At 36.9% G+C, this 144,179-nt stretch overlaps 1 protein-coding gene across 1 annotated transcript; it reads left to right on the top strand.

Moving 5' to 3' along the window:
• The first annotated feature begins 125,264 nt into the window (after positions 1-125,264).
• Positions 125,265-126,357, top strand: LOC132298840 (dirigent protein 23-like). The gene has a single exon (XM_059795179.1). It carries the CDS (start codon positions 125,265-125,267, stop codon positions 125,823-125,825), a length of 561 nt encoding a protein of 186 aa, XP_059651162.1. The 3' UTR covers positions 125,826-126,357.
• The last annotated feature ends 17,822 nt before the right edge of the window (positions 126,358-144,179 follow it).

The raw sequence follows: 144,179 nt of genomic DNA on the forward strand, positions 1-144,179 counted from the left end.
GTGCGTGAATTACACGCGCTAGAATGCCAATTCTGCCATCACCTTTGGCGCGTGTACCTCACGCGCTTGTGAATTGGTTATCTTCTTCAGTGTACCATGGGCGCTGCTCCACTGGATTATTTTCCCTCGTCGCCGGCAACTTTCCTGTCGCCGTAAAATCGCCGAAAAATTTCCAGAAATTAATTAAAAAATTCCAGAAATTAAATTAGGCCTTAAAAAATTCCAGAAAAATTCCGAAAATTTTCTAAAAAAAACCCAGAAAATTCCTGAAGCCACATTTAACCCTCTTGGACCTTCTTGAAGCTTCATAACACCCTTTGATGAATATTACATGGCTTTAAATAAATTTACAATTTGAAATACAATGGGAAAAATTAAATTACATCATTGAAACTTTCAAACAGCTAAATCAAAGCCTTAATTACATTCATCCAAAGATAAAATTACATTCAATTATCCTATAAGCTTCATCCATGGCCCAAACACACATCATCATCCATTCACAATTATACATATATCATTATATATCAATATATATCAATATATTAATTCATACATCAACATACATTAATAAATAAATATATATGCATATCAAAATTGGATCCATGAATGATGAATTTTGACAAAACATGATCTCTAGTAATGAATCAAACCATGCTCTGATACCACTGTTGGGAAACGTGCTAGTTTTAAAAACTTTTTGAGGGATTTTGATTCATAGATCTTGATTCATCACATAGAGACAAGTTTTATGCAAAAATAAAAATATGATGTATCATTCAATTAATGGATTGAATACTTACATTAAAGGTCTGAGTAAACCTTTAAATCTTTCCTCTAAAGTGAATGTTCTCACTTATTGTAGATCCCTTTTGCTAGACACCTTTTCCATGGATCTCCATCTTCTTGGTAATGGTCTTGCCTTTAGGAATCACTCATAAGCCTCCATGAATGACCTTGGAAAACTAGGCTTGTGGGAGCCTCCACTAGATGAGAACACTAACCCTAATTTTCTAGAGAGAGAAAATTTATTCCTTTTTCCTTCTCATAAAGATCACCCCTAAAATATACATAGACCATGTATATTTATAGGCAATATAGAGGTAAAGAAAAGGAAACAACTAATCCTTCTCAATCTCTAATTCACATGTCTCAAATCTAATATGATTCCAATATCAAGTTGGGCTATGAGTGAGAATCCATTGGGCCTATTATTTTATTGGCTAAAATGAATTAATAATTGGCCCGGTCCATGGACCCAATTCAATTAATTCATAAATTAATTTCTACTCCACTAAAAGAAATTAATTGAACTCCAATTAAATAATAAATAACCTCTTAGTCAATATTGCACTTTGACCCCTCTATGCATAATTAGTTATCGGATAAATAAAATCATCAATCCGACTACTTAATTAATATATTTATTTTGGTACCATTGATTATTTCTGGCTCGATCATAATAAAATATTTGTTTGACCAAAATAATAATTTAATAAATAAATATATAATAAATCATTTTGTCTAAAACCACACGAAGACCTTCGAATTTACTTTGTGATCAACCATAATCAATACAAAATAAATATAAGTAGCAATGATGCAAATATTGAAAATATAACCCTCTAACTATTAATCACATAACTACCTAAAGTGTCGGTCTAAAGATCCCAAAGAATCCGCCGAACAAATCAAAGTAATTATTAATTAATAGAAGAGTCTATAATTTTCTCATGCTTAAGAGTCAAATGCCATGACGATGATAGGGAGCAATTGCATATGACGGCTCTCGCAATATATCTCAACCTAACGCAGATCCAGTTCAAGTCTTAATTAATTATAAGTCCATCCATAATTACCGACTATAAACAATTTATAATTACTATTTATATATCATGCATTGATTGCCATCACTTACATATATATATAAATATTTCTTGTAATCATAGGGACACTATCAATTTCATAGTAAATTGAAACATAATACATTGAATTCACCAATTATATAAATCATAAATATTTCAGATATGTCAGGAATATATGTCACTATAATCCAGATAGGAATTTGCTATGCCAGGGCATATAAATCCCAACAAGTTAAACCATCACTACGAGTCAAACAATTTAGTATGATTCGTTTGTTATACTTTACGCTAGGTATAGATTCGTACCATTTTTCAACGCCATGATAATGGTGGTTATTAATATTTTGATATTCGTGAGGTTGTGGCAAAAAAAGACCACTGTAATGCCACGATGGTTTATCGGAGGTGCTGGATTTGCTGAATATCTTCTTGAAAATTCTAGAAGTTATTACCAAGTCGAAAGGAGGATTTAGTACTGTTGAGGGCGAAATTCACGCGGTCCGATATAGCACCGTTTTCCTGCAAAGAAGGGAGTGGAAGATAAATGAATCTTGATGGTACCGGTGTGGTGCCTGCTAAGAGCTCTCCGATGATCAAGTCAGTCACCGAAGGTCTAAAAGAAAGGCAGGAATTTAATAATAGGTTTTTTTTCTGTACTTTTATTGACTGGTAGGATCTCATTCTTATAGCCGTTTTCCCTTAGTTCATTTGCGAGATCAGAGGAGATCCGTTTGTGCAAGATCAAAGGAGATCGTTTGTTGCCAGATTTGTCAGGATATGATTTACTTCTTTGACTTTCTCAAATTTTGCCAAGTTATTCTTACCCTATTGAACCACGTCGTCTTTCATTATTCTGAATAAGAAATGTCATCATTCTTATCCGATGAAAATCTTTATCTTTGATAACGAAATATTATCGTTCGAAAGTCGAAGAGGTCTCCTGGCTGGTCAAAGTAGGTTATGTTTATTTTTCCCTATTAGTTGTCCCCCATTCCCAAGCTTGCTTATCTAGCTTTGGGAATGTAACTTCTTTTTTTTCTTGCCCAGGAAACAGTTCCCGCGGGTACTATTCCCCTGGGTACTGTTCACATGAACAGTAACCTTTTTTTTTTTTTTTTTTTGTACCCTCGGGAACTCTTCCTGCGGGTAATCTTCCCTTGGGTACTATTTTTGGTACCCTTGGGTAATCTTCCCTTGGGGTACTATTTTAGTACCCTTGGGTAATCTTCCCTTGGGGTACTATTTTTGGTACCCTTGGGTAACCTTCCCTTTTGATACTATTTTTGGCACCCTTGGGTAACCTTCCCTTGGGATACTATTTTTTGTACTCTTGGGTACTATTTTTAGTATCCTAAGGTACTCTTCCCTTGGGTACTATTTTTGGTACCCTTGGGTAATCTTCCATTGGGTACTATTTTTGGTACCCTTGGGTAATCTTCCCTTGGGTACTATTTTTGGTACCCTTAGGTAATCTTCCCATGGGGTACTATTTTTAGTATCCTTGGGTACTCTTCCCTTGGGTACTATTTTTGGTACCCATGGGTAATCTTCCCTTGGGGTACTATTTTTAGTACCTTTGGACACTCTTCCCTTAGGTACTATTTTTGGTACCCTTGGGTAATCTTCCCTTGGGTACTATATTTAGTACCCTTGGGTACTCTTCCCTTGGGTACTATTTTTCGTACACTTGGGTAATCTTCCCTTGGGTACTACTTTTGTATCCTTGGGTACTCTTTCCTTGGGTACTATTTTTGGTACCCTTGGGTAATCTTCCCTTGGTAAGGGAATAAATTGTATGAGCTTCACTCTGGTCATCACTCCTTTAATAAGGGAATTAAATTTTACAAGCTTTACTCAGCTCGTCCTTTTAGTAAGGGATTTTTATTTACCATCCCTTATAATAAGGGGATATTGATTACGGGATTCATTCAGCCAAGGTCCTTTTAGTGCAGGACATTTATTTACTATTCCTTATAATACGGGGATATTAATTACAGGATTCATTCAGCCCGAGTCCTTTTAGTACAGGACATTTATTTACTATCCCTTATAATACGGGGATATTAATTACGGGATTCATTTAGCCCGGGTCCTTTTAATACAGGACATTTATTTACTATCCCTTATAATATGGGGATATTGATTATAGTATGGGGATATTGATTACGGGATTCATTCAACCCGCTCATTATAATCCCTTGTAATACGGGAGGTAGTCGCCTCATCTCTCTAGTAAATGAGGGGAGCTTTAATTATCTCACCCTTCTGTGTAAAAGGAGTAGTCGGCTTCTTATCCCTTTAATAAAGGAAGAATGTGCTGTTAACCCTTGGTCCCTCTGAGTCCCTTTAATGAGATAAATAGATTATTATGAACTTAATATTATCACATAGGTAGGTAACTGAAAACATAATATTTTATTGCGTAGAAATTGAGGGTCATCCATCTTATTGGTGATGGTGACTTTACTGGAAAATAAAATAACATGTGAAATGATGAACTAAGATGCCCCCAGTCTTTATTCTGAATGACTTGATAAGACTAATTCCAGCTTTGAGATAATTGTTAATCGGTATACTTATCTGAGTCCTCCTCATGATATGTCCTATTACTTTGGCTAAAGAATGATCTCTTATAGCTGGTATCATTTTCATCGCTGGTGAGAGGGGCTGACCTCTTCTTGTCATCTCCTTCCTTTCCCTTCCATACATTCATGGCGTCTTCAGCATTCATATGTTTATATGATCTGATCAACAAATCAGCTATGTTGGTGGGAGGTTCTTTAGATAAGGCGAACAATCATCTGGAGGTGTGGAGTCCCCCTATGAAAGCGGTCAAAGCCACTTTGTCATCCACCTCTTCTACCTGTAACATCTCTGCATTGAATTAGGTGATGTATTCCCGGATCGACTCTCCCTTCTGTTGTTTCATGATAAGCAAGTAAGTGGTTGGCCTCCTATGCCTCTGACCTGTAATAAAGTGGCTCACAAATTGCTTACTCAGTTATTCGAAGGTGTTGATGGTTCCTGGCTTCAGCTTATTGAACCAAACTCTTGTTGATCCCTTAAGTGTAGTGAGAAAAGCTCGGCACATGATTTCATCTGGCACGGCGTGTAAATGTATAAGAGTTTAAAAAGTCTCCAGGTGATCGAGGGGATCTTTGGTCCCATCAAAGCTTTCGAACGAGGGCATCTTGAACTTGCTAGGCAGGGGGCATTTCATAATAGCAGGGCTGAATGGCAAGTTGGTTCTCTGTACCAGGTTATCTATGGTGGCAGGACCTTTCCCTTTTATAGCCTGCATTACATCTTTCATTTTCACCTTGAGATCCTCGATTTGTGGTTGAAATATGTAACTTTCTCAGTCTTTTCCTTGACACAGAAGGTTATGCCTAGTTGAGACTGGGAATTCTACGGAGGCGGGGAAGGAGGTTCTTTGTGTCGATTTCTGACTTGGCTTTATTCTGCCTAAAACTTATGAGAAGGATTGTTTTCTCAGTCCTCCTCAAGTTGTCCCCCATCATTCAGATTGGGAGGATATAGGTCAAACAATTGTTGTTGTGGTGGTGGTTCCGCTGGGATAAGATGTTGTAAGATCTTTGCATTTTGTTGGATCAACTGGTCTATACCCTGATTCAGAGTTTGGACCTATAGTTTTAACGCTACAAGCCACTCCTAGTCATTCGGGATGTCTGGGTGTTCACCCGACCCTTCTCTTTGACTGGATCTCTGCAACGATGTTTTTATTCTAGTTACCATACCGGTCCGCAAGTGCATATACCTAATCAAGTAATTGATTTAAGGCAATCGTCGTTCCCACAAACGACGACAACTATTTAGGGTGAAATCCATGCGGTCCGAAACAACACCGTTTTCCTGCAAAGAAGAAAGTAAAAGATAAATGAATCTTGACCGCACCGGTATGGTGCCTACCAAGAGCTCTCCGACGATAAAGTCAGTCACTGGAGGTCTAAAAGAAAGGTAGGAATTTAATAATAGTTTTTTTTTCATACCTTTATTGACTGGTAGGATCTCATTCTTATAGCCATTTTCCTTTAGTTCATTTGCGAGATCAGTGGAGATCCGTTTGTGCGAGATCAAAGGAGATCATTTGTTGCCAGATTTGTCAGGATATGATTTACTCCTTTGACTTTCTCAAATTGTGCCAAGTTATTCTTACTCTATTGAACCACGTCGTCTTTCATTATCTTGGATAAGAAATGTCATCATTCTTATCCGATGAAAATCTTTATCTTTGATAATGAAATATTATCGTTCAAAAGTTGAAGAGGTCTGGCGGCTGGTCAAAGTAGGTTATGTTTATTTTTCCCAATCGAGTACTATTTTAAGTACTTATTAGAATGATGCTAAGCGAGGACAGTAGATTGAATAAATCTTCACCAGTTTATTCTTAATCAAGAATTTATTCACGAGGGTGTGTCATTTGGAGGAGTTACCAGTGTTGCACATGGAGGAGGAAACTATGTCATTTTCACTTGCATAAATAATATGGAATTTTTTTTATGTCACAATTTTGCAATAATTAGTAGTTCCTAGGAAATTGATGACCTATTTGAAGGACGAAAATGTTCCATATTCTTTGAAGCGAGACAAAAAGTCAGATTGACACTTACTTATATTAAAGAAGTAGGGTGTGTCAAATACAGGATGGTGAGATCGATCACCTATAATAAAGAAGAGGTGCACGGTGTGTGTGGAAAAGTTATAGCAAGTTAACTTATGATGAATAGAATTTTTGGTTGACTTTCATTATTAGAAAGTTTATCAAAGATCAGTAGTTCATGGATTTAGTTGCAGAGTTAGCATTTGAAGATGCTCCAAATTAAACAATGGGTACAAACAAAAGCTAGCGATACCAGACTAATGGTACTTTCTGTAGACAAATTGGAAGGAAGATGTAAGGACTAAGGTTCACAACTCTTAGTTTTTAATATATCCTAGTGGAAACATAATGTTTCACGGTATGAAGCAAATGTTTGGAGGACAGGTAGGAGGAGGGACATAGTGATTTTGTCTCCCATTCTAATCTTTATTAGATAATCGAGATGGACTATCAGAGATCAATAGATCCTTGCAACCATTTCCTATACTGAAGTGGAAATGATAAAGTATATTTCACAAATTTAGTTAAGGGATTGTTGGATTTACACAAGGGTCAGGATTCTAGTTGGGATATTGGTTGACTAATAAATTAAATCAATTCAATTTTTGTCTATTTTGAATTGGTAGGATATCAATTCATATGAATAGAATGGATCACTAGACAGCTTGGATGGATAGAAGTGGTGATTCGCACTTTGTAGTAAGTTCCATCTGGTGGAAGTAAATATAGAAGTGGATGCTCTTAACAACCGATATGGTAATTAAACCTTCGGGTAGTTGTTGAGAAATCAGTTGAACTTATAGCTTGTATAATAATGACACTTGCTATTACCAAGAAAATTAAGGTAGTCAACTTCAAATATTGGAGCTGACCTTAGTGGAGGTGTTACCTTACTCAGATAGAGATTAAGGTATTTGAGGAGGATTAATAGTTTCTATAAATGATGTCGGAGTGAATGAGATATAAAATTCGTTAATTTTTCTCGATGCACTCAGACGATTATAATGTACATCAAGACATCGAATGTTAGTTCTAGTGAACAGATTTGGGTAGAGATATGTACATAACTGTCTATAAGAGTAACACCAGATAGAAAGGTGGAAAATTGATAATCGGACATCAATGGAGATTTTTGCCACTTCCTATCTTAACTTGGGAGTAGGATTAATTAGGACTGGATGGTTGGTAAGAATTATTGACATTTAAATGGAATTTTGATTCCGTATAGGTTAAAAAATGGTGGATTGAACAGGTTCTCTTATGGACATTGTTCTAGTAGCGTTCACTTTGGAGCTTCATATTAGTTCTACATCGCATTCATAGTAGTATTATAGAGTGTGGATGTCCATTATAATGGATGAAAAGTGATATTTAGAAGGAGCTCTATGAGGATTTTGGAGCAGCAGTTTTGCTTCATATCTCTAAACGGAGGATTTAATCGAGAATGTAATTTTGATCATAGAGGATATGCTTGGGATATATACCCTAGGTTTTCATAGATAATTGGAAGTGTTTACTTCATTTTTCAGATTTTTATTTGTCATATTGTTGGCACAAGGAGGTTAGTGTGACAATGTTTGAGGTTTTGTATATTATATAGTGCAGACCTCTCACCTGTTGGTTTGAAATGAAAGCAAGGGTTATTCAATCTGACCTTAACTTCATTAAAGGATACATCGGAGAGAAATAATCTCCTTTGTAATGCATTGCGTGCTGATGAGTGCTCAAATGTGACACATTTTAGCACCTAAGCTAGGGTATTTTAGTCCATTTATCTATCTTACTTTTATGTCTTAGATACTTATTTGTGTTTTTGTCTATTTCAGGTTAATAAAGTTCAAACAGGCTAACAAGAGCCATTTAGCTCAATTTTGGAGCTAAGGAGCAAAGATGGAAAGAAGCCAAGAAAAATGCACCAGGGGAACTTCAATCGATCGAAGAGGAATCCCGATCGATCGAAGAGGTCTTCAGTCGATCGAAATGAAGCACTGCCAGCTCAGCCAATCAGATAAGGCCAAAGAAGATATTTTCAACCAACGTCAGCTTCGATCGATCGAAGTTAAGTATTTGATCGATTGAACATCTTCGATAGATCAAATTTATAACGGCCCTGGTTTTTAGGCCAGTGCGTTAGTGATGAACCGAAAGGATGATCCGATAACGGATTCGAAATATGAAAAGAAAAACAAAAAACAAGACTCTAAGAAGTTAAAGTGACCTTCCATGAGGTCGTGAACTCAATGAGAACTGATACAGAAGCAAAAGATCAAAAATATGACAAATCAGCCCCAGGGGTAAAAAGGTAATTTTTTAAAACTATGGATTTGGGTACCACCAAGTACACCTCTAGAAAGACAATGAAAAACTAATCAAGATGGACTTAAGAATCGCATGATTCGGAGTCCGGACGAAGGAGAAACGGCATGACGAAGAAAAACGAGCACTTAAGGCAAAAAGGGTAAAATGATAATTATTTAGGAAGTTTTGGGTGCAAATGAGCACACCGTTGGAAAGACAGTGAAAAATTAGTCAAGTTCAAAAAAAATTCACTCAATTTGGAGTTCGGACGAAGGAGAACGAGCAAAAACAAAAGTCAACATTATGACGTCGAGACGAGCACCCCACGAGCACACCGACAAGCACCATGACATGCTAAGAAAGAAAACAATTCAACCAGAACTGAGAGCCGAAACGAGGTCCGAAATGAATTTTTCTAGAAAAACACAAAGAAGAACCCCCCCCCCCTAAAATCGAGTTTCTAGCCGACCATGTGGAAGGAAACGAAAAACACACATTGTGAAATCCCCAAAATGCCCCTAGATCAGAACTGGATAAGAGGGCAAAAAGCTGCTACAGTGACTGTCCACATCTGAGATCAAAAAGGGGTTACCAAACGAATTTTTCTGGAAAAACATGAAGAAGAAACCCCTCCTGAAATCAAATTTTCTACCCGGATGCATGGAAGAAAATGAAAAAAAACTCATTGTAAAATGCCTAAAATGCCCCTCCATGAAATCAGGTCATGAGGGTTAAAAAGCTGCTAAAATGCAAAACAGAAAGCTGAAATTTGCGAGGGATTTCTGGTACCAAGATGACATTTTCTGGAAAAACACAAAGAAGAAACCCCCCCTCCCCCTAAAATCACATTTTCTAAGTGACCATATGAAGACCGGAATTCATTTCTTGAAGGAAAGCCCCAAAATGCCCTAAAATCTTATTATGTAATAAAAATGTAAGATAAGTCCATAGGATGTGCTACAATGGTCCATGGCTTAAAAATACCGCCGATACAAAATCTGACTCCCAATGGCCAAAAAGGCGAAAATAAACTTGAAATGAAAATTTTGAAATCCAAAATTATGAAATGGTTTCAAATTACTGTTTGGCCCTTAGCCACACTTCATACATGATTAATAAGACCCTATGAAAGATTGAAAATGGAATTCCCAAACCCGATGCAACCATGGTAAAGCAATAACTCAACATTTTTTAATATTTTCATAATATTTCATGAAGTCAAAAAATTACATAGGATACAAAATACATGTCGTTGGCCTCCGACCTCATCTCACACAAGTCAAATACATCGTAACAGGTGTACTTATGTACACATTACAAATATGGAATCGAAGATACAAGTTTAAACATATAAGGCTACAAAATGACATTTCATGCTAACATTTACATGAAATGGAAACTTAAAAGCTACAAGTCATCCAAGGAATGATGAGCATCACGAACCAAGCCTTCATACCTGAAACAAATCCCTAGTAACTTCGGGATGAGTAACAGAAAGTTACTCATAGGAAATAAGCATCATCGACCTAGCATCTTACAAAATTATCACCTTAAGGTGAAATAAGTTAAAGGGGCTCATGCCACCAAACGTCTATGTCAAGATGAGACTCGGGGAGCATCCTAAGCTACCTTAGATAATTTCTAGCATAAATTACATCATTCATGCAATTTAAACAACATAGAAGCATGTTATACAAAGCAACAAGATATAGATTCTCAAAGTCCTCAACTTGAAATCTAAAACACGAAAACAACTAAAATGGATCATGCCACCTAACGTCTATGTTCTAAATGAATCTACAGGATCGTTCCTAACCTACATTTGAACATCAAAACGCAAATCACAATATCGATGTAATTTAACTAATATTGGAACTTCCAATACAACGCATAGAGCATGATTTCTCAAAGTTAACATCTTGCAACTCAAAATGGGAAATCAATTAAAGAACAACAACTTACGATACCATCTAGTTATCAGTAATAAACCGAAAGAATGACCCGATAATGAATCTGAAATGCGGAAGCGAAAGAAGTAAAATGGCCACTAAAGATGTACGTCATCCCTAAGGTATAAAAATAACTCCCTATGAAGCCATGGAACTCAATAAGCCAAGCAAATGAAGCAAGAATGCCTAACCCGAAAAGAAACGAACTAAGGGCAAAATGGTCATTTCACACTAAAATGGGTGCCACCGTGCACACCATTGGAAATTCAACGAAAAATAAACAAAGTTAGACTCAAGAATCGCTTGATTTTGAGTCTGAGCAGAAAAGATATGAAATCAAAATAAAGTGGCATTTTCTGTTTAAGAGTTACCACGAACAAATCTCACTAAAACAGGAATAACTCACACTATAGATGGAGTTTTGATGAGTGGTTGATACCATTGGAAAGCTAACTTCAAGCTCTAGAATTTGGACTCAAGAATGACCCAATTTGGATTTAAAATGAATGAGATAAGATCCCATGAAATTGAATCAAGGAAACTGTCCAGGGAAAAAATGAAGAATAGGGTTCCAGGGAGGATCGGTCGACTGAACCCCAATCATTGGTCGGCTGAAACAATGATTTTCCTAATAAGCCTACTAGAATGGACCTTTGAGACTTGTCAGCCCGCTGATGGACCCTCATCAGTCAATCGACACTTCTGCTATAGTAAAAAAAGCTGCTGCAATGGATGAAAAATGTGTTCGGTCCGTCTCTAAGGTTTTACATTCATTCTACATGATCCGAACAAGTTTGAAAACATTCCCTAACCTCCTGTAAGCATCCAAAACATGCTAAAACAAAGAAAAACTTAAAATGATACCCTAATGCATGAATTTTTAAAAAAATTTCATAAAATCGCCCAAAAATAGGTCAAAAGTTGAAACTTAAGAGTTTTGTGAAAAATGGACATGCACGCAAACGTAAAAATACATTTAAGACACGTCCCAATGGCCTGCGGCCTCAAAATAACCCCAATGCATAATATGACCTCTCAACGGCCAAAAATACCATAAAATGCAATAATTGAAACCAAAATGCAGAACCTAGAACAAAATAGTGTTTAGCCCTTGGCCACACCTCGTTCATGATCATAGAGACTCTACGAAAGAGAAAGAATGGAATTCCCACACCCTATGCAAATATGGTGGAGCAAAGACTTAACATTTTCCATTATTTTCATAGTGAACCTTGAAAATGAAAGTGCATAGAATACAAGATACATGTCATTGGCCTTCGACCTCATCTTATACATGTTAAATACATTGAAAAGAGTGTACTTATGTACACTTTATTTATATGGAATCAAAGATACAAGTTTTGATATACAAAGCTATAAATAGGATTTCATGCCAACATTTTCATGAAAATGATACTTCAAGTCTACGAAACTTTCATAGCTTAGTGTGCATCCCAAATCAAGGTCCCTATACCTGAAAAATGTCCCCACTATGTGGATGAGTAACATAAAGCTACTCGTAGGAGATAAGTATGCGTCGACCTAACATTTTACAATTATATCACCTTAAGATGAAACATGTTAAAAAGGCTCATGCCACCTAACGTCTATGTCAAAGTGAGACTCAGGGATCATCCTAAGCTACCTTAGATCATTTCTAGCATAAATCACATCAGTCATGCAATTTAAACAACATAGAAACATGTTATACAAAACAACAAGATATAGGTTCTCAAAAGTATCAACTTGCAACTTAAAATACGAAAACAACTAAAGTGGGTCATACCACCTAGCGTCTATATTTCAATAAGTCTAAGGAATCATCCTAAGCTACCTTAGACTATTTCTGTCATAATCACGTCATTCATGTAACTCAAATAATCATGGAAACATATTATATAAAATATTAAGATATAGATTCTCAAAGTCTTCAACTTGAAATCTAAAACACGAAAACAACTAAAGTGGATCATGCCACCTAACATCTATGTTCTAATGAATTTATAGGATCATTCCTAAGTTACATTTGAACATTAAAACACAAATCATAATATCGATGCAATTTAACCAACACTGGAACTTCCAATACAACGCATAATTCCTCTAAGTTAACATCTTGAAACTCAAACGGGAAATCAATTAAAGAATAACAAGTTACGATATCATCTAGTTATCAACTTGAAACGAAATGCGAAATCAAACAAAGTGGATAGTTGGACATCACGCCGAATCAGACCGACACCATAGTTACTTTAGGATTATTAGCCCATGGGTAACCTCCCTATGTGTGCACTAGACTGTAGAGGGACAATCCCCCGTACTAGAACCATGTCCTAGCCATAGTCAAACAACGACATCCCAAGTTTCCAAAATCAACAAGTTAAGCAACAACATATATATCAACATGCGTATATAAGATAATCAACTATCTACCATGCACAACCGAATTTGGAAACACATACAATACATACTCTAAGTTAACAATTACTAAGGCATGACAAATGTCGAATCTTAAGTGTGTAATTCGTTACATGCTATAACAATATATCTCAACATTGAAATCATAAACTCATGAATCTAATACAAGTCCAAAATCATGATTTAAACATATAACCAATGTCAAATACATGATTAAATCATTGAAGCTATAGAAACAGAAATTAATTAATTAAACTAATTAATTTCTCTAAATTTCAAATCTCAATCAAATGATCCCTAATTAACACATGTTAAACAGTATTGCATGGCCATTACATACATCCAGTCAAAATCTTAATTAAGCCAATAGAACAATAAAGTAGAATTTAATTAAATCATGATAATTAAATCTCTAACTTCTAAAGCAACTTCAAATGATCCCAAATTAATATATGGTAGTAAACAAGTCCTAGCCATTTCAAACATCAAGTTTAAAACTCAATTAAGCCAATGGAACCCTTAAATCGATTTTAATTAATTCATTTAATTAAAATCTCTAGATTTTAATACACATCCAAATGCTCCAAAATTAAAGTATGTTAAAGAGCGTGCCAAGACTTAATTTAATAGCCTATCACAAGTTAATTTCATGCAAGGTACGGCCATGGGAATTAATCTTTCACAAAAGAAAAATATTAAATAAAAGTTACAATTCTTATTCAAATGACCCAATTTTAATATATGTCAACAACCATACCAAGGCCAAATTTACTAGCATGCTATACTTTAATTCTAAGTTATACACATCCTTGAGAATTAAATCCTATACAAGGAAAATAATTAAATTCAATTCTATGATTAATACAAAACATGCATACAAGTGGTATAAGCTTAAAAAATCAACACAACATAAATAAAAGCCTAATACATCTCCTACCTCAATTTGAGATAAAAATCTCAAAAGCCACTAAACTGAAACAGCTCCGAATTTGACAATACTTCGGGGTTTTATCGGGGACAACGTTATGAACATTAAACTCCAAAGAGGACCTACCAAAATCCTAACTTGATCTCAAACCCGAACTCAAAAATTGGCCAAAAATGGGTTCAAATAAGGGGGAAAGATGCGCATTGTCAAGACAAACACAAAACGTAAAGGCACTATGACTTTTTAACAAAAGAAAAGAGGTTTAATTGAGAGAAGAAGGGTGTCAGCCCCCCTTGGGCTGCCATGGGAACTGCTGGTCCTGTGTGAAGATGGGAGAAGATGACATTTTTATTTTATAACCCCCTATTTATAGGAAAACTCTAAAAGTGCCCCGAAAGGAGCCCGCCGGGTCCGGAATAGTGGAATTTAAGCAGACGCGCTCAACCAGCAAAACTCCATGAATGAAAAAGAACCAAAATGAAAAAATATGAACAACAGAAGAAACGACATCAAAAATTGAGTCCCGAGTAGAGAGATATGCCCAAAACAAGTTCAGCGGCAACTAGAGCCAAAAACCTTCAAACTGGAGAAAAACGACCAGAAGGACATTCTAAGAGTACACAACTTGATAAAATGTGAAAATGAATCCCGTACGAATTTTTAGGCTCAAAACGAGGCATTTTTGCAATAACTTTCATTAATTGCACAATGACCCCTCAAAAAAGTGAAAACTGCACTGATAACCCAGAATGAAAATATCTTCCAAAAATATTTTCATAAAAACCCCTAAAATAAAATATCGTCAAAAGATATTTCTGAAAAACACCCCATGAAAATAAAAAAATTCTGAAAAACTATGCATCCATACCCCTATGGACACCGGGAGCAACTAGAGTACTTTACTGTAAAAGTAATGATACGTATTTCGTGGAAACCACTTAGAATGAAGATACGTGAATTTAAAAACAAACTCCAAGCATAGAAAGTGAGGTTGTGCCAAAAAGTGACAAATGGGGAAAAGACAAAATAGGGAAAAGGACGAAAAGTGAATAGTGTCCAAAAAATAAAAATATGGAAATAACCCGATCCTAAAAGGAAGTTGTCAATCCAAGGGAAAGAGTCTTAGAAACCATTTCTGAGCACTTGAGACGACACTAAGTGTCAAGAAACAGAACTCGGAAAAGAAAATTAAAAGAAAAAAATTTATCCTTAAAATTTGAGAAAAAGGAAAGAGAGGAAAATGAAAGGGTCATTACACAAACTGAAAAACTCTATGAACAAAAAATAATAATATAAGAAAAGATGAACAACAGAATAAACGGCGTCGAAAATTGAGTCCCGAACAAAGAGATATGCCCCAAACAAGTTCAACGGCAACCGAGGCCAAAAACCCTGAAACTTGAGAAAAACGACCAAAAGGAAATTCTAAGAGCACACTACTCAACGAAATGTAAAAATGAATCCCGTACGAGAATCCAGGCTCAAAATGGTGCATTTTTGCAATAACTTACATTAATTGCACAATGGCCCCTCCAAAAAGTGAAAACTGCACTAATGACCCAGAATGAAAATATCTTCAAAAAATATTTTCTTAAAAACACCTGAAATAAAATGTCTTCAAAAGATATTTATGAAAAACACCACAAGAAAAGAAAAAGATTCTAAAAAAACTATACATCCATACCCCTATAGACACCGAGAGCAACCAGAGTACTTTACTGCAAAAGTAAAGATGTGTATTTCGTAGATACCACTTAGAATGAAGATACGTAAAGTCAAAAACCAACTCTGAGCATGGAAAATGAGGTTGTGCCAAAAAGTGACAAATGGGGAAAGACAAAATAGGGAAAAGGACGTATAGTGAATAGTGTCCAAAAAGTGAAAATATGGAAATGACTCGGTCCTTAAAGGAAGTTGTCAATCCGAGGGAAAGAGTCTCGAAAACTATTTCTAAGCACTCTAAATGACACTAAGCGGTGAGAAACAAAACTTGCAAAAGAAAATTAAACAAAAAAAATTTATCCGTAAAATTTAAGAAAAAGGAAAGAGAGGAAAATGACCGGGTCATTACAAAAATACCTACTGGCAGTGAGCTATCTAATTCCTGAGATCGCCGATTTCTACCTAACTTATGTAGTTACGAATTTCCTCCAATCAGAGGCTGTAATTCTAACTTGGTCCTTACCCAAAGGAGTACGTAATTAATTTACTGAACAATGATTGTATCATATCAGATAGATAAAGATATTACCAATTATAGAAATTTTCCTCTCTCTAGAACTAGGGTTTTGGAGAAGAAAGCAAGGATAAAGATGATGATGCCAACCTCCAAGCTAGCCCTTGAGGGTTCCATGTCCACTACAATGAGTGGCTAAATCCTTCTCTTGGGGCTAGAGATAGCCCCTAGGCTTGCTTTTCAAACCTAGTTTTTGTGTATTTTTAGGGATTTTAGTGGTAATAGATGTTTTGACTATGACTAAATATAGATCTTGTGATTTCTACTTGATTTGTATGAATTAATGCTTTCAATTGATCATTTGGCTCTAGTCATATGTCTGTGTATGCTAGAATTAATATTCATGTTTTTATCTCTAGATTTGATGAAGTTGATGCATGTCTATGTTTGTTGATGATGTTGATCTAGTGATGGTCAAGGCATGGTGCTTAATGGAACACTTTTGTGATTTATTTGATAGTTCACACTTGTTTCTTGATGGATTGTATCACATCTCTAGTAATTAGTTTAATTTCATGTCTCTAGCCTAGTTGTAGTGTAATTGCTTTAATTTCTTAGGTAGGTGAACAATCCATTCTTGTTTCTTGATGTTCTATACTTGTGAATGCAAAGAGTGCATGTCTTTAGATATTTGTGTATGCATTAATTATGGTTTAATTGAATGGATATTGGTCTCATTTGATAGGTTGTGCTATTCATTAAAATTGGCTAGATAATCTATATTTATTTGTCATCCATACTTAGTTTCAATTGATGTCACACACACACAAGTTACAATTTAAATTTCCCCATTAATGTACAATTGCTAGTATTTGATGAAGTGAAGCTTAGTGGTGACTCTAAGTCCCAAGACCACTCTCCTATATCTTTTCCCTACTTTTGAGATTACTCTTTTTATTTGCATTAATTTTTAATTGCATTGTAATTTAATTAAACAATCACCAAAAATCTTTGATCATTTGACCTACTAATCCAACATTAGTTTCCATCACAAATACACCTCATTTCCCTTAGGACGATCCCTACTCACTCTAGCTATAGTTGAAAGTGGTAGTGGCATTTTCTAAATTTAAACTTGGCCACACTACACACTTTTGCATGCTTTGGTCTTGACACACTCCAAGCGCGATTTGGAAGCGGCAGTAGGATGTTGTAAATAGTGGAACTTGTACACTAGAGTTTTCTATTAGGAAACGGTCGCTTCAGGTTTCTTCCATATAGGAAGCAATATGCGTTTTGGAGGAAGGTCAGTTTTTACGTTTTAAATTGACTTTTCACGGATTGTGTTTATCAATTAAGGCAGTAGCCTATAAATTAGCGTTACCAACTTGCTAGCGCTGGATGCATAGGAATTTTGTGCGTATATCCTATGGAACTTGGAGGAATAGGGATCGTTACCCTTAACTAAATATTGGGAAAGATTGAGTCGTTGTTAGATACAACCTAGAAGTTGTACATTTATTGTATTTCTTAAATATAGGAACCTTGTATATTATTGGATGCATTGGAATTTGGTGAGGCCCATACACAGAGGCGGAGTCCACACGAGAACGGAAATGAATTTTAAAAGAAACTAATTCAGAGTTTCGTGAATTCTGAGGACATAATTCCTTTTGTTAGGGGGGAAGAATGTAATATCCATAGTTTTCAAAAGGATATAAAGGGATTTAATTATTTATTTTGTTGTATTTTATGTTCTTACGTGATTATGTGTTTATGTTGCTACATGATTATATGCTTATTTGTCATAATTGCTTATGTGATTTATTTGATTTAATCGTGTGCTTGTGTGGTGTATTAATTGTGTGTAAATGATGTGTGATTTAATTGTAATTAATTATTAGGATTAAATAATATAATTGCTTTATGTTTAATTTTTTTTTAAATGATGGATTTGGATAGTAGTAATGGACTAACCCAATAGGTCGCATGGACTACTTGGATAGGAAGCTAATGGATACAATTATTTACCCATGAATGGAGGTGCATATATATATGGGTATATATATATATATATAAGGAGATTATAATTATAATAATAATTATTAATAGTTACTAATAATAGTTAGTATAGTCTGTTGATATTTATAGTTATAAGTTAATTATATATTATATTTATATACAGGTATATCACGTGTTATATTTAAGATGTATGTGTATATATTGTATTTTTCCTTTTTTCTTTTTATTTGTTCTTTTTTTTTTTAGCAGACTTAGACTTGGAAAAGGGTTTAATATAAGTCTATATATACATAGTAAGAGTCTGCCAAAGGGTTTAGAAACCATATTCACACCACTTTTTAGAGACAGAGAGTTTGATAGAAAACTAAGAGAAAGCTAGGGTTTTGGCCAAAAATTGAAGGCCGGACCAAGGAGGAAGGAATAGGGTTTGTTCGTGGGTAAAAGTAGGAGCAACAGAGAGGGTTCGATGGCAACCAAGGTCGCCGAAAAACCAAGGAAGAAGAAGAGAAGGTTTCAATTCGAAATCTAGAGGCAAGTTCTTCTTCTATCTCTTTCCCTTTGATTTCGTGTTCTATACGTGCCTAGGTCAATTCCAGGGTTAATCAGAAATTAATGGAACCTGTATATATGCATAAATTAAATTAAAACAGAGTTGATTTGTTTATATTCATAGTTGTTTGATTCTGAAATTTCTTGAATGAAAACTTGTTTTAATTTGTGTTTAAGATGCATATTTGTTGTATAAAATTATCTGGAATGATTTCGGAGATAGTTCAGGCTCTTAGGACCATCAATAATGGAGAATGGAGGAATTTGAACTCGTCAGAGATGAGGAAGATAATGCAAAACAAGGTGAGAGCCAACTCCCAAAAGGGATTTATTTTGACAACTCTCAGAGGGAGAGAGCCGGCTTCATAAAGTTGAAAGCCTGCCCCTTCAAGATAAGAGCTTGCTCTCACAAGGATAGAGTTTGCTCCCACGAGGACAAAGCTTGCTCTCACAAGGACAAAGCTTGCTCACACAAGGATAGAGCTTGCTCCCACGAGGACAGAGCTTGCTCTCACAGGGACAGAGCTTGCTCTCAAGTGGATAGAGCTTGCTCCTTAATTTGGGAGCTTGCTCCATCGCTGATACTTTAATATTTTGGGATTTTTGGCTACTATTTTAAGGTTTTGGATGATCATGGGGGTTTTAAATAATTAAAACAGACTTGTTAAAATCCCTAAAAGCATAACTTATATTCTTATGCTAATATCTTAAACAATATGGAATTTTAATTAAATTAGCATATTGTTAATAGATAATTTATTTTGCTTAATATTACTTTAGCAATGTAAATGGATATTGGATGATCATAAGCTTATATTGGAAGTATAATGTAATCATGTTATTCTTTGATTTTATAATGCTAAAGATTTAATGAGTATGAAATTCTAATTGAATTTACATGCTGATAATGGAGGATTTAATTGCTTAAATTTACCTTAGCTATTAGTATGGATAGTATATGATTCTAATCATGGACTGATAGTATAATATGATCATGTTGTTATCTGATTTTGATTATGCTTGTTTATGGAGTTAATTAATGTGTGATTTTAATTATTTCATCAATTATTGGACTATATGGATGTAATGCACCAGTATGGGACAGTGACATTCTAGGGACGGATTAACGAAAGAAATTAAATCCTACTTATTCTGGTATAAGGGAATGGATTAACTACAATATTAAATCCTATTTATATTCATGTCAGGTCAACGGAACAGTTGGATGACATATCGGATTTTATTTTATATTCTGGATAGGATGGATTTATATATGTATAGATATATGCCATGATATGAGCTTAAGTCTCAGAATTATGGTTAGGGTGCGTATATTGCCTAGGATGGATAACTGGATATAGTAGACATCTGGGTGCCCTGGTAGGTCTAGGTACACATGCCCACTTTATGTGCGATTTGCATGTTGCCTTCTATTCAGGTTGAGACAGACCTATAGTCCAGTGAGCGTCCTATAGTGTGTATTTATATATGTATATAGACTACTAGTTATTGTTGGATTGACTAGGATATATATGTATATCGGAATTCTGCTTGGACTGTAGTAGAGTAGAACTTGTTTGTGACCCACCATTATTTTTCAGGTGTTCGTTAGGACTAGGGATTGTTCATGCTGAGCAGCGATCATCTACTTCATTCTTCTGGGTTATCTACATAGGAGTTTCCTTTATGTTTCAGTGTTTTGATGTAGACAGTTATGACTGTTACTTGTTCAGTTGGGATTTTCTAGGGGTCTACATAGTATGGATTCCCGAGTTGTATTACTATTGGAGGATTGGATGTATAAGAATATTTTATTATTTATGAAAATTTATTTTAAGGATTTTTTTTAATGGAATATCATTTTAGTTTCATTCAACAATTTATCTATTCTTAGTTATCATATTTATATTTTGTGTTCGATTGTTACCTATTTGTTTTGATATCCTTAGATATTCGGGCGTGGGCCTGGCCAACCCGTATCCGGGAATTCGGGGGCATCACACAAGCTTTGTTGAAAATTGATGTGGTTATATCCCAATTGAGCTAGTTGTGCTTTGAAAGCTTTCATTCTTGACCAGAATGACCAAGGTGGATAACAAACCTTTTTCACTAAGTAGCCAGAATTTTATGCATTGAATTTCTCGAGCCGAAAGATGGACGGCCCAAACTTTAGGTTATTAAATAATAATAATAATAAGTGAGGACTTCTTACCAAAGATGAGGAGTAGGAAGTGATTAGATGGAGGTTGTTTTGATTTGTAACCTAGTTCATTTGAGCTTGTAAATTCTTAGGGGTGTCTTTACACCTAATGCCCTAAAACCGTCCGGTTTGGGAGTCATTGACCTAATGCTCGCCTCATGAATCTTCTAGAAACCTTAAGAGATCACTACATTGCACCATGCTTCCATTTTTTATCCCCTTGAAATAATAATAATAATAATAGAGTGAAAAGAATAAGTGCACCTAGTCAAATAAAACTTTAATAAGAGGTTCACTCTTTGTCTTGATGATCGGTACTAGATTTGTGTGCTAGCTTGAGGCCGGTTGTGACCATTTCATTAGTTGGTTAAGATAGCAATATGTTTGATACCAATTCACTTAAAAAGGATTCTAGAGTTGTTTTGATTTGCATGATCATTTTGCTTAATGTGTGGATGACCATATTTGATTGCATGTTGTTGAAATTTTAGAGAATTGCTTATAGATGGTTGAAAAATTGCATACTTGAGTTAGTTTTCTCCCAATACTTGTTTGGAATGTTGGTGCCTCTTTAGTGAGAAAGAACTTAATGTTTGTGGGTATCATTTCTGAAAACCCTCACGAGACTTCACTCGTCCATTAGGGTAACCTATGGGTTTAAAAGGCTTGTTGCATACGCTAAATGTAATCGTGTTCCCTATGAAAGTGGTGTTATCCTTTTATTGCTTTCTAGTTTATAGTTGTAGAGTTGATTATTTCTTTCTTTCTTTGCAGTTCATTGCGAGAGACTAGCAATATCTAAGTTTGAGGGTGTGATAAGTGCTCAAATGTTGCACATTTTAACACCTAAGTTAGGGTATTTTAGTCCATTCATCTATCTTACTTTCCCATTTTAGTTCTAATTTGCGTTTTTGTCTATTTCAGGTTAATAAGGTTCAAACAGGTTAAAAAGAGCCTATTAACTTCTTTTTGGAGTCAAAAAGAAAATTCAAAAAAAGTCAGAAAAACTACACTGGATAGTTTTTGATCGATTGAAGTAGTTCTGATCGATTAACAAGATCTTCAATCGATTGAAATGAAGGCGGTGCCAGCTCAGTAATCTAGATAAGGACAAGAAGATATTTTATGTAACGACCCGCTCATTTTCCTTCCTTTCCTTTTTCTTAGATTTTCACGGATATTTTTTTTTTTTTTTTTTTCCGTTGATCTTTTCTTTTCTGAGTTCAGTTTCTCATCACTTAGTGTCATCTCGAGTGCTTTGGAATGATTTTTGAGACTCTTTTCCTTGGATTGACAACTTTTTTTGAGGATCGCATCATTTTCACATTTTTATTTTTTAAACACTATTCACTTTTCGTCCTTTTCCCTATTTTGTCTTTTCCCCGTTTGTCACTTTGTTGGCATAGCCACACTTTTTTGTGCTTGGAGTTGGGTTTTGACTTCACGTATCTTCATTCTAAGTGGTTTCCATGAAATACATATGTTCACTTTTGCAGAAAAAGTACCCTAGTTGCTCCTAGTGTCCATAGGGGTATGGATGCACAATACTTCAGAAACTTTTTCTTTTCTTGGAGTGTTTTTCGTAAATATCTTTTGAAGATATTTTATTTCAGGGGTTTCTAAGAAAATATTTTTGGAAGATATTTTCATTCTAGGTCATTAGTGCAATTATCACTTTTTGGAGGGGCCATTGTGCAATTAATGAAAGTTATTGCTAAATGCCTCGTGTTGAGCCTGGATCCTCGTACGAGATTTATTTTCACTTTTCATCGAGTCGTGTACTCTTAGAATTTACTTCTGATTGTTTTTCTCCAGTTTTAGGGTTTCTGACCCTAGTTGCCGCCGAACCTGTTTGGGGCATATCTTTCTATTCGGAACTCAGTTTTGTACGCCGTTTCTTCCATTGTTCATCTTTTCTCATTTTGGTTCTTTTTCGTTCACTGAGTTTTGCCGTTTGAGTGCGGTTACTCAATTTTTACTTTTCCGGACCCGGCAGGGCCCATCCGAGACACTTTTTGAGTTTTTCTATAAATAGGGGGTCTTTAATCGAAAAATCAGATTTCTCTCTCTCTCTCTCCCCTCTCTTGGCCGGATTCCAGTGCAGCCAAGGGCTGCCACCTTCTCTCTCCTCTTTTAAACTTCTTCCCTTTAGTGAAACGCCGTAGTGCCTTAGTGTTTTACGTTCACCTTGGCGAGACTTTCAATTCTACCGATTGAAATCTCGTTTTGACCATTTTTTGAGTTTGGGTTTGAAGTCAAGTTGTGATTTTAATAGGGCTTCCTTAGGGTTCATGTTCATCGTGTTGTTACCGACAAGTCACCGACAAAACCTAGAAGTTTCATCAAATTCGGAGCGGTTTCATTTTGGTGGCTTATACGACTTGTATGCATGCTTTTGTTCATAATCTAGAATTTAATTTAATTATTTTCTATATTTAAGATTTAATTCTTATAATGATATTGAACTTAGAATTAAATTATGGCATGCTAGAAAATTAGGTTTTGGTATGTTTGTTAACATATATTAAAATTGGATTATTTGAAAAAGAATTGCAACTTTTATTCAATAATTTTCTTTTGTGAAAGTTTAATTCTCATGGACGTACCTTACATGAAATTAACTTGTGATATGTTTTCAAATTAAGTCTTGGCATGTTCTTTAACATACTTCAATTTGAGAACATTTGGATAACTTTGAAAATCTAGAGATTTTAATTTAAAGGATTAATTAAAATCTATTTAAAGGTTCCATTGGCTTAATTGAGTTTTTAACTTAATATTTGTAATGACTAGGACTTGTATACTAGCATATATTAGTTTGGGACCATCTAGAGTTGTTTTAGAATTTAGAGATTTAATTATCATGATTTAATTAAATTCTACCTTTTTATTCCATTGGCCTAATTGAGATTTTGAATGAATATATGTAATGACCGTGTTGTGTTGTTTAACATGTATTAATTAGGGATCATTTAATTGAGATTTGAAATCTAGAGAAATTAATTTATTTATTTAATTAATTTCTATTTCTATTGCATTAATGATTTAACCATGTGTTTGACAATGATTATATGTTTAAATCATAATTTTGGACTTGTATTAGATTCTTCAGTTTATGTTTTCAATATTGAATGATATCGTTATAGTGTGTAACGAATCGCACACTAAAGATTCGACATGTGATGTTATTATAACGTGTAACAAATTGCACTCTGAAGATTCAACATTGTCATCCCATAGTAGTTGTGGATTTAGAGCATGTATTGTGTGGTTTCAACCTACTTGTGCATGTAATGTAATTTCGTGCTTTATATATTTCGCATTTAAGTTGTTAACTTATTTATTTTAGAGTCACTTGGGACATTGTTACAGAGATATGGCTAGAGTTTGGCTCTAGTACGGGAGGTATGAGTTCTCCCTATTTTATAGTGTGTACTAGGGTGGTATTCCAATGGGTTAATACCCGGAATAACTGTAGTTCTTAGCTTTATCCAAGATTTGATGTCCAAGTCTCCCACTATTTGATTTCACATTCAATTCCAAGTTGACAACCAATGTTTAATTGTGACTTATGGTTTTAGTTATCAATGATTTAATGTTGTTAAGTACATTTATGCATTATGATTTGTAAGGAATCATCGCAGGCTTATAATGTTAAGTACATTTATGCATTATGATTTGTAAGGAATCATCGCATGCTTTTAATGTTGTTAAGTACATTTATACATTATGATTTGTAAGGAATCATCTCATGCTTTTAATGTTGTTAAGTGCATTTATGCATTATGATTTGTAAGAAATCATCGCATGTTATTAATGTTGCGAAGTACATTTATGCTTTTAATGTTCAAATGTAGCTTAGGAATGATCCTATAGATTCATTTGGAACATAAACGTTAGGTGGCATGACCCACCTTAGTTGTTTTCGTATTTTAGATTTTAAGTTAATAACTATGAGAATCTATATCTTGTGGCCTTGTATAACATGCGTCTATGTTATTTAAATTGCATGAATGATATGATTTATACTAGAAATGATCTAAAGTAGCTTAGGATGCTCCCCGAGTCTCATCTTTGACATAGACGTTAGGTGGCATAACCTTTTGAATTGTTTCGCATTAATGTAATAATCTTGTAAAACGCTAGGTCTTTGCATGCTCATCTCCTACGAGTAGCTTTATGTTACTCATCCCAAAGTTACTAGGGTTAATTTCAGATACAGGATTCAAAATCTGGAGATTTGCACTTGCCTTGGGTGATTTGTAGATTTGAGGTTTCTTTAAATGCATTCTTGTTCACATACAAGTGTTAGCATGTTTGAGTTTTGCCTATGAAATGTAATTTTTCTAACTTGGAGGCTTGGCATGTCAAATTTTGTAAATGAATTGTAATAAGGCCATAGGCCATTGTAGCATGTTTAAAATGTCATATTACACTTGCATGTATGTTCACATCATCACATGATAGCATATAATGCAATTTAATCATACTATGGAGGATCCATTTGAGACTTAGGAACTTCTCTTCATTTTTGGTGCATAGCAGGTTCATTCTTCACATTTTAGACTTGTTTCAGTCAATTGGTGGCTTGTTTCGGTTGACCGGCATATATTTTGAATTTTAATTGAACAGTAAAGTCCAATTCCAGCAGCCATTTTCCATTCTAAGCCACAAACCGGTCGACCGGTTTGTCATTTCGGTCGACCGAAATAAAGGTTCATTTCCTTTATTTTCTTGGCTCACTTCAGTCGACCGAAGCATCATTTCGGACGATCGAAATGATACTGCTTTGTGGGTTTTGTTTGGTTTGGTGCCTAAACAGGTTAACTCCGTTTTTCTGTTCCCACAGCTTGTCTATCTTGTTTAAGCTATATTATTGCACACATTGTCTAGTTTGAACTAAATCTTGTTCCTTTCGTTGTCATTGGTGCCATAGGGTATCATTTAACCCTTTCATTTTGGCTTCCGTTTCCAGTTATTTCCTTGAGTTCCGTGACTTCATAAAATGTCACATTGGTGTCTTGGGGATGATTTATATCTCTATAGACTTTGGTTTTATCTTTCGCTTCCGCATTTCGGATCCGTTACCGGGTCAACTTTTGGATCATCACTTACGCACCGAGTTAAAAAACTTGGGCCGTCACATTTTTCATGCCATTTCAACTTCGATCGATCGAAGTAAGTTTCGATCCATCGAAGCTATCTTCGATCGATCGAAGATCCTACTGGCAGTGAGCTGTTTTATTCCCAAGCGTGCCCAAACTCCACCAACTTTTGTAGTTGCGGGATTAAACCAATGAAATGCCTATTTTCTGACTTGTTGCCTACTCAAAAAGGCTTCTATTTAAATGAAATTGGACCATTTTGTTAGGGTTCCAACTTTTGTTCCCAACTTTAGCTAAAAATAGTATAGCTCTTGGATAATTTTCTCTCTTTAGATTAAGGTTTTTGGAGACCAAAGCAAAAGGAAGAAGATAGTGCATACATTGAAGAAAGCCCTTGAGGGTTGGATGATAACAACCATGAGTAGCTAGAACCTTCTCTTAGGGCTAGAAATAACCCTCTAGGCTTGCCTCCTAAACTTTAGTACTTTTTATTATTGGGAATTTTAGTTGTAATTGATGTTTTGACCTATGATTATATAAATCTTGAGTTTTTACATGATTTGTATGGATTAATTCTTCCAATTGATCTTTTATTTCTATTCATATGTCTATATATGTTAGAATGAATGGTTATGTGCTTACACTAGATTTTACGAGAAATGTTAAACATGCTTTATGTGTATCTATGCTCTTAATAACATGATCTGGGTTTCTATCATGTCTGCGTGCTTATGTTAGCATTATCGTATGCGACGTATGTTGGCATACCTTACGCTTTTCATTCACGTGTATTATCGTACCATGTACTTACGTGCTTCTTGATAACATGTTTGATTTAATAACATGCCTATTTGCTTATGTGGCAACTTGTTTACTACTTGTGTGAGTAGATAGTTATGCTATGTTGCATGCTACTTGTTTACTTTATGTCAGGTTTTTGCATTGTCTCTTAGGATCTGTCGTATCCCTTGGATGCGTTCTTGTTTCACGAGTTTCTTCCTTGGATAGGAGAAATTCATTTTGTGAGGACCCATGTAGGGAACCTTCTTATCTGTTCTATTGGTTGATACGAGTAAGGCTTATGTGAGCGTAAACGACTGCGATTCATTTCCTTTTCCTTGTTTGGTGGAGTAAGACGTGGGCCAGGGAGGCACCGTTTCATTTCCTTTTCCTTCGTGGCTTCTAGATCTAAGGCCTTAAGCGTAATGGTGCCAGTGTCATTGTTGTCAGAGTTTTGGGATTAGCTACCCCAACTCTCGCAGATGCCTGGTTTCCGTAGTGCCTTTGGTAATGATCATTTTCGACATTGATGTCATTGGTATCAAAAAGTTCCTTTCTGGGGCATGTTAAGAACTAGTGCCTTATACTGCCATGCTACCTTGCTGATGAGTAAGTGTGGGCGGGTTCTGGTCACTGTTTGTACTGCCTTGTCACTTTCTTCTTCTATCATGTTTCAACGTTTCGTTGTCTTGGGATTCTCTCGGTAGTTGACGTTGAGTTAACGTGCCGATTCGTATGAGGTGTTGCCTTAGTTCTTGGTTTCACGTTCCTTCAGTTGATCTTTAGACTTCAGGATTTGTCCTTCAGTGCGTTGTGAGCTGTCCTTTGATTTAACCTTTTGTTCAGTCATTATTCTGTTCTCTTTGGTGTGTTCCTAATTTCGGGGATGAAATTCCTTTAAGGAGGGTAGGTTGTAACGACCAGGTCATTTGCCTTCCTTTCCTTTTTCCTGAAATTTTACGAATGAATTTTTTTCGCTTAATTTTCCTTTCTGAGCTCTGTTTCGTGTCGCTTAGTGTCATCTCAAGTGCTTGAAATTGGTTTCTGAGACTCTTTCATGTGAATTGACAACTTCCTTTGAGGACCGAGTCATTTTCGCATTTTTCATTTTTGGACACTATGCGCTATTTCGTCTTTTCCCTATTCTATCATTTTCCCTATTTCGTCTTATCTCCATTTGTCAGTTTTTGGCACAACCTCACTTATCATGCTCGGAGTTGGTTTTTGACTTCACGTGCCTGCATCTTGAGTGGTTTCCACGAAATACGTATCTTTACTTTTGCAAAAAAGTACTCTGGTTGCTCCCGGTGTCCATAGGGGCATGGATGCAAAGTTGTTTGAAATTATTTTCTTTTCTTGGGGTGCTTTTCGTAAATATCTTTTGAAGATATTTTATTTTAGGGGTTTTTAAGAAAATATTTTTGGAAGATATTTTCATTCTGGGCCATAAGTGCAGTTTTCACTTTTTGAAGGGGCCATTGTGCAATTAATGAAAGTTATTACAAGATGTCTTGTTTTGAGCCTGGATCCTCATACGGGATTCATTTTCACATTTCGTCGAGTTGTGTACTCTTGGAATTTCCTCCTGGTCGATGTTTTCCAGTTTCAGGGTTTTTGGCCCCAATTTTTGTGAAAACTTGTTTTGGGCATAACTTTCTGCTCGGGACTCAGTTTTTGATGCCGTTTCTTCTATTGTTCATATTTTATCATTTTGAATCTTTTTTGTTCACAAAGTTTTGCCATTTGAGTGCGTCTGCACAAATTTTACTTTTTCGGGGCACTTTTTGAGATTTCTATAAAAGGGGGGTGATATATTTCATTTTTCATCTTCTCCCCTTTTCATGCACGACCTGGAGCTCCCATGGCAGCCTAAGGGGTGCTGCCATCTTCTCTCTCCTCTTTTGGTTCACTTTTCCTTGATGGAAAGTCTTCGGCCTTAACGTTTGTTGTTCCCCTCGCCGTGCTCTACCTTTCCCCCTTATTAGAATTTAGTTTTGACCATTTCTTGAGTTTGGTTTTGAGGTCAAGTTATAATTTTGATGGGGCTTTCATGGGGGTTATGCTCACGGTGTTGTCCCCGACAAAACCTAGTAGTTTCGTCGAATTCGGAGCCGTTCCATTTTGATGGCTTTTGAGATTTTCATCTCAAATTAAGGTAGGGGATGTTCTAGGTTTAAATTCTTGTTATATAGCATGCTTGTGATGCTTATACTACTTGTTTGCATGATTAAATATAAAATCTAGAGATTTTATTATTTATTTTTCTTATACGGGATCTAATTTTCTCGGTTGCTCATGACTTGGTTAAACATGTAGCATGATTTTATATTGCCCCTTGATATGCTCATTGTCGTGTAAATAAATTGGAAAATTTGAATAAGTATTAAAGATTTTATTTAATATTTATCTTAGGTGAAAGATTAATTCACATGGTCTTAACTAGCTTGAAATTAAGATGTGTTAGCATATTATATTAGGCCTTAGCATGCTCTTCAACATAGTTGAATTTGAAAGTAATTGGAGGTGTTTTGAAAATCAGTAATTATTAATTAATTTGATTAATTAATTTGCCCCGAGTGCACTATTCACTCTATTTAAATTCCGACTTGATATTCTTGATTTACATGCCATATAGCTTCACATATATTTGATTTAGAATATTCGGTTAGGTTTTGAAACCTTTTATTTAATTAAATTCCATGTTTAAGATTTAATCCTCATGGTGATATACAACTTGGAATTGAATTATGGCATGCTAGAAAATTAAGCTTAGGTATAGTTGTTCACATATATAAAATTGGGATTAATTGCATGAGAATTGCAACTTTTATTTTATATTTAACTTTAGCGAATGTTTAATTCACATGGTCGTAAATTGAATGAAATAAACTTGTAATGTAATATTTCACTAGTCCTTGCATTGTTCTCTAAGATATGTTAAATTGAGAGCATTTGGTTAAGTTTAAAAATCTAGGGATTTTAATTAAAATCTATTTAATGGTCCCCTTAGCTTAATTAAGTTTTTAACTTGATAATTGTATTGATCATGACTTGTTACTAGAATATATTAATTTGGGACTATTAGAAGTTGTTTTAGAACCTTGGGATTTAAATTAGCATGATTTAATTAAAGTTCTACTTTGTTGTTCCAACAACCTAATTGAGTTTTAGAATGGATATAGGTGATGACCATGCCATGTCCTTTAACATGTATTAAATTGAGATTATTTGGAATTGAATCGGAATCTAGAGAATTTAATTATGTTTATCTATTTGAATTCTATCAATTTGCTCCATGATCTAGTTGTGTTTTAGAAGTGGTTTCTATATTCAAATCATGGACTTGGACTTGTTGTATATTCATTTAGTTATGTTTTGAACATTGGATAACATAGTTGCTATGTTTGTATTCATAAGAATAAGTTTTCCTTATTAAATATATTGTTGCTTTGTGTAATGATTTGTACATTTCGTGTTTAACATCTTTCATGCATAGCGTATAACGAATCACACACTGAAGATTCGACATTCATCATATCATATTAGTTGTGGATTTAGAGCATGTATTGTATAGGTTTCCAAATTTGGTTGTGCTTAGTAGATAGTTGATTATCTTGCATATTCCTATTGATATAAGCGTTGTTGCACAACTTGTTGATTTTGGAAACTTGGGGATGTCGTTGTTTGACTATTGCTAGGACATGGTTCTAGTACGGGGGATAGTCCCTCTATATATAGTCTAGTGCGCACATAGGGAGGTTACCCATGGGCTAGTAACCCTAAAGTAACAATATTGTCGGTCTGATCCGGCGTGACGTCCGAGTATCCACTTTGTTTGATTTCGCATTTCATTTTCAAGTTGATAACTAGATGATGTTGTAACTTGTTGTTTCTTATTTGTCGTTCCATTTTAAGTTACAGGATGTTAACTTTGCGAAATTGTGCGTTATGCGTTGTATTGGAAGTTCTAATGTTGGTTAAATTGCACCGATATTGAAAATCGTGTTTTGACGTTCTAATAAAGCTTAGGATTGATCCTATTGATTCATTTGTAACATAGACGTTAGGTGGCATGAACCACTACTGTTATTTTGTGCTTTAGATTCTAAGTTGATGGCTTTGAGAACTTAAACCTTGTTACACTGTATAACATGCTCTTTTGTTATTGAATTGCATGGATAATGTGATTCTTGTTAACTTGTATTCAAATATGCTTTCGTCATGTTGTATGGATTACTCTAGATCTAGTTCAATTGTATTGAAAATGCAATTCATGTTAATCTATGCTAAAGCATTCTTCTTATCGTGTTCTTAAATTATCCCAACCATGATTCGTTTCATACACGTATGTATACCATGATTCTTGTTGCTTAGACTCTAAGGTAGCTTAGGATGCTCCCCGAGTCTCACTTGGACATAGACGTTAGGTGGCATGAGCCCCTTTAACATGTTTCACCTTAAGGTGATAAATTTGTAAAATGTTAGGTCGATGCATGCTCATCTCCTATTAGTAGCATTATGTTACTCACCCCTACGATACTGGGGCTCATCTCCTATTAGTAGCATTCCTTAGATGTCGTGTAGCTTTCAAGTTTCCATTTCATGCGAATGTTAGCATGGAATGTCATTTTGTAGACTTATATGTCAAAATATGTATATTTGATTCCTTGTATGTAATGTGTACTTAAGTACACTCCTTTCAATGTATTTGATATGTATGAGATGATGCCGGAGGCCAATGACCATTATATTGTATCATATGTATCTTTTGATTTCTTGAAAAAGTTATGAAAACCTTGAAAAATCGCAAGTCATTGGTTCACCATAGTTGCATCGGGTGTGGGAATTCCATTTTCATTCTTTCATAGTGTCTTATAAATCATGTTTGAAGTTTGGCCAAGGGCCAAACGGTCATTTGACCCCGTTTTGTATTTTTGGATTCCAAGTTTTCATTCTAAGTTCCATTTTTGCCTTTTTGCCCGTTGGGGGGTCGGATTTTGTATTGGTGGTATTTTTAAGTCATGGACCATTGTAGCACGTCCAAATAGGTAAGTTACGTTTGTGTGCATGGTCGTTTCCGGGCAAAACCTTATCGTTTGTATTTTGAGCCTCTTGTGAATTCATTTCGCACTTTTTTTGCATATTCTGATCTATGAGCATTATAGACTTTTCATGGTGGTTTTATTTTCTTCTTTCAACATGGTTGAATAGAAAACATAATTTTAGGGGGGTTTCTTTTCCGTGTTTTTCCAGAAAATGTCGTCTTGGCATCGGAAATCGCTTACAAAGTTCAGCTTTCAGTTTTCTATATAGCAGCTTTTTCGACCCTCTGGACCAGATTTCTTGGGAGGGCATTTTGGGCATTTTACATTGCATATTTTTTTGAATTCTTCCACGAGTCACATAGAAAACTCAATTTTGAGGGGGGTTTCTTCTTTGTGTTTTTGCAAAAAAAAATCATCTAGGCCTCCAAATTGAGCGTCTATTACGGATTTATCTAAAAATTAACCACATAGCAGCTTTTGGGCTGCCGCTGCCGGCCATGGTACACCCAGCGCGCGCGCGGCGTGCATGGGCGCAAACATGGGCGTGTGCATGGGCGTGCATGGGGGCTGTCATGGCCCCCTCGTCGGGCCGCCGCGACGTCAATTTTTCTTTTGGGCTTTTCTCCTTCGTCCGGACTCCAATTCAAGTGAATTTTTTTTTGAACTTGATTAATTTTTCGCTGTCTTTCCAATGGTGTGCTTGGTTGCACCTGATTCTTCCTAAATAATTACCGGTTTACCCTTTTTGCCTTAAGTGCTCGTTTTTCTTCGTCATGCCGTTTCTCCTTCGTTCGGACTCCGAATCATGCGATTCTTGAGCCCATCTTGATTAGTTTTTCGTTTTCCTTCCAGCGGTGTGCTCAATGGCACCCGAATCTATAGTTTTTAGAAATGACTATTTTGCCCCTGGGGGCTTATTTGTCATATTTTCGATCTTTTGCTTCCGCATCAGTTCTTATTGAGTTCCACGACCTCATGGAAGGTCACTTTGACTTCTTAGAGTCTTGTTTTCTGTTTTCGCTTCCGCATTCGGATCCGTTTTTGGATTATCCTTACGGTTCATCATAGGACACGCTAGCCTAAAAACTAGGGTCGTCACAGGGTAACTGACTCCCACTACTGTAGTGCATCTCCAAGTAGCTTGAAATTAGTAAGCATCTGCTTCTGAACCTCCGTGCACTGAACTAAGCGAAGATGTCGCTCAATGTCGTGTTTCCACTGGTGAGCTGCTTTTGCATTGGTGGAGCCTGAGAACTCAGGTCGGCTCCCTTTTATAAAAGAACTCTTAGCCTTTTCCCAAGTATCAGTCTGAAAAATCGGTGCTGGTATCAGTGCCGGCTGTACCTGTGGCTGGTTCTGAAATGCAGCTGTTACCCGTACTTCTATAGCCCGAGCAATAAGGTCATTGATATGAGGAGGATACTCTGGATCTCTTCCTTGATCTCGAGTCTGCTGAACTTCATCCTATTCTTCCTAAAACTGACCATCATCTTGAAACCCAAGCCTTTACTGCTCTTCCTCCATTTGCTGACATTGTAGGCGTTCCTGCTGCCTATGTGCCACTCTCCTCTGTTGCCTGTTCCCTTGCAGGTTCCGTCCTCTCCTAGCATTAACCATCTGTTAACACAGAAAGAATCAACATCCGAATGATTTAAACCGAACTGTAAAGGAATACAATGAAACCTAAACTTAAGCTCTAATCAATAGAGTATGCTACACGGAAGTATTAATATAAAACATCCTAGAGACACTTAAACCTGGAGTGCTCTGATGCCCACTGTGATACCCCTCGAATCCGAGACACGGGTTGATCAGGACCAAGCCCGAACCCGAGGGAATATCAAATAATTAAAGTATTTTAAATGAACACTAATGACAATAAGATTTAAGAAATAATTATTAAATCTGTAGGAATTCTAAAATATATAATTCTCAAATAATAAATATTAAATAATCCAACTTCTTCCAAAACCTCTAACAGTTTAAACAACTCGGGAATCCATCTTTAGTGGACCCCTAATAAAAATCCGATCCGAAATATAAATAACTGAAAGAACATCCAAAGCTAAACCACGCAGAGAAGTCCTACATCATCGGAAGAGTGAGTGATAGTCTTTGCTCAGCACGATCAAGCCTACAACTGGAACTGTTGAACACATAAAAAAATAGAAGTGGGTCAGGCCCACGAATAAGCTCTATCCTACTACAATCTGAACAGAGACTCTATACTCATATACATTCTGACCAACTCAACAATAGCTATATAATCCGTATATATATAATATATCCACACTACAGGACTCTCACTGGACTATGCAGGGGGTCTCAACCTGAGTAGAAGGCAACATGCAAAACGCACCTGAGTGGGCATGAACACCTAAGCCTAACAGAGTATACTTCGACCTATCATATCCAGCTACGCATCCTACTGCATATACGCTTCCTAACCGATGACTCTGAGACTCAAGCTCAGATCACGGTACCATATATATATATACTTAAAGTCCGTCCTATCCATCCATAATAAGTCCAGTTAGCCATTCAGCTTGTTTAGCCGCACAGGCTTACATATAAGTAAGATTTTATTTTTATAATCCGATCCCTTATTCTGATATAGGTATGACTTAGCGTTTCAAGCTAATCCAAACCTAGACATGCCATTGTCCCATACCGATGCATGTAATCCAACATCTAGCAATTGATAAAACTAGTAATAAATGTAATTATCAAATATTTCAAATATCCAACAATCAATAGTGAAACATTACATATAAACTTCAACTGTTCCATATTAAGTATGATAAAACTTTCAAATTTAACAGGCCTATTTGATACTACTCCGCATAGTCCCATAATTGATAATACAAATCATACATGTAACCATCAATTAAATCCAAGTAACCATAATAGACTATATAAATTTACATACTTTTCTTATAACTTTACATAATTATCCAGGAATTTATAATACAGGTAACATATGTATACATCATTTTATCCATTATAGGCATATAATCATTCTGTAATCTAACATGCTTATAATTTATCACAGAAACATGAATAAACAATAACTCCATTCATAGATAAATTGCTACACGTAAGGTTGTGCAATTTAAATCCTCAATCTCCAAGAACAGTCTACCAATTTACTTAAAACTATATACTGTTCAAGCAATAAACATTAATTGGTTTATTATGCATTAACATGCCCTTTGAAGATTTAACTTAATCTTAAACATCAACTAAACTTCCCAACTATAGCTCCTAAATACATCTGTAACGTCGAAAACAAGTCCGGAGTCAACCAAAATGTCAAAAATACAACGGAAGGGGAGGGAGCCGCCTCCCCCACAAGGGGAGCCACCTTCCCCTTGAGTGGAGCCAACTCCACACCATGTGGAGCCGCCTCCACTCTTGATGGAGCCGTCTCCCCCTTGTGGGGAGCAGCCTCTTTGCCCAGTTTTCCTAATCTGCTTATTTTCTTTCACCTGTGTCACCTCCGGCGACGTCCAGTTTATGCGTCCTCAATTGCTAAGGCTGCTATTGGTTAAAATTATGTCCTAGTGTGATCCAAAAACAATTTAATGCTTTATTCATTCACTGACATCGATCGAGACGCGAATTATGTAACAAGAAGTTAGAACGAGCAGTTTACCATTCAAGAATACGTACTATTCTAAATAAATCAACCATGCGAACCAGATTAATGTTAATGCTTCCCAATGTGTTACAGACTAATTCAACTCTTTATACAATAGTTTATATGAATGAATTCAGGAGTCACGCAAGAAAGAATTTAAAACAACCAATTCATAGCTTGTAAACACAACCAATTTTTCAGCATTCAGATATGCAATCCAGTTTAATTTTAATCTTAATTTAGTCCTCAAGTTGCATTAGACACATAAAGAACACAAGCCAAAGGAAAAGTGTTAGGATTAGAACTCGCCTTTAGGTCTTAGTTTGAAACCTTGCACCGTCGTCTTCCTAAATTCTCCGACGATTCTTACTATAATCCTCCTTTGTTCTCTCTTTTCCTCCACAGTCGTGAATAGGGTTCTAAAACCCTAGGCAGAACCTTAATACATATATTTATAGGCCTCACTAAAAACCTTAATCATAATCCCAAGCTAATTAAAAGTCGGCTAAAACCCCCAACGTGATCACTTAAAAGACAAGTACAAATCCCTAAATAAAACCCAAATTAAATAATTAAAACAATTAAACAGTTAAGTCAAACCCAATTAAATAATTAAAACAATTAAACAGTTAAATCAAATCAAACAAATAATTAAAACAATTAAACAGTTAAATCAAACCCATTAAATAATTAAAACTATTAAACAGTTAAATCAAACCAATTAAATAATTAAAAATGCAACAAAATACTTAATTAAAATACTAGGACTATCCTTTTAAAATTAGGGGTATTACATTCTTCCCCCCTAACAAATGGAATTCCATCCTCGGAATTCTTTCTTACCTTCTTCCAAGATTTCAGGAAACTGCGAGCGAATTACATCCTCCCGTTCCCAAGTTTCATTGTGATGACTCCACTGAATAAGCACCAACGAAATAACCTTATTATGAAGGATTTGATCCCGACGGTCGACAATACGACATGGTGGCTCCAAATAAGTTGCATCCGGCTGTAACTCAATCTCCCCAACATCGATATGTTGATACCGATCCTCATCTCGCAAAAATTTCCGCAACATAGAAACATGAAACACGTTGTATACACAATCCAAATTATCTAAAAGTGCCAACTGATAAGCGACAACTCCAACTCGATCCGTAATCATAAATGGACCAACAAATTACGGTGACAACTTCCCTTTCCTCTAAAAGTGCAACACTCCTTTCATAAAAGACACTGTGCGATGATCCGCATAACTCTTCTGCCTACTCTGGGTAGTGTGCATGCGATCCCTAATAAGAGCAATCTTCTCAGAAGTATCCTTGATGAACTCAGGACCCAAGAATCCGCTCTCGCCAACCTCAGTCCAATAAACAGGCGATCAACATGGTTGGCCGTACAATGCCACAAATGGTGCCATCCCAATAGTCTTCTAAAAACTATTGTTACATGTAAACTCCACTAGTGGCAAATAATCCTCCTAGTGGCCCTTGAAATCAAGAACACACGACCGAAGCATATCTTCCATGATCTAATTAACCCTCTCAGTCTGTCCATCAGTCTGAGGATGATAAGCTCTGCTAAGATGTAATTCTGTACCCAAAGCCTACTGAAAACTTTTCCAAAATCCTGACACAAAGCTCAAATCCCAGTTCGATATAATAGACAACAGAATGCCTTGCAACTTCACAATATCTGTAATGTAAAGTCTCGTCAACTGCTCCGAAGTAAAGTCAGTGCGAATAGGCAAGAAATAAGCTGACTTAGTCAATCTATCCACGATTACCCAAATAGAATTATGGTCCTTGAAAGAGTTAGGCAACCCCTCCACGAAATCCATAGAAACGCTCTCCCATTTCCACTCCGGTATAGGTAGTGGCTGTAGAGCTCCGTGTGGCCGCTGATAATCAATCTTTACCATCTGACAAGTACTACATCGAGAGACAAAAATGGCAATGTCCTTTTTCATACCTGCCCAACAAAATGGCCGCTTCATATCCTGATACATCTTGTCTCCTCTTTGATGAACAGAAAGCTCAGAGTGGTGAGTCTCAGTCATTACATCTTTCCTCAAATCCTTAGCAGAAGGTACCACTAAACGGCCCTTGTACCTAAAACCTCGATCAATCCCAACATAGTAAAATGGGACCTCACCAGAAGCTATCTCTGTAACTTTGTCAATGCACTGCTGATCCGTGAGTTGTGCCTTCAAAACCTTGTAGATTATAGAAGGTGTAACTACCTTGCAAGCCACGAAAGCATCCGACAACTCATCCACCATCTTCAAAGCATTCCATTCAATGGTAACTAGAGCAAAAAGACTAGTAACAGGTCGGCGACTGAATGCATCCACCACCACATTCATTTTCCCTGGATGGTACTGTATAAAGAAATGATAGTCTTTCAAAAACTTTAACCATCTGCGCTACCTCATATTCAGCTCTCGCTGAGTAAACAAATACTGCAAACTCTTATGATCACTAAATAGTCTGAAGGACTCTCCCAATAGATAATGCCTCAAAATGTGTTGGGCAAAGACCACGGCTGCCAATTCTAAATCATGTGTTGGATAATTAAGCTCATGCGGCTTAATCTTTTGAGATCCATAAGAAATCGGTCGCTCCTCCTACATCAAAACATATCCAAGACCTTGCAAAGAAGCATCTGTGTAGACAAGATACTCAATCCTGCTCTTTAGAGTAGATAGAACTGGTGCAAAAGTCAACTTAGTCTTCAGTTCATCAAAACCTTTCTGACAATGTTCATCCCACACGAACCGTACACCCTTTTTAGTCAAATGAGTGAGTGCTCCCGCTATCTTGGAGAACTCCTGTATGAACCGACGATAATATCCTACCAATTTGAGGAAACTCCGAATCTTGATAGGTGAAGTAGGCTGTCCCCATTCAACCACTGTTGAAACCTTGGCTGGATCCACCTCTATTCCTCTTTCTGACACCACGTGACCTAGAAACTTCACCTTCCGTTGCTAAAATTCACATTTCTTGAACTTAGCATATAACTGGTGCTCACAAAGCATCTGTAAGACTATCCAAAGATGTCTGGCATGATCATCCTCTAACCTTGAATAAATCAAAATGTCATCTATAAAGACAATGACAAACTAATCTAAATAAGCCCTGAAGACTCTGTTCATTAAGTCCATGAAAAACGCTGGTGCATTAGTCAACCTGAATGACATCACCCAAAACTCATAAGATCCATATCTAGTGACAAACGCTGTCCTCAGAACAACCTGCTCCCTAACCCGAAGTTGATGATATCCAGACCGCAGATCAATCTTAGAGAAGTATGTAGCTCCCTTTAATTAATCAAAAATATCATTAATCCTGGGTAGAGGATACTTGTTACAATAGTAACCTTGTTCAACTCCCTATAATCTATACACAGGCAAAGGAACCATCCTTCTTTTTCATAAACAGAACTGGTGCTCCCAAGGGTGAAGTACTCCTACGAATGAAACCCTGTCTGAATAATTCCTGAATCTGATCCCTTAGCTCTCTCATCTCCACTGGTGCCATTCTGTATGGTGCCCTAGCAATAGACGTAGTGCCTGGAGCTAAGTCAATCACAAAGTCTATCTACCGACTAGATGGCAACGCTGGAATCTCCTGAAAAACATCCGGAAAGTCCTGTACAATTGGTATATGATCCAATGACACAGTAACCCCTTCCTCCGTTTCTTCCTCCACATGAAACAAATAAGTGCTACTACCCCCATTAATACATGGCATAGCGACGACGTACATATCCTGACCAGGTATTGTAATGACTCGGTCATTTTCCTTCCTTTCCTTTTCTCAGATTTTCACGGATTTTTTTTTTCCGTTGATCTTTTCCTTTCTGAGTTCAGTTTCTCGGCACTTAGTGTCATCTTGAGTACTCGGGAATGGTTTCTGAGACTCTTTTCGGTGGATTGACGACTTCCTTTGAGGACCGAGTCATTTTCACATTTTCACTTTTGTGACACTATTCACTTTCGTCTTTTTCTCGGTTGTCACTTTTTTGGCATAACCTCACTTTTTGTGTTCGGATTTGATTCTGGTTTTGTATGCTTCCATGATATTTAAATTCCATACTATGTGTATTTTCACTTTTGTAGAAAAGCATGCTAAGTGCTTACTTTTCTTGTAAAGGCTATAGATGCATGACTATTTTGTAATTTTCTAAACTTTAGGAGTTTTTGTGTAATTACTGTAAAGTAATTATTTTTCGTCTTAGGGACCATTTTGCAATTTAATTTGGAAGATATTTTCAAAAAGGATTTTTTTGCAATTTTTAGAAAGTGTGACAAGTGTCACACTCTCATTGGTCCACTTGTTAACATGTGCGTGGAAACACTTTGAGGACTTGGATGAGGACATGTGGAGGGTGGAGATTTAACCACTTGTTAGCCTAGGATTGGTGCACTTGTTGGCTTGGATGGTTGACAAGTGTAGGCTTGAGATTTAACCTAGGATGGAGCCTTGGATTTGTGACAAGTGTAGGCTCACAATTTGATCTTGCATTAGTGTGTGTGTGAGAGGTAGTGTAAGAGCACATAGTGAGTGGAGGATCTCTATCCCCTCCACTCATATTTCATCTTGATCATTTTTCATTTCCTCCCTCTTTTGTGAAGAAAACCCTAGCCTCCATGGATGGAGCCTAAAGCCTTAAGCTTTGACCTTGATTTTTGAGAGCCTTCCATTGATTTCCAAGCTTGAACTTGGGAATACATTTTGTTCCCCTCATCTTCCTCTTCATAACCCTAGAAGGGTTTGCTATTTTGTGTTGATTTTGCCTTGGATTCTAGAGAGACACTTCTCTAGTGAGGTAGGGAATGTTATAGGGTTATATGTTTGTTGTCTTGCATGTTTTTGATGCTTATACAACTTGTATGCATGTGGTGTATTAATTTGAGAAATTATGATTAATGGTAGTTTGCTTATAACTCATTTTAGACTTGGTAAATGGCATGGCCATGAGTTGATCTTTGATATATATTAATTTGGGTTGATTTAGATGAGTTTTCAAATCTAGAGATTAAATGGATTTAATTTGGTTTAAATTCTAGTAAATTGTGTTTTGCTTGTAATCTATCTTAGACTTGATATATGGTATGACCATGACTTAGTGCTTGATATAAATTAATTTGAGATCATTTGGATAACTTTTGAAATCTAGAGATTTAATTGATTTAAATTAATTAAATTATGTTTGATGATATCTTGCTTATCTTGCACTTTTGATTTGATATATGTAAAGACCATGATATATTGCTTAACATATATTAATTTGAGGTTATTTGAAATCTAGAGAATTTAATCACCTTGTTTAATTAAAATCTATCTAATGGCTCCATGGATCTATTGGTATTTTAGAAGTCGTTTCTATATTCAAATCATGGACTTGAACTTGTTATGTATTCACTTGATTGTGTTTTGAGCATTGGACAACTTTGTTGTTATATTTATATTCATGAGAACATGTTTTCTTTATAGAATATATTGATGCCATGTGTAGTGAATTGCACACTTTATAATTGACATTATATATGTCATTTTAGAATTGAAACTCTAAGGCATGGATTTTGTGGTTTCAACCTACTTGTGCATGGAAGGTATTTTCATGCATTATATAAGTTATGTATAAGTTGTGAACTTATTTGGTTTAATTTTGGAATCTTGGAACATTGTTGAGTTGAGATGGCTAGGGTTTGGCTCTAGTACGGGGACGTGAGTCCTCTAAGTCATTGAGATAGTGCGCACTTAGGGTGGTCTTCCCTATGGGTTAGTGCCCGGAATAACCATTGAGGTCTCGGCAGAATTCCGAGCGTAGACGTCCAAGTCTTCCATTATTTGTTTTTGCATTCAATTCCAAGTTAACAATCATGTTTATATTGTAACTTGTGGTTTTAGTTATTGGCGATTTTGATGTTGTTAAGTACATCCATGTATATGATTTTAATGAATCATTTTGATGTTGTTAAGTACATCCATACTAAATTGATATATTTAGTTAATTTCACACTCTTAGATTTCTAGTTGATAACCTAGAGAACCTATGTCTTGATGTGTGGTATTAGATATTCTAATTATACTAAATTGTTATATTTAGTTGATGTTGCATTTTAGACTTCAAGTTGATTACCTTGAGAATCTATATGTTGTGCTTTGTGTAAGCATGCTCCTATGTTGTTGCTTTGTGTAAGCATGACCCTATGTTGCTAAAATTGCATGAATAAGGTGATTGATGCTAGAAATGATCCTAGGTAGCTAGGATGCTCCTTGAGTCTCACCTTTGACATAGACGTTAGGTGGAATGAACCACAATAACTAAATCATGCAAACTTGTAAAACGTAGGTCGATGCATGCTCATTTCCTACGAGTAGCTTTATATTACTCACCCCTACGATACTGGGGCATATTTCAGGTACAAGAATCAAGGTTGCTATTCTTGTCATGCTTGGATGATTGGTGGACTTGAAGTTTTCATTTCTTGTAAAGGTTGGCTTGGAAAGCCATTTGCCTTATATGTCAAAATATGTATATTTGAATTTAAACATGTAGTGTGTACATGAGTGCACTCCTTACAATATATTTGACATGTATGAGATGAGGCAGGAGGCTAATGACATGTAATTGTATCCTAAGTAGTTTTAACTTCATGAAATATTATGAAAATGTTGAAAAATGTTAAGTTATTGTCTCACTATGTTTGCATCGGGTGTGGGAAATCCATTCTTACTCTTTCATAGGATTTCATTAATCATGTATGAAGTGTGGCCAAGGGCCAACTGGTAATTTCCAATCATTTGCTAATTTTGGTTTTCAAAATTTCCATTTCATTTTCATTTTCGCCTTTTTGGCCGTCGGGGGGTCGGATTTTGACTCGACCATTTCCGGGAGCCGCGGACCATTCCCGCGCACTCAAAATCATTTATTGCGTTTGCGTGCATATTCGTTTCAGCCTAGAAGTGTATTTGGGGTCAAAAGTATGTTTGGTGCAAACTTACATTTTTTGCCGTTTTGAGCCTGAACTGAGCATAAGGGCATTTTGGAGTTTTTACTTGAAAAATAAAGTTTTCTTTTGGCATGGTTGGCTAGGAAAGATGATTTTGAGGGTAGTTTCTTCTTTTTGTTTTTCTCAAAAAAACCCAGAAAGTCCTCAAAATTGCATTTCAAGTCAGCATTTCAGGCGCAGCCTATAGGAGTTCGAGTGCTCTAAATAGGGAGTTCGAGTGCTCGAACTTTGGGCAGATTTCTTAGGGCAAATTTTGAGCACTCAAAGTCCTTGTTCGAGCACTCAAAGTACTGTTCACGGGTGTGTGTGTCTTGGTTTAACACTGCACCTCTGACTTCAAATCATCATAACTTCTTCATTTTAACTCCGAATTGGTCCATTCTTGAGTCTAAATTGATCGCGTCAAAATAAGCTTTCCAATGGTACTAATTAGAGCTTCAAATTCTTCTTGAACCTCAAGTTATTCAAGTTTTAGTAAGGTAGTGTCTGTTTTTGGTTCGAACCAGGATAGGGTATTCCTTCCTTTGACTTCAGAACTTGATATCTTTGCCGTCCGGACCCCGAATCAAGTGTTTCTTGTGTCTATCTTTATTAATTTTTTGTTGTCTTTCCAATGGTTTGCACGGTGGCACCCATTTTCGGGTGGAATGACCATTTTGCCCCTAGGTTCATTCTTTTCCGCTTTTGAAATGTTGCTTCCGTATTTTCTTCCTTTGGGTTTCATGACCTCGTTGAGGGTCACATTGGTGTCTTAGAGGAGTGTTGTACCTCTAGAGACCATTGTTCTATCTTTTGCTTCCACATTTTGGATCCGTTTTGGGTCATCACAGGACACACTGGGTTGAAAAATCCAGGGTCGTCACAGGTATGGTGAACATAATAGACCTATCAAAACAATTAACTTGGGCATGGTAGTGAGATAACCAATCCATCCCAAGTATCACGTCATAAGTGTGCATGTCCAGGACCAATAGATTGGCTAGAAATCTGGGTCTACCAATATCTAGTGTCATAGGCCCATCACTCTCATGTAATATGGCAGTATTGCCTAAAGGTGTAGAAATCACTTGAGGTCTATCACATACCCACATGGTCATCCCAGATAAAGCATAAAAGGCCGAGATACAAACGAGTGTGTAGCACCCGTATCAAATAAAACACGTCCCAATGAACCATGAATAGGAAACTTACCCTCAATAGCCTGAGGTGCCTGAACATCCTGTGGCATGGGGTCGTACACCCTACCATAATTTAGCTGCTGCGGTGCCTATCCCTGAGACTGTGGCAGTGCTGGTAAAGCTGGATACGCCTGTCCCTAAATTTGTGGAACCTGTGGAGCAGGTAAAGGTACCGGCGCACTCTGCCCGTACTGCACATGCTGTCTCTATCCCTATCCAGCTTTAGGACACTGCATGGAAGTATAACCATACTGTCCATAAGTGTAGCAACTACCTTGGAAAGTACCAAATGGCCTCCTCTACTGGTTATCCTCTAGCTACCCCTATCCTGCCTGTCATCCCCCATTCTGCTACCTCTGAATAGGTGCCCCATTCCTGTAAGCATCTGAACCACTCTTGTATTTCTTCTAATGTTTTTGTCCCAAGAATTGGCCCTTGTCGTTTTGTCAATGTCCATTGCCATTTCCTTTCTCAGCTAACAGATTAGCAGAGTCTTCGTCACCCCGCTTCTCACCCTTAACCTGTCTGAAGTCCCTGGTCAACTGATACAGCTGTAAAGCAGTGTCCACCACCTAAGCATAAGAAGTGTAGGCTAGACTACCTATAATAGCTCACTTAATAGACCACATCAGTCCCTTTATGAAACTATTCCGCTTCTTTTCCATGTATCCACCTCCTCTAGAGCAAATAGAGATAAGCGCGTGAACTGCTACTCATACTCTACCACTGTCATGTTCCCTTACTGCAGATTAAGGAACTCAGTCTTCATAGCAACCCTGACTACATAAAGAAAATACTTCTCATCAAAACGTGTAATTAACTGATCATAAGTCAATGACATCCTCTCCTCTGTGGTGGTAACTGACTCCCACAACTGTACTGCATCTCCAACTGGCTTCAAAGTAGCAAGCATCTACTTCTGAACCTCCGTGCACTAAACTAAGCGTCCTATTTCCACTAATGAGCTACTTTTACATCGGTGGAGCCTGAGACCTCAGGTGGGCTCCCTTTATGAAAGAACTCATGGCTTTGTCCCAAGTATCAGTCTAAACAACCGGTGCTACTATCGGTGCCGGTTGTACCTGTGGCTGATTCTGAAGTGCAGCTATTACCCCTGCTTCTATAGCCCAAGCAATGAGGTCATTGATATGAGGAGGATACACTGGATCTCCTCCTTGATCCCGAGTCTGCTGAACTTCCTCCTACTCTTCCTGGAACTGACCATCATCCTGAAACCCAAGCCTTTGCTGCTCTTCCTCCATTTTCTGACATTGTAGGCATTCTTGCTGCCTACGTGCCGCTCTCCTCTACTGCCTGTTCCCTTGTAGGTTCCGTCCTCTCCTAGTGTTAACCATCTGTTAACACGGAAAAAACAAACATCAAAATGATTTAAACCAAACCGTAAAGAAATACAATGAAACCTAAACTTAAGCTCTAATCAATAGAGTATGCTATGCGGAAGTCCTAATAAAAAACATCCTAGAGACACTTGAACCAGGAGTGCTCTGATACCCACTGTTATACCCCTCGAATCCGAGACACAGGTTGATGGGCCTAAACCCGAACCCGAGGGAATATCAAACAATTAAAGTATTTTAAATGAACACAGATGATAATAAGATTTAAGAAATAATTAATAAAGCTGTAGGAATTCTAAAATATATAATTCTCAAATAATAAATATTAAATAATCCAACTCCATCCAAAACCTTCAACAGTTTAAGCAACTCGGGAATCCATCTCTAGTGGACCCCTAATAAAAATCCAATCTGAAATGTAAATAACTGAAAGAACATCCAAAGCTAAACCACGCAGAGAAGTCCTACATCGTCGGAAGAGTGAGTGATAGTTTCTGCTCAGCACGATCAAGCGTACGACTGTAACTGTCAAACACCAGAAAAAATAAAAGTGGGTCAGGCCTATGAGCAAGTTTTATCCTACTACAATCCGAACAGAGACTCGATACGCATGTACATTCTAACCAACTCAACAATAGCTATATAATCCGTATATATATATATATATATATATATATATATATATATATATATATCCACACTATAGGACTCTCACTGGACTGTGCAAGGGCTCTCAACCTGAATAGAAGGCAGCATGCAAAACACACTTGAGTGGGCATGAGTACCTAAGCCTAACTGGGTATACCTCGACCTATCATATCCAGCTACGCATCCTACAGCATATACACTTCCGAACTGACAACTCTAAGACTCAAGCTCAGATCGCGGTACCATAAATATATATACTTAAAGTCTGTCCAATCCATCCATAATAAGTCCAGTTAGTCATTCAGCTTGTTCAGCCGCACATGCTTACATATAAGTAGGATTTTCTTTCTATAATCCGTTCCCTTATTCCGATATAGGTAGGAGTTAGCATTTCAAGATAATCCAAACCTAGAAATCCCACCGTCCCATACTAGTGCATGTAATCCAACATCCAACAGTTAATAAAACAAGCAATATATGTAATTATCAACTATTTCATATATCCAATAATCGATAGTGAAACATCACATATAAACATCAACTGTTCCATATTAAGCATGATAAAACTTTGTAATTTAACAGGCCTATTTGATACTACTCTGTATAGTCCCATAATTGATAATACAAATCATACATGTAACCATCAATTAAATCCAAGTAAGCATAATAGACTATATAAATTTACATGCTTTTCTTAAAACCCTACACAGTTATCCAGGAATTTATAATACAGGTAACATATGTATGCATCATTTTATCCATTATAGGCATATAATCATTTTGTAATCTAACATGCTTATAATTTACCCCAAAAACATGAATAAACAATAACTCCATTCACAGATAAATTGCTACACGTATGGTTGTGCAATTTAAATCCTTAATCTCCAAGAACAGTCTACCAATTTACTTAAAATTATATACTGTTCAAGCAATAAACATTAATTGGTTTATTATGCATTAACAAGCCCTCTGAAGATCTAGCTTGATCTTAAACATCAACTAAACTTCCCAACTACAGCTCCTAAATACATCTATAGGGTTAAAAACAAGCCCAGAATCAACCAAAACATAAAAAATACAACAAAAGATGAAGGAACCGCCTCCCCCATAAGGGGAGCCACCTCCCCCTTGAGTGGAGCTGGCTCCACACCATGTGGAGCTGCCTCCACACTTGATGGAGCCGGCTCCCCCTTGTGGGTAGCTGCCTCTTTGCCAAGTTTTCCTAATCTGCTTGTTTTCCTTTACCTGTGTCACCTCCAGCGACGTCCAATTTATACATCCTCAATTGCTAAGGCTTCTATTGGTTAAAATTATGTCCCAGTGTGATCCGAAAACAATTTAATGCTTTATTCATTCACTGACATCAATCGAGACGCGAATTATGCAACAAGAAGTTAGAATGAGCAGTTTACCTTTCAAGAACACGTACTGTTCTAAATAAATCAACCATGCGAACCAGATTAATTTTAAAGCTTCCCAGTGTGTTATAGACTAATTCAACTCTTTATACATCAGTTTACATGAATTAATTGAGTTACACAAGAAAGAATTTAAAACAACCAATACATAGCTTGTAAACACAACCAGTTTTTAAGCATTCATACATGCAATCCAGTTTAATTTTAATCTAAATTTAGTCCTAGAGTTGCATTAGACATGTAAAGAGCATGAGCCAAAGGAAGAGAGTTAGGATTAGAACTTGCCTTTAGGTCTCAGTTTGACACCTTGCACCGTCGTCTTCCTAAATTCTCTGGCGATTCTTACTGTAATCCTCCTTTGTTCTCTCTCTGCCTCCACAGTCGTGACTAGGTTTCTAACACCATGGGTAGAACCTTTATACATATATTTATAGGCCTCACTGAAAACCCTAATCCTAATCCCAAGCTAATTAAAAGTCGGCTAAAACCCCCAACGGGATCACTTAAAAGACAAATACAAATCCCTAAATAAAACCCTAATTAAATAATTAAAGTAATTAAATAGTGAAGTTAAACCCAATTAAATAATTAAACAATTAAATCAAATCAAATAAATAATTAAAACAATTAAACAGTTAAATCAAACCCATTAAATAATTAAAACAATTAAATAGTTAAATCAAACCAATTAAATAATTAAAAATGCAACAAAATACTTAATTAAAATAGTAGGACTATCCTTTTAAAATTAGGTGTATTACAATCTGAACACAACAACTTCACACATTGTCGCACAACAACTTCACACATTGTCCAGACACAACAACTTCACACATAGTCGCACAACGAGCACTAACAAATCCTACATTCCGTGCCGGATTTGGTTTTTAGACTCTGTCCTTACTCAGAACGTCTTTCTGAGTGCTAGGCATTCGGAATGGAAGGGTGCTTTTCTGACTACCCTTTATGCTGCGGAAAGAGGGTATTAGTTTTGTGTTCCACAGCTAATTTGGGATCAAATTCTGAAACTCTACCGTGAACTCATTGTAAAGCAAGTGGATAATGCTTTGACTTGGGCGTTTCCATTTCCTTATTTGATCACAAAAATGTTAAAGGGACGCACCTCAAGGTGCGCTGAAGTGAGTAGAAAATGGAAGATGTGTATCAGTATAATCTCACTGAATGGAAGAAGAGCCGTTCTCAATTGAAAAAGGGCAGACAGCTACGCATCAATGATGAGTTTTATTGGGGTGATGTGAATATTTCTTTAGAGGCTGAGCATGATGACCCTGCACCTGCTGGTCCAATACCACCTGCAATGACTAGGGCAGAGTATGACTCTCTCAGCAACCCACTTGATGCACTTCAGCTGCAGGTCGATACCATGGAAGGCAACCTTACAGACTTTTATAAGGAGATAAGAGAAGGACAGTAGTTTCTACAGGCAATGATGCAGTCAATTATCGACCGTTGTGGTGCCGGTCCGGGTCCATCATCCTCCCCCGTTATGGAGGATTGAGCATTGTGTTGCTCTTTAGTTTATCTAGTTCTTGCTATTTATTTCTGTTTTGCATGTTTTGAAAAATTCTATGATTTGGGCCATGTTTGGCATAACAATTGTGCTTACACTTTTTGATGTGCACATATTTTGGTTTTCTTTCCTGGTTTTGAATAAAGTATGGCATATTACTTCATATTTATTTCTTTTTATGTTTATGTTTTTATGCTTGGTACCCAATTTTTGTGAACAGATTATCAAGGCCAAGTTTGGGGGGAGAAAAGTATCGCTTTCTGACTAAGACTGGTTGCACTGAAGTTCACATATCATACTCTGTAGTTTCTCTCCTTTTTACACTTCCTTGCATGTTTAATTTTTATATACATGTTTTCATACATTGAGGACATTGTATAATGTAAGTTTGGGGGTGTTGAGAGTTGCTATTTATAGGTGTATTGACATTGTTAGATATGGTTGAATTATGTACAGATATGATTAATTTTGTTGATTTGTTAAAATATATATATATTTATTGTATGTTAAGCGAATGATTTTTGGTGTTATTGGAACTAAGTTTTTCTGGGGGGGGAGGGGGATCTATGTGGTTAATACAATCTGTATGCTTATATAGGATATCAAGGAATGATTGAAAGTTGCTAGCATAATGTTTTTAAGTGAGAAAGGTCCATTACATAATTTAAATGTTTTATTTTGAAGTCTTTCATCTCTAAGTGACTTCATAATGCACATTGAGCACACCAAAAATTGCATTCCCTTCCTTGTGGTTTTATTTAATTGGCTCACTGAATAAGTAAGTCATATTAATGAAGTAATCCTTGCCAAAAAAAAAAAAAAAAACTACATTTGTTCACCATATCAATTAATTAAAAATGAAGACAAGGAAAGAATGTAAGATATATGATTCGTTTGAGTTTGTAGCCTAACCATTCCAAGTCATTACGCCCTTAGGAGTGTCTTTACATTTAATGCCCTAAGACCATCTGGTTTGGGAGTCATTGGCTCAACGCTTGTTACATGGGGTGATTAGAGAGCTTAAAGAACTTGGACATTGCACATGGTCATGCATTAAAAAAAAAATGTGTTCAAATAAATGGCTTGGATAATGATTTCAAAAGATAAGTTAAGGATGTGGAAGACTTTGTATAAGTCATAAAAGGGTTAAAAGTGCATTATAAAGAGAAAATCACAATTCCAGTTCACTTCTAAAGGAACTTGAGATGAAATTCTATTATAAATGAGATGTTGAAGATCATGTATGTGGACTAGTTTGTTGATGCATGAATGCTGGGAATTAAATATTGTTTTAAGATGTCATTGTATGTATACTTGTTGTAGTCTTCATGATAGAGTTTTTCCCTAAAGTCACATGTTTTAATTTATACCAGAATGAGCCATGTTGCTTAGTGTTTGTGGGTATTATTTCTGGTAAACCCTCACGAGACTTCATTCATCCTCTAGAGATACCTAGGGGTTGAAAAGGCTTGTTGCATATGCTAAATGCAATAGTCACTTCCATGAAAGAGGAGAAGTTTGTGGTTCAATTTTGTTTTGCTAAGGGACTAGCAAAATGTAAGTTTGGGGGTTTGATAAACGACAAATATTTCATATTTAAGCACCCTTAATTGTTTTAGTTAAGCCCATTATTTGATCTATGTATATAGATTAACTACATTTTTATGTTTTTGGGTCTTTGCAGGTTTTACTTCTAAAAAGGAATAAGAATAAGGTTTTAAGGGTTTTTGAAGCACAAGTCATATCGGGCCTACATTTTAAGTGGTTTTCAAGGAGAAACGACCTAAATAGGCAATGGATGCAATCAGAGCTAAAGAAAGAAGAAGCAGCCAAGGAAGCAATGCCTCGCATTCAGACACAAGAACTGGTGTCCGGACGCCACCTGTAATGACCCAGTCATTTTCATTCATTTCCCTTTCTCATATTTTCACAGATATTTTTTTTCCGTTTATCTTTTCCTTTCTGAGTTCAGTTCCTCGTCGCTTAGTGTCATCTCGAGTGCTCTACAGTGATTTTTGAGACTCTTTTCTTTGGATTGACAACTTCTTCTGAGGGCCGAGTCATTTCCACATTTTTCATTTTTCTACACTATTCACTTTTCGTCCTTTTCCCTATTTCGTCTTTTTCCCTATTTTATCTTTTACCCATTTGTCACTTTGTTTGCAAAACTGCACTTCTTGCATTTGGAGTTGGTTTTTAACTTCATGTATCTTCATTCTAAGTGGTTTCCATGAAATACATATCTTTACTTTTGTAAGAAAGTCCTCTGGTTGCTCCCGGTGTCCATAGGGGCATGGATGCATAGTTTTTTAAAATCTTTTTCTTTTCTTGGGTTGTTTTCCGTAAATATCTTTTCAAGATATTTTATTTCAGGGGTTTTTAAGAAAATATTTTTGGAAGATATTTTCATTCTGGGGCAATTGTGCAGTTTTCACTTTTTAGAAGGGCCATTGTGCAATTAATGAAAGTCATTGCAAAAATACCTCTTCTGGAGCCTAGATCCTCGTACGGGATTCATTTTCACATTTCGTCGAGTCGTGCACTCTTAGAATTTCCTTCTGGTCATTTTTCTCCATTTTCAGACTTTCTGAACCCGGTTTGCGCCAAACTTATTCGGGGCATATCTCTCTGCGCCAAACTTATTCGGGGCATATGTCGTTTCTTCCGTTGTTCATGTTTTCTCATTTTGAATCTTTTTTATTCATAGATTTTTGCCGTTTGAGCGCATCTGCTCAAATTCCACCTTTCCAGACCCGGCGGGGCCCTTTTGGGGCACTTTTGAGATTTTCTATAAATAGGGGACTTGAAGAAGAAAAATTAGATTTTTCTCTTCTTCTTCCTCTCTTGGCCGGAAGCCATGGATGCCCATGGAGCTGCCACTTTCTCTCTCCTCCTTTGATCCACTTTTTCGTGATGAAAAGTTTTCGGCCTTAACGTTTAATGTTCCCCTCAACGTGCTCTACCTTTCACCCTTATTAGAACCTATTTCTGACCATTTTTTGAGTTTGGGTTTGAAGTGAAGTTGTGATTTTGATGGGGCTTCTTGGGGATTCTTGTTCACGGCGTTGTCCCCAACAAAACCCTTCGGTATCGTCGGATTCGGAGCACTTTTTTTTCGATGGGCTTTTGAGATTTTCATCTCAAATTGAGGTAGAGGATGTTTTAGGATTGTTTATGTGTTGTATTAAGTGTTTCCCATGATTATTTAACTTGTATGCATGCTTTTGTTTAAAATCTAAAATTTAATTTAATTAATTTCTATGGGTAAGATTTAATTCTCATGATGCTATATGACTTGGAATTAAATTGTGGCATGCTAGAAAATTAGGTTTTGATATGTTTGTTAACATATATTAAATTAGAATTATTTGAATAAGAATTGCACTTTTTATTTAATAATTATCTTTTATGAAAGTTTAATTATCATGGACGTACCTTGCATGAAATTAACTTGTAACATGCTTTTAAGTTATGTCGTGGCATGTTGTTTAACATACTTTAATTTGAGAGCATTTGGTTAAGTATGAAAATCTAGAGATTTTAATTAAAATGATTAATTAAAATCTATTTAAAGGTTCTGTTGGCTTAATTAAGTTTTTAACTTAATATTTGTGATGACTAGGACTTGTACACTAGCATATGTTAAATTGGGACCATTCGATGTTGCTTTAGAATCTAGGAATTTAATTATCATATTTTAATTAAATTCCATCATATTGTTTTAATGACCTAATTAAGTTTTTCACGTGGTATATGTAATGACCATGCTATATTGTATAACATGTGTTAATTAGGGATCATTAAATCGAGACTTGAAACTTAGAGAAATTAATTAGGTTATATAATTAATTTTTGTTTCTATCGCATTATTGATTAAATCATATGTTTAACATTGATATTATGTTTGAAGCATGATTTTAGACTTGTAATGGATATATGCAATTATGTTTCAATATTGAATTATATTGTTATAGCGTGTAACGAATCGCACATTGAAGATTCGATATGTGATGTTATTATAGCGCGTAACGAATCGCGCTTTGAAGATTCGACATTGTCATCCTATAGTAGTTGTGGATTTATAGCATGTTTTGTGTGGTTTCAACCAACTTGGGCATGGAATGTAGTTTCGTGTTGTATATATATTTCATATATAAGTTCTTAACTTATTTATTTTGGAGTCACTTAGGACATGGTTTGTGACAGCCCAAGTTTTTCAACCCGGTGCGTCAGTGATGAACCGAAAGATGACCCGATAACGGACCCGAAATGCAGAAGCAAAAGACAAAATAACAGTCTCTAGAGATACAACATGGCTCTAAGACACCATTATGACCCTCAACGATGTTACCGAACCCAAAGGAATTAAATGTGGAAATAACATTTCAAAAAAGGACAAGAATGCACCTAGGGGCAAAATTGTCATTTCTAGCCTAAAAGTGGGTGCCACCGAGCACACCATTGGAAAGACGACGAAAAATTAATGAACTTAGACTCAAAAAAACTTGATTCGGAGTCCGGATGAAGAAGATATGGCTAATGGAAGAAGAAAGAGCAAAACGGTCAAAAAGATGGCAACCTAGAACATCTAACTGGTTAGGAGACCTTCCTAACCGGTTAGGAAGCCAAAAATCTTGCCAAAAACACTGCCCATGCACATGTAACCGGTTACGAAACCCCTCGTAAACGTTCACATGTGAAGAGGGCTGTAAAGTGCAACCCAAAAACCTAGCAACAGGGGTTTTTCCGGGAAAAATGGAAATTTGAAGGCCAAGATGACATTTTCTAGAAAAACTCAAAGAAGAAACCCCCCTCAAAATCGAGTTTTCTATGTGAAATGTGAGAAAAATAGAAAAATACGCAATGTGAAATGCCCAAAATGCCCTCCCAAGAAAACTAGTCCAGAGGGTCCAAAAAGCTGCTAAATTTAAAAACTGAGAGCTGAACTTCGGATGCAATTTCTAATGCCAAGATGGCATTTTCTGGAAAAACATGAAAAAGAAACCCCCCCTAAAATCATATTTTCTATTCAACCATGTGAAGAACGGAATTTATTTCCTAAACAAAATTCCCAAAATACCCTTAGGTCAGAAAATGCAACAAAAGTGTAAAATGAGTCCGTATGAGGCTCATTTCACCAAAGAAGAAGCTTTGCCCAGAAACGACCATGCACGCAAATGTAACTTACCTAGTAAGATGTTCTACAATGGTCCATGGCCCAAAAATATGGCCGATGCAAAATATGACCCCCCAACGGCCAAAATGCCAAAAATGAAGTTTGGAACGAACTCTTGGAATTCAAAACTATGAAATGGTTTCAAAATGCCGCTTGGCTCTTGGCCACAGTTCATACATGGTGAATGAATGCTAATGGAAGAATCAAAATGGAATTCCCACACCCAATGCAAACAAGGTGAATCAAAAACTCAATATTTTGCAATACTTTCATAATATTCCATGAAGTCAAAATTTATATTGGATACAATTTACATATCATTGGCCTCCGGCCTCATCTCATACATGTCAAATATATCGTAAAGAGTGTACTCATGTACACATTACATATAAGGAATCAAATGTACACATGTTGACATATAAGACTACAATTGGCATTCCAAGCCAACCTTCACAAAAAATGGAAGTCTCCAAGTCCACAAACCATCCAAGTATAATGAAGACCTCAACTTTGATTTTTTTGTACCTGAAATATGCCCCAGTATCGTAGGGGTGAGTAACATAAAGTTACACGTAGGAAATGAGCATGCATCGACCTACGTTTTACAAGTTCCATGATTTAATTATTGTGGTTCATTCCACCTAACGTCTGTGTCAAAGGTGAGACTCAAGGAGCATCCTAGCTACCTAAGATCATTTCTAGCACCAATCACCTCATTCATGCAATTTTAGCAACATAGGGTCATGCTTACACAAAGCAACAACATAGGAGCATGCTTACACAAAGCAACAACATAGGCGCATGCTTACATAAAGCAACAACATATAGATTCTCAAGGTTATCAACTTGAAGTCTAAAATGCAACATCAACTAAATATAACAATTTAGCATAATTTGAATATCTAATACCACACATCAAGACATAGATTCTCTAGGTTATCAACTAAAAATCTAAAAGTGTGAAATCAACTAAATATAGCAATTTAGTATGGATGTACTTAACAACATCAAAATCGCCAATAGCCAAAACCACAAGTTAACAAGGTATACATGATTGTCAACTTGGAATTGAATGCGAAAACAAATAGTGGAGGACTTGGACATCACACTCGTAATTCTGCCGAGACCTCAATGGTTATTCCGGGCACTAACCCGCAGGGTAGACCACCCTAAGTGCGCACTATGTCAATGACTTAGAGGACTCACGTCCCTGTACTAGAGCCAAACCCTAGCCATCTCATCTCAACAATGTTCCAAGATTCCAAAATAAGCCAAATAAGTTCATAACTTATACATATTACTACTACATAGTAACAAGTTAGCAATATAACTCTCAATTGTGCATAATAAGCATTTCATATCTATAGTGGTACGAAATTACAAGCCAACAATATATTCATATTAGAAACATACTCTCATGAATATAAACCTAACAGCAATGCTCTTCAATGCATATAACACAATCTAGTGAATACATCACAAGTCTAAATCCATGCTCTTAAAATAGAAACAACTTCTAAAACATGATTAGATCCATGGATACACAAGATAGAATTTAATTACATCAATATAATTAAACTCTTTAGATTTCAAATCATTTCCAATTGGCCCCAATTTAATATATGTTAATAGACATATCATGGTCATTACATATATTCACACACAAGCTTAATTAGGCCCATGAAACCACCAAAATAGATTTTAATTAATTCTCTTAATTAAAGTCTCTAGATTTCCAAACTCAACCAAATGCTCTCAAATTAAAGTATATTAACAAACATGCCAAAACTTAATTTAGAAGCATAACACAACTCAATTTCATGCAAGGTATGGCCATGAACTTAAATCTTTCACAAAAGATAAATATTAATTAAAAAGAGCAATTCTTATTTAATTAATCCCAAATTAATATATGTTAACCAACATATTAAAACAAGAGTTTCTACCATGCCACAATTCAAATCAAAATTATATATCATCATGAATTTTAAATCTTATACAAAGAAATAAAATTACTAACTTTCTATATTTGACACAAGGCACATATATAAGTTGTATAATCATGCTAAATACTCAATACAACACACACAAAAGCCTAAAACATTCCCTACCTCCCCCACCAAATAAATCGGCTTTGAATTCGACTAAACTCCCAGGTTTTGTCGGGGACAACACCACGAACATGAATCCAAAGGAAGCCCAATCAAAACACAACTTGGCTTCAAACCCAAACCCAAGAAATGGCCAAAACAAGATTCCAATCGGTTGGAATCGAAGGGCTCGCCGAGTGGCACAATAAACACAAAGGCATCACCACTTTTTAGTGAAGGGAAGAAGTCCAAAAGAGGAGAGAGAAGATGGCAGCCATGGATGGAGCTTGGACCGGCCATGAGAGAGGAGAGAGAGAGAAAAATCTGATTTTCTTTTTAAGACCTCCTACTTATAGAAAAACTCAAAAAGTGCCTCGAACGGGCCCCGCCGGGTCCGGAAAAGTGGAATTCACGCAGACGCGCTCAAATGGCAAAACTCCGTGAACGAAAAAGATTCCAAATAAGAAAATATGAGCAACAGAAGAAATAATGTTGAAAACCGCGTCCCGAGCAGAGAGTTATGCCCAAAATAAGTTTGGCGCAAATCGGGGCCAAAAACCCTGAAACTGGAAAACATCGTCCAGGAGGAAATTCTAAAAGTCCACGACTTGACGAAATGTGAAAATGAATCCCATACGAGGATCCAGGCTCAAAACAAGACATTGAGCAATAACTTTCATTAATTACACAATGACCCCTCCAAAAAGTGAAAACTGCGAAATTGCCCCAGAATGAAAATATCTTCCAAAAGATAAAAGATATTTTCTCAGATACCCCTGAAATAAAATATCTTCAAAAGATATTTATGAAAAACACCCCAAGAAAAGAAAAAGTTCCCAAAGAACTTTGCACTTATGCTCTTATGGGCACCGGGAGCAACCAGAGTACTTTCTCACAAAAGTAAAGATTCGTATCTCATGGAAACCACTGAGAATGAAGATACGTGAAGTCAGAAACCAACTCCGAACACAAGAAGTGTGGTTACGCAAATAAAGTGATAAACGAGGAAAAGACGAAATAGGGAAAAAGACGGAATAGGGAAAAGACAAAAGGTGAATAGTGTCGTAAAACGAAAAATGTGGAAATGACTCGGTCCTCAAAGGAAGTCGTCAATCCAAAGAAAATAGTCTTGGAAATCACTCCAGAGCACTCGAGACGACACTAATCGGCAAGAAACCAAACTCAGAAGGGAAAAGACAACGGAAAAAAATTTATTCGAAAATCGGGGTCATTACAACCTTCCCACCTTAAAGGGATTTCGTCCCCGAAATCCAGCCCCAATAAAACAAAAAGGCTAAACCAGGATAACTACGGAGTACATCTCCGAGTACCCCACACAACACGCCACACCAGCGACCTCAAAGCTGAAAGGAACACATAAACCAGTGTCATTTGCACCCACGTGCTCATGACAAGACAACCTCTCGAAGGCAAAATGACCACATGGCCACACGACAAGTCAGAACTCACCCACTGAACCCAAGGTCAGATAAGGGAATGGAAGACAACAACCGAAAGCATTCCTCCTGATGAACCATCAAACCGATCCAAAAATAACCACCAAAAGAACTCCAAGATAACCACATATCAAATCAGGGTACAGAACAAACATAATGTGGTAGTACGAATAGTGACCAAAACCCGCCCACGACGTACTCAAATATGTGGTAGCAATGACAGTACTTAGTGCCTGCCCATACTTACTCGTCAGTAAGGTAGCATCGATGGCAACTAGTACTCGCCCACAACACACAACCTTGTACGGTAGCATAACAGTATAAGGCACTAATTCATAACCTGCCCCCCACTAGGTCTACCCAAGAAACCTCTCAATACAAATGACATCAATGTCAAAAATGATCACTGCCAAAAGCACTACGGAGACCAACATTTTGTGAGAGTTGAGATATGGTCCAAAGATGTCCGGCCGGACCATCTCGGCCAATCCCAAACTCTGACAACAATGTCACAGGCACCATTATGCTTAAGGCCCAAAATCCTCAACACAACAAAACCAACACTCCAATGTCTCAAAATGCTACTACCAACAACATCAATCGAGAATCTAGAGCCTGAGAAACAAATCAAAACTTCCAGATATCAAAAAGAACCTCACCATAAGGCATTTCATCGAAAAGCCTACATTTCTCCCTGAAACTGATCAACTACAGGACCAATCACCATAATCAAACATCAGATCCACATTCCTATCACGGATAACTAAATCCTCAAAATAAAAGTCCACCAAGTGGCACACACATCAAAATACCAACAACCAAGGTCACAAATGATTCTCTCAAAACCGTACTTGGAAACACCAAGTTAAATCAAAATTCCTCAATTTTTGATCCACAACCAATCATCAGAACTACGATTCCTCAAAACTATGCCTAGTCATAACTAGGACGAGAAACTCCACAGCAAGCCATATCCAACAGTAATCCTCCAAAACTTCTCCTAGAAGTTAACCACATCCATATCTCTAAAACGGAAACAAGTCTCCAAAAGACATTCTCAAAAGAGCATCGAGCTCACCTCACAATCAAACAAATCCTCAATGATATGGACATAAGTTCCCAAAAAAATGATCCCACACCAATCAACTTACTCTGAACACCATAACTCCGTCAACAACCACGGCAAAAACTCCCCAAGGAAAGACATGAAAGAAAGGGAGCTACCAGTCCTAAAAAGGACAACACCTCGACTCTGTCCTTAAAACAAAAGACAACAAGGTCAAAGACTTCACCCCCTACATGGAAGTAAGCCGACCAAAATACATCAAATCCTCACCGAGGAATCAAGACAATGATGGTGATTCTCATAGACTAACTAACCCCAAAATAGTGCACAACACAACGGAAAGAAGATACTCGCTCCTTGTGAAGTCCCTTACACGAACCAACACAAAATCCTTGTGGAAACCCGCACACACTACATGCGACCGAGGGAAACGAATGGGAAAACCAAACCTGGAAGTCATGTATATAACAAGGAATGCAACTACTAGAAAGAAAATCTACTCACAGAGATAAAAATCAAAGGTACATGCAACACGTCTCCACGTAAGCACAAAAGCATGTCACAAAAATGCAGTAACAACATGGCATCTCTAAGTATATAAAGAATGCATGCTAATACCACACAACAAGAAGGCAAATGTGGATACACCTCTACCTACTCATGCATCACAATATCATAAATTATACTACTAACATGGTAGTAAACGAAATTGCATAAGACAACATGATGCAACAATGAACCCTATGGACATCGTGTCCTAGAGTGCCTAAGAAAGGAAAGAACAATTCCTAGTCATAAACTGTCTCTAAAACCAATGCGATAATAACCTATCTCAAAGCAAACGTGAGCCCTTACCACAACGGTAAGACTCTAACAATCCATATCAGAATCTAGAGGTAATACTACAAGTGATACTAACAGTGTAGTGATCTCACTATCCGTAACATCAATCAATCAACTTTATCCCAAAAGCGTCATCAAGCAAGAACTCCTGAAGGAAAATGACAACTACAGCCATACCAACACCAATCAGATCAATCACTACGACTGATCTCCAAAACAACCATCATCATCATCGATCGAAAAGACAACGCCTATCAAAATGAAAACCAACCCTGATTCCATCCGAACTACGCTTGTAGCTAGCCAGTACGGTAACATGACGGTGCCATGCACCCGCCCACAGACGTACCCGCCCACAAAAATTGCAATCTCAGAGGAATCATCCTGATCAACCAAGGATCTTAAGAGGTCCATAACCTCATCATAGCTCAAAATCAACAAATCCACCACTATGGTACGCTAAATGACTCATCTCACAAGAGCCTAAACAAAAGGTGCCCATCCACCTACCTCAAAACCATTGCTAGGTCAATAATAACCTACATCACCATGAGATTGTGACTACAATCACCATCAACCTCAACTCATGCCTCAATGACCAAACCCATGTCATGCCAAATATGCAACACAGTTATGCATATGTAATTCTAATCTAGCATACATCAAATGTCATGCTCTTTACATTAGAATAAAATAATGTTAAACAAACGGCATACAACATGTAGCACGTAAACACATAAACATGTTATCAACAAAAACATGTTATCATAAAGCATATAAACAGATAGAGCATGGCAACAAAAGCATGATATGCACTCAAAACCCGTCGTTCAAAGGTTTTCGAACCTAGGAGCTCTGATACCACTTGTGACAGCCCAAGTTTTTCAACCTGGTGGGTCAGTGATGAACCGAAAGATGACCCGATAACGGATCTAAAATGCAGAAGAAAAAGACAAAATAACGGTCTCTAGAGATACAACATGGCTCTAAGACACCATTATGACCCTCAACGATGTTACCGAACCCAAAGGAATCAAATGCGGAAACAACATTTCAAAAACGGACAATAATGCACCTAGGGGCAAAATTATCATTTCCAGCCTAAAAGTGGGTGCCACTGAGCACACCATTGGAAAGACGACGAAAAATCAATGAACTTAGACTCAAAATTTGCTTGATTCGGAGTCCGGATGAAGAAGATATGGCTAACGGAAGAAGAAGGGGCAAAACGGTCAAAAAGATGGCAACCAAGAACATCTAACCGGTAGGAGACCTTCCTAACCGGTTAGGAAGCCAAAAATCTCACCAAAAACACTGCCCATGCACATGTAACCGGTTACGAAACCCCTCGTAACCATTTACATGTGAAGAGGGCAGTAAAGTGCAACCCAAAAACCTGGCAGTAGGGGTTTTTCCGGGAAAAATGGAAATTTGAGGGCCAAGATGACATTTTCTGCAAAAACTCAAAGAAGAAACTCCCCTCAAAATCTAGTTTTCTACATGATTCACTAGAAAAATCGAAAAACACACAATGTGAAATGCCCAAAATGCCCTCCCAAGAAAACTGGTCCAGAGGGTCCAAAAAGCTGCTAAATTTAAAAATTGAGAGCTGAACTTCGGATGCAATTTTCTATGCCAAGATGGCATTTTCTTGAAAAACACAAAAAAGAAACTCCCCTAAAATCATATTTTCTATTCAACCATGTGAAGAACAGAATTTATTTCCAAAATAAAATTCCCAAAATACCCTTAGGTCAGAAAATGCAACAAAAGTGTAAAATGAGTCCGTAGGAGGCTCATTTCACCAAAGAAGAAGCTTTGCCCGGAAACGACCATGCACATAAACGTAACTTACCTAGTAAGATGTGCTACAATGGTCCATGGCCCAAAAATATGGCCGATGCAAAATATGACCCCCCAACGGCCAAAAATGAAGTTTGGAACGAACACTTAGAATTCAAAACTATGAAATGGTTTCAAAATGCCGCTTGGCCCTTGGCCACACTTCATACATGGTGAATGAATGCTAATAGAAGAATCAAAATGGAATTCCCACACCCAATGCAAACATGGTGAATCAAAAACTCAACATTTTACAACACTTTTATAATATTCCATGAAGTCAAAATTTACATAGGATACAATTTACATGTCATTGGCCTCCGGCCTCATCTCATACATGTCAAATACATCGTAAAGAGTGTACTCGTGTACACATTACATATAAGGAATCAAATGTACACATGTTGACATATAAGACTACAATTGGCATTCCAAGCCAACTTTCACCAAAAATGGAAGTCTCCAAGTCCACAAACCATCCAAGTATAATGAAGACCTCAACTTTGATTTTTTTGTACCTGAAATATACCCCAGTATCGTAGGGGTTAGTAACATAAGCTACCCGTAGGAAATGAGCATGCATCGACCTACGTTTTACAAGTTGCATGATTTAATTATTGTGGTTCATTCCACCTAACGTCTATGTCAAAGGTGAGACTCAAGGAGCATCCTGGCTACCTAAGATCATTTTTAGCATCAATCACCTCATTCATGCAATTTTAGCAACATAGGGTCATGCTTACACAATGCAACAACATAGGAGCATGCTTACACAAAGCAACAACATAAGCGCATGCTTACATAAAGCAACAACATATAGATTCTCAAGGTTATCAACTTGAAGTCTAAAATGCAACATCAACTAAATATAACAATTTAGCATAATTTAAATATCTAATACCACACATTAAGACATAGATTCTCTAGGTTATCAACTAGAAATCTAAAAGTGTTAAATCAACTAAATATAGCAATTTAGTATGGATGTACTTAACAACATCAAAATCGCCAATAGCCAAAACCACAAGTTAACAAGGTATACATGATTGTCAACTTGGAATTGAATACGAAAACAAATAGTGGAAGACTTGGACATCATGCTCGGAATTCTGCCGAGACCTCAATGGTTATTCCGGGCACTAACCTGCAGGGAAGACCATCCTAAGTGCACACTATCTCAATGACTTACAGGACTCACGTCCCCGTACTAGAGCCAAACCCTAGCCATCTCAACTCAACAATGTTCCAAGATTACAAAATAAGCCAAATAAGTTCATAACTTATACATATTACTACTACATAGTAACAAGTTAGCAATATAACTCTCAATTGCGCATAATAAGCATTTTATATCTATAATGCTACGAAATCACAAGCCAACAATTTATTCATATTAGAAACATAATCTAATGAATATAAACTTAACAACAATGCTCTTCAATGCATATAACACAATCTAGTGAATACATCATAAGTCTAAATCTATGCTCTTAAAATAGAAACAACTTCTAAAACCTGATTAGATCCATGGATACACAAGATAGAATTTAATTACATCTAAATAATTAAACTCTCTAGATTTGAAATCATTTCCAATTGGCCCTAATTTAATAAATGTTAATAGACATATCATGGTCATTACATATATTCACACACAAGCTTAATTAGGCCCATTAAACCACCAATATAGATTTTAATTAATTCTCTTAATTAAAGTCTCTAGATTTCCAAACTCAACCAAATGCTCTCAAATTAAAGTATGTTAACAAACATGCCAAAACTTAATTTAGAAGCATAACACAACTCAATTTCATGCAAGGTATGGCCATGAACTTAAATCTTTCACAAAAGATAAATATTAATTAAAAAGAGCAACTCTTATTTAATTAATCCCAAATTAATATATGTTAACCAATATATTATAACAAGGGTTTCTACCATGCCACAATTCAAATCAAAGTTATATATCATCATGAATTTTAAATCTTATACAAGGAAATAAAAATTACTAACTTTCTAGATTTTATACAAGGCACATATATAAGTTGTATAATCATGCTAAACACTCAATACAACACACACAAAAGCCTAAAACAATCCCTTCCTCCATTTGAGATGAAATCTCAAATCCCCACCAAAATAAATCGGCTCCGAATCCGACAAAACTCGTAGGTTTGTCGGGGACAACACCACAAACATGAATCCCAAGGTAGCCCTATCAAAAACACAACTTAGCTTCGAATCCAAACTCAAGAAATGGCCAAAACAGGATTCCAATCGGTTGGAATTAAAGGCGTCGCCGAGTGAAACAATAAACACAAAGGCATCACCATTTTTTAGTGAAGGGAAGAAGTTCAAAAGAGGAGAGAGAAGATGGTAGCCATGGATGGAGCTTGGACCGGCCATGAGAGAGAAGAGAGAGACAAAAATCTGATTTTTCTTTTTAAGACCTCCTATTTATAGAAAAACTCAAAAAGTGCCCCGAACGGGCCCCCTGAGTCCGGAAAAGTGGAATTCATGTAGATGCACTCAAATGGAAAAACTCGGTTAAGGAAAAAGATTCCAAATGAGAAAATATGAACATCAGAAGAAACGGAGTCAAAAACCGAGTCCCGAGCAGAGAGTTATGCCCAAAACAAGTTTGGCGCAAATTGGGGCCAGAAACCCTGAAACTAGAAAACATCGTCTAGGAGAAAATTCTAAGAGTCCACGACTCAACGAAATGTGAAAATGAATCCCATACGAGGATCCAGGCTCAAAACAAGGCATTGAGCAATAACTTTCATTAATTGCACAATGACCCCTCCAAAAAGTGAAAACTGTGAAACTGCCCCAGAATGAAAATATCTTCTAAAAGATATTTTCTCAGATACCCCTGAAATAAAATATCTTCAAAAGATATTTATGAAAAACACCCCAAAAAAAGAAAAAGTTCCCAAAGAACTTTGCACTTATGCCCCTATGGGCAACCGGAGCAACGAGAGTACTTTCTCACGAAAGTAAAGATTCGTATCTCATGGAAACCACTGAGAATGAAAATACGTGAAGTCAAAAACCAACTTCAAACACAAGAAGTGTGGTTACACAAATAAAGTGATAAACGAAGAAAAGACGAAATAGGGAAAAAGACGGAATAGAGAAAAAACAAAAAATGAATAGTGTCATAAAACGAAAAATGTGGAAATGACTCGGTCCTCGAAGGAAGTCGTCAATCCAAAGAAAAGAGTCTTGGAAATCACTCCAGAGCACTCGAGATGACACTAATCGACAAGAAACCAAACTCAGAAGGGAAAAGACAATGGAAAAAAATTTATTTGAAAAATCGGGGTCATTACATGGTTACTATAACATGGCTAGAGTTTGGCTCTGGTGCAGGAGGTATGAGTTCTCCCCATCAAGATAGTGCGCACTAAGGGTGGTATTACCAGCGGGTTAGTCCCCGTAATAGCCGTTGAGGTTTCAGTAGAATTCCAAGCTTAGATGCCCAAGTATTCCACTATTTGATTTCGCACTTTTAGATTTCTAGTTGATAACCTAGAGAATCTATGTCTTGATGTGTGGTATTAGAAATTCTAATTATATTAAATTGCTATATTTAGTTGATTCCGTATTTTAGATTTCAAGTTGATAACTTTGAGAATCTATATCTAGTTACCTGGTATAAAATGCATCTATATTAGTTAAATTGCATAGATATTGTGATTTACGTCTTGTTGTTCAAATGTAGCTTAGGAATGATCCTATAGATTCATTTGGAACATAGACGTTAGGTGGCATGACCCACTTTGTCGTTTTTGTGTATTAGATTTCAAGTTGATAATTTTGAGAATCTATATATTGTTGCTTTGTATAGCATGCTTCTATGTTACTTGAATTGCATGAATGATGTGATTTATGCTAGAAATGGTTTAAGGTAGCTTAAGATGCTCCCTGAGTCTCATTTTGGTATAGACGTTAGGTCGCATGAGCCCCTTTTAACATGTTTCACCTTAAGGTGATGAAATTGTAAAACGTTAGGTCGATACATGTTCATTTCCTACGAGTAGCTTTATGTAGCTAACCCTAAAGTTATTGGGGCATATTTCAGGTACAGGATACAAGATTGGAGATTTGCACTTGCTTTGGTGATTTGCAGAATTGAAGTTTATTTAGAAGCATTCTTGTTCACATGCAAGTGTTAGCATGTTTAAGTTTTGCCTATGAAATGTAATTTTTCCAACTTAGAGGTTTGACATGTTAAATGTTGTAAATGAATTGTAATAAGGCCATAGGCCATTTTAGCATGTTTAAAATGTTGTTTTACACTTGCGTGTATGTTCATATCATCACACACTTGCATATAATTAAGTTTGATCATGCAATGGGGGATTCAAGTGAGGCTTAAAGTCTCTTTTTCAGTTTTGGTGTACGTGGTCTAGTTTGAACTAGACTTTGCCCCTTTGGTTGTTATTGGTGCCATAGGGTACCATTTGACCCTTTTCATGTTAGTTTTCGCTTCCGGTTATTTCTTTGAGCTCCATGACTTCATGGAAGGTCACATTAGTGTCTTGGGGATTGTTTATATTTCTGTAGACTTTGGTTTTATCGTTCACTTCCTCATTTCGGATCCGTTATCGGGTCAACTTTCGGTTCATCATTGACGCACCGGGTTAAAAAACTTGGTCTGTCACACCACCCTTCAGTACCTCACGTCTGGATGCCAAACCATCAGCGCCACGCGTTTGGACGCCATCCTGCGCGTCCGGATGCAAGACTACAGACCCCCATTTTAATTAAGTCTGATTTTGCTCTATCTTGAGTGGAAATTCAAATTTTGAATGTATTATTTATTTCTAAAACTCATGTGAGGATAAAGGAGGGGAAAGGCTTGTATCAAAGTAATTAGTTTTGGTTTTTGAAAAAGAGATTGTGAGAGGGAGGATTTTCTTAGGGTTCTTGTGCTAAGCTTTGCAACAATGGTGAGAGGAGAGATTTTCTTCTCTTCTTCAATCCTAGAGGCTGTTGCCATGTCCATGAGGGTCTAACTCCCTTTCTAGGGAGTTGATGTAACCTAGACCAAGTAAACATGTGTTAGATTATATTTCAATTTGGAGATTCTTATTGTATATATTCAGTTTCATAAATTAGAATTGTTTACATTGAATTGATGTAGTTTACATTGAATTAATGTATTTGATTATCATTTGAATATATAATTTTTTTGATTTGTTTATCTTGTCTTAGAAATCACATTGGCACAATTATACACTTGATTTCCTATAGTGACAATGGGAAAGAATTTATGGAATGGTTATATTGGCATGTAATTGAGTATTTATATAGGTTATGCTTAAGGAAGATGGACCACGCTACACCTTTAGATTAATGTAGTTAGGTAGATGGTCCATGCCAACTGAAGATAATCTATGATATTTAATTGATTTCATGTGCTGCAACTGTGACGGCCCAAGTTTTGTAAACCCGGTGCGTCAGTGATGACTAAAAGATGACCCGATAATGGATCCGAAATGCGGAAGCGAAAGGTGAAACAACGATCTCTAGAGATACAATGTGTCTCCAAGACACCAATGTGACCCACAATGAGGTCACGGAACCCAAAGGAAACAAATACAGAAGTGTCGTTTCAAAAACGGACAAAAAGAACCTAAGGGCAAAATGGTTATTTTGCAAAAAGTGGATTCAGGTGCTATCGAGCACACCGCTGGAAAGAAAATGACAAATTAGTCAAGTTCAAAAAAAAGTTTACTCAATTTGGAGTCGGACAGGGGAGAAAGGTCAAAAACAAAAATGATGTCGTGGCAGCCCGACGAGGACAACCCACCACTGCTGCAACTGAGAGTAAAAACAGGCATCTAAATGGACTTTTTTGGAAAAAAATCAAAAAAGAAACCCCCCTAAAATCAAGTTTCCTACCCTAATTGCAAACGGAAACAAAAAAAATGCATTGTAAAATGCCCAGAATGTCCCCAAAAAAATCAGGTGAAGAGGAAAAAAACTAATCCGAGCTACTGCCCAAGTTTTGGAAATAGGGCTTCAGTAGGTTTTTAAATTGCCTAAATTGAAAATGCAATCATAAAATGCACCCACAAGACCACCGAAAGTTTCGGATCGGTCGTGACGATTTTCAAAAAAAAGTTGATGAATAGTACCAACTACATTTGTACTAAAAATTTGCAAAACCTGGCAGCAAGGATTTTTAGGAAAAATATTGATTTTTGAGGGCCAAGATGATGTTTTCTGGAAAAACATAAAGAAGAAAACCCCCTCAAAATTTAGTTTTCTAAGTGAAACGCGAGGAAAAATGAAAAAAACGCATTATTAAATGCCCGAAAGGCCCCTGGAACAGAATAGGGTAAAACACCCTAAAAATGCTACTTAGAGTTTTTGTTTCATCAAAGAAGGTATTGTTTGCCAAAGTGAGCATGCAAGTGTATGTAATATGATAAAATAGATGTGCTACAATGGCCTATGGCCTCATTACAATACATTTACATCATTTGACATGTCAAAACTCCAAGTTAGAAAAATTACATTTCATAGACAAATCATGAACATGCTGACACTTGCATGTGAACAAGAATGCTTCTAAAGAAGCTCAACTCAGCAAATCACCCAAGCATTTACAATCTCCAATCTTTTATCCTGTACTTGAAATATGCCCCAGTATCGTAGGGTTGAGTAACATAAAGCTACTCGTAGGAAATGAGCATGCATCGACCTAAAGTTTTACAAGTTGCATGATTTAATTCTTGTGGTTCATTCCACTTAACGTCTATGTCAAGGTGAGATTCAGGGAGCATCCTAGCTACCTAAGATCATTTCTAGCATCAATCACCTTATTCATGCAATTTTAACAACATAGGGTCATGCTTACACAAAGTAACAACATATGAGCATGCTTACACAAAGCAACAACATAGTAGTTCTCAAGGTTATCAACTTGAAGTCTAAAATGCAACATCAACTAAATATAACAATTTATCATAATTAGAATATCTAATACAACACATCAAGACATAGATTCTCTAGGTTATCAACTAGCAATCTAAAAGTGTGAAATCAACTAAATATATCAATTTAGTATGGATGTACTTAACAACATCAAATCGCCAATTACCAAAACCACAAGTCATAATTAAACATTGGTTGTCAACGTGGAATTGAATGCGAAATCAAATAGTGGAAGACTTGGACATCACGTCTTGGACTAAACCAAGAACAAATTGGTTATTATGGCCATTAACCCGCTGGGAAGACCACCTAGTGCGCACTATCTCAATTGGGGAGAACTCATACCTCCCGCACTAAAGCCGAACTTTAGCCATATCACAGTAACAATGTCCCAAGACTCCAAAATAATTAAGTTAACAACTTATATACGTATTAAACAGTACACGAAACTACCTTCATGCACAAGTAGGTTGTAACCACACAACAAATGCTCTAAATCCACAACTACTGTAGGATGACAATATCGAATCTTCAGAGTGCGATTCGTTACGTACTATAATAACATCACATGTCGAATCTTCAGTATGCGATTCGTTACACGTTATAACAATATAATTCAATATTGGAACATAAACTCATAATTCCATTATTAGCCTAAAATCATGCCTTAAACATATTATCAATGTCAATTACATGATTCAATCAACGGTGCAACAAGGTGGAATTTAATTACATCATGATAATTAAATCTCTTAATTCTAAAACAACTCTAAATGGTCCCAAATTAACATATGCTAGTACATAACTCATAGTTATCACAAATATCAAGCTAAACACTCAATTAGGCCAATGGAACCCTTCATTAGATTTTAAATATTCATTTTAATTGAAATCTCTAGATTTTCTTACTTGTCCAAATGTTCTCAAATTAAAGTATGTTAAACAACATGCCAAAACCTAATTTAGAAGCATACTACAACTTAATTTCATGCAAGGTACGGCCATGCACTTTAATCTTTCACAAAAGATAAATATTAATTAAAAAGAGAAATTCTTATTTAATTAATCCCAATTTAATAGATGTTAACAAATATATTAAAACTAGATTTTCTAGCATGCCACATTTCAAATCAAAGTTATATATCATCATAAATTTTAAATCTTATACAAAGAAATAAAAACTAATAACTTTCAAGATTTGATACGAGGCATATATATAAGTTGTATAATCATGCTAAGCACTCAATACAACACACGCAAAAGCCTAAAACATTCCCTACCACAATTTGATATGAAAATCTCAAAAGCCATCAAAATGGAACGGCTCCGAATCCGACGAAACTACTAGGTTTTGTCAGGGACAATGCCGTGAACATAACCCCCATAAAAGCCCCATCAAAATCACAACTTGACCTCAAAACCAAACTCAAGAAATGGTCAAAACTGAATTCTAATAAGGGGGAAAGGTAGAGCACGGCGAGGGGAACAACAAAGGTTAAGGCCGAAGACTTTCCATCAAGGAAAAGTGAACCAAAAGAGGAGAGAGAAGATGGAAGCACCCCTTGGGATGCCATGGGAGCTCTAGGTCGTGCATGAAGAGGGGAGAAGATGAAAAATGAAATATCTCACTCCCCTTTTATAGAATTCTCAAAAAGTGCCCCGAACGGGCCTTGTCAGGTCCGAAAAAGTAAAATTTGAGCAGACGCACTCAAATGGAAAAACTTTGTGAACAAAAAAGATTCAAAATGAGAAAATATGAACAACAGAAGAAATGACATCAAAAACTAAGTCCCAAGTAAAAAGTTATGCCTAAAACAAGTTTGGCGCTAATTGGGGCTAAAAAACCTGAAACTGGAAAACAATGACCAGAAGGAATTTCTAAGAGTACACGACTTCACAAAAAGTGAAAATGAATCATGTACGAGGATCCAGGCTCAAAACAAGGCATTTGGCAATAACTTTCATTAATTGCACAATGGCCCCTCCAAAAAGTGAAAACTGCACTAATGGCTAGAATGAAAATATCTTCCAAAAATATTTTCTTAAAAACCCCTGAAATAAAATATCTTCAAAAGATATTTATGAAAAACACCCCAAGAAAAGAAAATAATTTCAAAAAACTTTGCATCCATGCCCCTATGGACACCGGGAGCAACCAGAGTACTTTCTTGCAAAAGTAAAGATACGTATTTCATGGAAACCACCCAATATGGAGATATATGAAGTCAAAAACCAACTCTGAACACAAGAAGTGTGGTTACGCCAATAAAGTGTCAAACGGGGAAAAGACGAAATAGGGAAAAGGACGAAAAGTGAATAGTGTCGAAAAACGAAAAATGTGGAAACGACTCGATCCTCATAGGAAGTTGTCAATCCACAGAAAAGAGTCTCAGAAATCACTCTAGAGCACTCGAGACGACACTAAGTGAAGAGGAACTGAACTCAGAAAGGAAAGACAACGGAAAAAAAATATCCGTGAAAATTCGGGTCATTACAACCTTCCCACCTTAAAGTGATTTCGTCCCTGAAATCCAGCCCCAACCAAAACAAAAAGGCAAAATCAGGATAACTACGGAGTACATCTTCGAGTATCCTACACAACGCGATACAAAAGCAATCCCAAAGTTGAAAGACAACGCACAGACCAATGTCATTCGCACCCACATGCTAATGACAGGACAACCTCTCAAAAGGAAAGTGATTAAATGGCCACCCAACAAGTCGGAACTCACACATAGAACCCAAGGTGGGACAAAGGAACGGAAGACAACAACCGTAAACATCCCTCTAAATGAACCATCATGCCGATCCAACAACGACCACCAAAAGATCTCCAAGATAACAACGTATCATATCAGGGTACCGAACAAGACGATGCGGCAGTACGAATAGCGACCAGAACCCGCCCACGACGTACTCAAATGTGTGGTAGCAATGACAGTGCCTAGTGCCCGCCCACACTTACTCGTCAGTAAGGTAGCATCGACGGCAACTAGTACTTGCCCACAACACATAACTTTGTACAGTAGCATGGCAGTATAAGGCACTAATTCATAACCTGCCCCCCACTAGGTCTACCCAAGAAACCTCTCGATACAAATGACATCAATGTCAAAAATGATCATTGCCAAAAGCACTACGGAGACCAACATTTTGTGAGAGTTGAGATATGGTCCAAAGATGTCTAGCCAGACCATCCTAACCAATCCCAAAACTCTGACAACAATGCCATAGGTACAGCTATGCTTAAGGCCTTAAATCCTCAATACTACAAAACCAACATCTCTAATGTCTCAAAATACCCCTATTAACAACATTAATCAGGAATCCAAAACCTGACAAGCAAATCAACGCCTACAGAAATCAAAACAAACCTCACAATAAGACATTTCATCGAAAGTCCTTCACATCTCCCTGAAACAGATCAACTACAAGACTACACCATAATCAAACATCAGATCCACATCCCTATCACGGATAACTAAATCCTTAAAATACAAATCCACCAAGTGGCACACACATCAAAATGCCAACAACTAAGGTCACAAGATGAATCTCTCAAAACAATGCTTGGCAACACCAAGCTAAATCAAAATTCCTCAATTTCTATCGATCCATAAACAACCACTGGAACTACGATTCCTCAAAACCATGCCTAGTTATAACTAGGACGAGAAACTCCACAACAAGCCATATCCAACAGCGATCTTCCAAAACTCCTCCTAAAAGTTAACCACATCCATACCTCCAAAATGGAAACAAGTCTCTAAAAGACATTCTCAAAAGAGCATCGAGCTCACCTCACAATCAAACAAATCCTCAATGATATGGACACAAGTCCCCATAAAATGATCTCACACCAATCAACTCACTTCAAGCACCATAATTCCGTCAACAACCACATCAAAAACTCCCAAAGGAAGACACAAAAGAAAAGGAACCACCAGTCCTAAAAAGGACCACACCACAACCCCATCTCTGAAATGAAAGACAACAAGGTCAAAGACTTCACCCCCTATATGGAAGTAAGTCGACCAAAATTCATCAAATCCTCACCAAGGACTCAAAACAACAATGGTGATCCTCACGGACCAACCAACCAAGAACTGTGCACAATGCAACGAAAGGAGAGACTCACTCCTTGTAAAGTCCTTAACACGAATCAAGAAAAGAGAAGAAACCCTATCCTCCTACAAGTTTTGATATGACAAACATGAAAATGGAGCATCCTTCCCACCTTAAGGAAGTGGACAGCTCAAGATGGAACAAATGTGACAACTCCTCTACAAGGAATCTCACAACAAAACTCTTACGGAAACCCACATACACACTACGTGCGATTGAGGAGAAACAAAAGGGAACCCAAACCTGGAAGTCATACATGTGACAAAGAAAGCAACTACCAGAAAGAAATCTACTCACATAGATAAAAATCAAGGGTACATACAACACATCTCCATCTAAGCACAAAAGCATGCCATTAAAGCGTAATAATAGTATGTCATCTTTAAACATATAAGGAAGGCATGCTAATGCCGCACAACAAGAAGGCAAATGTGGATACACCTCCATCTACTCATTCATCACAACATCATAAATCTTACTACTAACATGGTAGTAAACGAAACTGCAAAAGATAAAATGATGCAATAATGAACCCTATGGACATCATGTCCTAGAGTGTCTAAGCAAAAGGAAGGACCAGTCCTAGCCATAAACTTTTTCCAAAAACCAATACGACATCAACTTATCTCAAAACAAATGTGAGCCCTTACCACAATGGTAAAACTCTAACAATCTAACTCCAAATCTAGAGGTGACACTACAAGTGACGCTAACAATGCAATGCTCTCTCTACCTAAAACATCAATCAATCAACTTGATCCCAAAAGCGTCATCACTCAAGGAAAACTCCAAAGAAAATGGCAACTATAGCCATGCCAACAACAACCAAATCAATCACCATGACTGATCCCCAAAATAAACACCATCATCATCGATCAAAAGGACAACGCCTATCAAAACAAAATCAACACTGATTCCATCCGAATTGCACATGTAGCATGCCAGTACGGTATTATGACAGTGCCATGCACCCGCCCACAACGTACCCGCCCACGAAAAACGTAACTTCCAAAGGAATCATCCTAAACAATCAAGGATCCTAAGAGGTCCATAACCTCATAATGGCCCCAAACCAACAAATCCAGCACTATGGTAACACCAAACCACTCATCTCACGAGAGCCTAAACAAAAGGTGACCATCCACCTACCTTAAAAAGGTCGACAACAACTTATACTACCACGAAACTGTGACTACAATCACCATCAACCTCAACTCGTGCCTCAATGACCAATCCCGTGTCATGCCAAATATGCAACACAATTATTCCTATACAATTCTAATCTAGCATACGTCACATGTCATACTCTTTACATCAGAATAAAATAATGCTAAATGAACGGCATACAACATGTAGCACGTAAGCACATAAACATGTTATCAACCAAAACATGTTATCATAAAGCATATAAATACATAGAGCATGGCAACAAAAGCATGATATGCACCCAAAACCCGTTGTCCTAAGGTTTTTGAACCTAGGAGCTCTGATACCACTTGTAACGGCCTAAGTTTTGTAAACCCGGTGCGTCAGTGATGACCAAAAGATGACCCGATAATGGATCCGAAATGCGGAAGCGAAAGGTGAAACAACGATCTCTAGAGATATAATGCGTCTCTAAGACACCAATGTGACCCTCAATGAGGTCACGGAACCCAAAGGAAACAAATGCAGAAGTGTCGTTTCAAAAACAGACAAAAAGAACCTAGGGACAAAATGGTCATTTTGTAAAAAGTGGATTCAGGTGCTATCGAGTACACCGCTGGAAAGACAATGACAAATTAGTCAAGGTCAAAAAAAAAGTTTACTCAATTTGGAGTACGGACGGGGGAGAAAGGTCAAAGACAAAAATGATGTCGTGGCGGCCCGACGAGGACAACCCACCAATATTGCAATTGAGAGTAAAAACGGGCATCTAAACGGACTTTTCTGGAAAAACTCACAGAAGAAACCCCCCTAAATCAAGTTTCATACCCGAACTAGGGACAGAAATAAAAAAAAAAATGCATTACAAAATGCCCAGAATGCCCCCAAAAAAATCAGGTCAAGAGGAAAAAAACTAATCCGAGCTGCTGCCCAAGTTTTGGAAATAGGGCATCGGGAGGTTTTTAAATTACCTAAATTCAAAATGCAATCTTAAAATGCACCCACAAGACCTCCAGAAGTTTCGGATCGGTCGTCACGATTTTCAAAAAAAAGTCGATGAATAGTACTAACTACATTTGTACTAAAAATTTGCAAAACCTGGCAGCAAGGATTTTTCGAAAAAAATATTAATTTTTGAGGGCCAAGCTGATGTTTTCTGGAAAAACATAAAGAAGAAACCCCCCCCCCCCCCGAAAATTGAGTTTTCTATTTGACTCTTGCGAAAAAATGAAAAAAATGCATTGTGAAATACCCAAAATGCCCCTGGAACAGAATAGGGTAAAACTTCCTAAAAATGCTACTTAGAGCTTTTGTTTCATTCAGGAAGGTTTTGTTTGCCAAAGTGAGCATGCAAGTGTATGTAATATGATAAAATAGATGTGCTACAATGGCCTATGGCATCATTACAATACATTTACAACATTTGACATGTCAAACCTCCTAGTTAGAAAAATTACATTTCATAGACAAATCATGAACATGCTAACACTTGCATGTGAACAAGAATGCTTCTAAAGAAGATCAACTCAACAAATCACCCAAGCAATTCCAATCTCTAATCTTGTATCCTATACCTGAAATATGCCCCAGTATCGTAGGGGTGAGTAATATAAAGCTACTCGTAGGAAATGAGCATGCATCGACCTAAAGTTTTACGAGTTGTATGATTTAATTATTGTGGTTCATTCCACTTAACGTCTATGTCAAGGTTAGATTCAGGGAGTATCCTAGCTGCCTAAGATCATTTCTAGCATCAATCACCTCATTCATGCAATTTTAACAACATAGGGTCATGCTTACACAAAGCAACAACATAGGAGCATGCTTACACAAAGCAACAACATAGTGGTTCTCAAGGTTATCAACTTGAAGTCTAAAATGCAACATCAACTAAATATAACAATTTAGCATAATTACAATATCTAATACCACACATCAAGACATAGATTCTCTAGGTTATCAACTAGAAATCTAAAAGTGTGAAATCAACTAAATATATCAATTTAGTATGGATGTACTTAACAACATCAACTCGCCAATTACCAAAACCACAAGTCACAATTAAACATTGGTTGTCAACTTAGAATTGAATGCGAAATCAAATAGTGGAAGACTTGGACATCACGTCTCGGACTAAGCCAAGAACAAATTGGTAATTCCGGGCATTAACCCGCTGGTAAGACCACCCTAGTGCGCACTATCTCAATTGGGGAGAACTCATACCTCCCGCACTAAAGCCGAACTTTAGCCATATCACCGTAACAATGTCCCAAGACTCCAAAATAATTAAGTTAACAATTTATATACGTATTAAACAGTACACGAAACTACCTTCATGCACAAGTAAGTTGTAACCACACAACATATGCTCTAAATCCACAACTACTATAGGATGACAATGTCGAATCTTCAGAGCGCGATTCGTTATGTACTATAATAACATCACATGTCGAATCTTCAGTGTGCGATTCGTTACACGCTATAACAATATAATTCAATATTGGAACATAAACTCATAATTCCATTATAAGCCTAAAATCATGCCTTAAACATATTATCAATGTCAATTACATGATTCAGTCAATGGTGCAACAATGTAAAATTTAATTACATCATGATAATTAAATCTCTCAATTCTAAAACAACTCTAAATGGTCCCAAATTAACATATGCTTGTACATAAGTCATAGTTATCACAAATATCAAGCTAAACACTCAATTAGGCCAACGGAACCCTTAATTAGATTTTAATTAATCATTTTAATTAAAATCTCTAGATTTTCATATTTGTCCAAATGCTCTCAAATTAAAGTATGTTAAACAACATGCCAAAACCTAATTTAGAAGCATACTACAACTTAATTTCATGCAAGGTACGGCCATGCACTTTAATCTTTCACAAAAGATAAATGATCGGTTGGTCAATTATACATCAACCTTCGCAATAGCACGAATCATTGTAAAATAGGGCTATTGGTCGGGTAAGTCGAACCACTGGGACTGCGCTAGTCTTACGGCAACCTTAGTGTCTAGAATCTTTCTAGAATGATGAGGGGGTGTTCATAAAGGTTTTGTTTGTTGTCACTTAAATTAGGAATTCAAAGTGCATAAAACACTAATTTGGAAGGAATTTAGGATGAAATGAACAATAGAGAAGAGAGTAGGGAAGAGACTCCACAACCATCAATAAGCATGCTAGGATACGATTTACTTAGGGGAATAACATATATGTATAACCATGGGATGCAACGACACAAATTATTACATTCCCTTCAAGAAATTTATGAAATCAATAGGTAAGAATAACCTATCAAAGCATTGCATGTTTTGGTTACCTAAACTAGGTTGTAACCTTAGACATACTCACTAAGCATAGAGTTATCAAGCCCTTAATCACATAGTAGAAGCACATGACATAGAATCTAAGAATAATCTATCAAAGGAAGATCCTAAGCAATAGATTATCAAATCTCCTAAAAATCATTCCATTAACAACACTTCCATAAACTCCATTCCATTGTCACCATGAAAATGTAGCAATATAATCATAGGAGAAAAACCATCTAAGACAAGATATTTAACTCAAGATGATTATGTATAGGTATTGAAATTCATTACATCAAATGAAGAGCTCTAGTTCATGGAAGGATTACATACATATATTAACCCCCAAATATAAATCAAAACAAAGCAAAGCTTACAAAATGGAGCTTCATCACCTCCCTAGAGGAGGTTTAGTTACCCATGGTGGCCCTAGATGAAGGAAGAAGCAAGGCTTTCCCCTCCATTTTCGAGCTTCCTCCTTGAAGCTTCAAGAACTCCTCCTCTTTGCTCTCCTCTCTCTCCTCTAATCTTATAGAAATGTAGCTTATGAAATGTGTGGCTCTTATCCCTCTTATCTACCACCAAACTAGGCTCTCTCTCTCCTCCAAAAACATCCCCAACCACCTCATTAATAGGGAAATCCAAAGTTGGAAATTTTAGAGCACAAGTGGGCTGTCTCGTGGAGCAAACTGCCCAAATTTCGAGTGCTCGAAATAGGGCCTCGAGCACTCAAATTTAGTGTAAAAAGCTCCATACTTCATTTGCTCCGCCCAGACCTACTTTGATGAAATGGCCATAACTTTGCGCTCTAAACTCCGACTGACAAACCGTTTAAAGATTTGGAGAGCTGATTCAGAGCTTTAAAAACTTCATGTTTTGATGAACACCCAAATCTCAAGTCTGGTTGGTCGAAAATAGGGAGAAAGGCAGTACTTCAGTGCTGCCAGGCAGTTCTGTGTACCTCTGGTAACAAGGCTATAACTCTCTTCTCCGAGCTCCGAGTGATGAACCGTTTGAAGATTTAGAAAGCTAATTATGAGCTCTAAATCTTTCATGTTATGATGGAAGTCCAGTTCTTGAGCTTTCTGGGTCAAAATGGTGAGCAAAGTCTTGACTCCACTGCTGATCTCGTGAAGCAATCTGCCCTAATTTCGAGCACTCGAAATAAGGCCTCGAGCACTCGAAAATTGGCCAGAATGCCTTATGCTTGGTTTGCTCCGCCCGGACCTACTTTGGTAAAACGGCCATAACTTTGCGCTCTAAACTCCAAATGATGAACCGTTTGAAGATTTGGAAAGCTAATTCAGAGCTCTAAAAACTTAATGTTTTAGTAGAGATCCAATTCTCAAGGATGGTTGGTCGAAATTGAAGAGAAAGGCAGAAATTCATTGCTGCCAGGCAGTTCTAAGCACCTATGATAAGAAGATCATAACTCTCTGTTCTGAACTCCAAATGACAAACTGCTTGAAGATTTGGAAAGTTGATTCAGAGCTCTAAATATGTCATGTTATGACGGAAGTCCAGTTCTCGAGTTTTCAAGGTCAAAATGGCGAGGAAAGTCCAGGTTCCACTGCTACCAGAAATTCAGCATTGTGACCTTTGATGTTCAAAACTCCACAAAGCATCCTTCTTGCTTCTTTTTGGCCAATGAACCTGAAAATATGCAAAAACGTGCATATGAAGGTAATCTACATAATTAAACAAACAATAAACTTAAATAATGCAATTAAGGGCGCTTGAATATGCAATATTCGGCGCTTATCACACCCCCAAACTTACATTTTGCTAGTCCCTTAGCAAAACCAAAATGAATACTTCAATGAAAATACAACCATGGGCATGCTACCACAAAAATATCATCCATGGTGAAATGAAGTGCAAACATAGCTCAAATACAATTTGAAACAACAAAGAACTAGAGATGGGGTCATTGGGAAGACTACCTTGCATATATGAAGCATTGATACTAAACACATTTCAACATGTATGTATCAACATCATAGACTATATAAATAACTCAATTATCATCTCTTGAATGGAAATCAACTCTAACTTCAGTGAAAGTGAATTGGATTCTCAACATGCGGCTTTTACTTTCTTTTCCAATTCCAAAGCACAAGTTTTCAAATCATTGAATTCCCCTTTAAATGAGGTCCCTAAGGCATGATTTTATTTACAAGACAACTTTTGTTGCTTGTTGACAATTTATTGTAACTCAGAAGTGAAACAGAAGATGGTTGTGCAATGCTGAAGTCCCTTAAGCTTTCTAACCAACCTATGTAGCAAGCGTTAGGCCAACAACTCCCAAACCAGATGGCTTTAGGGTGTTAAGTGTAGAGACACTCCAAAGGGCTTAATAGCTCAAGTTGGAAAGGCTACGAACTCTAGCGAACCATGTTTATTACTAGTTTATTTTTTTGAATGACCGGGCAATGTTTAAGTCCCTTAAGCTTTCTAACCAACCCTTGTAGCAAGCGTTAGGCCAACAACTCCCAAACCAGACGGCTTTAGGGTGCTAAGTGTAGAGACACTCCTAGGGCTTAATAGCTCGAGTTGGAAAGGCTACGAACGTCAACTGGTCATTTTTTTTCTTTCTTTCTCAGGTTTTTTTTTTAGACAACTTAAATCATGCCAAAGATATTCATCTATCAGGTTCATCAAATCAAATTAACTAGGCCAAGGTCAAGGTCGATCAAGTTGCATGCCTCACAGTTTAGTTTCCAATGTGCATATGTGCATTGTGAAGCTTAAAAGAGTGTCAAATCCAACAAGAATCTAATTGAGACATTTATACAGACTAATTTGAATCCACATGATCATTTCAACTCAAATTTTTCTTTATTTTCAAAAATGTCAATTGCTTCTATACACAAGGTATTAAACATATGCTTCATCTCCAACTAGTGTCAAGTTATACTATCATTGCTTAGTAAAAATACAAAACCAAAAATGCATAAATGCACCCCCAAACTTGAATAACACAGTGTCCTCAATGTGTGAAGACAAGTATACCAAAATAAAAGCAAAGGGGGGAAAAGAACAATAATACCAAGTGGAGTGACGACGACGTAGATGTGCAGCCATGTGAGTGCGCAACAGCGTCCCCCAAACTTAGACAGGAAGACCTGTCAAAACACAACTACTATACACAAGTAAAAGCATAAGCTTTTAAGAAAAACAGTCACATATATATAGATTTTTTTTTTTTTTTTGGTTGGCATGAAGGCATGGCTCGGGTGGAGAGAGAGAAGGTTTGTGGGTGATGGTGAGGTGGTGTTGGAGTGAGGAAGATGAAGTATTGTGAGGTGGTGGGGTTGTGGTTGCGGCCGAGGTTGAGTGGGGGTTGCAGGGGTTGGTTTGGTTGGGGTGGGGTTGATGGGTTGGAGTTTGGTGTCGAGCAAGATGGTTTGTTTTGAGGTTGGGAGATGGGAGTGGTGAGGGTTGCTAGGGCTCGGGGGTTTGTATGGTGGATGAGTTGGTAGATGCCGAGAGTTTGGTTTGGTGAAGGTGGGTGGAGTTTGTGAGGTTGATGCCGAGAGTGAGTTCGAGGGCTCGGGATTTGTGGGTTGAAGGCTTTTCGAGCACTTGAATGGGATCTTCGAGTGCTCGAAGATCCGGTAGTGGGTGCAGCACTTGGAGAGGGCAGCTGCGAGCACTCAACATTGAGCTGAGATTGCTCAAAATTGAGGCAGAGGGTTCGAAATTTTGGGTTGGAATTTTCAAGCACTCAACTGGACTTTGGAGTGCACGAAATTGGCATCAGTAGGTGCGGAAATGAAGTTGCACACCATGGAAATTGAATGGTTGCAATGTGAAGGTAGTGAGCTTGCATGGATGCATCGTGAGCTTGCATGATTGATGGTTCACATTTAGAGCACTCCAAATGGGAGCTAGAGTGCTCTAAATGAAGGCAGTAGCTTGGGATGAGATTGGTTCACATTTAGAGCACTCTAAAATGGAATTAGAGTGCTCTAAATACAAGCAGCAGCCTCGGAATGATGGTGGAGATGTTTGGAGCAATCCAAATGGAAGCTAGAGCGCTCCAAACTTGGGCAGTGAGCATGCAAAATTGGTGTGGTAATTTGGAGCAATCCAAAAGGAAGCTAGAGTGCTCCAAAAATGGGCAGTAGCTCATGGAATTTTGGTTAGATCATTCGAGCACTAGAATCTTGGCCCAGTGAGCATTTTGAATGGATGCAATTGCTGAAACAAATGTGTCAAACTTTGCAACATCTTGCTAATGCTTGAATCAAATTAGAGAAAATATTCAAAATGCAACACATTTCCAATGCATGGACGAATGTAGGAAAATTTTTAAACCTTTGCAACATCACACAATGCATGAATTAAATTTCAGAAAAATTTTTAAAACTTTGCAAATTCATTCCAATGTAATGCATGGATGGAAAATTTTGAAAACTTTTCAACTTCTTTCTAATGTATGGACAATGTTTAAACTTTTGAACTTCAGTCCATTCTAATGCAAGGAGGGAAAAATTGAAATTGCGCATCATCTCAAATGCATGGAAATTTTTTTTAAAAAAAAAAAAAAAACTTTGCAACTTCATTTTAATCCAATGCATGGAAAATTTTGAAAATTGTTCACAAGTTGCAATTTTTCTCTAATGCATGGAGAATATTGAAAAATTTTCAAACATTGCAAATGCATGGAAAAATTTTAAACGGTGCAAGAGTTTCAATGCATGGATGGAATTTGGGAAAAATTTTCAAAAATGCATTAAAAATGAGACATTATGCACATGAGTAGCATTCCCAAGATGCGGTGAAATTGCTAGAAAGCGATGGAAACTTCCGGGAATGAAAATTAGAGTTGAGAAGGTCTAAGAAGCCAGTCTAAAATTTTGGAACACGACTGAAGAGATTTCCAGAAAAATTAAATTTTTGGCTTTTCTTAACCATTTCCCAGAAAATTTCAAGGCACGAGCAATTTGAGAAGGGAAGGAAGCTTGGAAATTGAAAGAATTGCTTCCCTTGAGTTGCTAAATTTAATGTCGATAGCTAGACGAAGTTAGAGCAGGTACTAATCCTCAAAAATCTTGATAGCTAGACACACCGAGATCAGGTTAGTCCTCCTTACCCTATACCATGTCTCTCAAGAGATTCAAGCTTCCCCAAATAGGATAATTCTTTTAAAAGCGAAGGAGGAAGAGCTTGAAGACAAAAGTGGAAAAGAGGTAGCGGAAAGACCTCAACCCAATCTTCATCCTCAATGAAGAACTTTGGATTATGGGGCTTATTTGGATTATAGGAAGATGGATTAGGTGAAGGTGCACCAAGCAACGACTTATGAAGGGTTATATTGAGCACGGGAATGCTCAACAAGTTATCTTTCAGACTTTCAACATCCTCCTCACACTTATCCGGCGGTTCGGGCTCAATAGCTTGAGATAACTCAGGAGAAGGAATGAGAGGAAGTGCAAGTTCCCAAGAGAGGGATACATTTGATGTTGCCCAAGGAAGAGAGAGAATAGGTGGAGGAATATCAAACAAAGAATTTACCTCCAAAATAGAATTGTCAACATCAAAATCCTCATAATTGAAATGAGCTAAGCAAGCTTTTAGAGGATCCTCCATTAAAGGAGGTGCATCAAGTAAAGGATTATGTAGGGGCTGTTTTGGAGTAGGGTAGACAATCTCTACATCATTATTTTTCCCATTTTGAGCCACAATTGCTTCATTTTGATGTGGGGCAACAATTTGATCTTCAACCACCATTTCATCATTTTCACATGTAATAACCACTTGATCATTCTCATGATAAAAGTTACTAGGAGTAATCTCATCATTCATAGAATTTTCTTTTGGATTGGCCATAAATTCAAATGAAAATGTTTCCTCCTCTTCATGATTTTTAGCATTAATCCTTTGTTGAATTTGAGATATTTGGTCATCTATCATTGCACTAACTTGGGATTGGTGATATGGTACCACTTGATTAATAGACTCTACTGTGGATTGTATGCTAGCAAGGGAAGCCAATAGTTGATTGTTGGAGTCCATCATTTGCGTGTGCATAGACTCCATCATTTATTTGTTAACAATAATTAGCTCATCCAATGGAGATGGTGGAAAAGGAGAAGAGGGCTGGAAATAATGATCATTGGGTTGAAAATTGGCTTGAAAATGTTGCCCATGAGATTGTGGGGCTGAATTTTCCATGTCATGCCACAAGAAATTTTGGTGATCTCCCCTACCCGAGTCATAACCATTGAAGTATGGATCACTACCCGGTTCAGAGAAATTCTCATTTGGTTGCTCTAGATAAAAGTTCGAGAATTGTCTCATTGGAAGACATTCTCTTGTATGATGTGTATGACTAGAGCAAAAGGCACAAAACTCATGTGGTGTGTAAAATTGAGTTGAAGGAAAATTACTCCCCATTAAGGACTAATTCAGCCACTTGATTAGATACATTAAGGTGAATTCACACAAAATATATACAACACAATTAAACTACACAGCAACCCTTTACCAAAACATCCACATGCAATGATCCCTTTCTCCTCAATTATTAAGACAAAAATGTAAATGGCCACGACAAGGACCGATGCTTGAACACGAAATATAAACAAGATAAGAGCCTCGACAAGGGCTTCACAACTAAATTAAACACATACACAATATTCACAATGCGAAACTAGAAGTCAAGAGACTTACCTGGGGTCCTCTAGACTTACAATTTGCTAGCAATCCCACGACGAGCTTCGAGTCCCAAGAATCTTACAACACGAAAATGGTTAAACCACACGAAAAATATGCACAAAACACAATATGCACAATCAAACTAAATTTAACCCTAAACTTTGGTTGCTAAACCGTTTGCAAATCCCCGGCAACGGCGCCAAAAATTGATCGGTTGGTCAATTATACATCAAACTTCGCAATAGCACGAATCATAGTAAAATAGGGCTATTGGTCGGGTAAGTCGAACCACTGGGACTGCGCTAGTCTTACGGCAACCTTAGTGTCTAGAATCTTTCTAGAATGATGAGGGGGTGTTCATAAAGGTTTTGTGTGTTGTCACTTAAATTAAGAATTCAAAGTGCATAAAACACTAATTTGCAAGGAATTTAGGATGAAATGAACAATAGAGAAGAGACTAGGGAAGAGACTCCACAACCATCAATAAGCACGCTAGGATATGATTTACTTAGGGGAATAACATATATGTATAACCATGGGATGCAACAACACAAATTATTACATTCCCTTCAAGAAATTTATGAAATCAATAGGTAAGAATAACCTATCAAAGCATTGCATGTTTTGGTTACCTAAACTAGGTTGTAACCTTAGACATACTCACTAAGCATAGAGTTATCAAGCCCTTAATCACATAGTAGAAGCACATGACATAGAATCCAAGAATAATCTATCAAAGGAAGATCCTAAGCAATAGATTATCAAATCTCTTAAATATCATGCCATTAACAACACTTCCATAAACTCCATTCCATTGTCACCATGAAAATGTAGCAATATAATCATAGGAGAAAAACCATCTAAGACAAGATATTTAACTCAAGATGATTATGTATATGTATTGAAATTCATTACATCAAATGAAGAGCTCTAGTTCATGGAAGGATTACATACATATATTAACCCCCAAATATAAATCAAAACAAAGCAAAGCTTATAAAATTGAGCTTCATCACCTCCCTAAAGGAGGTTTAGTTACCCATAGTGGCCCTAGATGAAGGAAGAAGCAAGGTTTTCCCCTTCATTTTCGAGCTTCCTCCTTGAAGCTTCAAGAACTCCTCCTCTTTGCTCTCCTCTCTCTCCTCTAATCTTGTAGAAATGTAGCTTATGAAATGTGTGGCTCTTATCCCTCTTATCTACCACCAAACTAGGCTCTCTCTCTCCTCTAAAAACATCCCCAACCACCTCATTAATAGGGAAATCCAAAGTTGGAAATTTTAGAGCACAAGTGGGCTATCTCGTGGAGCAAACTGCCCAAATTTCGAGTGCTCGAAATAGGGCCTCGAGCACTCGAATTTAGTGTAAAAAGCTCCATGCTTCATTTGCTCCGCCCAGACCTACTTTGATGAAATGGCCATAACTTTGCGTTCCGAACTCCGAATGACAAACCGTGTAAAGATTTGGAGAGCTGATTCAGAGCTTTAAAAACTTCATGTTTTGATAAAGACCCAAATCTCAAGTTTGGTTGGTCAAAAATGGTGAGAAAGGCAGTACTTCAGTGCTGCCAGGCAGTTCTGGGCACCTCTGGTAACAAGGCCATAACTCTCTGCTACGAGCTCCGAATGATGAACCATTTGAAGATTTAGAAAGCTAATTCAGAGCTCTAAATCTTTCCTGTTATGATGGAAGTCCAGTTCTCGAGCTTTCTGGGTCAAAATGGCGAGCAAATTCCTAACTCCACTGCTGATCTCGTGAAGCAATCTGCCCTAATTTCGAGCACTCGAAATAAGGCCTCGAGCACTCGAAAATTGGCCAGAATGCCTTATGCTTGGTTTGCTCCGCCCGGACCTACTTTGGTAAAACGGCCATAACTTTGCGCTCTGAACTGCAAATGATGAACTGTTTGAAGATTTGGAAAGCTAATTCAGAGTTCTAAAAACTTCATGTTTTGGTAGAGATCCAATTCTCAAGATTAGTTGGTAGAAATTGAAGAGCAAGGTAGAAATTCATTGTTGCCAGGCAGTTCTGAGCACCTATGATAAGAAGATCATAACTCTCTGCTCTGAACTCCGAATGATAAACTGCTTGAAGATTTGGAAAGCTAATTCAGAGCTCTAAATATGTCATGTTATGAGGGAAGTCCAGTTCTCGAGTTTTCAAGGTCAAAATGGCGAGCAAAGTCCAGGTTCCACTGCTGCCAGAAATTCAGCATTGTGACCTTTGATGTTCAAAACTCCACAAAGCATCCTTCTTGCTTCTTTTTGGCCAATGAACCTGAAAATATGCAAAAACATGCATATGAAGGTAATCTACATAATTAAACAAACAATGGACTTAAATAATGCAATTAAGGGCGCTTGAATATGCAATATTCGGCGCTTATCAATAAATATTAATTAAAAAGAGCAATTCTTATTTAATTAATCCCAATTTAATATATGTTAACAAACATATTAAAAATAGATTTTCTAGCATGCCACAATTCAAATCAAAGTTATATATCATCATAAATTTTAAATCTTATACAAAGAAATAAAAATTAATAACTTTCAAGATTTGATACAAGGCATATATATAAGTTGTATAATCATGATAAACACTCAATACAACACACACAAAAGCCTAAACCATTCCCTACCTCAATTTGAGATGAAAATCTCAAAAGCCATCAAAATGGAATGGCTTCAAATCCGACGGAACTACTAGGTTTTGTCGGGGACAACGCCGTGAACATAACCCCCATGAAAGCCCCATCTAAATCTTAACTTGACCTCAAAACCAAACTCAAGAAATGGTCAAAACTGAATTCTAATAAGGGGGAAAGGTTGAGCACGGCGAGGGGAACAACAAACGTTAAGGCCGAAGACTTTCCATCAAGGAAAAGTGAACCAAAAGAGGAGAGAGAAGATGGAAGCACCCCTTGGGCTGCCATGGGAGCTCCAGGTCGGGCATGAAGAAGAGAGAAGATGAAAAATGAAATATCTCACCCCCCCTTTTATAGAAATCTCAAAAAGTGCCCCGAACGGGCCCCGCCGGGTCCGAAAAAGTAAAATTTGAGCAGACGCGCTCAAATGACAAAACTTTGTGAACAAAAAAGATTCAAAATGATAAAATTTGAGCAACGGAAGAAAGTTATGCCCAAAACAAGTTTGGCGCTAACTGGGGCCAGAAACCTTGAAACTGGAAAACAATAACCAAAAGGAATTTGTAAGAGTACACGACTCGACGAAAAGTGAAAATGAATCCCGTATGAGGATCCAGGCTCAAAACAAGGCATTTAGCAATAACTTTCATTAATTGCACAATGGCCCCTCCAAAAAGTGAAAACTGCACTAATGGCCCAGAATAAAAATATCTTCCAAAAATATTTTCTTAAAAACCACTGAAATAAAATATCTTCAAAAGATATTTATGAAAAACACCCCAAGAAAAGAAAATAATTTCAAAGAACTTTGTATCCATGCCCCAATGGACATCGGGAGCAACCAGAGTACTTTCTTGCAAAAGTAAAGATACGTATTTTTGTGAAAACCCCTCAACATGGAGTTACATCAAGTCAAAAACCAACTCCAAACACAAGAATTGTGGTTACACCAACAATGTGTCAAACGGGGAAAAAAGAAAATAGGGAAAAGGACGAAATAAGGAAAAGGACGAAAAGTGAATAGTGTCGAAAAACGAAAAATGTGGAAACGACTCGGTCCTCAATGGAAGTTGTCAATCCATAGAAAAGTGTCTCAAAAATCACTCTAGAGCACTTGAGATGACACTAAGCGAAGAGGAACTGAACTCAGAAAGGAAAGACAACAGAAAAAAAATATCCGTGAAAATCCGGGTCATTACAGCAACATACCATTCAAGGACCTTGATAGGCCATGCCTTGGGAAGATGGTTCATGCCACAACCTAGTTTAGGTGGATGAACCTTGCTAACCAAAGATGGGTTATGCTTAGTCCTGAAATGTATGATCTTCTTGACGATGTTGTGGTGGTTTTATACTTCTACACATCATTTTATATATATAATTGTCTTTCCCCAAGTTGAGTGCAATTTACCATGTTTATAAGGTTGAGGTGAAGTTAATTCCCTAACCTATTCTCTATAAGTTCAATGCATTCTAATCACATCATTTACTGTTTTATGAACTTTAAATTTGTAGGTTAAGTAACAAACCAATCAAACTATCATCTTTGTTATCAAATTAGGAAGTAATTTTACAATGTTGTTTGCCATAAACTTGCACTCCTTATGGTTCGACAACCCCCTACTATAGCATTAATCTGCAATGATGAATGTGCTATTGTTATAAGTGGTATTTTTAAGTGGTACACATTTGTGCACATCAGCTAATAGGTACAATTATTTACAGATGGATGGAGGTACATATATATATAGGTATATATGTATATAAGGAGATTATAATTATAATAATTATTATTAATAGTTAGTAATAATAGTTAGTATAGTCGGTTGATATATACAGTTATAAGTTAATTATATATTATATTTATATACATGTATATCACGTATTATACTTAAGAGGTATCTGTATATATTGTATTTCTCCTTTTTCCTTTTTATTATTATTATTTTTTTTTTAGCAGACTTAGACTTGGAAAATGATTTAAAATAAGTCTATATATAGATAGTGATAGTCTGCCAAAGGGTTTAGAAACCCTATTCACGCCACTTTTTAGAGACAGAGAGTTTGAGAGAAAACTGAGAAAGAAAGCTAGGGTTTTGGCCAAGGATTGAAGGCCGGACCAAGGAAGAAGCAAGAGGGTTTGTTCATGGGTAAAATTAGGAGCAACAAAAAGGGTTCAACGGCAACCAAGGTCACCGGAAAACCAAGGAAGAAGAAGAGAAGGTTTCAATTTGAAACCTAGAGGCAAGTTCTTCTTCTATCTCTTTCCTTTCGATTTCATGTTCTATACGTGCCTAGGTCAATTCCAGGGTTAATCAGAAATTAATGGAACTTGTTTGTATGCATAAATTAAATTAAAACAGAGTTGATGTGTTTATATTCATAGTTATTTAATCTTGAAATTTCTTAAATGAAAACTTGTTTTAATTTTTGTTTAAGATGCATATTTGTTGTATAAAATTATCTAGAATGATTTGGGACATAGTTTAGACTTTTAGGACCATTAACAATGGAGAACGGAGGGATTGGAACTCGTCGGAGATGAGGAAGATGATGCAGAACAGGGTAAGAGCCGGCTCCTAAAAGGGATTTATTTTGACAACTCTCAGAGGGAGAGAGCCGGCTCCATGAAGTTGAGAGCCTGCACTCTCAAGACGAGAGCTTGCTCTCACAAGGATAGAGCTTGCTCCCACGAGGATAGAGCTTGCTCTCATAAGGACAGAGCTTGCTCTCAAGTGGACAGAGCTTACTCCCACAAGGATAGAGCTTACTCCCATAAGGACAGAGCTTGCTCCCACGAGGACAGAGCTTGTTCTCACAGGGACAGAGCTTGCTCTCAAGTGGATAGAGCTTGCTCCCTAACTTGAGAGCTTGCTCCATCGCTGATACTTTAATATTTTGGGATTTTTGGCTACTTTTTTGAGGTTTTGGATGATCATGGGGATTTTAAATACTTAAAATGGACTTATTAAAATCCTTAAAAGCATAACTTATATTTTTATGCTAATATCTTAAACAATATGGAATTTTAATTAAATTAGCATATTGTTAATAGATGATTTATTTTGCTTAATATTACTTTAGCAATGTAAATGGATATTGGATGATATTAAACTTATGTTGGAAGTATAATGTAATCATGTTATTCTCTGATTTTTTTTATGCTAAAGATTTAATTAGTATGAAATTCTAATTGAATTTGCATGCTGATAACGGAGGATTTAATTGCTTAAATTTACCTTAGCTATTAGTATGGATATTATATGATTCTAATCATGAACTAATAGTATAATATGATCAAGATTATCTAATTTTTATTATGCTTGTTTATGGAATTAATTAATGTGTGATTTTAATTATTTCATCAATTATTTGACTATATGGATGTAATGCACCGGTATGGGACGGTGGCATTCTAGGGACGGATTAACCAAAGAAGTTAAATCCTACCTATTCTGGTATAAGGGAATGGATTAACTACAATGTTAAATCCCACTTAAATTCATGTCAGGTCAACGGAACAGTTGGATGACAAATTGGATTTTATTTTATATTCTGGATAGGATGGATTTATATACGTATAAATATATCCCATGATATGAACTTGAGTCTCAGGATCATGGTTAGGGTGCGTAAATTGCTTAGGATGGATAACTGGATATAGTAGACATCTGGGTGCCCTGGTAGGTCTAGTTATACATGCCCACTTTATATGCGATTTGCATGTTACCTTCTATTCAGGTTGAGACAGACCTATAGTCCAGTGAGCGTCCTATAGTGTGTATCTATATATGTATATGGACTACTAGTTATTATTGTATTATCTATGATGTATATGTGTATCGGATCTCTACTTGGATTATAGTAGAGTAAAACTTGTTTGTGAGCCTTACCCACCATTATTTTTTAGGTGTTCATCAGGAGTAGGGATTGTTCGTGCTGAGTGGGAATCATCTACTTCATTCTTCTGGGTTATCTACATAGGAGTTTCCTTTATGTTTCAGTGTTCTGATGTAGACAGTTATGACTGTCACTTGTTTAGTTGGGATTTTATAGGGGTCCACATAGTATGGATTCGCAAGTTGTATTACTATTGGAGGATTGGATGTATCAGAATATTTTATTATTTATGAAAATTTATTCTAAGGATTTTTTTTAATGGATTATCATTTTAGTTTCGTTCAGCAATTTATCTATTCTTAGTTATCATATTTGTATTTTGTGTTCGATTATTACCTATTTGTTTTGATATCCGTGGGTATTCCGGTGTGGGCCTAGCCAACCCGCATCCGGGAATTTGGGGGTATCGCAGTTGGTATCAGAGCACTCTACATTCAAGTGTCCTTAGGAGTGTCTTTCGTTATATGACTTCTGCGTTGCATCTCTTAAAACTTAGAGCCCATATTAAGATTCATTGTACTCTATTTACAGTTTGTTAGGAGGAGTTAATGTCAAGTATATTCTGTAGTTACGGAATGGGTGACAATAGAAGGAGGATGGGATCCAAGGCAAAAGCAACAAAGACCCAAAGAAGTAAAGGAGTATGTTATCGATTTCTCTGCCAGAAGGCAGAATTAAGGATCGAAGGTTTAGTTTAGGTGGGCGTTACTTTTAAAGTATAAGCCAATGAAGGAGTTATTTGTGTGTGATAGGTCACCACATCTTGGGGCCTACACGATTTCAGTTTTCTCAAAAAGGATAAAATCGAAGAGGATGAGCCCGAAAGATGATCCTAATGGAGGAGATTTTAAAATATTTAAGAAAAAGGGTACTAAATCTTGAAGATGAATGATCGCGCGAGGTGATCTTAACTATTAGTAGTATAATGAATGTTATTTGTAGAATTGGTATTAATCAATCTACATATAATTAAACTTTATTATCATCTCTAAAAGAGATATATAAGAAGTACTCTTCAGGAGTTTGGGGATCAGATGGAGTTCTTATCAAAATGAAACAATGATTTAATATCACATTTAGGAAAGTATTGGTATTTGGTTGTGACATTCTAATTCGTTTTATAAAGTCACGTTAAACAGTTTACATTCCGCCTATAAGGAGGATTAGGGTTAAGCCCTTCGTATTTGCTTAGGCAAACATATGTTGCTTTTAAGCTATGTTTAAAGAATCTGTTTTTAAGGTTGGATGAGTACCTATGAAACTATAAAAGGAACTTTTGTGAAACAATTTTGCAAGTTGATTTTAGAGGAGACATTCTTTTCTAGAAAGAACGATGTCTTAAGTAGGATTATATTTTATTTTATTGTGTTTATCATACGTGTTTTATTTTCGTTAATTATTTCAGATTTGGTATGTGGACTAGTTCGGGACACAAGTGTGTGATCAGCCAACTACTATTTTAAATAGCATGGAGTAATAACGTTATTTATGCTAGGATTGTGAGCATGTAGTCATTGGATTTGGTAGAAATACATAATTGTAGCCAATTTGTTGGACCTGAACATGCATCATTATGGTATGTTATTTTGGATGGGATAGTTAAACCATCACTACGAGTCAAACAATTTAGTATGATTAGTTTGTTATACTTTACGCTAGGTGTAGATTCATACCATTTTTCAACGCCATGATAATGGTGGTTATTAATATTTTGATATTCGTGAGGTTGTGGCAAAAAAAGACCACTGTAATGCCACGATGGTTTATCGGAGGTGCTGTATTTGCTGAATATCTTCTTGAAAATTCTAGAACTTGTTACCAAGTCGAAATGAGGATTTAGTACTCTTGAGGGTGAAATCCACGCGGTCCGATATAGCACCGTTTTCCAGCAAAGAAGAGAGTAGAAGATAAATGACTCTTGACGGTACCGGTGTGGTGCCTACCAAGAGTTCTCCGATGATCAAGTCAATCACCGAAGGTCTAAAAAAAGGGCAGGAATTTAATAATAGGTTTTTTTTTTCGTACCTTTATTGACTGGTAGGATCTCATTCTTATAGCCGCTTTCCCTTAGTTCATTTGCAAGATCAGAGGAGATCCGTTTGTGCGAGATCAAAGGAGATCGTTTGTTGCCAGATTTGTCAGGATATGATTTACTCCTTTGACTTTCTCAAATTGTGCCAAGTTATTCTTACCCTATTGAACCACGTCGTCTTTCATTATTCTGGATAAGAAATGTCATCATTCTTATCTGATGAAAATCTTTATCTTTGATAATAAAATATTATCGTTCGAAAGTCGAAGAGGTCTGGTGGCTGGTCAAAGTAGGTTATGTTTGCTTTTCCCTAATAGTTGCCCCCCATTCCCAAGCTTGCTTGTCTAGCTTTGGGAATGTAACTTTTTTTTTTTTTTCTTGCCCAGGGAACAGTTCCCGTGGGTACTATTCCCCTGGGTACTGTTCACATGAACAGTAACTTTTTTTTTTTTTTGGTACCCTCGGGAACTCTTCCCACGGGTAATCTTCCCTTGGGGTACTATTTTTGGTACCCTTGGGTAACCTTCCCTTTCCATACTATTTTTGGCACCCTTGGGTAACCTTCCCTTGGGTACTATTTTTGGTTCCCTTGGGTAACCTTCCCTTCGGATACTATTTTTGGTACTCTTGGGTACTATTTTTAGTATCCTAAGGTACTCTTCCCTTGGGTATTCTTGGTACCCTTGGGTAATCTTCCATTGGGTACTATTTTTGGTACCCTTAGGTAATCTTCCCTTGGGTACTATTTTTAGTATCCTTGGGTACTCTTCCCTTGGGTACTATTTTTGGTACTCTTAGGTAATCTTCCCATAGGGTACTATTTTTAGTATCCTTGGGTACTCTTCCCTTGGGTACTATTTTTGGTACCCATGGGTAATCTTCCCTTGGGGTACTATTTTTAGTACCCCTAGGTACTCTTCCCTTGGGTACTATTTTTCGTACACTTGGGTAATCTTCCCTTGGGTACTACTTTTGTATCCTTGGGTACTCTTTCCTTGGGTACTATTTTTGGTACCCTTGGGTAATCTTCCCTTGGTAAGGGAATAAATTGTACGAGCTTCAATCTGGTCATCACTCCTTTAATAAGGGAATTAAATTTTACAAGCTTTACTCAGCTCGTCCCTTTAGTAAGGGATTTTTATTTACTATCCCTTATAATAAGGGGATATTGATTACGGGATTCATTCAGCCCGGGTCCTTTTAGTGCAGGACATTTATTTACTATCCCTTATAATACAGGGATATTAATTACAGGATTCATTTAGCTCGAGTCCTTTTAGTACAGGACATTTATTTACTATCCCTTATAATACGGGGATATTAATTACGGGATTCATTTAGCCTGGGTCCTTTTAATACAGGACAATTATTTACTATCCCTTATAATATGGGGATATTGATTATAGTACGGGGATATTGATTACGGGATTCATTCAGCCCGCTCATTATCATCCCTTGTAACATGGGAGGTAGTCGCCTCATCTCTCTAGTAAATGAAGGGAGCTTTAATTATCTCACCCTTCTGTGTAAAAGGAGTAGTCGGCTTCTTATCCCTTTAATAAGGGAAGAATGTGTTGTTAACCCTTGGTCCCTCTGAGTCCCTTTAATGAGATAAATAGATTATTATGAACTTAATATTACCACATAGGTAGGTAACTGAAAATATAATATTTTATTGCGTAGAAATTGAGGGTCATCCATCTCATTGGTGATGGTGACTTTATTGGAAAATAAAATAACACGTGAAATGATGAACTAAGATGCCCCCAGTCTTTATTCTGAATGACTTGATAAGACTAATTCCAGCTTTGAGATAATTGTTAGTCGGTATACTTATCTGAGTCCTCCTCACGATATATCCTATTACTTTGGCTAAAGAATGATCTCTTATAGCTGGTATCATTTTCATCGCTGGTGAGAGGGGCTGACCTCTTCTTGTCATCTCCTTCCCTTTCATTCCATACATTCATGGCATCTTCAGCATTCATATGTTTCTACGCTCTGATCAACAAATCGGCTATGTTGGTGGGAGGTTCTTTAGATATGGTGAACAAGCATCTAGAGGTGTGGAGTCCCCCTATGAAAGCGGTCAAAGCCACTTTGTCATCCACCTCTTTTACCTGCAACATCTCTGCATTGAATTGGGTGATGTATTCCCGGATCGACTCTCCCTTCTGTTAATTCACGGTAAGCAAGTAAGTGGTTGGCCTCCTATGCCTCTGACCTGTAATAAAGTGGCTCACAAATTGCTTACTTAGTTCTTCGAAGGTGTTGATGGTTCCTGGCTTCAGCTTATTGAAACCAAACTCTTGTTGATCCCTTAAGTGTAATGAGAAAAGCTCGGCATATGATTTCATTTGGCATGGCGTGTAAATGTATAAGAGTTTAAAAAGTCTCCAGGTGATCGAGGGGATCTTTGGTCCCATCAAAGCTTTCGAACTAGGGCATCTTGAACTTGCTAGGCAGGGGGCATTTTATAACGGCAGGGCTGAATGGAAAGTTGGTTCTCTGCACCAGGTTATCTATGGTGGCAGGACCTTTCCCTTTTATAGCCTGCATTACATCTTTCATTTTCACCTTGAGATCCTCGATTTGTGATTGAAATATGTAACTTTCTCTGTCTTTTCCTTGACACAGAAGGTTGTGCCTATTTGAGACTGGGAATTCCGCGAAGGCGAGGAAGGAGGTTCTTTGTGTCGATTTCTGACTTAGCTTTGTTCTGCCTAGAACTTATGAGAAGTATTATTTTCTCAGTCCTCCTCAAGTTGTCCCCCATCATTCAGATTGGGAGGATATAGGTCAAACTATTCTTGTTGAGGTGGTGGTTCCGCTAGGATAAGATGTTACAAGATCTCTGCATTTTGTTAGATCAACTGGTCTATACCCTAATTAAGAGTTTGGACCTATAGTTCTAACGCTGCAAGCCGCTCTTGGTCATTCGTGATGTCTGGGTGTTCACCCGACCCTTCTCTTTGACTGGATCTCTACAACGATGTTTTTATTCTAGTTACCATACCAGTCCATAAGTGCATATACCTAATCGAGTAATTGATTTAAGGGAATCGTCATTCCCACAGATGACGACAACTGTTTAGGGTGAAATCCATGCGGTCCGATACAACACCATTTTCTTGCAAAGAAGAGAGTAAAAGATAAATGAATCTTGACCGCACCGGTGTGGTGCCTGCCAAGAGCTCTCCGATGATAAAGTCAGTCACTGGAGGTCTAAAAGAAAGGTAGGAATTTAATAATAGTTTTTTTTTTCATACCTTTATTGACTGGTAGGATCTCATTCTTATAGCCGTTTTCCTTTAGTTCATTTGCGAGATCAGTGGAGATCCATTTGTGCGAGATCAAAGAAGATCGTTTGTTGCCAGATTTGTCAGGATATGATTTACTCCTTTGACTTTCTTAAATTGTGCCAAGTTATTCTTACCCTATTGAACCACGTCGTCTTTCATTATCTTAGATAAGAAATGTCATCATTCTTATCCGATGAAAATCTTTATCTTTGATAACGAAATATTATCGTTCGAAAGTCGAAGAGGTCTGGCGGCTGGTCAAAGTAGGTTATGTTTATTTTTCTCTATCAAGTACTATTTTAAGTACTTATTAGAATGATGCCAAGCGAGGACAGTAGACTGAATAAATCTTTACCAGTCTATTCTTAATCAAGAATTTAGTCACGAGAGTGTGTCATTTGGAGGAGTTACCAGTGTTGCACATGGAGGAGGAAACTAAGTCTTTTTCACTTGCATAAATAATATGGAATTTTTTTTATGTCACAATTTTGCAACAATTAGTTGTTGCTAGGAAATTGATGACCTATTTGAAGGACGAAAATGTTCCATATTCTTTTGAAGCGAGACAAGAAGTCAGATTGACACTTACTTATATTAAAGAAGTAGGGTGTGTCAAATACAGGATGGTGAGATCGATCACCTATAATAAAGAAGAGGTGCACAGTGTGTGTGGAAAAGTTATAGCAAGTTAACTTATGATGAATAGAATTTTTGGTTGACTTTCATTATCGGAAAGTTTATCACTGATCAGTAGTTCATGGATTTAGTTGCAGAGTTAGCATTTGAAGATGCTCCAAATTAAACAATGGGTGCAAACAAAAGCTGGCGGTACTAGACTAATGGTACTTTCTGTAGACAAATTGGAAGGAAGATGTAAGGACTAAGGTTCATAACTCTTAATTCTTAATATATCCTAGTGGAAACATAATGCTTCACGGTATGAAGCAAATGTTTGGAGGACAGGCAGGAGGAGGGACATAGTGATTTTGTCTCCCATTCTAATCTTTATTAGATAACCGAGATGGACTATCAAAGATCAATAGATCCTTGCAACCATTTCCTAAACTGAAGTGGAAATGACAAAGTATATTTCACAAATTTAGTTAAGGGATTGTTGATTTTACACAAGGGTCAGGATTCTAGTCGGGATATTGGTTGACTAATAAATTAAATCAATTTAATTTTTGTCTATTTTGAACTAGTAGGATATCAATTCATATGAATAGAATGGATCACTAGACGGCTTGGATGGATAAAAGTGGTGATTCGCACTTTGTAGTAAGTTCCATCTGGTGGAAGTAAATATAGAAGTGGATGCTCTTAACAACCGATATGGTAATTAAACCTTCGGATAGTTGTTGAGAAATCAGTTGAACTTATAGCCTGTATAATAATGACACTTGCTATTACCAAGAAAATTAAGGAAGTCAACTTTAAATATTGGAGCTGACCTTAGTGGAGGTGTTACCTTACTCAGATGGAGATTAAGGTATTGGAGGAGGATTAGTAGTTTCTATAAATGATATCGGAGTGCATGAGATATAAAATTCGTCAATTTTTCTCGATGCACTCAGACGATTATAATATACATCAAGACATCGAATGTTAGTTCTAGTGAACAGGTTTGGGTAGAAACATGTACATAACTATCTATAAGATTAACAGCTGATAAAAAGGTGGAAAATTGATAATCGGACATCATAGGAGATTTTTGCCACTTCCTATCTTAACTTAGGAGTAGGATTAATTAGGACTGGATGGTTGGTAAGAATTTTTGACATTTAATTGGAATTTTGATTCCATATAGGTTAAAGAATGGTGGATTGAACAGGTTCTCTTACGGACATTGTTCTAGTAGTGTTCACTTTGGAGCTTCATATCAGTTCTACATCGCATTGATAGTAGTATTATAGCGTGTGGATGTCCATTATAATGGATGAAAAGTGATATTTAGAAGGAGCTTTATGAGGATTTTGGAGCAGCAGTTTTGCTTCATATCTCTAAACGGAGGATTTAATCGAGAATGTAATTTTGATCATTGAGGATATGCTTGGGATATATATCCTAGGTTTTCATGGATAATTGGAAGTGTTTACTTCATTTTTCAGATTTTTATTTGTTATATTGTTGGCACAAGGAGGTTAGTGTGACAATGTTTGAGGTTTAGTATGTTATATAGTGCAGACCTCTCACCTGTTGGTTTGAAATGAAAGTAAGGGTTAGTCAATCTGACCTTAACTTCATTAAAGGATACATCGGAGAGAAATACTCTCTTTTGTAATGCATTGCGCCCTGATGAGTGCTCAAATGTGAAGCATTTTAGCACCTAAGCTAAGGTATTTTAGTCCATTTATCTATCTTACTTTTATGTCTTAGATACTTATTTATGTTTTTGTCTATTTTAGGTTAATAAAGTTCAAACATGCTAACAAGAGCCAATTAGCTCAATTTTGGAGCTAAGGAGCAAAGTTGGAAAGAAGCCAAGAAAAATGCACCAGGGGAACTTCAATCGATCAAAGAGGAATCCCGATCGATCGAAGAGGTCTTCAATCGATCGAAATGAAGCACTACCAGCTCAGCCAATTAGATAAGGCCAAAGAAGATATTTTCAACCAATGTCAGCTTCGATCGATTGAAGTTAAGTGTTTCATCGATCGAACATCTTCGATAGATCAAAATTATGACGGCCCTGGTTTTTAGGCCAGTGCATCAGTGATGAACCGAAAGGATGATCCGATAACGGATTCAAAATACGAAAACAAAAACAAAAAACAAGACTCTAAGAAGTTAAAGTGACCTTCCATGAGGTCGTGGAACTCAATGAGAACTGATACAAAAGCAAAAGATCAAAAATATGACAAATAAGCCCCAGGGGTAAAAAGGTATTTTTTTGAAACTATGGATTTGGGTACCACCAAGTACACCTCTAGAAATACAATGAAAAACTAATCAAGATGGAATTCAGAATCGCATGATTCGGAGTCCGGATGAAGGAGAAACGGCATGATGAAGAAAAACAAGCACTTAAGGCAGAAAGGGTAAAATGGTAATTATCTAGGAAGGTTTGGGTGCAACTAAGCACACCGTTGGAAAGACAGTGAAAAATTAGTCAAGTTCAAAAAAAAAATCACTCAATTTGGAGTTCGGAAGAAGGAGAATGAGGAAAAACAAAAGTCAACATCATGACGTCGAGACGAGCACCCCACAAGCACACCGACAAGCACCATGACATGCTAGGAAAGAAAACAATTCAGCTAGAACTGAGAGCCGAAACGAGGTCCGAAATGAATTTTTCTTGAAAAACACAAAGAAGAAACCCCCCCCCCCCCCCCCCTTAAAATCGAGTTTCTACCCGACCACGTGGAAGGAAACAAAAAACACACATTGTGAAATCCCCAAAATGTGCCTAGATCAGAACTGGATAAGAGAGCAAAAAGCTGCTACAGTGACTGTCCACATCTGAGATCAAAAAAGGGTTACCAAACGAATTTTTCTGGAAAAACACGAAGAAGAAATCCCTCCTGAAATCAAATTTTCTAACCGGATGCATGGAAGAAAATGAAAAAAAAAAAAACTCATTGTAAAATGCCTGAAATGCCTCTCCATGAAATCAAGTCATGAGGTTAAAAAGTTGATAAAATGCAAAACAGAAAGCTAAAATTTGAGAGGGATTTCTGGTACCAAGATGACATTTTCTGGAAAAACACAAAGAAGAAACCCCCCCTCCTAAAATCACGTTTTCTAAGTGACCATATAAAGACTGGAATTCATTTCTTGAAGGAAAGCCCCAAAATGCCCTAAAATCATATTATACAATAAAAATGTAAAATGAGTCCATAGGAGGCTGAAATCACCAAGGATGAGGTTTCTCTTGAAAATGATTGTGCACGTAAATGTAACTTACCTATTAGGACGTGCTACAATGGTCCATGGCTTAAAAATACCGCCGATACAAAATCTAATCCCCAATGGCCAAAAAGGCGAAAATAAAATTAAAATGAAAATTTTGAAATCCAAAATTATGAAATGGTTTCAAATTACTGTTTGGCCCTTGGCCACACTTCATACATGATTAATGAGACCCTATGAAAGAATGAAAATGGAATTCCCAAACTCGATGCAACCATTGTAAAGCAATAACTCAACATTTTTCAATATTTTTATAATATTTCATGAAGTCAAAAAATTACATAGGATACAAAATACATGTCGTTGGCCTCCGACCTCATCTCACACAAGTCAAATACATCGTAAATGGTGTACTTATGTAAACATTACAAATATAGAATCGAAGATACAAGTTTAAACATATAAGCCTACAAAATAACATTTCATGCTAACATTTGCATGAAATGGAAACTTAAAAGCTACAAGTCATCCAAGGAATGATGAGCATCATGAACCAAGCCTTCGTACCTGAAACAAATCCCTAGTAACTTCGGGATGAGTAACAGAAAGTTACTCATAGGAAATAAGCATCATCGACCTAACATCTTACAAAATTATCACCTTAAGGTGAAATAAGTTAAAGGGGCTCATGCCACCTAACGTCTATGTCAAGATAAGACTTGGGGAGCATCCTAAGCTACCTTAGATCATTTCTAGCATAAATTACATCATTCATGCAATTTAAACAACATAGAAGCATGTTATACAAAGCAACAAGATATAGATTCTCAAAGTCCTCAACTTGAAATCTAAAACACGAAAACAACTAAAGTGGATCATGCCACCTAACGTCTATATTCTAAATGAATCTACAACATCGTTCCTAACCTACATTTGAACATCAAAACACAAATCATAATATCGATGCAATTTAACTAATATTGGAACTTCCAATACAACGCATAAAGCATGATTTCTCAAAGTTAATATCTTGCAACTCAAAGTGGGAAATCAATTAAAGAACAACAACTTACGATACCATCTAGTTATCAACTTGAAACGAAATGCAAAATCAAACAAAGTGGATACTTGGACATCACGCCGGATCAGAGTGACACCATAGTTACTTTAGGGTTACTAGCCCATGGGTAACCTCCCTATGTGCACACTAGACTGTAGAGGGACAATCCCCCATCCTAGAACCATGTCCTAGCCGTAGTCAAACAACAACATCCCCAAGTTTCTAAAATCAATAAGTTATGCAACAACGTATATATCAACATATATATATAAGATAATTAACTATTTACCATGTACAAGCGAATTTGGAAACATATACAATACATGCTCTAAGTCCACAACTACTAATGCATGACAAATGTCGAATTTTTAGTGTGCGATTCGCTACACCCTATAACAATATATCTCAACATTGAAATCATAAATTCATGAATCTAATACAAGTCTAAAATCATGATTTAAACATATAACCACTGTCAAACACATGATTAAATCATTAACGCTATAGAAACAGAAATTAATTAAATAAACTAATTAGTTTCTCTAAGTTTCAAATCTCAATCAAATGATTCCTAATTAACACATATTAAACAACATTGTATGGCCATTACATACATCCATTCAAAATCTTAATTAAGCCAATGGAACAACAAAGTAGAATTTAATTAAATCATGATAATTAAATCTCTAACTTCCAAAGCAACTTCAAATGGTCCCAAATTAATATATGCTAGTAAACAAGTCCTAGTCATTTCAAATATCAAGTTTAAAACTCAATTAAGCCAATGGAACCCTTAAATCAATTTTAATTAATTCATTTAATTAAAATCTCTAGATTTTCATACTCATCCAAATGCTCCAAAATTAAAGTATGTTAAAGAGCATGCCAATACTTAATTTAATTGCCTATCACAAGTTAATTTCATGCAAGGTACGGCCATGGGAATTAATCTTTCACAAAAGAAAAATATTAAATAAAAGTTGCAATTCTTATTCAAATGACCCAAATTTAATATATGCCAACAACCATACCAAGGCCAAATTTACTAGCATGCTATAATTTAATTCTAAGCTATACACATCCTTGAGAATTAAATCCTATACAAGGAAAATAATTAAATTAAATTCTAAGATTAATACAAAACAAGCATACAAGTGGTATAAGCTTATAAAATTATCAATACAACATAAATAAAAGCCTAAGACATCCCCTACCTCAATTTGAGATGAAAATCTCAAATGCCACCAAAATGAAACAGCTCTGAATCTAACAATTCTTTGGGGTTTTGTCAGGGACAACGTCGTGAACATTAAACTCCAAAGAGAACTTACCAAAATCTTAACTTGACCTCAAACCCAAACTCAAAAATTGGCCAAAAACGGGTTCTAATAAGGGGGAAAGATGCGTGTGGTCAAGACAAACACAAAACGCAAAGGCATTATGACTTTTTAACAAAGGGAAGAAGGTTTAATTGAGAGAAGAAGGGTGACAGCTTCCCTTAGGCTGCAATGGTAGCTGCTAGTCGTGCCTGAAGAGAGGGGAAGACAACTTTTTAATTTGATAACTCCCTATTTATAGTAAAATCCTAAAAGTGCCCCGAAAGGGCCCCGTCGGGTTCGAAAAAGTGGAATTCGTGCAGACGCACTCAAACTATGACGACCCAAGTTTTTCAATAAAGAATGACCCAATAACGGATCCGAAATGCAGAAGCGAAAGAAGCAAAATTCCCACTAGAGATGTACGTCATCCCTAAGGTACCAAAATGACTCCCATGAAGCCATGGAACTCAATAAGCTAAGCAAATAAAGCAAGAATGCCTAACCCGAAAAGAAATGAACCAAGGGCAAAATGGTCATTTCACACTGGAATGGGTGCCACCGTGCACACCGGTGGAAATTCAACGGAAAATAAAAAAATTTAGACTCAAGAATCACTTGATTCTGAGTCCGAGCAGAAAAGATATGAAATTAAAACAAAGTGGCCTTTTCCGTTTAAGAGTTACCACGAACCTATCTCACTAAAACATTAATAACTAACACTACAGATAGAGTTTTGATGAGTGGTTGGTACCATTGGAAAGCTAACTTCAAGCTCTAAAATTTAGACTCAAGAATGACCCAATTTGGATTTAAAAGAATAAGATATGATCCCATGAAGTTGAATCAAAGAAACTTTCAAAGGAAAATATGAAGAATAGGGTTCCAGGGAGGATCGGTCGACCGAACCCCAATCATCGGTCGGCCGAAACGATGATTTTCCTAATAAGCCTACTAGAATGGACCCTCGAGGCTTGTTAGCCGACTGATGGACACTCATCGGCCGACCGACACATCTGTTGCAGCAGAAAAAGCTGCTGCAACGGGTGAGAAATGTGTCCAGTCCATCTCTAAGGTTTTACATGCATTTTACATGATCCAAACAAGTTTGAAAACATTCCCTAACCTCGTGTAAGCATCCAAAACATGCTAAAACAAAGAGGACCTTAAAATGATACCCTAATACATGAATTTTTCAAAAAAAATCATAAAATTGCCCAAAAATAGGTCAAAAGTTGTAACTTAAGAGTTTTGTGAAAAGTGGACATGAATGCAAACGTAAAAGGACATTTAAGATGCGTCCCAAAGGTCCGCAGCCTCAAAATAACCCCAATGCATAATATGACCTCTCAACGGCCAAAAATGCTATAAAATGCAATAACTGAAACCAAAAAGTGGAACCAAGAACAAAATGATGTTTGGCCCTTGGCCACACCTCGTTCATGATCATAGAGACTTTATGAAAGAGAAAGAATGGAATTCCCACACCCGATGTAAATATGGTGAAGCAAAGACTTAACATTTTCCATTATTTTCATAGTGAACCTTGAAAATGAAAGTACATAGAATACAAGATACATGTCATTGGCCTCCGACCTCATCTTATACATGTTAAATACATTGAAGAGAGTATACTTATGTACACTTTACATATATGGAATCAAAGATACAAGTTTTGATATACAAAGCTACAGGTAGGATTTCAACATTATCATGAAAATGATACTACAAGTATACGAAACTTCCATGGCTTAGTGTACATCCCAAATTAAGGTCCCTGTACCTGAAAAATGTCCCCACTACGTAGGTGAGTAACATAAAGCTACTCGTAGGAGATGAGCATGCATCGGCCTAGCATTTTACAATTATATCACCTTAAGATGAAACATGTTAAAGGGGCTCATACCACCTAACATCTATGTCAAAGTGAGACTCAGGAATCATCCTAAGCTACTTTAGATCATTTTTAGCATAAATCACATCATTTATGCAATTTAAACAACATAGAAACATGTTATACAAAGCAACAAGATATAGGTTCTCAAAAGTATCAACTTGCAACTTAAGATACGAAAACAACTAAAGTGGGTCATGCTACCTAACGTCTATATCTCAATGAGTCTAAGGAATCATTCTAAGCTACCTTAGACCATTTTTAGTATAATCACATCATTCATGCAACTCAAACAATCATGGAAACATATTATACAAAATATCAAGATATAGATTCTCAAAGTCTTTAACTTGAAATCTAAAACACGAAACAATTAAAGTGGATCATGCCACCTAACGTTTATTTTCTAATGAATTTATAGGATCATTCCTAAGTTACATTTGAACATCAAAACATAAATCACAATATCGATGCAATTTAACCAACATTGGAACTTCCAATACAACGCATAAAGCATGATTCCTCTAAGTTAACATCTTGAAACTCAAAACGGGAAATCGATTAAAGAACAACAAGTTACAATATCATCTAGTTATCAACTTGAAATGAAATGTGAAATCAAACAAAGCGGATACCTAGACATCACGCCGGATCAAACTGACACCATAGTTACTTTAGGGTTACTAGCACATGGGTAACCTCCCTATGTGCGCACTAGACTGTAGAGGGACAATCCCTCGTATTAGAACCATGTCCTAGCCGTAGTCAAACAACGATATTCCCAAGTTTCAAAAATGAACAAGTTGTGCAACAACGTATATATCAACATGTATATACATGATAATCAACTATCTACCATGCACAACCGAATTTGGAAACATACACAATACATGTTCTAAGTTCACAACTACTAAAGCATGACAAATGTCGAATCTTCAATGTGCAATTCGTTACACGCTATAACAATATATCTCAACATTGAAATCATAAACTCATGAATCTAATATAAGTCCAAAATCATGATTTAAACATATAACCAATGTCAAACACATGATTAAATCATTAATGCTTTAGAAACAGAAATTAATTAAATAAACTAATTAATTTCTCCAAATTTCAAATCTCAATTAAATGATTCCTAATTAACACATATTTAACAACATTGCATGGCAATTACATACATCCATTCAAAATCTTAATTAAGCCAATGGAACGATAAAGTATAATTTAATTAAATTATAGTAATTAAATCTCTAACTTCTAAAGCAACTTCAAATGGTCCCAAATTAATATATGGTAGTAAGCAAGTCCTAGTCATTTCAAATATCAAGTTTAAAACTCAATTAAGCCAATGGAACCCTTAAATCGATTTTAAATTATTCATTTAATTAAAATCTATAGATTTTCATACTCATCCAAATGCTCCACAATTAAAGTATGTTAAAGAGCGTGCCAAGGCTTAATTTAATAGCCTATCACAAGTTAATTTCATGCAAGGTACGGCCATGGGAATTAATATTTCACAAAAGGGAAAGAGTCTCGGAAACTATTTCTGAGCACTCAAGATGACACTAAAAGTTGAGAAACAAAACTCGAAAAAGAAAATTAAACAAAAAAAATTTATCCATAAATTTGAGGAAAAAGAAAGGGAGGAAAATGACCAGGTCATTACAACCTACCCTCCTTAAATGGATTTCGTCCCTGAAATCTGGAATACACAAAAGAGAACCATAAGGTGCTAAAGGACAACTCCAAAAGCCTAAAGGTCACCCTAAAGAACGCAAAAACCTAGAACTGGGTGACACTTCCTGAACGAATCGGCATATCAACTCAAAGTCAATCACTGAAAGAATCCCCAAGACAATGACAAGTCAAATCATGACAGATGGCTAAGAATGATATGGCAGTATGAACAATGACCAGAACCAACCCACACTTACTCGTCAGTAAGGTAGCATGACAGTATAAGGTACAAGTTCATAACATGCCCCCAACAGATCAACTCAGAAAGAAACTTTTCGAAACAAATGACATCAATGTCAAAAACGATCATTACCAAAAGCACTACAGAAACCAAGCATCTGCGAGAGTTGGGATAGCTAATCCAAAAACTCTAACAACATCAAAAATAACAATGTGCTTTTTCATACCTGCCCACCAAAACTGCTGCTTCATATCCTGATACATCTTGTCTCCTCCTGGATGAACAGAAAACTCAGAGTGATGAGTCTCAGTCATCACATCCTTCCTCAAATCGTCAGCAATAGGTACCATTAACCATCCCTTATACCTCAAACCTCCATCAGCCCCAACATAGTAAAATGGGACCTCCTCAGAAGTTATCTCTATAATTTTGTCAATGCACTGCTGATTCGTGAGTTGCTCCCTCAAAACTTTGTGAATAATCGAAGGTGTAACTACCATGCAAGCCATAAAAGCATCCGACAACTCATCCACCGTCTTCAAAGCATTCCACTCAGTAGTGAACAGAGTAGAAAGACTAGCAGCGGGTCGGCAACTGAGTGCATCTGCAACCACATTCGCTTTCCCTGGATGGTACTATATAGAGAAATGATAATCTTTCACAAACTCTAACCATCGGCGCAGTCTCATATTCAACTCATGCTGAGTGAACAAATACTACAGACTCTTGTGATCACTAAATAATCTGAAAGATTCTCCCAACAGATAATGCCTCCAAATGCGTAAGGCAAAGACAACAGCTGCCAACTCCAAATTATGTGTCAGATAATTAAGCTCATGAGGCTTAACCTTATAAGATCCATACGAAATTGGTTGCTCCTCCTGCATCAAAACACATCCAAGACCTTGCAAAGAAACATCTATGTAGACAAGATACTCAACCCCGCTTTGTAGAGTAGACAAAACTGATACAGAAGTCAACTTACGTTTTAGCTTATCAAAAGCTTTCTGACAGTGTTCATCCCATACGAACCGTACACCCTTTTTAGTCAGATGAGTGAGTACACCTGCTATCTTTGAGAACCACTGAATGAACCTACGATAATATCCTGCCAATCCGAGGAAACTCTAAATTTCGATAGGTGAAGTAGGCTGTCCCCACTCAACCACTGCTGAAACCTTGGCTAGATCTACTGCTATTCCCCTTTCTAACACCACGTGACCCAGAAACTTCACTTCCCGCTACCAAAATTCACACTTCTCAAACTTGGCATATAATTGGTACTCACTAAGCGTCTGTAAGACTATGCGAAGATGTCTAGCATGATCGTCCTCTGACTTAGAATAGATCAAGATATCATTAATGAAGACAACGACAAATTGATCCAAATAAGCCCTGAAGACTCTGTTCATTAAGTCTATGAAAACTATTGGTGCATTAGTCAACCCGAACGGCATTACATGAAACTCATAAGATCCATATCTAGTGAGAAACGCTATCCTTAGAACGTCTTGCTCCCTAACCCGATGTTGATGGTATCCAAAACGCAGATCAATCTTAGAGAAGTAAGTAGCTCCTTTCAATTGATCAAAAAGATCATCAATCCTGGGCAAAGGGTACTTGTCACAACTGGTAACTTTGTTCAACTCCCTGTAATCTATACACAGGCGAAGTGAACCATCATTCTTTTTCATAAATAGAACTGGTGCTCCCCAAGGTGAAGTACTCCTACAAATAAAACCCTGGCTAAGTAATTGCTCAATCTAATCCCTCAGCTCTCGCATCTCTACTGGTGTCATCCTGTATGGTGCACTAGCAATAGGCGAAATGCCTGAAGCAAAGTCAATCACAAAGTCAATCTCTCGACTATGAGGCAACCCTAGAATCTCCTAAAATATATCCGAAAAGTCCTATACGATTGGTATGTTATCCAATGACACAGTAATCTCCTCCTTTGTTTCCTCCTCCATATAGAACAAATATGTGCTAGTAACCCCGTTAGAACGTGGCATAGCGATGACGTACATATCCTAACTAGGTATGGTAAAAACAACAGACCAATCATAATAATTAACTTAGGCATAGTAGTGTGATAACTAATCCATCCCAAGTATCGCATTATATGTGTGCATGTCCAGGACCAAAAGATTTACTACAAATCTAAGTCTACCAATATCTAGTATCACAATTCCATCACTCTCATGTAAAATGGTTGTATTGCCTAACGGTATAGAAATACCCTGAAGTCTATTGCATACTTACGTCGTTATCCCAGATAAACCAACAAAAGATCTAGCTACAAATGAGTATGTAACACCCATATTAAATAAAACACGACCTTTTGAACCATAAATAAGAAACATACCCTCAATAGCCTGAGGTGCCTGAACCTCTTCTGGCATAGGGTTGTACACCCTACCATAATGCAACTGATACGTGCCTGTCCCTAAGTCTATGGCGGTGCTGGTAAAACTGGATATACCAGTCCCTGAATTCGTGGAACTTATGGAGCGGGTAAAGGTACTGGTGCCCTCTGTCCCTACTGCACATGTTGTCCCTGTCCCTGTCCCTGTCCTGCTTTAGGACACTGCCTGGAAGTATGACCATACTCTCCACAAGTCTAGCAACTACCTTGGAAAGTACCAAATGGCCTCCTCTGTCAGTTAGCCTCTGGCTAACCTTGTCCTGCCTATGGTCCCCCATTCTGCTGCCTCTGAATAGGTGCCCCATTCCTGTGAGCATCTGAACCACCCTTGTGCTTCTTCCAAGACTGTTGTCCCTGGAATTTGCCCTTGTCATTCTGTCAGTGTCCATTGCCATTCCCTTTCTCAGGTGACTGATTAGTAGAGTCTCTATCACCCCGCTTCTCACCCCATGCCTATCTGAAGTCCACGGTCAACTGATACTGCTATAAAGCGGCATCCACCACCAGAGCATAAGTAGTGTAGGCTGGACTACCTGTAATAGCTCACTTAGTAGAACACATCAATCCCTTAATGAAACTATTTTGCTTCTTCTCTTCTGTATCCACCTCCTCCGGAGCAAAATGAGATAAGCGCGTGAACTGCTACTCATACTCTGCCACTATCATGTTTCCCTGCTGTAGATTGAGGAACTCTGTCTTCATAACCGCCCTAACTGCATAAGGAAAGTACATATCATCAAAACATGCATTGAACTGATCATAAGTCAATAACATCCTCTCCTCTGCGGTGGTAACTAACTCCCACCACTGTAGTGCATCACCAACTAGCTTGAAGGTATCTCCGTGCACTGAACCAGACGAAGATATTGCTCAATGTCCTGCTTCCACTGGTGAGCTACTTTCGTATCAGTGGAGCCTGAGAACCTAAGTGTGTCCTAAGAGTCCTAAGTGTGTCCAGTATCATCCCAGACCATTAGTTAAACTAGTTTGCATTATTAAGAACCTTAAAATACTTACCGATTTAACATGCTTAAGAAAACAAGCACTGTAACCAAACCTGGAAGAACTGTAACAAAGTTAATTCAATGCATACAGATGATCAATTTAACATATAATAAACATGAAAGATTTAGTTAATGTCCAATTAAACTCCTAAAGATTATCTAGGTAAGCACAAAACATAGGCCAAGGGAGAGAGAAAGAAAAGAACTTGCCTGTGTAGTTTTGGAATCAAAACCTTGTCGCCGTCTTCCTACGCTTTCCGACGACGTCCGTTTATTGTCAACTCAACCTCCTACCTCTCAAATTTCCCTTCTCCTAGGTCCAACCTTTAATCCATAGCTGAAACCCTCACTGCAATTGCTCCGTTTTTCTCATAATTGCTCTCTGTTTCTCTCTGTATCTTTGGTACATGAATAGGATTTTTCCAACCCTTATTGCAGACTATAACAATATACTTATAGGCACAACAAAAACCCAACTCCGATTAAAACCCTAAACTGAACCCTATCCGGCCCATATGTGATTCTTAAAAGAATAAAACCTACTTGTAATCTTATAACGTAAAACCCTAATTAAAACCAATTAACTCAACTAATAAACCATATAACCAATTAAAAACAAGCAATTCCAATTAATCAATTTAAAAAATAAATAAAAATACAATTAATCCATTAATGAAAATAAAAACACAATTAATCAATTAATGCAATTAAACAACCAATTAATGAGAAATGTAATTAAATACACAATTTAAACAATAAAATAGAATAAATAATAAAACAAATAAATAGTTTGGCAATTAAACAACCAATTAATCAAACAAAAATGAAATAAAACCATAATTAAAATGCCGAGACTATTCTTTTAAAATTAGGAGTATTACATTATTCCCCCCTAACAAAAGGAATTCTGTCCTCAGAATTCGCTCTTACCTTCTTCTAATATTTCAGGAAACTGCGAGCGAATGACATCCTCCCATTCCCAAGTAGTCTCAGCCTCAGTGTGGTGACTCCATTGAACTCACACCAAAGGAATAACCTTATTATGAAGAATTTGATCCCGACGGTCGACAATACGACACGGAGGCTCCAAATATGTTGCATCCGACTGTAACTCAATCTCCCCAACATCAATATGCTAATACCGATCCTCATCTCGCAGAAATTTCTGCAACATGGAAATATGGAAAACATTATGCACACGATCTAAATTATCCGGAAGTGCCAACCGATAAGCTACAGCTCCAACTCGATCCGTAATCATGAATGGACCGACAAACCACGGTGATAACTTCCTTTTCTTCCCAAAGCGCATGACACCTTTCACAGGAGACACTTTGAGTAGAACCTGATCCCCAACCTAAAACTCCAACGCATGAGTACGACGATCTGCATAGCTCTTTTGCCTACTCTAGGCAGTGCGCATGTGATCCTGAATAAGAGTAATCTTTTCAGAAGTATCCTTGATGAACTCTGGACCCAATATTCTACTCTCGCCAACCTCCATCCAACAAACAGGCGATCGACACGGTCGGCCATATAATGCCTCAAATAGTGCCATACCAATAGTCTTCTGGAAACTATTATTATATGCAAACTCCACGAGTGGTAAATAATCCTCCCAGTGGCCCTTGAAGTCAAGAACACACGAACGGAGCATATCCTCCATGATTTGATTAACCCTTTCAGTCTGTCCATCAGTCTAGGGATGATAAGCAATACTAAGATGTAATTCTGTACCCAAAGCCTGCTGAAAACTCTTCCAAAACCCTGACACAAAGCATGAATCTCTATCCGATATAATAGATAACAGAATGCCATGCAGCTTCACAATCTCTGAAATATAAAGTCTCGGCAACTACTCCAAAGTGAAGTCAGTGCGAAAAGGCAAGAAATAAGCTAATTTAGTCAACCTATCCATGATGACCTAAATTGAACTGTGATCCTTAAAGGAATTTGGCAATCCCTCCACAAAATCCATAGAAATGCTCTCCCATTTCCACCCCAATATCGGTAGTGGGTGTAGAGCTCCTAGCGGCCACTAATTATTAATCTTGACCATCTGACAAGTCCTATATCGAGAGACAAAAATAGCAATGTACTTTTCATACCTGCCCACCAAAACTGCCGCTTAATATCCTGATACATCTTGTCTCCTCCTAGATAAACAAAAAACTCAGAGTGATGAGTCTCAGTCATCACATCCTTCCTCAAATTGTCAGTAGCAGGTACCACTAACCGTCCCTTGTACCTCAAACCTCCATCAGCCCCAACAAAGTAAAATGGAAACTCCCCAGAAGTTATCTCTATAATTTTGTCAATACACTGCTGATCCGTGAGTTGCGTCCTTAAAACTTTGTGAATAATCGAAGGTGTAACTACCATGCAAGCCATAAAAGCATACAACAACTCATCCACCATCTTCAAAGCATTCCACTCAGTAGTGAATCGAGCAAAAAGACTAGCAGCGGGTTAGTGACTGAATGTATCTGCCACCACATTCGCTTTCCATGGATGGTACTGTATAGAGAAATGATAATCTTTCACAAACTCTAACCATCGGCACTGTCTCATATTCAGCTCCCACTAAGTGCACAAATACTGCATACTCTTGTGATTACTAAATAATTTGAAGGATTCTCCAAACAGATAGTGCCTCCAAATGCGTAAGGTAAAGACAACAGCTGCCAACTCCAAATCATGTGTCTAATAATTAAGCTTATGAATCCATACAAAATCGGTCGCTCCTCCTACATTAAAACACATCCAAGACCATGCAAAGAAACATCTGTGTAAACAAAATACTCAACCCCGCTCTGTGGAGTAGACAGAACTGGTGCAGAAGTCAACTTACGTTTTAGCTCATCAAAAGCTTTCTAACAGTGTTCATCCCATACGAACCGTACACCTTTTTTAGTCAGATGAGTGAGTGGCCCTACTATCTTTGAGAACCCTTGAATGAACCTACGATAATATCTTGCCAATCCAAGGAAACTTTGAATTTCGATAGGTGAAGTAGGCTGTCCCCACTCAACCACTGCTGAAACCTTGGTAGGATCTACTGCTATTCCTCTTTCTGACACCACGTGACCCAGAAACTTCACTTCCCGCTGCCAAAATTCAAACTTCTTAAACTTGGCATATAATTGGTTCTCACGAAGCGTCTGCAAGACTATGCGAAGAGGTCTAGCATGATCGTCCTCTGACTTAGAATAGATCAAGATATCATCAATGAAGATAATAACAAATTGATCCAAATAAGCCCTGAAAACTATATTCGTTAAGTTCATGAAAACTATTGGTGCATTAGTCAACTCGAACGGCATTACACAAAACTCATAAGATCCATATCTAGTGAGAAATGTTGTCCTTGGAACATTTTGCTCCCTAACCCGACGTTGATGGTATCCAAAACGTAGATCAATCTTAAAGAAGTAAGTAGCTCATTTCAACTGTTCAAAAAGATCATTAATCCTGGGCAAAGGGTACTTGTTACGAATAATAACCTTGTTCAACTCCCTGTAATCTATACACAGGCGAAGTGAACCATCCATCTTCTTCACAAACAGAACTGGTGCTCCCCAGGGTGAAGTACTCCTACGAATAAAACCCTAGCTGAGTAATTGCTCAATCTGATCCCTCAGCTCTCGCATCTCCACGGGTGCCATCCTGTATGGTGCCCTAGCAATAGGCGTAGTGCCTAAAGCTAAGTCAATCACAAAGTTGATCTCACGACTAGGAGGCAACCCTGGAATCTCTTAAAATATATCCGAAATGTCTTGTACGATTGGTATGCTATCCAATGACACAGTAATCTCCTCATCCGTTTCCTCCTCTATATAGAAAAAATATGTGCTAGTAACCCCATTAGAACGTGCCATAGCAACGACATATATATCCTAACCAGGTATAGTAAAAACTACAGGCCTATCATAACAATTAACTTGGGCATGGTAGTGTGATACCTAATCCATCCCAAATATCACATCATAAGTGTGCATGTCTGGGACCAAAAGATTGGCTACAAATCTGAGTCTACCAATATCTAGTGTCACAGGCCCATCACTCTCATGTAAAATGGTTGTATTGCCTAACGGTGTAGAAACACCCTGAGGACTACTGAATACCTGCATCGTCATCCCAGATAAAGCAACAAAAGATCTAGCTACAAATGAGTGTGTAGCACTCGTATTAAATAAAATACGACCTTTTAAACCATGAATAAGAAACATACCCTCAATAGCCTGAGGTACCTTAACGTCTTATGGAATGGGGTTGTACACCCTGCCATAATGCAACTAGTGCGATGCTTGTCCCTGAGTCTGTGGTGGTGCTGGTAAAGTTGGATATACCTGTCCCTAAATCCGTGGAACCTGTGGAGCGGGTAAAGGTACTGGTGCCCTCTGTCCCAGCTACACATGTTGTCCTTATCCCTGTCCTGCTTTAGGACACTGCCTGGAAGTATGACCATACTCTCCACATATGTAGCAACTACCTTAGAAAGTACCAAATGGCCTCCTCTAATGGTTCGCCTGTGGCTGACCCTGTCCTGCCTGTGGTTCCCCATTCTACTGCCTCTGAATAGGTGCCCCATTCCTGTGAGCATCTGAACCACCCTTATGCTTCTTCCAAGACTATTATCTGTAGAATTTGCCGTTGTCATTCTATCGGTTTCCATTGCTATTCCCTTTCTTAGCTGACTGATTAGCAGAGTCTCTGTCACCCCGCTTCTCACCCTGTGACTGTCTGAAGTCTACGGTCAACTAATACTGCAATAGAGAGGCGTCCACCACCTAAGCATAAGTAGTGTAGGCTGGACTACCTGTAATAGCTCGCTTAATAGACCACATCAATCCCTTAACAAAACTATTTCACTTCTTCTCCTCTGTATCCACCTCATCTGGAGCAAAAAAAGATAAGCACGTGAACTACTGCTCATACTCTGCCACTATCATTTTTCCCTACTGTAGATTGAGGAACTGTATCTTTATAGCTGCCCTGACTACATAAGAAAAGTACTTCTCATCAAAATGTGCACTGAACTGATCATAAGTAAATAGCATCCTCTCCTCTACGGTGATAACTGACTCCCACCACTGTAGTGCATCTCCAACTAGCTTGAAGGTAGCTCTGTGCACTGAACTAGACGAAGATATCGCTCGATGTCCTGCTTCCACTGGTGAGCTACTTTTACAGCAGTGGTGCCTGAGAACTCAGGTAGGATCCCTTTTGTGAAAGAACTCCTAGCCTTCTCCTAAGTATCAGTTGGTACAACCGGTGCTAATATCGGTGCCTGCTGAACCTATGGTTGATTCCAAAGTGCAGCTATTACTTCTGCTTCTATGAGCAATGAGATCATTGAGATGAGGAGGATACTCTGGATTTCTGACCTGATCCTGAGCCTGCTGAACCTCCTCCTGTTCTTCCTAAAACTGACCATCATAATCCTAAAACCCAGGCATTTGCTACTCTTCTTCCATTTGCTGAAGCCGCAGGGGTTCCTGCTGCCTACGTACCGCTCTCCTCTGTCAATTGTTTCCATGCATGTTCTATCCTCTTCTAGCGTTAACCATGATGTTAACATAGAAAGACAGACATCAGTACGATTTAAACAAACCGTAAAGGAATACAATGAATCCTAAACTTAAGCTCTAATCAAGAGAAAACGCTACGCGGAAATCTTATATGATAGACTCCTAGAGACACTGAACCTAAAGTGCTCTGATACCCCTCAACTCTGAGACATGGGTTGATCAGGACCAAGCCCAAACCTGAGGGAATATCAAAAAATTTGTATTTAACAAACACAGAATACAAAAAGAATTAAAAAAGGAAATAAATAAATACGCTGAAAAGAATTATTAAATATAAAATCCTCAAAATGATAATGAATAATAAAAAATCCAATTCTCCAAAACCTCCAAGTGTACAACTCGGGAATCCATCTAGTGGACCCCTAAACAAAATCCCAATTGAACTGAAAAATTGAAAATGAAATCCCAAACTAAAATATAGAGTGAAGTCCTACGTAAACAGATGAATGAGTGACTATCTCCGATAAGCACGATCAAGCTCTAAGGCTGGAACCGTCCTGTACCTAAAAAGAATATAATAGTGGGTTAGGCCCACGAACAAGTTCTATTCTAACTGCAGTAACCTAATACGCAGATACATCCTGGATATCTCACAATATCTATCTAGTCCATAAACATATATATATCCACACTAAGGGACATTCACTGAACTACAAAGGGGGTCTCAACCTGAATAGAAGGCAACATGCAAAAATGCACCCAAATATGGGCATGAATACCTAGACCTAACAGGGTACACCTCAACTTATCATAGCCAGCTACACATCCACTGCATATACGCACCCTAACCAACGAGCCTGAGACTCAAGCTCATCTCGTGGTACCATAATCATATATTTAAAGTCCGTCCAAAACCAGGGTATGTCATTCAATTATATAATGATCTGACATAAGATTTATAATTCAGTTAGTCACTCAACTTATTCAGTTGATCTAACATAACTCCAAACACTAATTAATCCTTGTAGTCACTCAGTTTACTCAGTTAATCTGACCTAAATATAAGTAGGATTCAATTCTACAATCCATTCCCTTATTCCAATAGGGTAGGTCTTAGCGTTTTGAGCTATACCATCTCTAGTATGCCACCGTCCCATACCAGTGCATACAATCCATAATATCCAGAATATTAATAGAATTTAATACATCAATTTAGCAATTAAAATTCAGCACATAAATCCAGTTAATTAATAGAATATAAGCTATTGATTCCTCAATTAAAATCTAGGTTAACTTCCATGTAAATTACAGAACCTAAGTATTAGTTCAGAAATTTAAGTCCAAACCATGTAAACCACACAATTATAAATAGCAGTTTAGCAACTAAAGTCCAAAAACCATAATTCAGGTAATTGCAAAATAGTGTATAATAACTCAGCAATTAACATCCAATCCCTAATTGTAATTGCAGAAAAATGACAACTATTTAAGGAATTAAAATCCAGAGTATGCATAGGTCAAATATGATAAATAAATAACCCTACCGTGCATCTAAAACAAGATTTAGAATCATGTTATAATCCGTTAAATTGCTGAATTAAAACTAAGCAATTAACTTCCCTTCAACCGTTAACAGCATGCAACGTGGTTCTATTTCATACTGTTCATTCAATTAATATAACACATAACTTATGCAATTAGAGGTCTTATTAACATTTGAAGTTAAATAATTAAACCATCTGTAAAGTCTCAGAACTGATCGTAAAGAACCAAACACTCAAACAGTGCCCGTTAAAAACCCAATATGCACAAATATGAGAGAGCTTGCTCTCAGAACTTGGGAGCAAGCTCCCTAAAGCATGGAGCTGGCTCCATGCCTCTTAGAGCCGGCTCAAAAGAGGTGGAGCCAGCTCTTAACCACACTGAGACAGCTCTGTACTTTGAGGGAGCCGGCTCCCTCTTTCATGGAGCCGGCTCTCTCCCTCTTGAGAGCCCTGTTCGTTTCCGACCATCTGCTTTGACTCCGGCCTCTTCTAACCTTTCTGTTTTTTTTTTAAACCTGATCCTAAGAGTCCTAAGTGTGTCCAGTACCATCCCAGACCATTAGTTAAACCATTTTGCATTATTAAGAACCTTAAAACACTTACCGATTTAACATACTTAAGAAAACAAATAATGTAACCAAGCTTGCAAGAACTGTAACAGAGTTAATTCAACGCATACAGATGATCAATTTAACATATAATAAACATGAAAGATTTAGTTAAAGTCCAATTAAACTCTTAGAGATTATCTAGGTATGCACAGAACACAGGCCAAGGGAGAGAGAAAGTAAAGAACTTGCCTGTGTAGTTTTGGAATCAAAAACTTGTCGCCGTCCTCCTATGCTTTCCGATGACATCCGTTTATTGTCAACTCAACCTCCTACCTCTCAACCTTCCCTTCTCCTAGGTCCGACCTTTAATCCACAGCCAAAACCCTCACTGCAATTGCTCTATTTTTATCACAATTGCTCTCTGTTTCTCTCTATATCTTTGGTACGTGAATAGGGTTTTTCCAACCCTTGTTGTAGGCTATAACAGTATACTTATAGGCACAACAAAAACCTAACTCCAATTAAAACCCTAAACTGAACCCTATCCGGCCCATACGTGATTCTTAAAAGAATATAACCTACTTGTAATCTTATAACATAAAACCCTATTTGAAACCAATTAACTCAACTAATAAACCATATAACCAATTAAAAACAAGTAATTCCAATTAATCAATTTAAAAAAATAAAAATATAATTGATCCTTTAATGAAAATAAAAACACAATTAATCAATTAATGCAATTAAACAACCAATTAATCAAAAATGTAATTAAATACACAATTTAAACAATTAAATAGAATAAATAATAAAACAAATAAATAGTTTAGCAATTAAACAACCAATTAATCAAATAAAAATGTAATAAAACCATAATTAAAATGCCGAGACTATTCTTTTAAAATTAGGGGTATTATAGAAAAGGTAACACAAAACCTGGTTGAGTCGAATCTCTCACTACGAGGAAAGGAATCATTCCCCCTAATGACCACTAAGGTTTCCTAAACATAGAGTCAGCACGTCTTTCCCAAGACCAGGTCATACCCTAATGGAATCCCAACACTACACGAAACAAGGCAACAACGAAATGGATAGCCCCAAGGCTAACCGTTACAAGACATCAATGAGAAAACCCCCAAACCAAGATGCCAACAAGCTCGATAGGAACACTACAGGATTCTACCAGAACCCTACCACAACCCACCCCCTAAGTCTCCAATGACAAGGAAGAGTAATTAATTGCACCATCGCAATTAATTACACGAAACCACTCACATTCCAACCGTAGCCCGTAAGAGATAACCAAGGCAACACAAGAAGGATCTTAGGTCAACACACCCATCCAAATCCCGAAACCATTTCCCTAAGAAGGTAAGACACGAGAACCTCGCCCTGGGGCTCACAAGGAAACTTCCCAACTCCTTAAGGAAGGATTCGAGTCGATCCTGACTCATCGTCCCATGACGCTAGAAACAAAGACCTCAATGACATCATGACGTCAAGACCACTATAAAGTCCTAAGGGATGACACCGACACCAACAACGCTACCATGACCACATCACAAGAAGACGATAAAAAATGAGACGAAATAGTGCCTCCGTGGCCTACGTCTCATTTCGCCAGACAGATACTATAACCCTACGCTCACTTGAGCCCTAACAAGAAGACTCTCCGTGATTCAAGACTGTGACGCTATATACGTGGAAAGGAAAAGAGATCAATAATAACACGAGTTATTATGATCGAATGCAACTCACACTATGAATGTACCAAACACAAAGCAAGACAAGGTATGCAACATACGGTCATATTGAAGTAATCAAAGAAAGCTATTTAAACAATTATACACTTAAGCAAATAAGTGTACATGTCAAACAAGATGCTTTTAAACACATAAGTATATAAGCAAAGAGACATGTCATAATACCAAACATGTTATCAAGAAACACATAAACATGTTATAATACCAAAACATGTTAACAAATAGCCTATACACATGTCTAATATAGCAACAGAAACGTGATATGCACCCAAAACCCGTCATCCAAGGTATTCAAACCCAGGAGCTCTGATACCACTTGTGACGGCCAAAGTTTTTCAACCTGGTGCATCAGTAATGAACCGAAAGAATGACCCGATAATGAATTTGAAATGCGGAAGTGAAAGAAGTAAAATGGCCACTAGAGATGTACGTCATCCCTAAGGCATGAAAATAACTCCCCATGAAGCCATGGAACTCAATAAGCCAAGCAAATGAAGCAAGAATGCCTAACCCGAAAAGAAACGAACTAAGGGCAAATGGTCATTTCACACTAAAATGGGTGCCACCGTGCACACCATTGGAAATTCAATGAGAAATGAACAAAGTTAGACTTAAGAATCACTTGATTTTGAGTCTGAGCAGAAAAGATATGAAATTAAAATAAAGTGGCATTTTCCATTTAAGAGTTACCACGAACAAATCTCACTAAAACAGGAATAACTCACACTATAGATGGAGTTTTGATGAGTGGTTGATACCATTGGAAAGCTAACTTCAAGCTCTAGAATTTGGACTCAAGAATGACCCAATTTGGATTTAAAATGAATGAGATATGATCCCATGAAATTGAATCAAGGAAATTGTCCAAGGAAAAAATGAAGAATAGGGTTCCAGGGAGGATCAGTCGACTGAACCCCAATCATTGGTCGGTTGAAACAATGATTTTCCTAATAAGCCTACTGGAATGGACCTTTGAGACTTGTCAGCCGGCTGATGGACCCTCATCAGCCGATCGACACTTCTGCTGCAGTAAAAAAAGCTGCTGCAATGGATGAGAAATGTGTTCGGTCCGTCTCTAAGGTTTTACATTCATTCTACATGATCTGAACAAGTTTGAAAACATTCCCTAACCTCCTGTAAGCATCCAAAACATGCTAAAACAAAGAAGAACTTAAAATGATACCCTAATGCATGAATTTTTCAAAAAAATTCATAAAATCGTCCAAAAATAGGTCAAAAGTTGATACTTAAGAGTTTTGTGAAAAGTGGATATGCACGCAAACGTAAAAAGACATTTAAGACACGTCCCAATGGCCTGCGGCATCAAAATAACCCCAATGCATAATATGACCTCTCAACGGCCAAAAATGCCATAAAATGCAATAATTAAAACCAAAATGCAGAACCTACAACAAAATGGTGTTTAGCCCTTGGCCACACCTCGTTCATGATCATAGAGACTCTACGAAAGAGAAAGAATGGAATTCCCACACCCTATGCAAATATGGTAGAGCAAAGACTTAACATTTTCTATTATTTTCATAGTGAACCTTGAAAATGAAAGTGCATAGAGTACAAGATACATGTCATTGGCCTTCGACCTCATCTTATACATGTTAAATACATTGAAAGAGTGTACTTATGTACACTTTATATATATGGAATCAAAGATACAAGTTTTGATATACAAAGCTATAAATAGGATTTCATGCCCAACATTTTCATGAAAATGATACTTCAAGTCTACGAAACTTTCATAGCTTAGTGTGCATCCCAAATCAAGGTCCCTATACCTGAAAAATGTCTCCACTACGTGGGTGAGTAACATAAAGCTACTTGTAGGAGATGAGTATGCGTCGACCTAACATTTTACAATTATATCACCTTAAGATGAAACATGTTAAAAGGGCTCATGCCACCTAACGTCTATGTCAAAGTGAGACTCAGGGATCATCCTAAGCTACCTTAGATCATTTCTAGCATAAATCACATCATTCATGCAATTTAAACAACATAGAAACATGTTATACAAAGCAACAAGATATAGGTTCTCAAAAGTATCAACTTGCAACTTAAGATACGAAAACAACTAAAGTGGGTCATACCACCAAGCGTCTATATTTCAATAAGTCAAAGGAATCATCCTAAGCTACCTTAGACTGTTTCTAGCATAATCACGTCATTCATGTAACTCAAATAATCAAGGAAACATATTATACAAAATATTAAGATATAGATTCTCAAAGTCTTCAACTTGAAATCTAAAACACGAAAACAACTAAAGTGGATCATGCCACCTAACGTCTATGTTCTAATGAATTTATAGGATCATTCCTAAGTTACATTTGAACATTAAAACACAAATCACAATATCGATGCAATTTAACCAACATTGGAACTTCTAATACAACGCATAAAACATGATTCCTCTAAGTTAACATCTTGAAACTCAAACGGGAAATCAATTAAAGAATAACAAGTTACGATATCATCTAGTTATCAACTTGAAACAAAATGTGAAATCAACCAAAGTGGATACTTGGACATCACACCGGATCAGACCGACACCATAGTTACTTTAGGGTTATTAGCCCATGGGTAACCTCCCTATGTGTGCACTAGACTGTAGAGGGACAATCCCCCGTACTAGAACCATGTCCTAGCCATAGTCAAACAACGACATCCCAAGTTTCCAAAATCAACAAGTTAAGCAACAACATGTATATCAACATGTATATACAAGATAATCAACTATCTACCATGCACAACCGAATTTGAAAACACATACAATACATACTCTAAGTCAACAACTACTAAGGCATGACAAATGTCGAATCTTCAGTGTGTAATTCATTACACGCTATAACAATATATCTCTACATTGAAATCATAAACTCATGAATCTAATGCAAGTCCAAAATCATGATTTAAACATATAACCAATGTCAAATACATGATTAAATCATTAACGCTATAGAAACAGAAATTAATTAAATAAACTAATTAATTTCTCTAAATTTCAAATCTCAATCAAATGATCCGTAATTAACACATGTTAAATAGCATTGCATGGCCATTACATACATCCAGTCAAAATCTTAATTAAGCCAATAGAACAATAAAAGTAGAATTTAATTAAATCATGATAATTGAATCTCTAACTTCTAAAACAACTTCAAATGATCCCAAATTAATATATGGTAGTAAACAAGTCCTAGTCATTTCAAACATCAAGTTTAAAACTCAATTAAGCCAATGGAACCCTTAAATCGATTTTAATTAATTCATTTAATTAAAATCCCTAGATTTTAATACACATCCAAATGCTCCAAAATTAAAGTATGTTAAAGAGCGTGCCAAGACTTAATTTAATAGCCTATCACAAGTTAATTTCATGCAAGGTACGGCCATGGGAATTAATCTTTCACAAAAGAAAAATATTAAATAAAAATTACAATTCTTATTTAAATGACCCAATTTTAATATATATCAACAACCATACCAAGGCCAAATTTACTAGCATGCTATACTTTAATTCTAAGTTATACACATCCTTGAGAATTAAATCCTATACAAGGAAAATAATTAAATTAAATTCTATGATTAATACAAAACATGCATACAAGTGGTATAAGCTTATAAAATCATCAACACAACATAAATAAAAGCCTAAGACATCCCCTACCTCAATTTGAGATGAAAATCTCAAAAGCCACCAAAATAAAACGGCTCTGAATCCGACAATACTTCGAGGTTTTATCGGGGACAACGTCATGAACATTAAACTCCAAAGAGGACCTACCAAAATCCTAACTTGATCTCAAACCCGAACTCAAAAATTGGCAAAAAATGGGTTCAAATAAGGGGTAAAGATGCGCATTGTCAAGACAAACACAAAACGTAAAGGCACTATAACTTTTTAACAAAGGAAAAGAGGTTTAATTGAGTGAAGAAGGGTGTCAGCCCCCCTTGGGCTGCTATGGGAGCTGCTGGTCCTGCATGACGATGGGAGAAGATGACTTTTTTATTTTATAACCCCCTATTTATAGGAAAACCCTAAAAGTGCCCTGAAATGGGCCCGCCGGGTCCGGAATAGTGGAATTTGAGCAGACGCGCTCAACCAGCAAAACTCCATGAATGAAAAAGAACCAAAATGAAAAACTATGAACAACCGAAGAAATGGCGTCAAAAATTGAGTCCCGAGCAGAGAGATATGCCCAGAACAAGTTCAGCGGCAACCGGAGCCAAAAACCCTCAAACTGGAGAAAAACGACCAGAAGGACATTCTAAGAGTACGCAACATGATGAAATGTGAAAATGAATCCCATACGAGTTTTTAGCCTCAAAACGACGCATTTTTGCAATAACTTTCATTAATTGCACAATGACCCCTCAAAAAAGTGAAAACTGCACTAATAACCCAGAATAAAAATATCTTCCAAAAATATTTTCTTAAAAACCCCTAAAATAAAATACCGTCAAAAGATATTTCTGAAAAACACCCCCAGAAAATAAAAAATTTTTGAAAAACTATGCATCCATACCCCTATGGACACCGGGAGCAACTAGAGTACTTTACTGTAAAAGTAAAGATATGTATTTCGTGGAAACCACTTAGAATGAAGATACGTGAAGTCAAAAACAAACTCCAAGCGTAGAAAGTGAGGTTGTGCTAAAAAGTGACAAACGGGGGAAAGACAAAATAGGGAAAAGGACGAAAAGTGAATAGTGTTCAAAAAGTGAAAATATGGAAATGACCCGATCCTAAAAGGAAGTTGTCAATCCAAGGGAAAGAGTCTCAGAAACCATTTCTGAGCACTCAAGACGACACTAAGTGTCGAGAAACAGAACTCGAAAAAGAAAATTAAAAGAAAAAAATTTATCCGTATAATTTGAGAAAAAAGAGAGGGAGGAAAATGACAGGGTCATTACACAAACGGAAAAACTCTATGAACAAAAAAAAAAACAATATAAGAAAAGATGACCAACGAAATAAACAGCGTCGAAAATTGAGTCCCGAGTAAAGATTCATCAAGCTAATCCAAGCATGTATCACATCCCCATCCTTCACTGTTGCTATTAATGGAGAATTCAAGGGGTTTTTCAAAGGGAAAAGAGGCTTAAGACAAGGTGATTCTATTTCCCCATTCCTATTTGTCATTATCATGGATATTTTTACTTCAACTGTTAAGAATATTATCTCCAGAACCCCTAGATTCAGATACCATTAGAGGTGCAAAGAGCTGGGTATCACCCATCTCTCATTTGCAGATGATCTTTTTCTCTTTTGCCATGGTGACATTACATCTGTATCCATCCTAAAATCAGCCTTGGACCACTTCTGCACCATGTCAGGACTCTCCATCAACCTGTCCAAAAGCTCAATATTCCTCTCAGGGGTAGACCCCTCTACTGAAGCAACTATTTTAAGCCTACTAGGAATTAATAAAGGTTATCTCCCTATTAGACACTTGGGGGTTCCTCTAATCTCAACCTGTTTAAGGGCAGCTGACTGTAGGCCTCTAATTGAAAGGATCACCCACAGGATAACTCATTGGACCTCAAGGTCACTATCCTATGCAGGTAGGCTACAATTGATTAAATCTGTCCTAGTCTCCACCCAAGTCTACTGGTCAAGTATATTCATCCTTCCTAAAGGGGTTTTTGATGAGATCAATAGCATACTCATGGCATTCCTTTCGTCTGGCATTGAAATGAAGTCCACAAGTGCCAAGATTGCTTGGATGGATATTTGTAAACCTAAGGAGGCAGGAGGTTTGGATATCCCTAACTTGGTTATTTCAAACCAAGCTGCAGTTATTAGATATATATGGGATCTTCTAACAGACATATCAGATAAAGTTTGGATTAAATGGTGTAAGACTTACCTCATCAAAGGCAAGAACTTGTGGGCTTTAGAAATTCCTCAATCCTGTTCCTGGAGTTGGAAGAAACTCCTTCAACAGAGGCACCATGCAAGAAACTTCATTAAGCACCAAGTTGGAAATGGCATGTCTACTTGTTTCTGGTACGATAATTGGCTTCCTGCTGGACCATTGAGCACTCGTTTCCCTTCCCAAATCCTCACTGCAGCAGATCTAGACCTTTCAACCACAGTAAGCCACTTCATTTCTGGTGGAACTTGGAATTTCCCTGCATCAATCTCTTCGGCAATCCCAGAACTCCTTGCACTTGGAGCTCCAAATAATTCAGGGAATGACAAATTGATTTGGGCAGCCTCACCATTTGGAAGTTTCAGCTACAAGCATACTGCAGCTCTCTTATCACCTTCTTCTCCATCGGTTTCATGGTACAACTTGGTTTGGAGATCTCCAGCAATACCACGAATGAAATTCATTATGTGGCTAGCTGTTCAAGGTCGTCTCCCTACTTTGGATAGAAGATCAATGGCTAGATTTGACAATGTATGTGCTCTGTGCAATGTCAACCCAGAATCTCATTCTCATTTGTTCTTCTCATGTGAGTATACTTCCCCAATTTGGACTTTCTTCAAGGCGAAATGCAAGATTTCTATTACAGCTTTGACATGGCCGAAAATTGCTTCAGTCTTCAGTATCCAGTGGTCTTCTCCATCACCATGGAATCTACTTAGAAAGCTCTGCCTCGCGACTTTGGTATATCACATTTGGGAGGAGAGAAATACCCGTATCTTCCGTGGATCAAAGCTATCACAGAATTCAATTCGGGCAAGGATTTCCCACACCATCACCTCTATGATGAAATTAGGGATCTTCAGGGATTCCATTGCTGCGCATCACATTCTCAAGGACTGGGATCTTTCACCGTCTTGTTGCCGGCCGCCGCCGCGTCCACCTGATTGAAGTTTTGAAGCCTTTAAGCTTCAATCGCTGCAAAAGCCAGTCACCGGATGTGTATCAGACCACCATTAACGGCTAATTAGCCGTTATTTGATGCTCTGTTGTTGATTTCATTGGGCCTAGCCCTTGTATCTGTTAGCCTTTGGGCTTTGGTTTCCATCATGTATGGATTGTTTGGGCCAAAGGCCTCATATGTACAGCTCCTTTAATTATTATAATATTAGCTTCATTCTCCGAAAAAAAAAAGATGAGGAAGCTATCTGTAGTCCTAATACTCTGCTTAGTGGTCATGGCAATGCCAACGGTTTATGGAATTTCTCAAGGGCCCAAAGCAGTTGAAGAGTGGTTCCAAAAGCTCAGTCACAAAACAAAGCTTCACTTCTATTTCCATGACATAGTAAGTGGCAAGAACCCAACTGCAATGCGGGTGGCCCAGTCCAACATTATTGATAAATCGCCCACCTTTTTCGGTCTAGTTATAATGGCCGATGACCCATTGACCGCTGGGCCGGAGCCCACATCGGAGATCATAGGTCGAGCCCAGGGACTCCATGGTGTAGCAGCATTGGATGAGTTCAGTCTGCTTATGACCATGAACTTTCATTTCACAAATGGAAAGTACAACGGTAGCACTCTTGCGGTCCTAGGCCGAAACCAGGTATTAAATTTGTACAGGGAGATGTCCATTGTTGGTGGATCTGGTGTTTTTCGACTGGCTCGTGGAATTGCCACTGCAAAGACACATTCGTTCAATATTACATCGGGTGATGCTATTGTTGAGTATAATGTCATAGTCCTTCATTGTTAGGTCTTGGTTGGATTATGGAACTTCTCAGTATGAAATTTCAATGTCAATTCATCTGACCTCGTCTCATATACGGGCTATGTACATATTTTGTGGCAAAGAAAAAAAAAAAAAAAAAAAAAAAAAAAAAAAAAAAAAAAAAAAGGCTTTGTAGATTAGAAGGTGGTTCATCGGTTAGATTTCATCAATTTTTGTTTGATTTCAAAAAGTCACATAATACTCCTCCAAATGCAGCAAAGTAAGATTAAATGTGTTTACAAATAAAATTCAATTCAAGGATCATAAAAGCATTTGGTCAATAGTACTATCTTCTTTTGGTTTCGTTTTTTTTTTTTTTTGCCCCCCGATATTTAGTACCGTCTTTCATTTCCAATAAAGCTAGAATGTTTTGTTTGATTCTAGTATGCCATGCTTTGGGACTTTACAAAGGAGTTTTCTGACTTTTCATCCATATTGTTTTCTTGTTAGCTTGACTTGGAATGTTAATTTCAAAAGATTTCGAAAGTACATGATAGTAATATTTAAACGGGTTGACATCAAGTGTTTTACAAAAATATAGTTGATTTTGTGAGATATAAAATTTATAATTGACAGATTTTGTTATCAAAACAAGTCCGATCGAATTTTAATTCTAAGTTCAAATTTTGAGTTTGAGATCGAAGCGGAATTGAAGAGTTGTTTTGATCAATAGCTTGATAACTTCAAAAAATGTAAGAACAACATCTTAGGAAGTTTTAGTTAGGATGTAAGGACACTTGCATTGCATGTTTTCAAAAATAAGCATTGTCCAAAATTTTCTAAGTGTAAAAGCCTTTAGTTCAGGTCTGGCCAACTTGAACCAGTTCAAGAGCAGCTGAACCGGTTCAAGTGTTAAAGCTTCGTTTTAAAAATAAATAAATAAAAACCCCTGCCCAACATGAACCGGTTCAAGGGCAGCTGAACCAATTCAAGTTCTGCAGTAGTTTTTGGTAACTTTATTTCCTACTCTGTGTCAACTTCCTATTCTGTATAGACTTTCTTTTACAACCTTATGCACAAAATTGACTTATTTTCCAAGTAAAATGAGGGTTTCAAAACTCTATATAAACATGTTTACACACTCACTGTGATACCCCTAATTTCACACACACACACACACACACACACATTGTGATACCCCTAATTTCACCCCTAATTTCGGAACAAGGGTTGATCATGCCTGTGCACAAAATCAAGAGATATCGGCTAATCAATAATAATAAATAAGTACAGGATACAAGAGGAATAATAATAAAATAAGTAAATAACACTGAAAGGGAAATCTAAATTAATAATTTAATAACCAATCCTTTGGTACAATAATCTCCAATAAATTCCCATACTAATAATAAATCTCCAGAGAACAACTCGGGAATTCATACTATGTGGACCCCTAATAAAAATCCCAAACTGCTAAATAAATAATGAATGTCTATCTCAAAAATAATAAAAACATAATGTAGAGTCCTACGTTGATTACACCGGACGAGTGAAAAAGACCGGCCTTTGCTCTACACGAACTGACTCTACGCCTAGAACTAACAAGGACTTGAAAAGGTAACAACAAAGGTGTGTGAAAACCCACGAATAAGCCCTTCTACTACATCCCAAACAGAGACCCGATATACGATCCATCCTAATCCGACTCATACAATAACTATGTAGGTCAATATACAATAGTATATACACTATAGACTCTCACTGGATCATAAGACAACCTCAACCGGATAGTAGATGACACGAGGTCGCTCGCATATGCCAAAATGTGTGAGAGTGGTTCAAGTAAAGTCTCTTTGGTCAAATTAAAATTTATAAAAACCACCACTACTACTACTAACGTAACAAGAGTGAGTAAGGATCATCCCAAGGGATTTGCAAGGTACTACATAATCGAATTCGGGTTAGTAGGTCGAATGATCAAAGAGAGGCTTGATTGGTTGAATTAAGCTAATGATTTAATTAAAAACATGCAAATTAAAAACAATCTAGAGATTAAGGTGAAGAGAATGAGAGAGAAGTCTTGGGGCATAGAGTTCACCACTAAGCTTCACCTTACTAAACATTTAGCATTTGCCAATTTAGGGGGATTCCATGTTGTAAAACAAGTGTGTGTGCCATATAATTGAAATACAAATCATGGATGACAAAATAAACATACATTGTCTAATCAAGCTAGTGAGTAGTAGAACCTATCAAATTAAGCCATTAACCATTCAATAAATCCACAATTAATGCACACTAAAATCTAAAGAAATGTACTACTTCACTCATAAGCATGGATCATCAAATAACAAGTATGGATTGTCTACTAATCTAAGAATTTAAAGCAACTACATTACAATTATACTAATGATAAGGAAATTAAACTAATTAAACTAATGAGGTAGCACAATCCATCAAGAAATAAGCATAATCCATCAAATAAACTACAAGAGTAGCTAATTAAGTACCATGCCTTGACCATCACTAGATTTACAATTCCAACACACATAGACATGCATTAAACTCATAAAATCTAGTGTAAGCACATGACCATTCATTCTAACATACATAGACATATGAATAGAAATAAAAGATTAATTGGAAGAATTAATCCATACAAATCATGTAGAAACTCAAGATTTATATAATCATAGGTCAAAACATCAATTACAACTAAAATTCCCAATAATACAAAGTACTAAAGTTTAGGAGGCAAGCCTAGGAGCTATTTCTAGCCCCAAGAGAAGGATCTAGCTACTCATGGTTGTTATCATCCAACCCTCAAGGGCTTTTTTCAATGTATGCACTATCTTCTTCCTCTTGCTTTGGTCTCCAAAAACCCTAATCTAGAGAGAGAAAATTATCCAAGAGCTATACTATTTTTAGCTAAAGATGGGAACAAAAGTTGGAACCCTAACAAAATAGTCCAATTTCATTTAAATAGAAGCCTCTTTGAGTAAGCAATAAGTCAGAAAATAGGCATTTCATTGGTTTAATCCCGCAACTACAAAAGTTGGTGGAGTTCGGGCATGCTTGGGAATAAAACAGCTCACTGTCAGTAGGATCTTCGATCGATCGAAGATAGCTTCGATGGATCAAAACTTACTTCGATCGATCGAAGTTGACGTGGCATGAAAAATATGACGGCCCAAGTTTTTTAACTCGGTGCGTCAGTGATGACCCAAAAGTTGACCCGGTAACGGATCCGAAATGCGGAAGCGAAAGATAAAACCAAAGTCTATAGAGATATGAATCATCCCCAAGACACCAATGTGACCTTCCATGAAATCACGGAACTCAAGGAAATAACTGGAAACGGAAGCTAGAATGAAAGGGTTAAATGATACCCTATGGCACCAATGACAACGAAAGGAACAAGATTTAGTTCAAACTAGACAATGTGTGCAATAATATAGCTTAAACAAGATAGACAAGGTCCTGTGGGAACAGACAAACGGAGTTAACCTGTCTAAGCACCAAACCAAACAAAACCTACAAGGCAGCATCATTTCGGTCGTCCGAAATGATGCTTCGGTCGACCGAAGTGAGCCAAGAAAATAAAGGAAGTGAACCTTCATTTCGGTCGACTGAAATGACAAACCGGTCAACCGGTTTGTGGCTCAGAATGGAAAATGGCTATTGGAATTGGACTTTACTGTTCAATTGAAATTCAAAATATATGCCGGTCAACTGAAACAAGCCACTAATCGACTGAAACAAGTCTAAAATGTGAAGAATGAACCTGCTATGCACCAAAAATGAAGAGAAGTTCCTAAGTCTCAAATGGATACCCCATAGTATGATCAAATTGCATTATATGCTATCGTGTGATGATGTGAACATACATGCAAGTGTAATATGACATTTTAAACATACTACAATGGCCTATGGCCTTATTACAATTCATTTACAAAATTTGACATGCCAAGCCTCCAAGTTAGAAAAATTATATTTCATAGGCAAAACTCAAGCATGCTAACACTTGCATGTGAACAAGAATGCATTTAAAGAAACCTCAAATCTACAAATCACCTAAGGCAAGTGCAAATCTCCAGATTTTGAATCCTGTACCTGAAATTAACCCCGGTAACTTTGGGGTGAGTAACATAAAGCTACTCGTAGGAGATGAGCATGCAAAGACGTAGCGTTTTACAAGATTATTACATTAATGCAAAACAATTCAAAAGGTTATGCCACCTAACGTCTATGTCAAAGGTGAGACTCAGGGAGCATCCTAAGCTACCTTAGATTATTTCTAGCATAAATCACATCATTCATGCAATTTAAATAACATAGACGCATGTTATACAAGGCAACGAGATATAGATTCTCATAGTTATTAACTTAAAATCTAAAATGCGAAAACAATTAAAGTGGGTCATGCCACCTAACGTCTATGTTCCAAATGAATCTATAGGATCATTCCTAAGCTACATTTGAACATTAAAAGCATAAATGTACTACAAAACATTAATAACATGCGATGATTTCTTACAAATCATAATGCATAAATGCACTTAACAATATTAAAAGCATGAGATGATTCCTTACAAATCATAATGTATAAATGTACTTAACAATATTAAAAGCATGCGATGATTCCTTACAAATCATAATGCATAAATGTACTTAACATTAAAAGCCTGCGATGATTCTTTACAAATCATAATGCAAAAATGTACTTAACAACATTAAATCATTGATAACTAAAACCATAAGTCACAATTAAACATTGGTTGTCAACTTGGAATTGAATGTGAAATCAAATAGTGGGAGACTTGGACATCAAATCTTGGTTAAAGCTAAGAACTACAGTTATTCCGGGTATTAACCCATTGGAATACCACCCTAGTGCGCACTATAAAATAGGGAGAACTCATACCTCCTGTACTAGAGTCAAACTCTAGCCATATCTCTGTAACAATGTCCCAAGTGGCTCTAAAATAAATAAGTTAACAACTTAAATATGAAATATATAAAGTACGAAACTACATTCCATGCACGAGTAGATTGAAACCACACAATACATGCTCTAACTTCACAACTACTATGGGATGACAATGTTGAATCTTCAGAGTGCAATTTGTTACACGTTATAATAACATCACATGTCGAATCTTTAGTGTGCGATTCGTTACACACTATAACAATATCATTCAATATTGAAAACATAAACTGAAGAATCTAATACAAGTCCAAAATTATGATTTAACCATATAACCAATGTCAAACACATGGTTAAATCATTAATGCAATAGAAACAGAAATTAATTAAATAAACTAATTAATTTCTCTATATTTCAAATCTCAATTAAATGATCCCTAATTAATACATATTAAACAACACAACATGGTCATTACATATATTCATTCAAAATCTTAATTAGGCCAACGGAACAACAAGGTAGAATTTAATTAAATCATGATAATTAAATCTCTAAATTCTAAAATAACTCTAGATGGTCCCAAACTAATATATGCTAGTATACAAGTCCTAGTCATCACAAATATTAAGTTAAAAACTCAATTAAGCCAATGGAACCTTTAAATAGATTTTAATTAATCCTTTAAATTAAAATCTCTAGATTTTTAAAGTTATCCAAATGCTCTCAAATTAAAGTATGTTAAAGAACATGCCAAGACTTAATTTAAAAATATATCACAAGTTAATTTCATGTAAGGTACGTCCATAAGAATTAAACTTTCACAAAAGAAAATTATTGAATAAAAGTTGCAATTCTTTTTCAAATAATCCAATTTTAATATATGTTAACAAACATACCAAAACCTAATTTTCTAGCATGCCACAATTTAATTCTAAGTTGAATATCATCATAAGAATTAAATCTTAAACATAGAAAATAATTAAATTAAATTCTAGATTATGAACAAAAGCATGCATACAAGTCGTATAAGCATCAATAGTATGCAAGATAACAAAAATATAAACTATAACATCCCCTACCTCAATTTGAGATGAAAATCTCAAAAGCCACCAAAATGAAACTGCTCTGAATTTGACGAAACTTCTAGGTTTTGTCGGTGACAACACAATGAACATGAACCCTAAGGAAGCCCCATCAAAATCACAACTTGACTTCAAACCCAAACTCAAAAAATGGCCAAAACGAGATTCAAATCGGTAGAATCGAAAGTCTCACCAAGGTGAACATAAAACACTAAGGCACTACGGCATTTCACTGAAGGGAAGAAGTTCAAAAGAGGAGAGAGAAGGTGGCAGCCCTTGGCTGCAATGGAATCTGGCCAAGAGAGGGGAGAGAGAGAGAGAAATCTAATTTTTCAATTAAAGACCCCCTATTTATAGAAAAACTCAAAAAGTGTCTCGAACGGGCCCCACCGGGTCTGGAAAAGTAAAAATTGAGTAGACGCGCTCAAACGGCAAAACTCAGTGAACGAAAAAGAACCAAAATGAGAAAATATGAATAATGGAAGAAACGGTGTACAAAATTGAGTTCCGAACAGAAAGATATGCCCCAAACAGTTTCGGCGCAACTAGGGTCAAAAACCCTGAAACTGGAGAAAAACAATCAGAATTAAATTCTAAGAGTACACGACTCGATGAAAAGTGAAAATTAATCTCGTACGAGAATCCATGCTCAAAACAAGGCATTTAGCATTAATTGCACAATGACCCCTCCAAAAAGTGATAATTACACTAATGACCCAGAATGAAAATATCTTCCAAAAATATTTTCTTAGAAACCCCTGAAATAAAATATATTTAAAAGATATTTACGAAAAACACTCCAAGAAAAGAAAAAGTTTCTGAAGTATTGTGCATCCATACCCCTATGGACACCGAGAACAACCAGAGTACTTTTTCTGCAAAAGTGAAGATATGTATTTCGTGGAAACCACTTAGAATAAAGATACGTGAAGTCAAAACCCAACTCCAAACACAAAAAAGTGTGGCTATGCCAACAAAGTGACAAACGGGGAAAAGAAAAAATAGGGAAAAGGACGAAAAGTGAATAGTGTCCGAAAAAAAAATGTGAAAATGATGCGATCCTCAAAAGAAGTTGTCAATCCAAGGAAAAGAGTCTCAAAAATCATTCCAGAGCACTCGAGATGACACTAAGTAATGAGAAACTAAACTCAGAAAAGAAAAGATCAACGAAAAAAAAAAAAAAAAATCCGTAAAAATCTGAGAAAAATGAAAAGAAGGAAAATGAGCGGGTCATTACATAAAATATCTTCTTGGCCTTATCTAGATTACTGAGCTGGCACCGCCTTCATTTTAATCGATCGAAGATCTTGTTAATCGATCAGAACTACTTCAATCGATCAAAAACTGTCTAGTACAGTTTTTCTGACTTTTTTTTAATTTTCTTTTTGACTCCAAAAAGAAGCTAATAGGCTCTTTTTAACCTGTTTGAACCTTATTAACCTGAAATAGACAACAACATAAATTAGAACTAAAATGGGAAAGTAAGATAGATGAATGGACTAAAATACCCTAGCTTAGGTGTTAAAATGTGCAACATTTGAGCACTTATCACACCCTCAAACTTAGATATTGCTAGTCTCTCACAATGAACTGCAAAGAAAGAAAGAAATAATCAACTCTACAACTATAAACTAGAAAGCAATAAAAGGATAACACCACTTTCGTAGGGAACACGATTACATTTAGCGTATGCAACAAGCCTTTTAAACCCCTAGGTTACCCTAGTGGACGAGTGAAGTCTCGTGAGGGTTTTCAGAAATGATACCCACAAACATTAAACTCTTTCTCACTAAAGAGGCACCAACATTCCAAACAAGTATTGGGAGAAAACTACCTCAAGTATGCAAATTTTCAACCATCTATAAGCAATTCTCCAAAATTTCAACAACATGCAAGCAAATATGGTCATCCACACATTAAGCAAAATGATCATGCAAATCAAAACAACTCTAGAATCCTTTTTAAGTGAACCGGTATCAAATATGTTGCTATCTTAACCAACTAATGAAATGGTCACAACTGGCCTCAAGCTAGCACACAAATCTAGTACCGATCATCAAGATAAAGAGTGAACCTCTTATTAAAGTTTTATTTGACTAGGTGCACTTATTCTTTTCACTCTGTTATTATTATTATTTCAATGGGATAAAAAATGGAAGCATGGTGCAATGTAGTGATCTCTTAAGGTTTCTAGAAGATTCATGAGGCGAGCGTTAGGTCAATGACTCCCAAACCGGACGGTTTAGGGCATTAGGTGTAAAGACACCCCTAAGAATTTACAAGCTCAAATGAACTAGGTTACGAATCAAAACAACCTCCATCTAATCACTTCCTACTCCTCACCTTAGGTAAGAAGTCCTCACTTTTTATAACCTAAAGTTTGGGTCGTCCATCTTTCGGCGCGAGAAATTCAATGCATAAAATTCTGGCTACTTAGTGAAAAGGGTTTGTTATCCACCTTGGTCAAGAATGAAAGCTTTCAAAGCACAACTAGCTCAATTGGGATATAACCACATCAATATTCAACAAAGCATGTGTGATGCCCCTGAATTCCCGGATGCGGGTTGGCTAGGCCCATGCCCGAATATTCGAGGATATCAAAACAAATAGGTAACAATCGAACACAAAATATAAATATGATAACTAAGAATAGATAAATTGCTGAATAAAACTAAAATGATAATCCATTAAAAAAAATCCTTAGAATAAATTTTCATAAATAATAAAATATTCTGATACATCCAATCCTCCAATAGTAATACAACTCGGGAATCCATACTATGTGGACCCCTAGAAAATCCCAACTGAACAAGTGTCAGTCATAACTGTCTACATCAAAACACTGAAACATAAAGGAAACTCCTATGTAGATAACCCAGAAGAATGAAGTAGATGATCGCTGCTCAGCATGAACAATCCCTAGTCCTAACGAACACCTGAAAAATAATGGTGGGTCACAAACAAGTTCTACTCTACTACAGTCTAAGCAGAAATCCGATATACATATATATCCTAGTCAATCCAACAATAACTAGTAGTTTATATACATATATAGATACACACTATAGGACGCTCACTGGACTATAGGTCTGTCTCAATCAGAATAGAAGGTAACATGCAAATCGCACATAAAATGGGCATGTGTACCTAGACTTACCAGGGCACCCAGATGTCTACTATATCCAGTTATCCATCATAGGCAATATACGCACCCTAACCATAATTCTGAGACTCAAGCTCATATCATGGCATATATCTATACATATATAAAATAAAATCCGATATGTCATCCAACTGTTCCATTGACCTGACATGAATATAAGTAGGATTTAATATTGTAGTTAATCCATTCCCTTATACCAGAATAAGTAGGATTTAACTTCTTTGGTTAATCCGTTCCTAGAATGCCACCGTCCCATACCGGTGCATTACATCCATATAGTCCAATAATTGATGAAATAATTAAAATTACACATTAATTAACTCCATAAACAAGTATAATAAAAATCAGATAACAACATGATCATATTATACTGTCAGTCCATGATTAGAATCATATAATATCCATACTAATAGCTCCATGCTAATATCCATACAAGGTAAATTTAAGCAATTAAATCCTCCATTATCAGCATGCAAATTCAATTAGAATTTCATACTGATTAAATCTTTAGCATAATAAAATCAAAGAATAACACGATTACATTATACTTCTAATATAAGCTTAAGATCATATAATATCCACTTACATTGCTAAAGTAATATTAAGCAAAATAAATCATCTATTAACAGTATTGTAACGACCCGGTCATTTGCCTCCTTTTCCTTTTTCTTGAAATTTTACGAATGAATTTTTTTCGTTTAATTTTCTTTTCTGAGCTCTGTTTCGTGTTGCTTAGTGTCATCTCGAGTGCTCATAATTGGTTTTTGAGACTCTTTCATGTGAATTGACAACTTCCTCTGAGGACCGAGTCATTTCTGCATTTTCACTTTTCGAACACTATGCGTCTTTCGTCCTTTTCCTTATTTCGTCTTTTTCTTTATTCTGTCTTTTCCCCATTTGTCACATTGTTGGCACAACCTCACTTCTCATGCTCAGAGTTGGTTTTTGACTTCACGTGCCTTCATCTTGAGTGGTTTCCTCGAAATACGTATCTTTACTTTTGCAAGAAAGTACTTTGGTTGTTCCCGGTGTCCACAGGGGCATGGATGCAAAGTTCTTTGAAATTATTTTCTTTTCTTGGGGTATTTTTGTAAATAACTTTTGAAGATATTTTATTTCAGGGGTTTTTAAGAAAATATTTTAGGAAGATATTTTCATTCTGGGCCATAAGTGCAGTTTTCACTTTTTGGAGGGGCCATTGTGCAATTAATGAAAGTTATTGCAAAATGTCTTGTTTTGAGCCTGGATCCTCGTACAGGATTCATTTTCACATTTCGTCGAGTTGTGTACTCTTGGAATTTCCTCCTGGTCGATGTTTTCCAGTTTCAGGGTTTCTGACCTCGGTTTTCGCCAAACTTGTTTTGGGCATAACTTTCTGCTCGAGACTTGGTTTTTGACGTTTTTTCTTCCGTTGTTCATATTTTATCATTTTGAATCTTTTTTGTTCACAAAGTTTTTCCATTTGAGTGCGTTTGGTCAAATTTTACTTTTTCAGACCTGTCGGGCCCCGTTCGGGGCACTTTTTGAGATTTCTATAAAAGGGGGGTGAGATATTTCATTTTTCATCTTCTCCCCTCTTCATGCATGACCTGGAGCTCCCATGGCAACCCAAAGGGTTCTGCCATCTTCTCTCTCCTCTTTTGGTTCACTTTTCCTTGATGGAAAGTCTTCGGCCTTAACGTTTGTTGTTCTCCTCGCCGTGCTCTACCTTTCCCCCTTATTAGAATTTAGTTTTGACCATTTCTTGAGTTTGGTTTTGAGGTCAAGTTATGATTTTCATAGGGCTTCTTGCGGATTCTTATTCACGGTGTTGTCCCCGATAAAACCTTTCGGTATCGTCGAATTCGGAGCACTTTTATTTTGGTGGGCCTTTGGGATTTTCATCTCAAATTGAGGTAGGAGATGTTCTCGGTTTAAATTCTTATTATATAGCATGTTTGTGATGGTTATACTACTTGTTTGCATGATTAAATATAAAATCTAGAGATTTTATTATTTATTTTTCTTGTACGGGATCTAATTTTTCCGGTTGCTCATGACTTGGTTTAAACATGTAGCATGATTTTATATTGCCCCTTGATATGCTCATTGTCGTGTATTAAAATTGGAACATTTGAATAAGTATTAAAGATTTTATTTAATATTTATCTTAGGTGAAAGATTAATTCACATGGCCTTAACTAGCTTGAAATTAATATGTGTTAGCATATTATATTAGGCCTTAGCATGCTCTTCAACATAGTTGAATTTGAAAGTAATTGGAGGTGTTTTGAAAATTAGTAATTATTAATTAATTTGATTAATTAATTTACCTCGAGTGCACTATTCACTCCATTTGAATTCTGAATTGATATTCTTGATCTACATGCCATATAGCTTCACATATATTTGATTTAGAATATTCGGTGAGGTTTTAAAACCTTTCATTTAATTAATTTCCTTATTTAAAATTTAATCCTCATGGTGATATACAACTTGGAATTGAATTGTGGCATGCTAGAAAATTAAGTTTTGGTGTGGTTGTTCACATGTATTAAATTGGGATTAATTGTATGAGAATTGCAACCTTTATTTTATATTTAACTTTAGTGAAAGTTTAATTTACATAGGTGTAACTTGCATGAAATAAGCTTGAAATGTGATATTACATTAGTCCTTGGCATGTTCTCTAAGATATGTTAAATTGAGAGCATTTGGTTAAGTTTGAAAAAATCTAGAGATTTTAATTAAAAGAATTAATTAAAATCTATTTCGTGGTCCCATTAGCTTAATTAAGGTTTTAACTTGATATTTGTATTGGCCATGACTTGTTTACTAGTATATATTAATTTGGGACTATTAGAAGTTGTTTTAAAACCTTGGGATTTAAATTAGCATGATTTAATTAAAATTCTACTTTGTTGTTCTAACAACCTATTTGAGTTTTAGAATGAATATAGGTGATGACCTTGCCAAGCCCTTTGACATGTATTAAATTGAGGTTAGTTGAAATTGAATCGGAAATCTAGAGAATTTAATTGTGTTTATCTATTTAAATTCTATCAATTTGCTCCATGATCTAGTTGTGTTTTAGAAGTGGTTTCTATATTCAAATCATGGACTTAGACTTGTTGTATATTCATTTGGCTATGTTTTGAACATTGGATAACATAGTTGCTATGTTTGTTTTCATGAGAATATGTTTTCTTTATTGAATATATCATTGCCTTGTGTAATGATTTGCACACTTCGTATTTAACATCATTCATGCATAGCGTGTAACGAATCACACACTGAAGATTCGACATTCATCACATCATATTAGTTGTGGACTTAGAGCATGGATTGTATAGGTTTCCAAATTTGGTTGTGCTTGGTAGATAGTTGATTATCTTGCATATTCCTGTTGATATATGCGTTGTTGCACAACTTGTTGATTTTGGAAACTTGGGGATGTCGTTGTTTGACTATGGCTAGGATGTGGTTCTAGTACGGGGGATAGTCCCTCTATATGTAGTCTAGTGCGCACGTAGGGAGGTTACCCATAGGTTAGTAACCCTAAAATAACTATGTTGTCGGTCTGATCCGGCGTGACGTCTGAGTATCCACTTTGTTTGATTTCGCATTTCATTTTCAAGTTGATAACTAGATGATGTTGTAACTTGTTGTTTCTTAATTGTCGTTCCATTTTAAGCTACAGGATATTAACTTTGCGAAATTGTGCTTTATGCGTTGTATTGGAAGTTCCAATGTTGGTTAAATTGCATCGATATTGAAAATCGTGTTTTGACGTTCCAATAAAGCTCAGGATTGATCATATTGATTCATTTATAACTTAGATGTTAGATGGCATGACCCACTTCTGTTGTTTTTGTGCTTTAGATTTCAAGCTGATAGCTTTAAGAAATTGTATTTGGTTGCCTTGTATAGTATGTTTTTATGTGGTTAGATTGCATTGAAGTTGTAAATTGCGTTTTGATTGTTCAGCATAGCCTAGGATGATTCCTTAGACTTATTTAGAACATAGACGTTAGGTGACATGATCACTTTAGTTGTTTCTGTATTCGAGATTGCAAGTTAATACCTTTAAGAACCTATATCTTGTTGCTTTGTATAACGTGCTTCCATATTGTTTAAATGGCATAGATGATGTGATTTATGCTAGAAACACTCTAAGGTAGCTTAGGATGCTCCTTGAGTCTCATTCCGATATAGACGTTAGGTGGCATGAACCCCTTTAACATGTTTCACCTTAAGGTGATAAATTTGTAAAATGCTAGGTCGATGCATGCTCATCTCCTACGAGTAGCTTTATGTTACTCACCCCTACGATACTGGGGCATATTTCAGGTACGAAGACTTGGTTCATGAAGCCCAGCATTCCTTGGATGTTGTGTAGCTTTCAAGTTTCTATTTCATGCAAATGTTAGCATGAAATGTCATTTTGTAGACTTATATGTCAAAATATGTATATTTGATTCCATGTATGTAATATGTACTTAAGTACACTCCTTTCAATGTAATTGATATGTATGAGATGAGGCCGGAGGCCTGATCGATGGTCGAAATCAATTATAAATCAACCCTCTTCGTAATAGCACGAATCATTGTAAAATAGGGCTATTGGACGAGTAAGTCGAACCACTGGGACTGCGCTAGTCTTAAGGCAACCTAAGTATCTAAAGTCATTTTAGAGTGATGAGGGGTTTATAAAGGGTTTGTGTGTTTGTCACTAAACTAAGAAATTAACATGCATAAAACAATAGATTGCAATGAAATTGAAGAAGTGAGATATAAGTAGAAAAGACTAGGGAGATGAATCCACACTACACCCTAAGTACATGCTAGATTAGGTCTAAATTTGGGGATAAATAGCATATATGCAATGGTCAAGAAATATGAAGCAACTTCGTTGCTTAATAATCATCAAGAAGTTCACTTAATCAAAACAAGAATGATCCATCAAAAGCTACCATAGTTGAACTACTTAAACTAAGGTGTAGAATCAAATACACTATCTCAAGCAAAAGACCATCAAGCTTTCAATCAAATGGTGAAGCACATGAAGGTAGGAATCAAGTATAAACCATCAAAGGAGGTACCTAAGCAATGGAATATCAAGTTTCAAAATCAACATGCCTTGAAAAACATTCATAGTCTATATTTTCATTGTCACTATGAAAATAAAAGCAATAAGATTGATCCAAGAATCATCAAAGATACGACAATAAACTTACATCAACCATTTACACATTAAAATTCATTACAAGAAGGAATATGCTCTAAGACTATGAAACTACCATACATTATACATTATAGTCCCCAAAAGTATAGCCTAATCTAGAACATGATCAAAAGAGGAGGCTTCATCACCTCCCTAGATGGAGGTTTAGCTCTCCATTGATACAAAAATGGAAGAAGAAGAAGAAGAATACAACTTCATTTTTGAGCTCTACTGTAGCACTCAAGAACACTCTCTTCCTTGCTCTCTTCTCTCTCCTCTAATCTTGTAAGAATGAATGATAACATCTATGTGGTCCTCCCTCTCTCTTATCAAGCTCAAGTCAAGGCTCTCTCTCCTCCAAGGAACACCTCCAACCACTTCATAAAGAAGGAAGATGGCATTGAGGAAACCAATGTGCAAGTGGCTGAAATTGAGCCATTTCCGAGTGCAATCTGCCAGAATTTCGAGCACTCGAAGGGTGATCTCGAGCACTCGAAATTAGTGTAATGAGCAACATGCAATTCTTGCCCATCTCTTACCCACTGTGGAAGAATGACCATAACTTTGTACTCCAAACTCCAAATGATGATTTGTTTGAATATTTAGAGAGCTGATTCAGAGCTTTAAAAATTTCATGTTTTGATGAAGACCCAATTCTCAAGTTTGGTTGGTCGAAAATGGGGAGAAAGGCAGCACTTTAGTGCTGCCAGGCAGTTCTGTGCACCTCTGGTAAGAAGATCATAACTCTCTGCTATGAACTCCGAATGATGAACCGCTTGAAGATTTGGAAATCTGATTCAGAGCTCTAAATCTTTTATGTTATGATGGAAGTCCAGTTCTTGAGTTTACTAGGTCGAAAATGGCGACAAAAGTCAGGTTCTACTGCTGCCAGAATTTCAGAATTGGCACCCTTTTTGTTCAAAATTCCACAAGGCATCATTTTTGCTTCCTTTTTGCAATTTAACCTGAAAATGTACAAAAACATGCAAATGGAGATAATCTATATAAAATAATCAATTAATGAACTTTGTTAATGTAATTTAGGGCGCTTGAATATACAGTATTCGGCGCTTATCACACCCCCAAACTTACATTTTGCTAGTCCCTTAGCAAAACCAAAATGCAAAGCTCAATGGAATGAAAAACATGGGAATGGTATTACAAAAATATCCACCATGGCAATAAACATAAACATAGCTCAAATACAACTTGAAACAGATAAAGAGCTGGAGACGGGATCATTGGGAAGACTACCTTGCATGTATGAAGCATTGATACAAAAATTGGCAAAAAACCATTTCAACATGCATGCATCAACATCATAGTCGATATAAATAATTCAATTGTCATCTCTTAAATGGAAATAACTCAAACTCCAGTGAAAGTGAATTGAATTCTCAACATGCGACTTTTACATTCTTTTCCAATTCCAAGGCACAAGTTTTCAAATCAATGAATTCCCCTTTACATGAAGTCCCTAAGGCATGATTTTATTTTTAAGACAACTTTTGTTGCCTATTAAGAATTTATTATAACTCAAAAGTGAAACATAAAATGGTTGTGCAGTGTTGAAATCCTTTAAGCTTTCTAACCAACCTATGTAGCGAGCGTTAGGCCAACAACTCCCAAACCAGACGGCTTTAGGGTGCTAAGTGTAAAGACATTCCTAGGGCTTAATAGCTCAAGTTGGAAAGGTTACGAATTCCAACAAACCATGTTTATTACACACATTTTTTTGAATGACCGTGCAATGTTTAAGTCCTTTAAACTTTCTAACCAACCCATGTAGCAAGCATTAGGCCAATAACTCCCAAACCAGACGGTTTTAGGGTGTTAAGTGTAGAAACACTCCATAGGGCTTAATAGCTCGAGTTGGAAAGGTTACGAACTTCAACTGGTCATTATTTTCTTTCTTTCTCATCTTCATTTTTTTTTTTTTTTTTTTTTTTTTTTTTTTTGTTGACAACTTATATCATGCCAAAGATATTCATCTATCAGGTTCATCAAATCAGATTAACGAGGCCAAGGTTAAGGTCAATCAAGTTGCATGTCTCACAGTTAAGTTTCCAATGTGCATCTGTGCATTGTGAAGCTTATAAGAGTGTAAATCCAGCAAGAATCTAATTGAGGCATTTATACAGGCTACATTGTATTTTGCATGATTACTTCAAATTCAAATTTATTTATTTTCAAAAATTCTCAATTGCTTCTATACACAAGGTTTTAAATATATGCTTTCATCTCCAACAGGTTTCAAATTCCATTATCATTGCTTAGCAAAAATTATGAACCCAAAAATACCCCCAAACTTGAAATACACAGTGTCCTCAATGTGGGATATGGAGTAAAATTGATGACAAAAATGACAGAGAATAAAAAGGAACAAAAATACCCAGGGGGAGGAAATGGCATGGTGAAACAAAACCCCCAAACTTGAAATGAACTGCGCCACCTGGATAGTATGACGAAGAACAAAAAGAAACAACCACAAAGGGCATTAATAGCACAAGCACATATACAGAAAAAAAAAATAATGAATAAAAAGTTGACAGAAAAGAGAGAATTTGCATTCAAAAGGAAGTTTACATGATTACAAAAGAGCTGTACATAGATCATATCTACTAGAGCAACCTATACATAGCAAATTCTGAAAGTTCAAAAGTAAAACAAAAGATACAAGAGAAATATTTACATATGAACAAAAAGAGAAGGTCCAACACGCACAACAAGCTACGGGTCAGAGGGTAAACGGGCGAGGATGGAATGGAGGATAGATTGAGTCTTACGCCATTCGGCAGAAGCCAAATGACGTTCCTCAGCTGCGACACGGCGGTCTTCAGCAGTAAGACGACGATCTTCTTCGGCACGTGAAGAAGTCTCACACATAGTCCGAGTGTACGCGGACAACGAATTCTCAAAATGATCCATCCGCTCATGAATACCAGCAATGCTAGCCCGGATGAAAGCCTGGTCCTGCTGAGAGTCGACCGGAGGCTCTACCCTTGAAGCGGCTGCTGCCGGGGAAGCATCCTCAGAAAGAAGAGGAGGTGGAGCTTGGATGAACAGGGGGGCAGCAGGCTGAGGGGTACTAGAATGGCTAAGAACATTGATCCACCGGCGCTTGGTAAAATTTTTAATCTTTTCACCTTTTGGTTCATGGGGAGGAACAATGAAGCCTTTGTACTTTAGGAGCCGAGTGATGAAAAACGGCAAAGGCAATTTCCGATTTTCAACTCGCGGAGCCCGTGCATTATGAGCGTCATGCCAAAACTTCATAAATGTGGTCCAAATGAGCTTCGGGATGGAGAACCATTGGCCTTGGTCCATGGAATATAAAGCTTGCAAAAGGAGGCCCCTACGCTCGGTGCTATGCACCAAAGGGCAGACATTGTGCTTGAAAATAGTGTCAATGAACCAGAGGCATTCTGGAAGATTGGTTTTGCGGATAAAAGACCGGGGCCTATGAGGGTCATCCACGTTGCAAATGGCAGCGACAACCTGCTCCACAGTTAATGTACCTGGATCCTCATATAAAGGGAGATTCTCACGATTGACAATGTCATCGGGGCACTCAATGGGGCAACCAGAAACCTAAATGATGTCAATCATAGTGAAGGCATAAATGGTGCCATCAATGGATGTAGTGAGAGAAATGGGTGGCTCTTCAGGGCATTGGAGATTCTGGTAGAAGAGGCGCACTACACAGGGGTAGGCAACCCTAGCAAGGGGCGTGCAAATGTGCTGCAGACGCCGGTTAGTCAATTCGGCTACAGCCCACGAAGTAGTGGGTAGAATGTCAAAGGCATCCATGAGTGGAAAAAAAAGCTCGTAGTTGAGTTGTTTGCCAACCCAAGGATCACGTGGTCGCTCACGATTGACAGCACGGGCACCCGCAGAGGGTCTAGGAGGGCGAGAAGGACCGGCACGAGACATTTAGAGAGGTGGACTTGGTTGAGGAATTTTAGCGAACACCTGGCGTGCACCACAAAAAGGAGAAGGTGAGAGTGAGTGGGATGGAGGAGC

The sequence above is a fragment of the Cornus florida genome, unplaced genomic scaffold, assembly GCF_030987335.1.
Source record: "Cornus florida cultivar Cherokee Brave unplaced genomic scaffold, ASM3098733v1 CherokeeBrave_3.0.0_Hap2_Chr03, whole genome shotgun sequence".
NCBI lineage: Eukaryota > Viridiplantae > Streptophyta > Magnoliopsida > Cornales > Cornaceae > Cornus > Cornus florida.

Coding starts and splice junctions, on each gene's coding strand:
- LOC132298840 (XM_059795179.1), top strand. CDS start 125,265: ATGAGGAAGCTATCTGTAGTCCTAATACTCTGCTTAGTGGTCATGGCA.